The sequence below is a fragment of the Chrysoperla carnea genome (assembly GCF_905475395.1).
Source record: "Chrysoperla carnea chromosome X unlocalized genomic scaffold, inChrCarn1.1 SUPER_X_unloc_1, whole genome shotgun sequence".
Taxonomy (NCBI): Eukaryota; Metazoa; Arthropoda; class Insecta; order Neuroptera; family Chrysopidae; genus Chrysoperla; species Chrysoperla carnea.
The window spans coordinates 39,980-184,158 of record NW_025408044.1 but is presented as its reverse complement, the minus strand read 5'-3'; the positions used below and the strand labels follow the sequence as shown (position 1 = coordinate 184,158).

At 27.2% G+C, this 144,179-nt stretch overlaps 1 protein-coding gene and 8 non-coding genes across 9 annotated transcripts; all 9 read left to right on the top strand.

Annotated features, from left to right (window-relative positions):
• The first annotated feature begins 32,943 nt into the window (after positions 1-32,943).
• LOC123303483 lies at positions 32,944-98,106 on the top strand. Its single transcript, XM_044886283.1, has 4 exons — positions 32,944-33,801; positions 55,353-55,671; positions 56,347-56,618; positions 96,772-98,106. Exons 1-4 carry the CDS (start codon positions 32,944-32,946, stop codon positions 98,104-98,106), a joined length of 2,784 nt encoding a protein of 927 aa, XP_044742218.1.
• Positions 88,824-88,942, top strand: LOC123303495. Its single transcript, XR_006535612.1, has one exon. It is a non-coding gene; the product is annotated as a 5S ribosomal RNA (ribosomal RNA).
• LOC123303493 lies at positions 95,297-95,415 on the top strand. The gene has a single exon (XR_006535611.1). It is a non-coding gene; the product is annotated as a 5S ribosomal RNA (ribosomal RNA).
• An 8,324-nt stretch (positions 98,107-106,430) lies between the features above and the next one.
• Positions 106,431-106,549, top strand: LOC123303492. The gene has a single exon (XR_006535610.1). It is a non-coding gene; the product is annotated as a 5S ribosomal RNA (ribosomal RNA).
• A 6,354-nt stretch (positions 106,550-112,903) lies between these two features.
• Positions 112,904-113,022, top strand: LOC123303491. Its single transcript, XR_006535609.1, has one exon. It is a non-coding gene; the product is annotated as a 5S ribosomal RNA (ribosomal RNA).
• A 6,360-nt stretch (positions 113,023-119,382) lies between these two features.
• LOC123303490 lies at positions 119,383-119,501 on the top strand. Its single transcript, XR_006535608.1, has one exon. It is a non-coding gene; the product is annotated as a 5S ribosomal RNA (ribosomal RNA).
• A 6,355-nt stretch (positions 119,502-125,856) lies between these two features.
• LOC123303489 lies at positions 125,857-125,975 on the top strand. Its single transcript, XR_006535607.1, has one exon. It is a non-coding gene; the product is annotated as a 5S ribosomal RNA (ribosomal RNA).
• Positions 125,976-132,334: 6,359 nt separating this feature from the next.
• LOC123303488 lies at positions 132,335-132,453 on the top strand. Its single transcript, XR_006535606.1, has one exon. It is a non-coding gene; the product is annotated as a 5S ribosomal RNA (ribosomal RNA).
• A 6,310-nt stretch (positions 132,454-138,763) lies between these two features.
• Positions 138,764-138,882, top strand: LOC123303487. The gene has a single exon (XR_006535605.1). It is a non-coding gene; the product is annotated as a 5S ribosomal RNA (ribosomal RNA).
• The last annotated feature ends 5,297 nt before the right edge of the window (positions 138,883-144,179 follow it).

Here is a 144,179-nt window from a genome sequence, read left to right as displayed (position 1 = left end):
CTCGAATATGTAGGATTTAATTAGTTTAGAAACAGATATTTATTGAAAGACACACAATAACTGTCAAGTTTATGAGTATCAAATTTTCATTACAAGTTCGGATATGAAACCCTGAAATCGTGGTTGAAACATATTTAAAAACACTCCTCATTAAATTGTCTTTAAAATGAAACAAGAGATATCAAAATGGATTCATTCGTTTATTCGCTCCAATGCCACAAACACAGACAGATACACACAAATACATAACGGTCAAATTTATAACATCTTTTTTTTTTTAATTGAGAAGTAAAAACAAGTGAAATTTGCAAAATTTAAATAAACTTCGATAAATTTTTCAAATACGTAACACTAAACTAAAATTTGAAAACTATGTAAGAACATTTTCTACTCAATTACCCTTATAGTCTTGTCCTAACTAAACTTATTTATATGATTATCGCCTATTTTTTAATTATTTTGGGCAAGAAAACCTAACTCTTACATGCAACAAAGATAAAACAAATTATAATAAATATCTTTCAAACATATCAATCAAAACAATCCAAATTGTTTCATCCGCTTAATAATTTTTCGGATACGGAACCCTAACCTCGCCTTGAAACATATACAAAAAATTATGTTTGCCTTAAAGCATCACATATTTTTGTTTTTTTGTTTTCGGATATAGAAATCTAAAATCTTGCTTGAAACATAACCGAAAACACTCTCCGTTTAATTTACATTTCAAACGAAACCAAGAAAATTAAAATCGATTCATTTTGACAACAATTGCATCAGCAGTACAAAAAAAAATTGAATTCATTTTCTTTAGCAATGATTTGAAGTACCTCAAATTTTTAACCGACTTCAAACCAAAAAAAAGGAGGTTCTCAATTTGACTGCATTTTTTTTTTTGTTTGTTACCTCAGAACTTTTGACTGGGTGAACCGATTTCGATGATTCTTTTTTAGTGAAAGATTAGTTTGTGTACTTCAGATTCACTAAAAACCACGAAATAAAAAAAACTTTTAACAAAAAGGAAACCGACTTCAAAAGAAATTTTTTCCCAAAACTAATTAATATTCACTAAAAAGTAAAACAATAACCATATTATAATACATTTAAAATTATTGTTATTTTTGGAGTCGGTATCAGCCAAGGAAACAGCTCTGACAGAACAGTGTGCTACATTAGCTTGGCTGACACCGACTCCAAAAATAACAATAATTTTAACTGCATTTTAATATCGTTATTTTTTCACTTTTTAAAGCATATTAATTAATTTTGGATAATATTTTCTTTTGAAGTCGATTTTCCTTTTGTTGAAAGTTTTCTTTTTATGAGTAGCCATGTATGAGTTACTCAGCAAATATATTTTCAAATTCAAATAATATCTTGTCCTCCTTAAAAATATATTTATTATTTAAATTTAAAATTTAAAACTAACAAGTGAAAAAAAACAACTGACTGAGTTACTTGTTGAAATACCATGCAAAGACAGTGTTAATTACTCTATCACATTATACATACACTCGTGTCACGTCACACATACATAATGCCCCAAATAATACATACTACACAATTTACGAATAATTTGCGCCCTCACGGGTAAATAGTGATGCTTAGGAAAAAATGTTGCAAACAAAAGTGGTTTATTTTTTGATAAGAGAAATTGTTTACATTTAAACATTTGTTCTATCTTTAACGGTTTACAATTGATGGGTCGGTTGGATAAGTCAAGACCTAAATGAGCATCATAGGTCAAGACTTAATTGACCTATATTGCTCATTTACGAACAAAAAGCGATAAAAATTATTTTTTATCAACAATGCCATAAAAATTTACTTAAAGTTACACCAATTAGAATAATAATTATATAACATAATTTTAGTATGTCTATACCTTGATGTAAACTGAACTGAACACGGGTAAACAATGATGCCTACAAAAAAATTTTTCAAACACAATATGTCATAATATTTACGTCAAACAAATTGCCTAGTTTACGATATTTTTACAGGAATTTTTTACATTTACATCATACAAATTGCCTAGTTGACTACAAAAACACCAGACAACAAATTACATTTTTAATGTAATAAAGCGTGTTTTCTGGTTTTTGCTATAATTTACTGTTATTATTCATGATTCTTTCAAACACGCTTTATTACATTAAAAATGTAATTTGTTGTCTGGCGTTTTTGTAGTCAACTAGGCAATTTGTATGATGTAAATGTAAAAAATTCCTGTAAAAATATCGTAAACTAGGCAATTTGTTTGACGTAAATATTGTGATTTTTTCTATAATATGTCATTGTGAAATAACGTACCTAAAAGTTCAAACAATTAACTTGATTATATTTTTTCTTTAAATCAATTTAATACTATCAATATAAATTAATTGTATCAGATACAGAAAACAAGTAGTAACCAAGAGATTTGAAAATTTGGTACGACATAACAAAGTGGTAATAAAAAAAAAAATTAAACGAAAATTATCGACATGCATAAAAAAATTAAATATTTAATTAGTAAATCAAATGATTTAGGCAAATAACAATAAATTTCGAAACTAGTATATACAAGCTATCAAACGACTTTGCGGTTTCAAATTACGTGATTTTTCGTATGTTAACAGTTGTTGTAAAATTTTGTTTCAAAAAAAAGGTTTCTTTCATACTTTATAGGAGTTTGAACCAACTAAAACAAATATTAACTAAATTCATTTCAAGCATGTTATTTAAAAAAAATAATAATTAAAAAACTAATAACTTAACTGTTGAAATTGAATCATCTTTAATTAAAAGCTACGTCATAAACGAATTAAATAAATATAATAATATCTCTACACTCGCACATACATGCTAAATAAAATAGCAGTTGATTACAAAATTTTCTTTTATATTATAAAAAAATTGAGCTGAGCACATTATAATAAATTTTGAAACTAGAATATAAAAGTTAATATCGATAGTAAAAAAATATAATAATATCTTAATAATTACTCACCGGTTATTCAAATTTTCTTCAGTCACAAACACACACAAAATTTAAAATTTTAATTGTTATACAAAATTTTCAATTTAATATTATTTTTTTTCAATAAAAAACTAAAGTCACTGAAAAATATTTATTGAAAAATATATAAATTATTTATTATTTAATAAGATAATTATTATTTTATTAAAAATAAAATAACAATTAAATATTTTTAATAATAGATAAATATTTTATTTTTCAATAAACAAAAGTATAACACAAAAAAATCTTAATAGCAAATAAATGTGTGGTATTTATACTTATATGAAATTTCAAAATTTTTGTTGTCATATCCTATTGGATAGCTATCAGAGTATGGACTAATCAAATTGTATAGGCGTGGCTTAAGAAATCAATGCTTTATATAAAAAGGCACAATTGTACCGGCGCTCACATACATAACAATACTTGTGAGGTTAACACACGTGTTATCCGTTCGTTAAAATATTGTAAATAAAATTTTATTAAAATGACTGGCAGAGGAAAAGGTGAAAAGGGGGTGCAAAACGTCATAGAAAATTTAAATATATTAAATTTAATATATATTTATTAAAGAATATTTAATACATCCGATAAATTTCAACAGGCTTTCCTTTTTGGGAAGCCACTAATTTTATTTATATAAGAGTAAATAAATTTGTTAATAAATATAACATATTATGTAATTTGTTTACAACAAATTATTTTGCTTATAACATACCAAATATTTTTTTTTATTGAATTTTTGATAAATTTTATTATAAATTAATATACTACTATATTTTTATATATACAAGTTAAGAGTAACAAATATCGATAGCCTTAATCAAAGAAAATAAAGATTTTGCTATACCATTTGTTATTGTCACACTGATTTACGATATATATTCCGATATCCTTTATTATATTTAAAATTAATAATATTGATATACTAATAATATATATATTCAAGCTACTAATATATAAAATTTTATATTAAATATGATATTAATTGTTTATTTTATTTTTTTGTCTATATAAAAATAATTAACTCTTATTTAAAAAATTTTATGGCTCACTTAAAAAGAGAGCTGTTTTTATATGTTGATGTATTTTTATGTTAACAATTAAATAATATTTTCGATTTATTTATTTTGAACTTGTATATTTTGATGCACTTGTTTTAATACTTTGTAAATGTAAATTGTATATGATTCCTTGCGCTTCCTCTTCTTCTTCTTATCACTCTTTGATATATTTTTTTGAGCTTTACCAGCTTTTCCACTTGTTTTTGGTGGCATTGTTACAAACAATTAATATACACAGATAGTTACAGAACACCAGTCAGTATATGTATGAGCGTGTCGTGTATACAACTAGCGTATTATATACGCGAATATAGATATAACAATAAAAATGAATACTACTCTCTGATTGGCTGAAAATAATACTATAAGGTAATTGGTTCATTTTTAAAGTGTTATATTTTATAAATATTATAAATTACAATACCCAAATAATTATGAAAAAATTAATTTAATAGTTAATTATTGATATTAATGCATAAATTAAAGTATTTTCTAATGAAATATATTTTGTCAATGTTCAATTAACACATTTCATAATAATACGTTTTCATTATTGACAAAAAAAGTTTTTCTAAAAATGAAATCTTATACTATAATATATATATTTATATATTAAATTTTTTAATTATTTATATACTAATAATTTATAATAAATCGATATTAAATAAAAACTTAAAATATGTACTTTTTAAGTTTACCTTAAAAATATTATTGTTTTGTATGATTGAAATAATTAATATTAAACTATGTTTATTAATAATAAAAATACAACCCTAAAAATTCAATGTCATTCAAAGTCAGCGTGCTTACAAAATTTCAACGCAATCGATTGAGGGTTTCGACTTCAAAATTGGGTTGCAAGATTATTTATTGTTGAACATAACAATACCATTGTTTTAAAGAAAATAAAATTCGTTGTCATAGCAACCGTTAGTAATGAACACTACAAGACATACAAGCAAAATGGCTTAAAACTTCTTGTGAAATTATATTTATACTTTTTTTAAATTTAAGGACAAAAATAGTTGGATTTTGCATTAACGAAAAAAACAGGACTGGTTATTTACTTTCTCGAGGGAAAATGATTGTTTTTTCGAAAAAATGTTTCAAACAAAAGTTGTTTATTTTTATGTAAGGAACATTTTTTACATTTAAACTTTTGTTCTATCTCTTACCGTTTTTCCGAAAATTGCAATTTAATTTTTTACTTTATTTGCTTTTCACGGGAAAACAATTACCTTTACAACAAAATTTTTCATACAGAATTGTTTAATTTTATGCAAGGAACATTTTTTGCATTTAAACTTTTGTTCTATCTCTTACAGTTTTCGCTTTAAAAGCAAATTAAAATTTTCCTAATTAATGTAACATAATAATTTTAATATGTTTTCTACATGGTACTTTGAATTTCATAGGGTCTTATTAATAAAATATATTTTATTTAATTTTTATAATATTTTAAGTTGGAAATATTGAAATACACAATTAAATTTTGAATATTTATTTAATATTTATTCAAATTTAATCAATATTTAATTAAAATTATATAAATATCAAATTTTTAAGCGTATTTAAGTTTTACCATACAAATTGTATAGGAAAAAAAAACAAGCCTTCTGATTGGTTCATATTTTACCATGTATTTTAAGTAGGGAAAAAATGCACTTTTAATTAGCGAAATTTCCCATTTCCCGTTAAAAATTTTGATATTTGGTATTTTTTCTGGGGTATGATTTTTCTCTAATTTATTTTAATGAAAACCGCATCTTTCTACCATTTCTCAGTTTTGCTGTGAATTTATATGAGTCAGTAACAAAATTTCGGGGCGTGGCCGTTTTTTGACGCGTTATTGCTCGGAAACGATGAAAGCCGTGAACGTGAGCTTTGATTTACGGCGTCCCAGGGTAAATATCTACTTAAGTTGAAAGTTTCAACATTATAGCTCAAGTAGTTTCTGAGATATAAGGGTGTGAAAAAGGGCTATTTGACGTCCTGTATATATAGTCACAGCAAAAGCATACACATTTCATTCACATATACAGCATACATTATATATACACTTTCAAACACTTTCAATTTTCGATTTTCCATTTTTTTTAAATTAATCTACGATTCGCACTGCTGTGCTATATGATAAAATTTTATATTAAATATGATATTAATAATTGTTTATTTTATTTTTTTGTATATATAAAAATAATTTACTCTTATTTAAAAAATTTGATGGCTCTCTTAAAAAGAGAGCCGTTTTTATATGTTGATGTATTTTTATGTTATCAATTAAATAATATTTTCGATTTATTTATTTTGAACTTGTATATTTTGTAACAGCTTTAGTACCTTCACTAACAGCGTGCTTTGCCAATTCACCAGGTAATAATAATCGAACGGCGGTTTGAATTTCCCGACTTGTGATTGTTGAACGTTTATTATAATGTGCTAAACGTGATGCTTCAGCAGCAATACGTTCAAAAATATCATTAACAAAACTGTTCATGATACTCATAGCTTTACTAGAGATACCAGTATCAGGATGCACTTGTTTTAATACTTTGTAAATGTAAATTGCATATGATTCCTTGCGCTTCCTCTTCTTTTTCTTATCACTCTTTGATATATTTTTTTGAGCTTTGCCAGCTTTTTTTGCTGCTTTTCCACTTGTTTTTGGTGGCATTGTTACAAACAATTAATATACACAGATAGTTACAGAACACCAGTCAGTATATGTATGAGCGTGTCGTGTATACAACTAGCGTATTATATACGCGAAGATGGATATAACAATAAAAATGAATACTACTCTCTGATTGGCTGAAAATAATACTATAAGGTGATTGGTTTATTTTTAAAGTTTTATATTTTATAAATATTATAAATTAAAATACCCAAATAACATTTTAAACATTTATGTTACAATCCCCGTAACGTACACATCTGTGTGATTATATTTACAAAAAAAAGTATTAATTAAATAAATTTATTCGCTATGTCTGGACGAGGTAAAGGTGGTAAAGTAAAGGGAAAGGCAAAGTCAAGATCAAGCCGAGCAGGATTACAATTTCCTGTTGGAAGAATTCACAGATTATTACGAAAAGGAAATTATGCTGAACGAGTAGGTGCTGGTGCCCCAGTATATTTGGCTGCTGTTATGGAATATTTGGCTGCAGAAGTTCTCGAGTTAGCTGGTAATGCTGCCCGTGATAACAAAAAAACACGTATCATTCCACGTCATTTACAATTGGCAATTCGTAATGATGAAGAATTAAATAAATTATTATCTGGTGTAACAATTGCTCAAGGTGGTGTATTACCAAACATTCAAGCAGTGTTATTACCAAAGAAAACTGAAAAGAAAGCATAAATTAAAAACATTGCATTAATTTTTATAATAATAATACATCGATCATAGGCCTTTTAATAAAAGGCCACAAATTTATTTAAAATAAGAGTAAAAATTATTTTTATAAATAATATATTATAATATTTTTTTAAAGAATCAATTTAAATAATTATAAATTAATGATTCTTTTTTTTTTTTTTCTTTTTTTATATGTTATTATGGAAATAATTCATCATATTATGATGACATTTAGGTAACATATTATAAGAATATTCATAAAATATTATCAAAATAATATTGTATTATGATGATATTTAGACAAAATATTATAAGAATATACACAAAATATTATCAAAATAATATCATTAGATAACAAAACTGTTCATGATACTCATACCTTTACTAGAGATAAAAGTATCAGGATGCACTTGTATTAATACATATTATCACAACATCACAAAATATTTTTTAAAAGGAAAAATTTTTTTAAAATTATTATAAAATTTGATTGAATTAAATTTCAATTTATTTTTTTAATAATTAAAGAAAAAAAAAAAAAAAAAGCATATAAACTTTCTATTGAAAATGTTATTTTAAACTAGATGGCCAAGTGAACTTCGTTACACAAACAATATATGACGTATTCGTTATTTAAATAATCAGTATCCTTTGATATTATATCAATACGTTACTCTCTTCTTTTGATACATATTAATAAAATTTCAATTTATAAGATTTTATGTCAATTATATAAATAATATTATAAATTTTCTAAATACATAAGTTAAGTAACAAAAAATTTGAATAACAAGATAAATTTATATATTATGTTTTAATACTCGATACTATAATATATCGCATCCGTTACCAATTATTCGGTATCCTTTGATTTATACACAGAATGAACTAAAAATATATATCAAATTTATTTTATTTATTTATATATTTAATATTATTATTATTATTTTATATTACAAAGTTTCTTAACGAAGCTTACAATGATTTCTCATATCGTACTTAACAAAATTATTTAGATCATATAAAATTTAAATTGTTAAAAAATTTGTATATTTATTATTATTATTATTTATTTTTATTAAAATTACATAACATAAAATTAATAATATTTTAATAATTATATAAATTAATTCTTATTTAAAATAATCTTATATTAATCTCAACAAATACTCTAATAATATATTTTGTCATAAATTTTTTTATATTTAAAATAAATATTATAATATATAAATACTTATATCAGTATAAAATTTCTTTATATAATTATGAAAAAATTAATTTAATAGTTAATTATTGATATTAATGCATAAATAAAAGTATTTTCTAATGAAATATATTTTGTCAATGTTCGATTAACACATTTCATAATAATACGTTTTCATTATTGACAAAAAAAGTTTTTCTAAAAATGAAATCTTATACTATAATATATATATTTATATATTAAATTTTTTAATTATTTATATACTAATAATTTATAATAAATCGATATTAAATAAAAAATAAAAATATATACTTTTTAAGTTTACCTTAAAAATATTATTGTTTTGTATGATTGAAATAATTAATATTAAACTATGTTTATTAATAATTGTTAATAAAAAAATTAAATATATTTTAATTTATAAAATAAATATTATTATTAAATTTATAATTTATTATTTTATATATTATAGAAATTGAAAAAATAAATCATGTTTACTACGACAGTAAATTAGAAATACTATTTAATTTTTATGTGTTTTCTACATGGTACTTTGACTTACATAGGGACTTATATTATTGTGAATAATGATATAATTGAAAACCTTTATTTTTTATTTGATAGAATTATTATATTTTATCATTTAAATATTTATAATAAATACATTATTTTTATAAAGTAAAAAAATATGGCCGAAGAAAATTCTACAGCTGTTGCAGCAACTGCGGTTACTGCTGCTTCTACAACACCAACAAAAAAAGCAACAGCTTCTGGTGCTAAACGTACAAAACAACATTCAAAACCAACACATCCACGTACATCAGAAATGGTTGTTAACGCAATTAAAAATTTAAAAGAACGTGGTGGTTCATCATTACAAGCAATTAAAAAATATTTAGCTGCAAATTATAAAGTGGATTCTGATAAAATTTCACCATTTATTAAAAAATATTTAAAAGCTGCTGTAACTGAGGGAGCCTTGGTACAAACTAAAGGTAAAGGTGCATCTGGTTCATTCAAATTGGCTGCTTCCGCTTCATCTAATTCTTCAGCTAAATCAAAAGTATCCAAAAAAGAAAGTGGAGCAAAAGGTTCAGCAAAGAGTGCTAAAAGTAAACGGGCACCAAAAGAAAAGAAAGCCACAACTACATCATTGGCAGCCAAAAAGCCTAAAGCAAAAAAAGCGACTCCATCATCATCAACTGCTGCTAAAAAAGTTACTGCAAAATCATCAGCGGCATCAAAAAAAGCACCAGTTAAAGCAAAACCAGCAAAAAGTACAAAATCCGCTGCCAAAAGTAGCCCTGCTCGTAAACCGAAAGCACCAAAAGCTAAGAAAGCTTCTGTTGCCAAATCATCTCCTACAAAAATTAAAAAAGCAGCACCAAAAAAGAAATGATCTGTTACTTTAATAATATATTGAAATATTTCATTATTTTTGCTAAAAAATGAAAATAACATAGGCCTTAATACAGGCCACAAATTAATATTTGATAAGAGTAAATTATTTTTTGTATAAATATTTTATAAAATAATAGTTTAGAAACATTTGCCACAGTCAGTACCACGGATGGGTGGCCACTTGAGAATACTGTGTGCGGTTGCATTTTTATTTAAAATATATGGTATAATAAATAAGTATATATTTAAATTGATTACTTCATTGAAAATTTTAATAATATACTTTAATATTAATGATATTTATGAAAAATATATATTTGTAAAAATTTTCATTTATTACTGGCAACAGCCATACCACGTTGAAAACACCGGTTCTCGTCCATTCTCTGTACAACAGCTGTAGTGAACACATCGTTGTGACTACAACTAACCTACAGATTTACGTAACAAAATTTTATTTTTTTATACAAATTTTGAACAAACAAAAAAACAAACACAAGTCGTTGCATGAAGCCCAAGCCTCGTGGCTTAAAACGCCTTAATAAGGATGGGCAAAGCTCATCCGATACAAAAAATAAAGTACTAATACTAAATATACAGGATACTAGTGAAATAAACCACGATAATATAAAAAATACAGTGAAAAAAGACACAATAAAAAGTGATACGGACACAATAAACAGTGTAGTGAATACATTAAATAGTGAAAAAGACACAACAAACAGTGATTTGAACACAAAAAAGTGTGAAGCTGAAACCAATGGCAGTGAAAAAGACACGCATAATAAAGGTACAGTAAACAATAAAATAAGTCAAGTGAATGTTGCGAACGATAACCCATCAACGTCAACAGAAATGATCGTTGATGAAAATACGCCCAAAAATATGGATTTAAGTTCAATGTTCATCAAGCCATCGACTTCAAGGGGAACCGGCAATACCCCACCAAAACCCCCAACTATACCGCTAAAAAATCGATTTGCGCCACTACAAAATGACGATAATGAAGAAGACGACGACAATGACTCAATCGACCTGGGTCATAATAAATCAAAAAAACCACCACCAATAGTAATACGCGGCAAAACTGCCGACCACAAAACCTATGTTAAATCACTCGAAAATGAGATAGATAAAGGATTTCACATTAAATATACCGCCAACAACACAAACTTATACATATACGATCAAGAAGAATATAAAAAGTACATAGAAATCCTAAACGCAAACAAAGTAGAATACCATACTTACACTCCAAAAGCGGACAGAAAACACGCCTTTATCCTAAGAGGGCTAGACAACAGCACGGACACGGAAGAAATTATTGAAGATCTAGAGGACAAATATAAATTAAACGTCGAAAAGGTTTTCAAGCTAAAAAACACAAAAAAAGGACTCTTTCTGGTTATCTGTGACAGCACGATAAACCTTAAATATCTGAACAAAAACATACAATATGTGAACAGGACAAAAATATCCTGGGAAATGCGGCACAACACGCCTGAAATCATCCAGTGTAGGCGATGCCAGTCCTGGGGCCATAGTACAACTCACTGCCGCGCGGCTCCACACTGCCTCAAATGCGCAGAAGGTCACTGGACCAGAGAATGCGACAAAGTACATAAAGAGGACCCAACAACAGCCAAAAATATCAAATGTGTTAACTGCCAGGGTAAACACCTAGCATTCCACAAAGAATGCCCAGTATACATCAAAAAACTAGAAATGAAAAATAAGACAACAACACACACACCTCCATCTAATAATCGAGTCAAATACGTTCCAGCTACTCTTCCAACAACAAATCCTTGGAACAAAAACATACACTTACAATCAACACAACCGGCACAAACTACACCAACACAACAAAGCACTCAACCACAACAACCGCGTCAAAACATACAAAACCCTATGGGAAGCTTAAATGAATTGACAGCAGAAATACAAAACCTCAACAACTTAATAAACATCGAACAAATGCTGGAACTCGTAAGACAACTAAACTCAGCCCTAAGAAACTGCAAAAGCGAACTGGAAAAGTTCATAACTTTCAATAATTTTCTCCGTGCCAAGTTTGCCCAATGCCCATAAACATTGGATCATGGAATGCGTGCGGTCTAAGGCATAACGTCCAAGAACTCAGACATTACATTGAAAAGCACAACATACACATTATGACAATAAACGAGACGAAACTGACACCGGACACAAAAATAAAAATAAAAAATTTTAATGTTCTTAGAAGGGATCGCACTGCACACGGAGGTGGTGTGGCTATACTTATTAAAAACAACATTCCATACCAAACAGTAGATGTTCAAAACAGAACATCTATTGAACACCTTGCTATTAAATTAATAAATAATATTTTTATTGTTGCAGCGTACAACAACCCACGCAACATATTCACGGACCTTGACCTAAAGACGCTGACCGACATAGGAACAAAAACACTGATAATAGGAGACTTGAACGCACGACATCATACCTGGAAAAACCACATAACAAACACAAACGGACTTACTTTATACAAACACATAACAGACAAAAACATGATCGTACTACACACAGAAGAGCCTACGCACTTCCCTCACAACAACACAACACCAACGTACATTGACATCGTCATAAACAAAAACGTAAACAAAATAACTAAACTTACAACACACACAGAACTGACATCAGACCATAACCCAATCATGTTTACACTAAATGATCAACACACAGACAACACAACAACAAAGTGTACGTCATATAAAACAACAGACTGGGTCAAGTTTAGAAAAACACTAGACAATAACATAAACATAAATAAAAAAATAAAAACAAACAGTGATGTTGACATGGCGCTAGCCAAATTAACAAGTGCAATAATAAACACCAAAAATAAACACACAAAACAAATTAACATAAATTTTTCTAAACTTGACCTTAGTCAAGAAATTAAAAACTTAATCAAAGTGCGTAACGCTCTACGTAGACTGGACCACAGACGAGTAATACAAACAATCAAACCCGACATCAACAAACTAAACAAGGTAATAAGACAAAAAATAAGGCAACAGTTGAATCAGCAATGGGAAAACACCCCTAAATCGCTCAAGCCAGGGGACAAATCATTGTGGAGAATTACAAAATCATTTAGGCACAAAAAGGAAAATATTCCCACATTGATAAAAGACAACAATAACTACATGAGTGACAAACAAAAGGCGGATCTCATTGCTGACTCAATTGAAGCCGTACAACAAAACAACAATATATCACCCCTTGACAACACAGTCCGTCAGTCCGTAATAGAACTACAAAACAAAAACGATCGCCCAAAGAAACGAACCAAACTGACGTCACCACAGGAAATAAAACAAACAATCAGAAAATTACCTAACAACAAAGCCCCCGGACAAGACAATATACAAAACAAAGACGTCAAAAACCTCTCAACAAAAGCGTTAGTGCAACTTACATACATTGTTAACGCAATGTTTGCATTGGGGTACTATCCCGAGGCCTGGAAAACAGCGTTGGTGGTCCCAATACTGAAGCCCAACAAAAACCCAACAGACCCAGCAAGCTACAGGCCAATTAGTCTGCTGAGCTCACTATCTAAAGTGGTCGAAAAGCTCATTCTATCTAGACTGAACAAAGTCATTACACAAAAAAATATACTAATCGACGAGCAATTCGGCTTCCGGGAGGGTCACGGAACCACCATGCAAGTGGCAAGAATCGCGGATTCAATAACCAAAAACTTCAACAAAGGAAACGTCACTTCCATGGTCCTCCTGGATGTCGAAAAAGCATTCGACACGGTCTGGATAGAAGGGGCTATTCACAAAATCTACAAAACTGGTATTCCAACCCAACTCAGCAGACTGATGGCCTGCTATCTCCAAAATCGAAACTTTCGGCTGAAAATAAAAAACAAAAAATCAACAGTAAGGGAAATAAGGGCAGGAGTCCCACAGGGATCAGTTTTGGGACCAATCATCTTCAACATCTACATAAATGACATGCCCAAATTCGCCAAAACAAACCTGGCCGTATATGCGGACGACACCGCCATATACGCGCACTCATTTAACGCCCAGGTGGCGACAAAACAAGTCCAGATACACCTGGATATGATCCTAAAATTCGCCAATGACTGGAAAATTAAAATAAACGACTCAAAAACCGAACACATCCTGTTCACCAAAAAATTCACTAACATCAAAATCACAAGCCCCCTTAAGGTGAACGGGATGAGTATCTCAACCAGTAACAAGGTGAAATATCTGGGTGTATATCTGGACAAGGGCATGTCGTTTGTGCCTCAAATAAATCACCTGGTGGCCAAGGGTCACGGGGTAGTGCGTACACTGTATCCATTGCTTAACAGGTACAGTGCACTAACGCTAAAAACAAAAAAGTTGTTGTACGATGCAATAATAAAACCAGTTATAACAAACGCAGCACCGGTCTGGTGCAGTGCATCCAAAACGCAATTTATTAAACTACAAAGAATTCAAAATAAATGCCTTAGACTAGTCGCAAACGCAGACAGACTCATCACAATCAAGAAATTACACAGCACAACAGACGCAAAAACAATAAAAGAAATAATCAAAACTATGTCAGAAAAATTTTACAAACATCAAATACACAAAAGCAATCTGACAAAAAATATGATAATAGACCTGCCAGCACCAGCAAAACATAAACTAATATATCACACGCTGGAACCCGGACTACAATAAAATATAAAAATAAAATAAAAACAACACGACCTACGGCAACAAAGCAATAAATTACAACAACAGCCTACACTGACAAGTCAGTTTAATATATAAACAGTTTTTTTTTCCAACTTTTTCTGTAGCAAGCAAACAATAAATAAAAATAAAGTAACTCAAAACCTAACCACCCCCAAATCCTCCAAACTAATAAAAGCCATGCAAATCCAAAACAAATTTAGGATGAAAGCGCAAGCTAATAACCTAAAAAACAAAATAAAATAATTTAAATGTACATTATATATAATTCTGCATTGTATATTAATTGTATTATGTTTGTTAATTTTGTGACAATAAAGATTTATTTTAAAGTTAAAGGTTCTCGTCCGATCACCGAAGTTAAGCAACATTGGGCACAGTCAGTACTTGGATGGGTGACCGCTTGGGAACACTGTGTGCGGTTGCCTTTTTATATTAAAAATATATATTATTTTTCTTCTTTTCTTTTTTTTTACACACCATATATAAATATATGTTATTTAGAAATGTAAACCTTTTATATTATTCGTCAACAAATAAATATTATTTTTTGTATAAAATTTTATTGCATTTATAACTCATATCATGGTTACTTTAAAGCGAGAAGTTTTTTTAATATTTCAAATGAATATAAAATAATATAAATTTTATGAAATTTATTTATTTTTAGAAATAGCAATCGCTTATAATTATAACAAAATTTTAATAATGTTTAATTTTATTTCAATAATTTATATATATATATATATATATATATATATTTTTTAATAAAAATAATATACTCTTATTTAATAATATATGTTGGTCCTATATATAGGACCGAAAATATTTCTTATTTGTTTTTTTTTTTTTAAATTGTCATTTAAAACGCTTATGCACGTTCTCCACGAATACGTCTTGCCAATTGTATATCCTTAGGCATAATTGTAACACGCTTTGCATGAATTGCGCATAAATTGGTATCTTCAAATAAACCTACTAAATAGGCTTCACTAGCTTCTTGTAATGCCATAACAGCTGAACTTTGGAAACGTAAATCGGTTTTAAAATCTTGTGCAATTTCACGTACTAAACGTTGGAATGGTAATTTACGAATTAACAATTCAGTACTTTTTTGATAACGACGAATTTCTCGTAAAGCTACTGTACCAGGACGATATCTGTGTGGTTTTTTTACTCCACCAGTTGCTGGTGCACTTTTACGTGCAGCTTTCGTTGCTAATTGTTTTCTTGGTGCTTTACCACCAGTTGATTTACGTGCAGTTTGCTTGGTTCTAGCCATTTTCAAATAATAATGTTTTTACAAAAAAACACACAATTTTAAAAATTATATTCGACAATTTGATACTACAAAGTCAAATGTTTAAATGCGAAATAAATGTGTTGTATTTATATTTATATGAAATTTCAAAATTTTTGTTGTCATATCCTATTGGATAGCTATCAGAGTATGGACTAATCAAATTGTATAGGCGTGGCTTAAAAAATCTTTAATGCTTTATATAAAAAGGCACAATTGTACCGGCGCTCACATACATTACAATACTTGTGAGGTTAACACACGTGTTATCCGTTCGTTAAAATATTGTAAATAATTTTTTATTAAAATGACTGGCAGAGGAAAAGGTGGAAAGGGTCTTGGAAAAGGGGGTGCAAAACGTCATAGAAAAGTTTTGCGTGATAATATCCAAGGTATTACAAAACCTGCAATTCGTCGTTTAGCACGACGAGGTGGAGTAAAACGTATCTCTGGTTTAATTTATGAAGAAACACGTGGTGTACTTAAAGTATTCCTTGAAAATGTTATTCGGGATGCTGTTACATATACTGAACACGCAAAACGTAAAACAGTTACAGCTATGGATGTTGTATATGCATTAAAACGACAAGGTCGTACTTTGTATGGTTTTGGAGGTTAAGAAAATATAATAATTTACTTAAAATATTTAGTAAATTTATTAAAGAATATTTAATACATCCGATAAATTTAAACAGGCTTTCCTTTTTGGGAAGCCACTAATTTTATTTATATAAGAGTAAATAAATTTGTTAATAAATATAACATATTATATAATTTGTTTACAACAAATTATTTTGTTTATAACATACATTACCAAATATTTTTATTTATTTTTTTTTTTTATTGTAATATATCTGCAATAATAAATTATAATTTGTATATTATCTATTTTATTTTACAATAACTTATTGAATTTTTGAAAAAATTTTATTATAAATTAATATACTATTATATTTTTTATATATACAAGTTAAGAGTAACAAGTATCGATAGGAGATTATCGAATTTATAACTAATAAAACATTTCGCCTTAATCAAAGAAAATAAAGATTTTGCTATACCATTTTTTATACTTTCAATAAATAATTTATTATTAAATTTTTATTATTTCATTTATTTTTTAAAATTATTAAAAATATTTTTCTAATAATTATAAGCGTACATAAACAAGTAGTAAATGTAAAATGAAAATAATAAAGGTAATGTAATGCATTTGCATTACACTGATTTACGATATATATTCCGCGATATCCTTTATTATATTTAAAATTAATAATATTGATATACTAATAATAGATATATTCAAGCTATTAATATATAAAATTTTATATTAAATATGATATTAATAATTGTTTATTTTATTTTTTTGTATATATAAAAATAATTTACTCTTATTTAAAAAATTTGATGGCTCTCTTAAAAAGAGAGCCGTTTTTATATGTTGATGTATTTTTATGTTATCAATTAAATAATATTTTCGATTTATTTATTTTGAACTTGTATATTTTGTAACAGCTTTAGTACCTTCACTAACAGCGTGCTTTGCCAATTCACCAGGTAATAATAATCGAACTGCGGTTTGAATTTCCCGACTTGTGATTGTTGAACGTTTATTATAATGTGCTAAACGTGATGCTTCAGCAGCAATACGTTCAAAAATATCATTAACAAAACTGTTCATGATACTCATAGCTTTACTAGAGATACCAGTATCAGGATGCACTTGTTTTAATACTTTGTAAATGTAAATTGCATATGATTCCTTGCGCTTCCTCTTCTTTTTCTTATCACTCTTTGATATATTTTTTTGAGCTTTGCCAGCTTTTTTTGCTGCTTTTCCACTTGTTTTTGGTGGCATTGTTACAAACAATTAATATACACAGATAGTTACAGAACACCAGTCAGTATATGTATGAGCGTGTCGTGTATACAACTAGCGTATTATATACGCGAAGATGGATATAACAATAAAAATGAATACTACTCTCTGATTGGCTGAAAATAATACTATAAGGTGATTGGTTTATTTTTAAAGTTTTATATTTTATAAATATTATAAATTAAAATACCCAAATAACATTTTAAACATTTATGTTACAATCCCCGTAACGTACACATCTGTGTGATTATATTTACAAAAAAAAGTATTAATTAAATAAATTTATTCGCTATGTCTGGACGAGGTAAAGGTGGTAAAGTAAAGGGAAAGGCAAAGTCAAGATCAAGCCGAGCAGGATTACAATTTCCTGTTGGAAGAATTCACAGATTATTACGAAAAGGAAATTATGCTGAACGAGTAGGTGCTGGTGCCCCAGTATATTTGGCTGCTGTTATGGAATATTTGGCTGCAGAAGTTCTCGAGTTAGCTGGTAATGCTGCCCGTGATAACAAAAAAACACGTATCATTCCACGTCATTTACAATTGGCAATTCGTAATGATGAAGAATTAAATAAATTATTATCTGGTGTAACAATTGCTCAAGGTGGTGTATTACCAAACATTCAAGCAGTGTTATTACCAAAGAAAACTGAAAAGAAAGCATAAATTAAAAACATTGCATTAATTTTTATAATAATAATACATCGATCATAGGCCTTTTAATAAAAGGCCACAAATTTATTTAAAATAAGAGTAAAAATTATTTTTATAAATAATATATTATAATATTTTTTTAAAGAATCAATTTAAATAATTATAAATTAATGATTCTTTTTTTTTTTTCTTTTTTTATATGTTATTATGGAAATAATTCATCATATTATGATGACATTTAGGTAACATATTATAAGAATATTCATAAAATATTATCAAAATAATATTGTATTATGATGATATTTAGACAAAATATTATAAGAATATACACAAAATATTATCAAAATAATATCATTAGATAACAAAACTGTTCATGATACTCATACCTTTACTAGAGATAAAAGTATCAGGATGCACTTGTATTAATACATATTATCACAACATCACAAAATATTTTTTAAAAGGAAAAATTTTTTTAAAATTATTATAAAATTTGATTGAATTAAATTTCAATTTATTTTTTTAATAATTAAAGAAAAAAAAAAAAAAAGCATATAAACTTTCTATTGAAAATGTTATTTTAAACTAGATGGCCAAGTGAACTTCGTTACACAAACAATATATGACGTATTCGTTATTTAAATAATCAGTATCCTTTGATATTATATCAATACGTTACTCTCTTCTTTTGATACATATTAATAAAATTTCAATTTATAAGATTTTATGTCAATTATATAAATAATATTATAAATTTTCTAAATACATAAGTTAAGTAACAAAAAATTTGAATAACAAGATAAATTTATATATTATGTTTTAATACTCGATACTATAATATATCGCATCCGTTACCAATTATTCGGTATCCTTTGATTTATACACAGAATGAACTAAAAATATATATCAAATTTATTTTATTTATTTATATATTTAATATTATTATTATTATTTTATATTACAAAGTTTCTTAACGAAGCTTACAATGATTTCTCATATCGTACTTAACAAAATTATTTAGATCATATAAAATTTAAATTGTTAAAAAATTTGTATATTTATTATTATTATTATTTATTTTTATTAAAATTACATAACATAAAATTAATAATATTTTAATAATTATATAAATTAATTCTTATTTAAAATAATCTTATATTAATCTCAACAAATACTCTAATAATATATTTTGTCATAAATTTTTTTATATTTAAAATAAATATTATAATATATAAATACTTATATCAGTATAAAATTTCTTTATATAATTATGAAAAAATTAATTTAATAGTTAATTATTGATATTAATGCATAAATAAAAGTATTTTCTAATGAAATATATTTTGTCAATGTTCGATTAACACATTTCATAATAATACGTTTTCATTATTGACAAAAAAAGTTTTTCTAAAAATGAAATCTTATACTATAATATATATATTTATATATTAAATTTTTTAATTATTTATATACTAATAATTTATAATAAATCGATATTAAATAAAAAATAAAAATATATACTTTTTAAGTTTACCTTAAAAATATTATTGTTTTGTATGATTGAAATAATTAATATTAAACTATGTTTATTAATAATTGTTAATAAAAAAATTAAATATATTTTAATTTATAAAATAAATATTATTATTAAATTTATAATTTATTATTTTATATATTATAGAAATTGAAAAAATAAATCATGTTTACTACGACAGTAAATTAGAAATACTATTTAATTTTTATGTGTTTTCTACATGGTACTTTGACTTACATAGGGACTTATATTATTGTGAATAATGATATAATTGAAAACCTTTATTTTTTATTTGATAGAATTATTATATTTTATCATTTAAATATTTATAATAAATACATTATTTTTATAAAGTAAAAAAATATGGCCGAAGAAAATTCTACAGCTGTTGCAGCAACTGCGGTTACTGCTGCTTCTACAACACCAACAAAAAAAGCAACAGCTTCTGGTGCTAAACGTACAAAACAACATTCAAAACCAACACATCCACGTACATCAGAAATGGTTGTTAACGCAATTAAAAATTTAAAAGAACGTGGTGGTTCATCATTACAAGCAATTAAAAAATATTTAGCTGCAAATTATAAAGTGGATTCTGATAAAATTTCACCATTTATTAAAAAATATTTAAAAGCTGCTGTAACTGAGGGAGCCTTGGTACAAACTAAAGGTAAAGGTGCATCTGGTTCATTCAAATTGGCTGCTTCCGCTTCATCTAATTCTTCAGCTAAATCAAAAGTATCCAAAAAAGAAAGTGGAGCAAAAGGTTCAGCAAAGAGTGCTAAAAGTAAACGGGCACCAAAAGAAAAGAAAGCCACAACTACATCATTGGCAGCCAAAAAGCCTAAAGCAAAAAAAGCGACTCCATCATCATCAACTGCTGCTAAAAAAGTTACTGCAAAATCATCAGCGGCATCAAAAAAAGCACCAGTTAAAGCAAAACCAGCAAAAAGTACAAAATCCGCTGCCAAAAGTAGCCCTGCTCGTAAACCGAAAGCACCAAAAGCTAAGAAAGCTTCTGTTGCCAAATCATCTCCTACAAAAATTAAAAAAGCAGCACCAAAAAAGAAATGATCTGTTACTTTAATAATATATTGAAATATTTCATTATTTTTGCTAAAAAATGAAAATAACATAGGCCTTAATACAGGCCACAAATTAATATTTGATAAGAGTAAATTATTTTTTGTATAAATATTTTATAAAATAATAGTTTAGAAACATTTGCCACAGTCAGTACCACGGATGGGTGGCCACTTGAGAATACTGTGTGCGGTTGCATTTTTATTTAAAATATATGGTATAATAAATAAGTATATATTTAAATTGATTACTTCATTGAAAATTTTAATAATATACTTTAATATTAATGATATTTATGAAAAATATATATTTGTAAAAATTTTCATTTATTACTGGCAACAGCCATACCACGTTGAAAACACCGGTTCTCGTCCGCATTATCTGTACAGCGTTCATACAGTACAGTACAGTGAATTGTTGAAGCAAATTATTGTATAATTACATTCAAAGCGAAAACAATTTCATACACACACCTACAGAACAAGTTAAATCAAATATAAAAAAGTATAAAAACAAACTATAAAATAAGTGACGGGCGTAGCCAAACAAAAAAAAGGGGGCGACCGAGTCGCTCCCCTGCTATCACTAAAGTTTTAAAAGTGCAACCCGATGACGTCGGAATACAACAAAGCACCGAAGAAGAAGCCAACAAAATAGAAAAAATAGTTAGTGAAAATAGCGAGAACACAAGTGCAGTGCCTCCAAGAATGGAAAACCAAAACAAAAACAATATACAAAACATTTTCAAAAAACAAACAGAAGTGCAAGTGCAAGTGCCCACAAAAAACAGATTTAATCCCCTAACCACTGAAGAAGGTCAAATAGTGGAAGATGTGGAACAAGAAGACACAGACCCAAAAGAAATTAATGAAAATGACAAAAACACAGAAAGGACACAAGGAGGTAAGAATAAACCACCTCCAATTGTTATACACAGCACTCCAAATAACCATAAGGAGTTCATGGAGCAAATAAAGGAACATGTGAAAAAGGGATTCCATGTGAAATACACGTTCAAAAAAACGAATCTATTCATCCATGACTCAAATGAATATAAAAACTACGTCAAAATGCTAGACAACGAAAACATGGAGTTCCATACATACACGGAAAGGACAGAAAAACACCACGCCTTCGTATTGGTCGGGCTACCAAGAGGAATCGACGAAGAGGAAATTAAGCAAGACATAGAGAAATGCCTCAAAACAAACATTATTAAAGTATATCCAATGAGATCCTCCTACAGATCTCTATATCTTGTGATCACCGGACAAAGCACGTCCCTAAAACAACTAACCCAAGAAGTTAAATATGTGTACAACGTAAAAATTACCTGGGAAAGGCACAGGAACGCCAAACTAATTATCCAGTGTCACAGATGTCAGGCCTGGTCACATGCCACTACGAACTGTAGAATGAACCCAAAGTGCCTAAAATGCGCAGGACCTCACTGGAGCCGTGACTGTACAATAAAAGAAAACACGGAAGAAAATAAAAAACTTTTAAAATGTGCAAACTGTGAAAATAACCACCCGGCAAACTCTACAGAATGCCGAATTTATATCAACAAAATCGAGCAGATAGAAAGGAGAAGAAAAACAAACACGGTCCCTGTAAGAAATCAACAAAAATTCGTGCCAGCACCACTACCTCCAACAAATGCCTGGGCAATGGGAAACCCATTCACTCAAAATGATAGACCCACCCAAGTGTACGCTCATGTACACAGCCAAGCACCAACACAAACAACATCCATATCTACTACTACTAACATAAACAATTTGGTAAGTGAGTTTGACACATTAAACAAATTAATAGATGTAGAAAGAATGCTAAAATATGTAAAAGACCTAAACCATGACCTTATGAAATGCAAAAACGAATTAGAGAAATTCATGGTTTTCAACAACTTTTGCACAAAAAATTTTAGCCAATGTCCGCCGTAAAATGTGCGACATGGAATGCTAATGGGCTACGCCAAAACCTTGGTGAACTTAGATCGTTCATCAGAGAACAAAAGGTGGACATTATGATGATAAATGAAACCAAATTATCAGGAGAACATAAAATAAAAATTAGAAATTTTAATATAATTAGGAAAGATAGAACAACACAAGGCGGAGGTGTAGCAATAATAATAAAAAATAGCATTCCGTTTCGCACATTTGAAATCAATGGTTCCGTATCCATAGAATGCGTCGGAATCGAACTATTAAATAATATAAAAATTATTGCAGTGTATAACACTCCCGCTAACAAGTTCCCCATGGAGGATCTAGCAAAATTGTTCAGGATGGGTAACAAAATATTAGTAATAGGTGATCTTAATGCTCCCCATACGGCATGGAAGAATCATGTATCAAACACAAACGGACGAACATTACATAAATTCACTAACGACAATAACATCGTCATCCAACACACAGACAACCCCACACATTTTCCAACTAACGGAATGACACCCACCTTCATTGATCTTGTGATTAATAAAAATGTTAACAACATCACGCACCCAACCTCAATACCAGAGTTATCATCAGACCACAACCCGGTAATATTTAATATTACAAACTTAAATAAAGACAACACCAAACACATTGTCACTTCCTATAAATCAACCGATTGGGCAGAGTTTAGAAAAAAATTAAATTCAACAATAAAAATCAATAATAAAATAAACAATGCCCAAGAAGTTGATCAGGAAATAGATAACTTCACAAAAGGGGTGCAACAAGTCCAAAAAGCTCACAGCCGACGGGTCGTGATAGTTGATAACAGGTATCTCCCTGATGATAACACAAAAAACTTAATCAAATATAAAAATGCGATGAGGAAACTGTACCAAAAAAGATTTATACCAGGCCTCAAAGCAGATATAAACAAAATCACGAAAATGATCAGGAGGAACATTAAAAACAAGATCAATGAACAGTGGGAAAAAACACTAACGGACTTACGACCCGGTGACAGAACAATGTGGCGAATAACGAAGACGTTTAAAAAACCGAGACAACAAATCCCCACAATCACCACGAACGATAATAATTACATGACGGACAAAGACAAAGCTGACATAATAAGTGAAACTTTAGAGGAGATCCAGACTAACGAACAGACTACTCCACTAGAAGAGGACATAAAACGAAGAATACATGAATTCTTTCATACCACACAAACACCACAAAACAACACCAAAATAAAGCTCACAACCCCCCAAGAAATTAAAAACATAATTAAAACCCTCCCAAATAACAAAGCCCCAGGACAAGACGGGATAGACACCAAAATAATCAAAAACTTTACCACCAAAGCTATAGTACAACTTCAGTACATAATAAATGCAATCCTGAGGATAGGATACTTCCCTGAGTCCTGGAGAACGGCAATTGTGATCCCAGTACCGAAACCTAACAAGGATCATAGTAATCCCAAAAATTACAGACCAATAAGCCTCCTGAGCACGCTGTCCAAGATAGCGGAAAAAGTCATTTTGGAAAGAATAAACAAGATAAGTCAGTCCAAAAATATAATAATACACGAACAATTCGGATTCAGAAGTGGTCATGGCACTTGCATGCAAGTTGCCAGAATAGCAAGTGACATAATACAAAATTTTAACAAAAGTAACGTCACGGCCATGGCCCTTCTGGATATTGAGAAAGCCTTTGACACGGTATATATTGATGGACTGATTTACAAACTAATAAATTATGACTTCCCAAGATGGCTAATAGCACTACTGGACAGTTACCTCAGAGGAAGGGGATTCTATGTAAAAATAAACAACAGCACATCGGAACTCCGACACCCAAAAGCAGGTGTGCCACAAGGATCGGTACTTGGGCCCATATTGTTCACCTACTTTATTAATGATATCCCAAAATTTGCCAAAACAAAAACTGCGATATACGCGGATGACACTGCCGTGTACGCCCACTCCTTTAGTGCGCAGGTGGCAACAAAACAACTACAAATACACCTGGATATGATACTAAAGTTTGCCAGGGACTGGAAAATCAAAATAAATAACAGCAAAACTGAACATATAATTTTTAGCAAAAAATTTACAAATGTCAAAATCTACGATCCACTTAAGGTAGACGGCGTAGCCATAGTCCCTGCCAAGCACAAAGTAAAGTACCTAGGTGTGTACCTTGATAGGACATTATCGTTTGTCCCACATATCAACCACCTGATCAGTAGGGGAAATGGGTGTATACGACAACTATACCCACTCCTGAACAAATACAGCAAACTCAGCACCAAAAATAAAAAAATGTTATACACTGCAATAATAAGACCAACTATAACCTACGGAGCCCCTGTGTGGAACAGCGTTTCAGACACGACATATCTAAGACTGCAACGTATACAGAACAAATGCCTCCGACTTACACTAAACAAAGATAGATACGCTAGAATACAAGACATACATAGAGAGACAGACATACCGACAATCAAAGACTATACCAAACATGTAACGCATTCTTTCTACACTAAGTTGATTAAAAACAGCTACTTAACCAAAAATATGGTGAAGTCAAACTCACTAACCAAAAAACACAAACAAATATATACAAAATATTTAAATAATGTATAACAAAATATTTTACAGTAAATAATAAAGATAAAATACCCATTCCTTACAAGAGCCTGTGGCGTCGTGCCAGCGTTCCCGACTGGCACTCCGAAAGCAGGCGTTCAAGTCCCACGCAAGGCATTAAATTTTTTTTTTCTTTTTAAATCTAATTTTACATGCAAAAACACATAGGCAATGGGCAATATAAGTTTGCCACAGCTATTGCCTAAAACATAAAACAGGTTTTTAAAAATTTTCCTGTAAAGAGCATATCAACAAAAATTAACTTAACATATACCTGCTCAAACAAATAAATTAAATATCATAAGCATAATTGCGACACAGCAATCTGCATGAAAGAAAAATAAGTTAGGATGAAAGCCTTTTAAGGCTAATAACCTATAATAGTAAATAAAAGTTTTGTAATATATGTTATGTATGTAATGTATTGTATTTTTAAATGTTGATTAATAAACTGTTTTTGAATTTGAATTTGGTTCTCGTCCGATCACCGAAGTTAAGCAACATTGGGCACAGTCAGTACTTGGATGGGTGACCGCTTGGGAACACTGTGTGCGGTTGCCTTTTTATATTAAAAATATATATTATTTTTCTTCTTTTCTTTTTTTTTACACACCATATATAAATATATGTTATTTAGAAATGTAAACCTTTTATATTATTCGTCAACAAATAAATATTATTTTTTGTATAAAATTTTATTGCATTTATAACTCATATCATGGTTACTTTAAAGCGAGAAGTTTTTTTAATATTTCAAATGAATATAAAATAATATAAATTTTATGAAATTTATTTATTTTTAGAAATAGCAATCGCTTATAATTATAACAAAATTTTAATAATGTTTAATTTTATTTCAATAATTTATATATATATATATATATATATATATATATATATATATATATTTTTTTATAAAAATAATATACTCTTATTTAATAATATATGTTGGTCCTATATATAGGACCGAAAATATTTCTTATTTGTTTTTTTTTTTTTAAATTGTCATTTAAAACGCTTATGCACGTTCTCCACGAATACGTCTTGCCAATTGTATATCCTTAGGCATAATTGTAACACGCTTTGCATGAATTGCGCATAAATTGGTATCTTCAAATAAACCTACTAAATAGGCTTCACTAGCTTCTTGTAATGCCATAACAGCTGAACTTTGGAAACGTAAATCGGTTTTAAAATCTTGTGCAATTTCACGTACTAAACGTTGGAATGGTAATTTACGAATTAACAATTCAGTACTTTTTTGATAACGACGAATTTCTCGTAAAGCTACTGTACCAGGACGATATCTGTGTGGTTTTTTTACTCCACCAGTTGCTGGTGCACTTTTACGTGCAGCTTTCGTTGCTAATTGTTTTCTTGGTGCTTTACCACCAGTTGATTTACGTGCAGTTTGCTTGGTTCTAGCCATTTTCAAATAATAATGTTTTTACAAAAAAACACACAATTTTAAAAATTATATTCGACAATTTGATACTACAAAGTCAAATGTTTAAATGCGAAATAAATGTGTTGTATTTATATTTATATGAAATTTCAAAATTTTTGTTGTCATATCCTATTGGATAGCTATCAGAGTATGGACTAATCAAATTGTATAGGCGTGGCTTAAAAAATCTTTAATGCTTTATATAAAAAGGCACAATTGTACCGGCGCTCACATACATTACAATACTTGTGAGGTTAACACACGTGTTATCCGTTCGTTAAAATATTGTAAATAATTTTTTATTAAAATGACTGGCAGAGGAAAAGGTGGAAAGGGTCTTGGAAAAGGGGGTGCAAAACGTCATAGAAAAGTTTTGCGTGATAATATCCAAGGTATTACAAAACCTGCAATTCGTCGTTTAGCACGACGAGGTGGAGTAAAACGTATCTCTGGTTTAATTTATGAAGAAACACGTGGTGTACTTAAAGTATTCCTTGAAAATGTTATTCGGGATGCTGTTACATATACTGAACACGCAAAACGTAAAACAGTTACAGCTATGGATGTTGTATATGCATTAAAACGACAAGGTCGTACTTTGTATGGTTTTGGAGGTTAAGAAAATATAATAATTTACTTAAAATATTTAGTAAATTTATTAAAGAATATTTAATACATCCGATAAATTTAAACAGGCTTTCCTTTTTGGGAAGCCACTAATTTTATTTATATAAGAGTAAATAAATTTGTTAATAAATATAACATATTATATAATTTGTTTACAACAAATTATTTTGTTTATAACATACATTACCAAATATTTTTATTTATTTTTTTTTTTTATTGTAATATATCTGCAATAATAAATTATAATTTGTATATTATCTATTTTATTTTACAATAACTTATTGAATTTTTGAAAAAATTTTATTATAAATTAATATACTATTATATTTTTTATATATACAAGTTAAGAGTAACAAGTATCGATAGGAGATTATCGAATTTATAACTAATAAAACATTTCGCCTTAATCAAAGAAAATAAAGATTTTGCTATACCATTTTTTATACTTTCAATAAATAATTTATTATTAAATTTTTATTATTTCATTTATTTTTTAAAATTATTAAAAATATTTTTCTAATAATTATAAGCGTACATAAACAAGTAGTAAATGTAAAATGAAAATAATAAAGGTAATGTAATGCATTTGCATTACACTGATTTACGATATATATTCCGCGATATCCTTTATTATATTTAAAATTAATAATATTGATATACTAATAATAGATATATTCAAGCTATTAATATATAAAATTTTATATTAAATATGATATTAATAATTGTTTATTTTATTTTTTTGTATATATAAAAATAATTTACTCTTATTTAAAAAATTTGATGGCTCTCTTAAAAAGAGAGCCGTTTTTATATGTTGATGTATTTTTATGTTATCAATTAAATAATATTTTCGATTTATTTATTTTGAACTTGTATATTTTGTAACAGCTTTAGTACCTTCACTAACAGCGTGCTTTGCCAATTCACCAGGTAATAATAATCGAACTGCGGTTTGAATTTCCCGACTTGTGATTGTTGAACGTTTATTATAATGTGCTAAACGTGATGCTTCAGCAGCAATACGTTCAAAAATATCATTAACAAAACTGTTCATGATACTCATAGCTTTACTAGAGATACCAGTATCAGGATGCACTTGTTTTAATACTTTGTAAATGTAAATTGCATATGATTCCTTGCGCTTCCTCTTCTTTTTCTTATCACTCTTTGATATATTTTTTTGAGCTTTGCCAGCTTTTTTTGCTGCTTTTCCACTTGTTTTTGGTGGCATTGTTACAAACAATTAATATACACAGATAGTTACAGAACACCAGTCAGTATATGTATGAGCGTGTCGTGTATACAACTAGCGTATTATATACGCGAAGATGGATATAACAATAAAAATGAATACTACTCTCTGATTGGCTGAAAATAATACTATAAGGTGATTGGTTTATTTTTAAAGTTTTATATTTTATAAATATTATAAATTAAAATACCCAAATAACATTTTAAACATTTATGTTACAATCCCCGTAACGTACACATCTGTGTGATTATATTTACAAAAAAAAGTATTAATTAAATAAATTTATTCGCTATGTCTGGACGAGGTAAAGGTGGTAAAGTAAAGGGAAAGGCAAAGTCAAGATCAAGCCGAGCAGGATTACAATTTCCTGTTGGAAGAATTCACAGATTATTACGAAAAGGAAATTATGCTGAACGAGTAGGTGCTGGTGCCCCAGTATATTTGGCTGCTGTTATGGAATATTTGGCTGCAGAAGTTCTCGAGTTAGCTGGTAATGCTGCCCGTGATAACAAAAAAACACGTATCATTCCACGTCATTTACAATTGGCAATTCGTAATGATGAAGAATTAAATAAATTATTATCTGGTGTAACAATTGCTCAAGGTGGTGTATTACCAAACATTCAAGCAGTGTTATTACCAAAGAAAACTGAAAAGAAAGCATAAATTAAAAACATTGCATTAATTTTTATAATAATAATACATCGATCATAGGCCTTTTAATAAAAGGCCACAAATTTATTTAAAATAAGAGTAAAAATTATTTTTATAAATAATATATTATAATATTTTTTTAAAGAATCAATTTAAATAATTATAAATTAATGATTCTTTTTTTTTTTTTCTTTTTTTATATGTTATTATGGAAATAATTCATCATATTATGATGACATTTAGGTAACATATTATAAGAATATTCATAAAATATTATCAAAATAATATTGTATTATGATGATATTTAGACAAAATATTATAAGAATATACACAAAATATTATCAAAATAATATCATTAGATAACAAAACTGTTCATGATACTCATACCTTTACTAGAGATAAAAGTATCAGGATGCACTTGTATTAATACATATTATCACAACATCACAAAATATTTTTTAAAAGGAAAAATTTTTTTAAAATTATTATAAAATTTGATTGAATTAAATTTCAATTTATTTTTTTAATAATTAAAGAAAAAAAAAAAAAAAAGCATATAAACTTTCTATTGAAAATGTTATTTTAAACTAGATGGCCAAGTGAACTTCGTTACACAAACAATATATGACGTATTCGTTATTTAAATAATCAGTATCCTTTGATATTATATCAATACGTTACTCTCTTCTTTTGATACATATTAATAAAATTTCAATTTATAAGATTTTATGTCAATTATATAAATAATATTATAAATTTTCTAAATACATAAGTTAAGTTACAAAAAATTTGAATAACAAGATAAATTTATATATTATGTTTTAATACTCGATACTATAATATATCGCATCCGTTACCAATTATTCGGTATCCTTTGATTTATACACAGAATGAACTAAAAATATATATCAAATTTATTTTATTTATTTATATATTTAATATTATTATTATTATTTTATATTACAAAGTTTCTTAACGAAGCTTACAATGATTTCTCATATCGTACTTAACAAAATTATTTAGATCATATAAAATTTAAATTGTTAAAAAATTTGTATATTTATTATTATTATTATTTATTTTTATTAAAATTACATAACATAAAATTAATAATATTTTAATAATTATATAAATTAATTCTTATTTAAAATAATCTTATATTAATCTCAACAAATACTCTAATAATATATTTTGTCATAAATTTTTTTATATTTAAAATAAATATTATAATATATAAATACTTATATCAGTATAAAATTTCTTTATATAATTATGAAAAAATTAATTTAATAGTTAATTATTGATATTAATGCATAAATAAAAGTATTTTCTAATGAAATATATTTTGTCAATGTTCGATTAACACATTTCATAATAATACGTTTTCATTATTGACAAAAAAAGTTTTTCTAAAAATGAAATCTTATACTATAATATATATATTTATATATTAAATTTTTTAATTATTTATATACTAATAATTTATAATAAATCGATATTAAATAAAAAATAAAAATATATACTTTTTAAGTTTACCTTAAAAATATTATTGTTTTGTATGATTGAAATAATTAATATTAAACTATGTTTATTAATAATTGTTAATAAAAAAATTAAATATATTTTAATTTATAAAATAAATATTATTATTAAATTTATAATTTATTATTTTATATATTATAGAAATTGAAAAAATAAATCATGTTTACTACGACAGTAAATTAGAAATACTATTTAATTTTTATGTGTTTTCTACATGGTACTTTGACTTACATAGGGACTTATATTATTGTGAATAATGATATAATTGAAAACCTTTATTTTTTATTTGATAGAATTATTATATTTTATCATTTAAATATTTATAATAAATACATTATTTTTATAAAGTAAAAAAATATGGCCGAAGAAAATTCTACAGCTGTTGCAGCAACTGCGGTTACTGCTGCTTCTACAACACCAACAAAAAAAGCAACAGCTTCTGGTGCTAAACGTACAAAACAACATTCAAAACCAACACATCCACGTACATCAGAAATGGTTGTTAACGCAATTAAAAATTTAAAAGAAGGTGGTGGTTCATCATTACAAGCAATTAAAAAATATTTAGCTGCAAATTATAAAGTGGATTCTGATAAAATTTCACCATTTATTAAAAAATATTTAAAAGCTGCTGTAACTGAGGGAGCCTTGGTACAAACTAAAGGTAAAGGTGCATCTGGTTCATTCAAATTGGCTGCTTCCGCTTCATCTAATTCTTCAGCTAAATCAAAAGTATCCAAAAAAGAAAGTGGAGCAAAAGGTTCAGCAAAGAGTGCTAAAAGTAAACGGGCACCAAAAGAAAAGAAAGCCACAACTACATCATTGGCAGCCAAAAAGCCTAAAGCAAAAAAAGCGACTCCATCATCATCAACTGCTGCTAAAAAAGTTACTGCAAAATCATCAGCGGCATCAAAAAAAGCACCAGTTAAAGCAAAACCAGCAAAAAGTACAAAATCCGCTGCCAAAAGTAGCCCTGCTCGTAAACCGAAAGCACCAAAAGCTAAGAAAGCTTCTGTTGCCAAATCATCTCCTACAAAAATTAAAAAAGCAGCACCAAAAAAGAAATGATCTGTTACTTTAATAATATATTGAAATATTTCATTATTTTTGCTAAAAAATGAAAATAACATAGGCCTTAATACAGGCCACAAATTAATATTTGATAAGAGTAAATTATTTTTTGTATAAATATTTTATAAAATAATAGTTTAGAAACATTTGCCACAGTCAGTACCACGGATGGGTGGCCACTTGAGAATACTGTGTGCGGTTGCATTTTTATTTAAAATATATGGTATAATAAATAAGTATATATTTAAATTGATTACTTCATTGAAAATTTTAATAATATACTTTAATATTAATGATATTTATGAAAAATATATATTTGTAAAAATTTTCATTTATTACTGGCAACAGCCATACCACGTTGAAAACACCGGTTCTCGTCCCATTCTCTGTACAACAGCTGTAGTGAACACATCGTTGTGACTACAACTTAATTACAGACTTACATAACACAATTTTATTTTTTTGTTATATGCAAATTTTTAACAAACAAAAAAACAATATCAAGTCAGTGCATGAAGCCTAAGCCTCGTGGCTTAAAACGCCTCAATAATGATGGGCAAAGCCCATCCAAAACAAAAAATAAAGTGCTTGTACTCAATATACAAGATGCCAGTGAAATAAATCAGGAAAATGTAGAAAATATAGTGGGAAAAGACACATTAAACAGTGAAACGGACACAAAAAATAGTGAAGTGAACATATTAAATAGTGAAAAAGACACAACAAATAGTGAACTGAACACAAAAAAGTGTGAAACGAAAATTAACGACAGTGAAAAAGACACAAATAATAAAGGTACAGTAAACATTAAACTAAATCAAGTGAATGTTGAAAACAATAATACAACAACGACAACCGAAATGATCGTTGATGACAACACAACCAAAAATATGGATTTAAGCTCAATGTTCGTCAAGCCATCGACCTCAAGGGGAACCGGCAAGCCCACACCAAAACCCCCAACAATACCGCTAAAAAACCGATTTGCGCCTTTAGAAAACGATGAAAATGAAGAAGACGACGACAATGACTCAATTGAACTGGGTCAAAACAAACCAAAAAAGCCACCACCACTTGTTATACACGCCAAAACTACCGACCACAAAACATACGTAAAATCACTCGAAAACGAAATAAACAAAGGATTCCACATCAAATACACCGCAAACAACACAAACTTGTACATTTATGATCATGAAGAATACAAAAAGTACAAAGAAATTCTAAATGAAGGCAAAGTGGAATACCACACATACACCCCAAAAGCGGACAGAAAACACGCCTTTATCTTAAGAGGGCTAGACAACAGCACTGACACCGAAGAAATCATCGAAGATCTAGAAGAAAAATATAAATTAAACGTCGAAAAGGTATTCAAACTGAAAAACACAAAAAAAGGACTCTTTCTGGTAATCTGTGATAGCACAATAAACCTTAAATATCTCAACAAAAACATACAATACGTGAACAGGACAAAAATATCCTGGGAAATGCGGCACAACACGCCCGAAATCATCCAATGTAGGCGGTGCCAGTCCTGGGGCCATAGTACTACCCACTGCCGCGCGGCTCCACACTGCCTCAAATGCGCAGAAGGACATTGGACCAGAGAATGCGACAAAGTGCGCAAAGAGGACCCGACAACCGCCAAAAACATCAAATGTGTTAACTGCCAGGGTAAACACCTAGCATTCCACAAAGAATGCCCAGTATACATCAAAAAACTGGAATTGAAAAAAGTAAAATACGTCCCAGCTCCTCCCCCAACAACAAATCCCTGGAACAGAAACATGCACCTACAACCAACACAACCGGCACAAACTCCACCGGTTCAACAAAACACTCAACCACAACAACCGCGTCAAAACTTACAAAATCCTATGGGCAATCTAAATGAATTGACAGCAGAAATACGAAACCTCAACAACCTAATAAACATCGAGCAAATGCTGGAACTCGTAAAACAACTAAACACAGCCCTAAGAAACTGCAAGAGCGAACTGGAAAAGTTCATCACATTTAATAATTTCCTTCGTGCTAAGTTTGCCCAATGTCCATAAACATAGGATCATGGAACGCGTGCGGTCTAAGGCATAACGTCCAAGAACTTAGACATTACGTTGAAAAACACAATATACATATTATGACAATAAACGAGACAAAACTGACACCGGACATAAAAATAAAAATAAAAAATTTTAATATTTTGAGAAGGGATCGCACTGCACACGGAGGTGGTGTGGCTATTCTAATAAAAAACAATATCCCGTACATAACAGTTGACGTTCAGAATAGAACATCTATTGAACATCTTGCCATCAAGCTAATTAATAACATTTTTATTGTTGCAGCGTACAACAACCCACGCAACATATTCACGGACCTTGACCTAAAGACACTGACCGACATAGGAACAAAAACATTGATAATAGGAGACTTGAACGCTCGACATCACACCTGGAAAAACCACATAACAAACACAAACGGACGTACTTTATACAAACACATAACAGACAAAAACATGATCGTACTACACACAGAAGAGCCTACACACTTCCCACACAACAACGCAACACCAACGTACATTGACATCGTCATAAACAAAAACGTAAACAAAATAACTAAACTCACAACACACACAGAACTGACATCAGACCATAACCCAATCATGTTTACATTAAACGATCAACACACAGACAACACAACAACAAAGTGTACATCATATAAAACAACTGACTGGGTCAAGTTTAGAAAAACACTAAATAATAACATAAACATAAATAAAAAAATAAAAACAAACAGAGATGTTGACATGGCGCTAGCCGAATTAACAAGTGCAATAATAAACACCAAAAACAAACACACAAAGCAAATTAAAATAAATTTTTCTAAACTTGACCTTAGTCAAGAAATTATAAACCTTATCAAAGCGCGTAACGCTCTACGTAGACTGGACCACAGACGAGTAATACAAACAATCAAACCCGACATCAACAAACTAAACAAGGTGATAAGACAAAAAATAAGGCAACAGTTGAATCAGCAATGGGAAGACACCCTTAAATCCCTCAAGCCAGGGGACAAATCATTGTGGAGAATAACGAAATCATTTAGGCACAAAAAGGAAAATATTCCCACATTGATAAAAGACAACACTAACTACATGAGCGACAAACAAAAGGCGGATCTCATTGCTGACTCAATTGAAGCCGTACAACAAAACAACAACATATCACCCCTTGACAACACAGTCCGTCAGTCCGTAATAGAACTACAAAACAAAAACGATCGCCCAAAGAAACGAATCAAACTGACGTCGCCACAGGAAATAAAACAAACAATCAGAAAATTACCTAACAACAAAGCCCCCGGACAAGACAATATACAAAACAAAGACGTCAAAAACCTCTCAACAAAAGCGTTAGTGCAACTTACATACATTGTTAACGCAATGTTTGCATTGGGGTACTATCCCGAGGCCTGGAAAACAGCGTTGGTGGTCCCAATACTGAAGCCCAACAAAAACCCAACAGACCCAGCAAGCTACAGGCCAATTAGTCTGCTGAGCTCGCTATCTAAAGTGGTCGAAAAGCTCATTCTATCTAGACTGAACAAAGTCATTACACAAAAAAATATACTAATCGACGAGCAATTCGGCTTCCGGGAGGGTCACGGAACCACCATGCAAGTGGCAAGAATCGCGGATTCAATAACTAAAAACTTCAACAAAGGAAACGTCACTTCCATGGTCCTCCTGGATGTCGAAAAAGCATTCGACACGGTCTGGATAGAAGGGGCTATTCACAAAATCTACAAAACTGGTATTCCAACCCAACTCAGCAGGCTGATGGCCTGCTATCTCCAAAATCGAAACTTTCGGCTGAAAATAAAAACCAAAAAATCAACTGTAAGGGAAATAAGGGCAGGAGTCCCACAGGGATCAGTTTTGGGACCAATCATCTTCAATATCTACATAAACGACATGCCCAAATTCGCCAAAACAAACCTGGCCGTATATGCGGACGACACCGCCATATACGCGCACTCATTTAACGCCCAGGTGGCGACAAAACAAGTCCAGATACACCTGGATATGATCCTAAAATTCGCCAATGACTGGAAAATTAAAATAAACGACTCAAAAACCGAACACATCCTGTTCACCAAAAAATTCACTAACATCAAAATCACAAGCCCCCTTAAGGTGAACGGGATGAGTATCTCAACCAGCAACAAGGTGAAATATCTGGGTGTATATCTGGATAAGGGCATGTCGTTTGTGCCTCAAATAAACCACCTGGTGGCCAAGGGTCACGGGGTAGTGCGTACACTGTATCCATTGCTTAACAGGTACAGTGCACTAACGCTAAAAACAAAAAAGTTGCTGTACGATGCAATAATAAAACCAGTTATAACAAACGCAGCACCGGTCTGGTGCAGTGCATCCAAAACGCAATTTATTAAACTACAACGAATTCAAAATAAATGCCTTAGACTAGTAGCAAACGCAGACAGACTCATCACAATCAAAAAATTACACAGCACAACCGACGCAAAAACAATAAAAGAAGTAATCAAAACTATGTCAGAAAAATTTTACAAACATCAAATACACAAAAGCAATCTGACAAAAAATATGATAATAGACCTGCCAGCACCAGCAAAACATAAATTAATATATCACACGCTGGAACCCGGACTGCAATAAAATATAAAAATAAAATAAAAACAACACGACCTACCACAACATAGCAATAAAATACAACAACAGCCTATACTGACAAGTCAGTTTAATATATAAACAGTTTTTTTACCAACTTTTTCTGTAGCAAACAAACAATAAATAAAAATAAAGTAACTCAAAACCTAACCACCCCCAAATCCTCCAAACTAATAAAAGCCATGCAAATCCAAAACAAATTTAGGATGAAAGCGCAAGCTAATAACCTAGAAAACAAAATAAAATATTTAAAATGTACATTATATATAATTTTGCATTGTATATTAATTGTATAACGTTTGTTAATTTTGTGACAATAAAGATTTATTTTAAAGTTAAAGGTTCTCGTCCGATCACCGAAGTTAAGCAACATTGGGCACAGTCAGTACTTGGATGGGTGACCGCTTGGGAACACTGTGTGCGGTTGCCTTTTTATATTAAAAATATATATTATTTTTCTTCTTTTCTTTTTTTTTACACACCATATATAAATATATGTTATTTAGAAATGTAAACCTTTTATATTATTCGTCAACAAATAAATATTATTTTTTGTATAAAATTTTATTGCATTTATAACTCATATCATGGTTACTTTAAAGCGAGAAGTTTTTTTAATATTTCAAATGAATATAAAATAATATAAATTTTATGAAATTTATTTATTTTTAGAAATAGCAATCGCTTATAATTATAACAAAATTTTAATAATGTTTAATTTTATTTCAATAATTTATATATATATATATATATATATATATATATATATTTTTTAATAAAAATAATATACTCTTATTTAATAATATATGTTGGTCCTATATATAGGACCGAAAATATTTCTTATTTGTTTTTTTTTTTTTAAATTGTCATTTAAAACGCTTATGCACGTTCTCCACGAATACGTCTTGCCAATTGTATATCCTTAGGCATAATTGTAACACGCTTTGCATGAATTGCGCATAAATTGGTATCTTCAAATAAACCTACTAAATAGGCTTCACTAGCTTCTTGTAATGCCATAACAGCTGAACTTTGGAAACGTAAATCGGTTTTAAAATCTTGTGCAATTTCACGTACTAAACGTTGGAATGGTAATTTACGAATTAACAATTCAGTACTTTTTTGATAACGACGAATTTCTCGTAAAGCTACTGTACCAAGACGATATCTGTGTGGTTTTTTTACTCCACCAGTTGCTGGTGCACTTTTACGTGCAGCTTTCGTTGCTAATTGTTTTCTTGGTGCTTTACCACCAGTTGATTTACGTGCAGTTTGCTTGGTTCTAGCCATTTTCAAATAATAATGTTTTTACAAAAAAACACACAATTTTAAAAATTATATTCGACAATTTGATACTACAAAGTCAAATGTTTAAATGCGAAATAAATGTGTTGTATTTATATTTATATGAAATTTCAAAATTTTTGTTGTCATATCCTATTGGATAGCTATCAGAGTATGGACTAATCAAATTGTATAGGCGTGGCTTAAAAAATCTTTAATGCTTTATATAAAAAGGCACAATTGTACCGGCGCTCACATACATTACAATACTTGTGAGGTTAACACACGTGTTATCCGTTCGTTAAAATATTGTAAATAATTTTTTATTAAAATGACTGGCAGAGGAAAAGGTGGAAAGGGTCTTGGAAAAGGGGGTGCTAAACGTCATAGAAAAGTTTTGCGTGATAATATCCAAGGTATTACAAAACCTGCAATTCGTCGTTTAGCACGACGAGGTGGAGTAAAACGTATCTCTGGTTTAATTTATGAAGAAACACGTGGTGTACTTAAAGTATTCCTTGAAAATGTTATTCGGGATGCTGTTACATATACTGAACACGCAAAACGTAAAACAGTTACAGCTATGGATGTTGTATATGCATTAAAACGACAAGGTCGTACTTTGTATGGTTTTGGAGGTTAAGAAAATATAATAATTTACTTAAAATATTTAGTAAATTTATTAAAGAATATTTAATACATCCGATAAATTTAAACAGGCTTTCCTTTTTGGGAAGCCACTAATTTTATTTATATAAGAGTAAATAAATTTGTTAATAAATATAACATATTATATAATTTGTTTACAACAAATTATTTTGTTTATAACATACATTACCAAATATTTTTATTTATTTTTTTTTTTTATTGTAATATATCTGCAATAATAAATTATAATTTGTATATTATCTATTTTATTTTACAATAACTTATTGAATTTTTGAAAAAATTTTATTATAAATTAATATACTATTATATTTTTTATATATACAAGTTAAGAGTAACAAGTATCGATAGGAGATTATCGAATTTATAACTAATAAAACATTTCGCCTTAATCAAAGAAAATAAATATTTTGCTATACCATTTTTTATACTTTCAATAAATAATTTATTATTAAATTTTTATTATTTCATTTATTTTTTAAAATTATTAAAAATATTTTTCTAATAATTATAAGCGTACATAAACAAGTAGTAAATGTAAAATGAAAATAATAAAGGTAATGTAATGCATTTGCATTACACTGATTTACGATATATATTCCGCGATATCCTTTATTATATTTAAAATTAATAATATTGATATACTAATAATAGATATATTCAAGCTATTAATATATAAAATTTTATATTAAATATGATATTAATAATTGTTTATTTTATTTTTTTGTATATATAAAAATAATTTACTCTTATTTAAAAAATTTGATGGCTCTCTTAAAAAGAGAGCCGTTTTTATATGTTGATGTATTTTTATGTTATCAATTAAATAATATTTTCGATTTATTTATTTTGAACTTGTATATTTTGTAACAGCTTTAGTACCTTCACTAACAGCGTGCTTTGCCAATTCACCAGGTAATAATAATCGAACTGCGGTTTGAATTTCCCGACTTGTGATTGTTGAACGTTTATTATAATGTGCTAAACGTGATGCTTCAGCAGCAATACGTTCAAAAATATCATTAACAAAACTGTTCATGATACTCATAGCTTTACTAGAGATACCAGTATCAGGATGCACTTGTTTTAATACTTTGTAAATGTAAATTGCATATGATTCCTTGCGCTTCCTCTTCTTTTTCTTATCACTCTTTGATATATTTTTTTGAGCTTTGCCAGCTTTTTTTGCTGCTTTTCCACTTGTTTTTGGTGGCATTGTTACAAACAATTAATATACACAGATAGTTACAGAACACCAGTCAGTATATGTATGAGCGTGTCGTGTATACAACTAGCGTATTATATACGCGAAGATGGATATAACAATAAAAATGAATACTACTCTCTGATTGGCTGAAAATAATACTATAAGGTGATTGGTTTATTTTTAAAGTTTTATATTTTATAAATATTATAAATTAAAATACCCAAATAACATTTTAAACATTTATGTTACAATCCCCGTAACGTACACATCTGTGTGATTATATTTACAAAAAAAAGTATTAATTAAATAAATTTATTCGCTATGTCTGGACGAGGTAAAGGTGGTAAAGTAAAGGGAAAGGCAAAGTCAAGATCAAGCCGAGCAGGATTACAATTTCCTGTTGGAAGAATTCACAGATTATTACGAAAAGGAAATTATGCTGAACGAGTAGGTGCTGGTGCCCCAGTATATTTGGCTGCTGTTATGGAATATTTGGCTGCAGAAGTTCTCGAGTTAGCTGGTAATGCTGCCCGTGATAACAAAAAAACACGTATCATTCCACGTCATTTACAATTGGCAATTCGTAATGATGAAGAATTAAATAAATTATTATCTGGTGTAACAATTGCTCAAGGTGGTGTATTACCAAACATTCAAGCAGTGTTATTACCAAAGAAAACTGAAAAGAAAGCATAAATTAAAAACATTGCATTAATTTTTATAATAATAATACATCGATCATAGGCCTTTTAATAAAAGGCCACAAATTTATTTAAAATAAGAGTAAAAATTATTTTTATAAATAATATATTATAATATTTTTTTAAAGAATCAATTTAAATAATTATAAATTAATGATTCTTTTTTTTTTTTCTTTTTTTATATGTTATTATGGAAATAATTCATCATATTATGATGACATTTAGGTAACATATTATAAGAATATTCATAAAATATTATCAAAATAATATTGTATTATGATGATATTTAGACAAAATATTATAAGAATATACACAAAATATTATCAAAATAATATCATTAGATAACAAAACTGTTCATGATACTCATACCTTTACTAGAGATAAAAGTATCAGGATGCACTTGTATTAATACATATTATCACAACATCACAAAATATTTTTTAAAAGGAAAAATTTTTTTAAAATTATTATAAAATTTGATTGAATTAAATTTCAATTTATTTTTTTAATAATTAAAGAAAAAAAAAAAAAAAAAGCATATAAACTTTCTATTGAAAATGTTATTTTAAACTAGATGGCCAAGTGAACTTCGTTACACAAACAATATATGACGTATTCGTTATTTAAATAATCAGTATCCTTTGATATTATATCAATACGTTACTCTCTTCTTTTGATACATATTAATAAAATTTCAATTTATAAGATTTTATGTCAATTATATAAATAATATTATAAATTTTCTAAATACATAAGTTAAGTAACAAAAAATTTGAATAACAAGATAAATTTATATATGATGTTTTAATACTCGATACTATAATATATCGCATCCGTTACCAATTATTCGGTATCCTTTGATTTATACACAGAATGAACTAAAAATATATATCAAATTTATTTTATTTATTTATATATTTAATATTATTATTATTATTTTATATTACAAAGTTTCTTAACGAAGCTTACAATGATTTCTCATATCGTACTTAACAAAATTATTTAGATCATATAAAATTTAAATTGTTAAAAAATTTGTATATTTATTATTATTATTATTTATTTTTATTAAAATTACATAACATAAAATTAATAATATTTTAATAATTATATAAATTAATTCTTATTTAAAATAATCTTATATTAATCTCAACAAATACTCTAATAATATATTTTGTCATAAATTTTTTTATATTTAAAATAAATATTATAATATATAAATACTTATATCAGTATAAAATTTCTTTATATAATTATGAAAAAATTAATTTAATAGTTAATTATTGATATTAATGCATAAATAAAAGTATTTTCTAATGAAATATATTTTGTCAATGTTCGATTAACACATTTCATAATAATACGTTTTCATTATTGACAAAAAAAGTTTTTCTAAAAATGAAATCTTATACTATAATATATATATTTATATATTAAATTTTTTAATTATTTATATACTAATAATTTATAATAAATCGATATTAAATAAAAAATAAAAATATATACTTTTTAAGTTTACCTTAAAAATATTATTGTTTTGTATGATTGAAATAATTAATATTAAACTATGTTTATTAATAATTGTTAATAAAAAAATTAAATATATTTTAATTTATAAAATAAATATTATTATTAAATTTATAATTTATTATTTTATATATTATAGAAATTGAAAAAATAAATCATGTTTACTACGACAGTAAATTAGAAATACTATTTAATTTTTATGTGTTTTCTACATGGTACTTTGACTTACATAGGGACTTATATTATTGTGAATAATGATATAATTGAAAACCTTTATTTTTTATTTGATAGAATTATTATATTTTATCATTTAAATATTTATAATAAATACATTATTTTTATAAAGTAAAAAAATATGGCCGAAGAAAATTCTACAGCTGTTGCAGCAACTGCGGTTACTGCTGCTTCTACAACACCAACAAAAAAAGCAACAGCTTCTGGTGCTAAACGTACAAAACAACATTCAAAACCAACACATCCACGTACATCAGAAATGGTTGTTAACGCAATTAAAAATTTAAAAGAACGTGGTGGTTCATCATTACAAGCAATTAAAAAATATTTAGCTGCAAATTATAAAGTGGATTCTGATAAAATTTCACCATTTATTAAAAAATATTTAAAAGCTGCTGTAACTGAGGGAGCCTTGGTACAAACTAAAGGTAAAGGTGCATCTGGTTCATTCAAATTGGCTGCTTCCGCTTCATCTAATTTTTCAGCTAAATCAAAAGTATCCAAAAAAGAAAGTGGAGCAAAAGGTTCAGCAAAGAGTGCTAAAAGTAAACGGGCACCAAAAGAAAAGAAAGCCACAACTACATCATTGGCAGCCAAAAAGCCTAAAGCAAAAAAAGCGACTCCATCATCATCAACTGCTGCTAAAAAAGTTACTGCAAAATCATCAGCGGCATCAAAAAAAGCACCAGTTAAAGCAAAACCAGCAAAAAGTACAAAATCCGCTGCCAAAAGTAGCCCTGCTCGTAAACCGAAAGCACCAAAAGCTAAGAAAGCTTCTGTTGCCAAATCATCTCCTACAAAAATTAAAAAAGCAGCACCAAAAAAGAAATGATCTGTTACTTTAATAATATATTGAAATATTTCATTATTTTTGCTAAAAAATGAAAATAACATAGGCCTTAATACAGGCCACAAATTAATATTTGATAAGAGTAAATTATTTTTTGTATAAATATTTTATAAAATAATAGTTTAGAAACATTTGCCACAGTCAGTACCACGGATGGGTGGCCACTTGAGAATACTGTGTGCGGTTGCATTTTTATTTAAAATATATGGTATAATAAATAAGTATATATTTAAATTGATTACTTCATTGAAAATTTTAATAATATACTTTAATATTAATGATATTTATGAAAAATATATATTTGTAAAAATTTTCATTTATTACTGGCAACAGCCATACCACGTTGAAAACACCGGTTCTCGTCCCATTATCTGTACAGCGTTCATACAGTACAGTACAGTGAATTGTTGAAGCAAATTATTGTATAATTACATTCAAAGCGAAAACAATTTCATACACACACCTACAGAACAAGTTAAATCAAATATAAAAAAGTATAAAAACAAACTATAAAATAAGTGACGGGCGTAGCCAAACAAAAAAAAGGGGGCGACCGAGTCGCTCCCCTGCTATCACTAAAGTTTTAAAAGTGCAACCCGATGACGTCGGAATACAACAAAGCACCGAAGAAGAAGCCAACAAAATAGAAAAAATAGTTAGTGAAAATAGCGAGAACACAAGTGCAGTGCCTCCAAGAATGGAAAACCAAAACAAAAACAATATACAAAACATTTTCAAAAAACAAACAGAAGTGCAAGTGCAAGTGCCCACAAAAAACAGATTTAATCCCCTAACCACTGAAGAAGGTCAAATAGTGGAAGATGTGGAACAAGAAGACACAGACCCAAAAGAAATTAATGAAAATGACAAAAACACAGAAAGGACACAAGGAGGTAAGAATAAACCACCTCCAATTGTTATACACAGCACTCCAAATAACCATAAGGAGTTCATGGAGCAAATAAAGGAACATGTGAAAAAGGGATTCCATGTGAAATACACGTTCAAAAAAACGAATCTATTCATCCATGACTCAAATGAATATAAAAACTACGTCAAAATGCTAGACAACGAAAACATGGAGTTCCATACATACACGGAAAGGACAGAAAAACACCACGCCTTCGTATTGGTCGGGCTACCAAGAGGAATCGACGAAGAGGAAATTAAGCAAGACATAGAGAAATGCCTCAAAACAAACATTATTAAAGTATATCCAATGAGATCCTCCTACAGATCTCTATATCTTGTGATCACCGGACAAAGCACGTCCCTAAAACAACTAACCCAAGAAGTTAAATACGTGTACAACGTAAAAATTACCTGGGAAAGGCACAGGAACGCCAAACTAATTATCCAGTGTCACAGATGTCAGGCCTGGTCACATGCCACTACGAACTGTAGAATGAACCCAAAGTGCCTAAAATGCGCAGGACCTCACTGGAGCCGTGACTGTACAATAAAAGAAAACACGGAAGAAAATAAAAAACTTTTAAAATGTGCAAACTGTGAAAAAAACCACCCGGCAAACTCTACAGAATGCCGAATTTATATCAACAAAATCGAGCAGATAGAAAGGAGAAGAAAAACAAACACGGTCCCTGTAAGAAATCAACAAAAATTCGTGCCAGCACCACTACCTCCAACAAATCCCTGGGCAATGGGATACACATTCACTCAAAATGATAGACCCACCCAAGTGTACGCTCATGTACACAGCCAAGCACCAACACAAACAACATCCATATCTACTACTACTAACATAAACAATTTGGTAAGTGAGTTTGACACATTAAACAAATTAATAGATGTAGAAAGAATGCTAAAATATGTAAAAGACCTAAACCATGACCTTATGAAATGCAAAAACGAATTAGAGAAATTCATGGTTTTCAACAACTTTTGCACAAAAAATTTTAGCCAATGTCCGCCGTAAAATGTGCGACATGGAATGCTAATGGGCTACGCCAAAACCTTGGTGAACTTAGATCGTTCATCAGAGAACAAAAGGTGGACATTATGATGATAAATGAAACCAAATTATCAGGAGAACATAAAATAAAAATTAGAAATTTTAATATAATTAGGAAAGATAGAACAACACAAGGCGGAGGTGTAGCAATAATAATAAAAAATAGCATTCCGTTTCGCACATTTGAAATCAATGGTTCCGTATCCATAGAATGCGTCGGAATCGAACTATTAAATAATATAAAAATTATTGCAGTGTATAACACTCCCGCTAACAAGTTCCCCATGGAGGACCTAGCAAAATTGTTCAGGATGGGTAACAAAATATTAGTAATAGGTGATCTTAATGCTCGCCATACGGCATGGAAGAATCATGTATCAAACACAAACGGACGAACATTACATAAATTCACTAACGACAATAACATCGTCATCCAACACACAGACAACCCCACACATTTTCCAACTAACGGAATGACACCCACCTTCATTGATCTTGTGATTAATAAAAATGTTAACAACATCACGCACCCAACCTCAATACCAGAGTTATCATCAGACCACAACCCGGTAATATTTAATATTACAAACTTAAATAAAGACAACACCAAACACATTGTCACTTCCTATAAATCAACCGATTGGGCAGAGTTTAGAAAAAAATTAAATTCAACAATAAAAATCAATAATAAAATAAACAATGCCCAAGAAGTTGATCAGGAAATAGATAACTTCACAAAAGGGGTGCAACAAGTCCAAAAAGCTCACAGCCGACGGGTCGTGATAGTTGATAACAGGTATCTCCCTGATGATAACACAAAAAACTTAATCAAATATAAAAATGCGATGAGGAAACTGTACCAAAAAAGATTTATACCAGGCCTCAAAGCAGATATAAACAAAATCACGAAAATGATCAGGAGGAACATTAAAAACAAGATCAATGAACAGTGGGAAAAAACACTAACGGACTTACGACCCGGTGACAGAAAAATGTGGCGAATAACGAAGACGTTTAAAAAACCGAGACAACAAATCCCCACAATCACCACGAACGATAATAATTACATGACGGACAAAGACAAAGCTGACATAATAAGTGAAACTTTAGAGGAGATCCAGACTAACGAACAGACTACTCCACTAGAAGAGGACATAAAACGAAGAATACATGAATTCTTTCATACCACACAAACACCACAAAACAACACCAAAATAAAGCTCACAACCCCCCAAGAAATTAAAAACATAATTAAAACCCTCCCAAATAACAAAGCCCCAGGACAAGACGGGATAGACACCAAAATAATCAAAAACTTTACCACCAAAGCTATAGTACAACTTCAGTACATAATAAATGCAATCCTGAGGATAGGATACTTCCCTGAGTCCTGGAGAACGGCAATAGTGATCCCAGTACCGAAACCTAACAAGGATCATAGTAATCCCAAAAATTACAGACCAATAAGCCTCCTGAGCACGCTGTCCAAGATAGCGGAAAAAGTCATTTTGGAAAGAATAAACAAGATAAGTCAGTCCAAAAATATAATAATACACGAACAATTCGGATTCAGAAGTGGTCATGGCACTTGCATGCAAGTTGCCAGAATAGCAAGTGACATAATACAAAATTTTAACAAAAGTAACGTCACGGCCATGGCCCTTCTGGATATTGAGAAAGCCTTTGACACGGTATATATTGATGGACTGATTTACAAACTAATAAATTATGACTTCCCAAGATGGCTAATAGCACTACTGGACAGTTACCTCAGAGGAAGGGGATTCTATGTAAAAATAAACAACAGCACATCGGAACTCCGACACCCAAAAGCAGGTGTGCCACAAGGATCGGTACTTGGGCCCATATTGTTCACCTACTTTATTAATGATATCCCAAAATTTGCCAAAACAAAAACTGCGATATACGCGGATGACACTGCCGTGTACGCCCACTCCTTTAGTGCTCAGGTGGCAACAAAACAACTACAAATACACCTGGATATGATACTAAAGTTTGCCAGGGACTGGAAAATCAAAATAAATAACAGCAAAACTGAACATATAATTTTTAGCAAAAAATTTACAAATGTCAAAATCTACGATCCACTTAAGGTAGACGGCGTAGCCATAGTCCCTGCCAAGCACAAAGTAAAGTACCTAGGTGTGTACCTTGATAGGACATTATCGTTTGTCCCACATATCAACCACCTGATCAGTAGGGGAAATGGGTGTATACGACAACTATACCCACTCCTGAACAAATACAGCAAACTCAGCACCAAAAATAAAAAAATGTTATACACTGCAATAATAAGACCAACTATAACCTACGGAGCCCCTGTGTGGAACAGCGTTTCAGACACGACATATCTAAGACTGCAACGTATACAGAACAAATGCCTCCGACTTACACTAAACAAAGATAGATACGCTAGAATACAAGACATACATAGAGAGACAGACATACCGACAATCAAAGACTATACCAAACATGTAACGCATTCTTTCTACACTAAGTTGATTAAAAACAGCTACTTAACCAAAAATATGGTGAAGTCAAACTCACTAACCAAAAAACACAAACAAATATATACAAAATATTTAAATAATGTATAACAAAATATTTTACAGTAAATAATAAAGATAAAATACCCATTCCTTACAAGAGCCTGTGGCGTCGTGCCAGCGTTCCCGACTGGCACTCCGAAAGCAGGCGTTCAAGTCCCACGCAAGGCATTAAATTTTTTTTTTCTTTTTAAATCTAATTTTACATGCAAAAACACATAGGCAATGGGCAATATAAGTTTGCCACAGCTATTGCCTAAAACATAAAACAGGTTTTTAAAAATTTTCCTGTAAAGAGCATATCAACAAAAATTAACTTAACATATACCTGCTCAAACAAATAAATTAAATATCATAAGCATAATTGCGACACAGCAATCTGCATGAAAGAAAAATAAGTTAGGATGAAAGCCTTTTAAGGCTAATAACCTATAATAGTAAATAAAAGTTTTGTAATATATGTTATGTATGTAATGTATTGTATTTTTAAATGTTGATTAATAAACTGTTTTTGAATTTGAATTGGTTCTCGTCCGATCACCGAAGTTAAGCAACATTGGGCACAGTCAGTACTTGGATGGGTGACCGCTTGGGAACACTGTGTGCGGTTGCCTTTTTATATTAAAAATATATATTATTTTTCTTCTTTTCTTTTTTTTTACACACCATATATAAATATATGTTATTTAGAAATGTAAACCTTTTATATTATTCGTCAACAAATAAATATTATTTTTTGTATAAAATTTTATTGCATTTATAACTCATATCATGGTTACTTTAAAGCGAGAAGTTTTTTTAATATTTCAAATGAATATAAAATAATATAAATTTTATGAAATTTATTTATTTTTAGAAATAGCAATCGCTTATAATTATAACAAAATTTTAATAATGTTTAATTTTATTTCAATAATTTATATATATATATATATATATATATATATATATATATATATATTTTTTAATAAAAATAATATACTCTTATTTAATAATATATGTTGGTCCTATATATAGGACCGAAAATATTTCTTATTTGTTTTTTTTTTTTTAAATTGTCATTTAAAACGCTTATGCACGTTCTCCACGAATACGTCTTGCCAATTGTATATCCTTAGGCATAATTGTAACACGCTTTGCATGAATTGCGCATAAATTGGTATCTTCAAATAAACCTACTAAATAGGCTTCACTAGCTTCTTGTAATGCCATAACAGCTGAACTTTGGAAACGTAAATCGGTTTTAAAATCTTGTGCAATTTCACGTACTAAACGTTGGAATGGTAATTTACGAATTAACAATTCAGTACTTTTTTGATAACGACGAATTTCTCGGAAAGCTACTGTACCAGGACGATATCTGTGTGGTTTTTTTACTCCACCAGTTGCTGGTGCACTTTTACGTGCAGCTTTCGTTGCTAATTGTTTTCTTGGTGCTTTACCACCAGTTGATTTACGTGCAGTTTGCTTGGTTCTAGCCATTTTCAAATAATAATGTTTCTACAAAAAAACACACAATTTTAAAAATTATATTCGACAATTTGATACTACAAAGTCAAATGTTTAAATGCGAAATAAATGTGTTGTATTTATATTTATATGAAATTTCAAAATTTTTGTTGTCATATCCTATTGGATAGCTATCAGAGTATGGACTAATCAAATTGTATAGGCGTGGCTTAAAAAATCTTTAATGCTTTATATAAAAAGGCACAATTGTACCGGCGCTCACATACATTACAATACTTGTGAGGTTAACACACGTGTTATCCGTTCGTTAAAATATTGTAAATAATTTTTTATTAAAATGACTGGCAGAGGAAAAGGTGGAAAGGGTCTTGGAAAAGGGGGTGCAAAACGTCATAGAAAAGTTTTGCGTGATAATATCCAAGGTATTACAAAACCTGCAATTCGTCGTTTAGCACGACGAGGTGGAGTAAAACGTATCTCTGGTTTAATTTATGAAGAAACACGTGGTGTACTTAAAGTATTCCTTGAAAATGTTATTCGGGATGCTGTTACATATACTGAACACGCAAAACGTAAAACAGTTACAGCTATGGATGTTGTATATGCATTAAAACGACAAGGTCGTACTTTGTATGGTTTTGGAGGTTAAGAAAATATAATAATTTACTTAAAATATTTAGTAAATTTATTAAAGAATATTTAATACATCCGATAAATTTAAACAGGCTTTCCTTTTTGGGAAGCCACTAATTTTATTTATATAAGAGTAAATAAATTTGTTAATAAATATAACATATTATATAATTTGTTTACAACAAATTATTTTGTTTATAACATACATTACCAAATATTTTTATTTATTTTTTTTTTTTATTGTAATATATCTGCAATAATAAATTATAATTTGTATATTATCTATTTTATTTTACAATAACTTATTGAATTTTTGAAAAAATTTTATTATAAATTAATATACTATTATATTTTTTATATATACAAGTTAAGAGTAACAAGTATCGATAGGAGATTATCGAATTTATAACTAATAAAACATTTCGCCTTAATCAAAGAAAATAAAGATTTTGCTATACCATTTTTTATACTTTCAATAAATAATTTATTATTAAATTTTTATTATTTCATTTATTTTTTAAAATTATTAAAAATATTTTTCTAATAATTATAAGCGTACATAAACAAGTAGTAAATGTAAAATGAAAATAATAAAGGTAATGTAATGCATTTGCATTACACTGATTTACGATATATATTCCGCGATATCCTTTATTATATTTAAAATTAATAATATTGATATACTAATAATAGATATATTCAAGCTATTAATATATAAAATTTTATATTAAATATGATATTAATAATTGTTTATTTTATTTTTTTGTATATATAAAAATAATTTACTCTTATTTAAAAAATTTGATGGCTCTCTTAAAAAGAGAGCCGTTTTTATATGTTGATGTATTTTTATGTTATCAATTAAATAATATTTTCGATTTATTTATTTTGAACTTGTATATTTTGTAACAGCTTTAGTACCTTCACTAACAGCGTGCTTTGCCAATTCACCAGGTAATAATAATCGAACTGCGGTTTGAATTTCCCGACTTGTGATTGTTGAACGTTTATTATAATGTGCTAAACGTGATGCTTCAGCAGCAATACGTTCAAAAATATCATTAACAAAACTGTTCATGATACTCATAGCTTTACTAGAGATACCAGTATCAGGATGCACTTGTTTTAATACTTTGTAAATGTAAATTGCATATGATTCCTTGCGCTTCCTCTTCTTTTTCTTATCACTCTTTGATATATTTTTTTGAGCTTTGCCAGCTTTTTTTGCTGCTTTTCCACTTGTTTTTGGTGGCATTGTTACAAACAATTAATATACACAGATAGTTACAGAACACCAGTCAGTATATGTATGAGCGTGTCGTGTATACAACTAGCGTATTATATACGCGAAGATGGATATAACAATAAAAATGAATACTACTCTCTGATTGGCTGAAAATAATACTATAAGGTGATTGGTTTATTTTTAAAGTTTTATATTTTATAAATATTATAAATTAAAATACCCAAATAACATTTTAAACATTTATGTTACAATCCCCGTAACGTACACATCTGTGTGATTATATTTACAAAAAAAAGTATTAATTAAATAAATTTATTCGCTATGTCTGGACGAGGTAAAGGTGGTAAAGTAAAGGGAAAGGCAAAGTCAAGATCAAGCCGAGCAGGATTACAATTTCCTGTTGGAAGAATTCACAGATTATTACGAAAAGGAAATTATGCTGAACGAGTAGGTGCTGGTGCCCCAGTATATTTGGCTGCTGTTATGGAATATTTGGCTGCAGAAGTTCTCGAGTTAGCTGGTAATGCTGCCCGTGATAACAAAAAAACACGTATCATTCCACGTCATTTACAATTGGCAATTCGTAATGATGAAGAATTAAATAAATTATTATCTGGTGTAACAATTGCTCAAGGTGGTGTATTACCAAACATTCAAGCAGTGTTATTACCAAAGAAAACTGAAAAGAAAGCATAAATTAAAAACATTGCATTAATTTTTATAATAATAATACATCGATCATAGGCCTTTTAATAAAAGGCCACAAATTTATTTAAAATAAGAGTAAAAATTATTTTTATAAATAATATATTATAATATTTTTTTAAAGAATCAATTTAAATAATTATAAATTAATGATTCTTTTTTTTTTTTCTTTTTTTATATGTTATTATGGAAATAATTCATCATATTATGATGACATTTAGGTAACATATTATAAGAATATTCATAAAATATTATCAAAATAATATTGTATTATGATGATATTTAGACAAAATATTATAAGAATATACACAAAATATTATCAAAATAATATCATTAGATAACAAAACTGTTCATGATACTCATACCTTTACTAGAGATAAAAGTATCAGGATGCACTTGTATTAATACATATTATCACAACATCACAAAATATTTTTTAAAAGGAAAAATTTTTTTAAAATTATTATAAAATTTGATTGAGTTAAATTTCAATTTATTTTTTTAATAATTAAAGAAAAAAAAAAAAAAAAGCATATAAACTTTCTATTGAAAATGTTATTTTAAACTAGATGGCCAAGTGAACTTCGTTACACAAACAATATATGACGTATTCGTTATTTAAATAATCAGTATCCTTTGATATTATATCAATACGTTACTCTCTTCTTTTGATACATATTAATAAAATTTCAATTTATAAGATTTTATGTCAATTATATAAATAATATTATAAATTTTCTAAATACATAAGTTAAGTAACAAAAAATTTGAATAACAAGATAAATTTATATATTATGTTTTAATACTCGATACTATAATATATCGCATCCGTTACCAATTATTCGGTATCCTTTGATTTATACACAGAATGAACTAAAAATATATATCAAATTTATTTTATTTATTTATATATTTAATATTATTATTATTATTTTATATTACAAAGTTTCTTAACGAAGCTTACAATGATTTCTCATATCGTACTTAACAAAATTATTTAGATCATATAAAATTTAAATTGTTAAAAAATTTGTATATTTATTATTATTATTATTTATTTTTATTAAAATTACATAACATAAAATTAATAATATTTTAATAATTATATAAATTAATTCTTATTTAAAATAATCTTATATTAATCTCAACAAATACTCTAATAATATATTTTGTCATAAATTTTTTTATATTTAAAATAAATATTATAATATATAAATACTTATATCAGTATAAAATTTCTTTATATAATTATGAAAAAATTAATTTAATAGTTAATTATTGATATTAATGCATAAATAAAAGTATTTTCTAATGAAATATATTTTGTCAATGTTCGATTAACACATTTCATAATAATACGTTTTCATTATTGACAAAAAAAGTTTTTCTAAAAATGAAATCTTATACTATAATATATATATTTATATATTAAATTTTTTAATTATTTATATACTAATAATTTATAATAAATCGATATTAAATAAAAAATAAAAATATATACTTTTTAAGTTTACCTTAAAAATATTATTGTTTTGTATGATTGAAATAATTAATATTAAACTATGTTTATTAATAATTGTTAATAAAAAAATTAAATATATTTTAATTTATAAAATAAATATTATTATTAAATTTATAATTTATTATTTTATATATTATAGAAATTGAAAAAATAAATCATGTTTACTACGACAGTAAATTAGAAATACTATTTAATTTTTATGTGTTTTCTACATGGTACTTTGACTTACATAGGGACTTATATTATTGTGAATAATGATATAATTGAAAACCTTTATTTTTTATTTGATAGAATTATTATATTTTATCATTTAAATATTTATAATAAATACATTATTTTTATAAAGTAAAAAAATATGGCCGAAGAAAATTCTACAGCTGTTGCAGCAACTGCGGTTACTGCTGCTTCTACAACACCAACAAAAAAAGCAACAGCTTCTGGTGCTAAACGTACAAAACAACATTCAAAACCAACACATCCACGTACATCAGAAATGGTTGTTAACGCAATTAAAAATTTAAAAGAACGTGGTGGTTCATCATTACAAGCAATTAAAAAATATTTAGCTGCAAATTATAAAGTGGATTCTGATAAAATTTCACCATTTATTAAAAAATATTTAAAAGCTGCTGTAACTGAGGGAGCCTTGGTATAAACTAAAGGTAAAGGTGCATCTGGTTCATTCAAATTGGCTGCTTCCGCTTCATCTAATTCTTCAGCTAAATCAAAAGTATCCAAAAAAGAAAGTGGAGCAAAAGGTTCAGCAAAGAGTGCTAAAAGTAAACGGGCACCAAAAGAAAAGAAAGCCACAACTACATCATTGGCAGCCAAAAAGCCTAAAGCAAAAAAAGCGACTCCATCATCATCAACTGCTGCTAAAAAAGTTACTGCAAAATCATCAGCGGCATCAAAAAAAGCACCAGTTAAAGCAAAACCAGCAAAAAGTACAAAATCCGCTGCCAAAAGTAGCCCTGCTCGTAAACCGAAAGCACCAAAAGCTAAGAAAGCTTCTGTTGCCAAATCATCTCCTACAAAAATTAAAAAAGCAGCACCAAAAAAGAAATGATCTGTTACTTTAATAATATATTGAAATATTTCATTATTTTTGCTAAAAAATGAAAATAACATAGGCCTTAATACAGGCCACAAATTAATATTTGATAAGAGTAAATTATTTTTTGTATAAATATTTTATAAAATAATAGTTTAGAAACATTTGCCACAGTCAGTACCACGGATGGGTGGCCACTTGAGAATACTGTGTGCGGTTGCATTTTTATTTAAAATATATGGTATAATAAATAAGTATATATTTAAATTGATTACTTCATTGAAAATTTTAATAATATACTTTAATATTAATGATATTTATGAAAAATATATATTTGTAAAAATTTTCATTTATTACTGGCAACAGCCATACCACGTTGAAAACACCGGTTCTCGTCCATTGTCTAAACAGTAGCCGTACTGAATAGACGTGTATTATTTAAATTATCACAAATTAAATATATACATACTGTTGCATAAAGTAATATACCGACACAAACATAAACAACACCTTCAAACTTGTTTCTTAATAGAAATAATTAAATAAAAGTGAACAATATTAGTGAGCGTACCACAACGGGCAAAAAGAGGGGGCGACCTGGTCGCTCACCTGCAACCAGCAAAGTACTGAAGGTCCAATTGGAGGACCAAAATAACACACCACAACAACAACAAAATCCTGAAAAGGAAAATGAAGCTATCGACACATGCGAGGACACAACAAAAACAATGAGTGACCGTGACAGTGCAGTTGCCGGACCAAGTAACATTAATAGTGAAGTGATAATTAAAACCAACTTCACTAAAGACATAGTGCAGGTGCCAACAAAAAATAGATTTGCCCCTCTGGACAAAAATCCAAGCGGTAACAACGACGACAACCAAAGTGAGGATGACGAAGAGACACCCCAAAACAATAATACCTCTAAGAAATCAAAGCCTCCTCCGATCGTTATCCACGGAGTCCCCACAAGCCACAAGGACTTTATCGAGGAGCTAAACCAGACAATTAAAAAAGGATACCACATTAAATATACGCTGAAGAAAACCAACCTCTTCATACATGACACAGCGGAATATAAAAAATATGTAACTGCATTAGACGAAAGTGGGAAGGAGTTTCATACCTTCACAGTAAAGGAAGAAAAGCACCATGCTTTTGTGCTAATGGGGCTCCCCCGCGATGTGAGCGAAACTGACATAAAAACAGACATAGAAATAAAACACAACTTAAAAGTCATTAACGTGTACAAAATGAGGAATACACGTAGATCCATGTACCTTGTTATCATGGATCAAAAAATAACAGAAAAGCATTTATCACAAAATGTGCGCTATGTTTAAAGCACAAAGATCACGTGGGAGAGGCACCGTAATTCAAGGGGCATTATCCAATGCCACAGATGCCAGCAGTTTTCTCACGCCACAAGCAATTGTAGAGCCAAACCCATATGTTTAAAGTGTGCTGGCCCACATTGGACCAGGGACTGCAAAATAACAGAAAAGAACGAAGTTAATCAAAAATTAATACAATGTGCAAATTGTAAAAATAATCATACAGCCAATTCCACGGAATGCCCTGTTTATAAAGCAAAAATGGAGCAAATCGAACGCAGAAAGCAAGAAAAAATTGTCAATCACAATAAATACCAGCCAAGATACTTCGCAGCACCACTGCCGAAATCAAATCCCTGGAGCATAGATAGTCCCTTCAGGAAAAATAACATCACACAACAGACTACACAAAATACAACAGCCCCCCAAGGCTACGCTCATGGTACAACAGAAAACAACATTGCAAGCACACAACACCAAACAAATGTGTTAAACCTGGTAAGTGAGTTTGACGAATTAAATAAACTAATAAATGTAGAAAGAATGTTTCTCTACGTCAAGGAATTAAACAATCAATTAAAACAATGCAAAAACGAACTAGAAAAATTCATAACATTTAATAACTTCTGCAATAAAAACTTCAATAGTCAAAGTACACAATGCCTGCCATAAAGTGTGCTACTTGGAATGCTAATGGCCTACACCAAAACCTAAATGAATTAAAATCTTTCATGATCGACAAAAAAATTGACATAATGTTAATAAATGAATCAAAATTAACTGATAAAAATAAAATTAAAATCAAAAATTATACGATACTTCGTAAAGATCGTACAGCGAATGGCGGAGGTGTAGCCATTATCATTCGAAATAGCATTCCGTACCAAAAAATTGACATCAACGGTAATGTGTCAATGGAACACATTAGCATCCAGTTACAAAATAAAATAAATATTATTGCTGTGTACAACCCTCCAAGCAATAAATTTCCAATCCAGGACCTGGAAACTCTGTTTGGAGTAGGGAATCGGGTGTTGGTAATTGGAGATTTAAACGCGCGACACACAACTTGGAAAAATCACTTGACAAACACAAACGGACGAACACTATACAAATACTCAAACGACAATAACATAATAATACTCAACACAGAGAATCCTACACATTACCCTACAAACGGAATGACACCCACTTTCATTGACCTGGTCATAAACAAAAATGTAACCAATATAACTGACCCTGAATCCATCCCTGAACTGCCTTCTGATCACAACCCGGTGCTGTTCAATATCTTAATGAATTTAAAAGAATGTTCCCAACGGGTGGTCACTTCATACAAATCTACCGATTGGACAGAGTTTAAAAGAACATTAAACGCAAAAATAACAATTAACAATAAAATAAACTCTGTTCAAGACGTAGATAGAACGCTTGAAGAGTTCACCCAAGCCCTAGCAGAAACGAAAAGTTTGCACAGTAAACGGGTTGTGATAAATAATAACAGATACACACCTGACGACGAAATAAAAAGACTCATCAGAGATCGAAACGCGATGAGGAAATTATATCAAAAAAGATATCTACCAACCCTCAAAAAAGACATAAATAAACTAAATGCAACCATCAGGAAAAAGTTTAAATCAAAGGTCAATGAACAGTGGGAAAAAACCCTTGAGGATTTACGACCCGGGGATAAAGCAATGTGGAGAATATCAAAATCCTTCAAAAAACCTACATGCTCTATCCCCACACTGACAAAAGACGACAAAAAATATATGACAGACAGAGACAAAGCCGACATTATAAGCCAAACACTAGAGGAAGTCCAGACAAACGAACGAACTACTCCTCTAGAAGACGAAATACAAAAAACAATAAAAAACTATTTTCAAACACCAATAAATCTCCAAGTTGACAGAGTCAAGCTAACCTCCCCCGCAGAAATAAAAGGTATAATTAAACATTTACCCAACAATAAAGCACCAGGGCATGACGGGATAGATAATAAAATAATTAAAAACTTGACAACGAAGGCCGTAGTACAACTAAACTACATAATCAATGGCATTCTAAAACTTAGTTACTTCCCAAAATCATGGAAAACTGCCATAGTTGTACCCCTACCTAAGCCCAACAAGGACACCAGTGACCCAAATAACTATCGCCCGATCAGTCTCCTAAGCATGTTGTCCAAGATTACTGAGAAGGTTATCTTGGGAAGAATTAACAAACTCAACAAAAACAACAATATTATCATCAATGAACAGTTCGGGTTCAGAAGTGGCCACAGCACAAGCATGCAAGTGGCAAGAATCGCTAATGATATTATAACAAATTTTAACAAAAACAATGTCACAGCTGTGGCCCTTCTGGATATTGAAAAGGCGTTTGACACCGTGTACATTGATGGTATAATCTATAAATTAATAAAATACAACTTCCCAAGATACCTGGTCACACTATTGGCCAACTACCTAAGGGACAGATCATTTAAAGTTAAAATAAACAATACCCTGTCTAAGAATAGGTACCCAAAAGCAGGTGTGCCCCAGGGTTCGGTGCTCGGGCCAGCACTTTTTAATTATTTTATTAACGACATCCCTCAATTCTCAAAAACAAAAACAGCCATCTACGCGGATGACACGGCCATATACACCCATTCCTTTAACGCACAGGTCGCAACAAAGCAAATTCAGATACACCTGAACATGATACTGAAGTTTGCCAGGGATTGGAAAATTAAAATAAATAACTTAAAAACTGAATATATTATATTCAGTAAAAAGTTTACAAACATCAAAATCCACGATCCTCTGAAAGTCGATGGAATAATAATCAACCCTGCCAAACATTCGGTAAAATATTTAGGTGTATATATGGACAAGACATTGTCATTTGCTCCACATATTAGCCATATGATAAAAAAAGGGCATGGGTGCATAAGGCTCTTGTATCCACTATTAAATAAATATAGCACTCTAAGTTACAAGAATAAAAAACTCCTGTACACAGCAGTAATAAGACCAATCTTCACCTACGGAGCCCCTGTCTGGAGTGCAGCCTCAGACACTTCATACAAAAAATTACAGCGTATACAGAATAAATGTCTCAGACTGGTAATAAAAGGAGACAGATACACTAAAATCAAAGACATGCATAAACAAACAAACGTTCCGACTATTCAAAATTTTGTTATACAACAAGCACATTCTTTCTACACAAAAACGATAAATAAAAGTGAACTAACTAAAAACATCATTACGTCAAACTCACTTACTGGAAAACATAAACCAATATATTACAACTGGCTATGTGCTACACCAAGTTATAAAATAAAAACATGAACAAATTTACAATCTGGCTGTGGCCGAGTGGTATCAGTGATAGACTCCCACTCAAAAAACCAATGTTCAAATCCCAGCCAAGTGCAAATCTTTTTTACTCTTCTCTCTAAAATTATCATTTTATTTTAAATTTCTCAACATAAATTAACACACAGGCAATGGGCACATATGCCACAGCTATTGCCTATAAAATGAAGCAGGTTTTCAAATAGTTTCCTGTAATATACACAAAAACATTATTAATTAGCAATTACTCATAAAATAAAACAAAATGTACATTTTCTTAAGTAATGTTGCGCTATAGCATATTTATTAATATTATAATAATTAAGGATGAAAGCTTAATGTTAATAGCTAATAACCTTTAAGTAAATGAAATGTTATCAATATGTTATATTGTTGGATTCCAACTATGTACATAAATGTATTTTGTTATGTTTTCAATAAATTTTATTTCAAGTTCAAGTTTCAAGGTTCTCGTCCGATCACCGAAGTTAAGCAACATTGGGCACAGTCAGTACTTGGATGGGTGACCGCTTGGGAACACTGTGTGCGGTTGCCTTTTTATATTAAAAATATATATTATTTTTCTTCTTTTCTTTTTTTTTACACACCATATATAAATATATGTTATTTAGAAATGTAAACCTTTTATATTATTCGTCAACAAATAAATATTATTTTTTGTATAAAATTTTATTGCATTTATAACTCATATCATGGTTACTTTAAAGCGAGAAGTTTTTTTAATATTTCAAATGAATATAAAATAATATAAATTTTATGAAATTTATTTATTTTTAGAAATAGCAATCGCTTATAATTATAACAAAATTTTAATAATGTTTAATTTTATTTCAATAATTTATATATATATATATATATATATATATATATATATATATATATATATATTTTTTAATAAAAATAATATACTCTTATTTAATAATATATGTTGGTCCTATATATAGGACCGAAAATATTTCTTATTTGTTTTTTTTTTTTTAAATTGTCATTTAAAACGCTTATGCACGTTCTCCACGAATACGTCTTGCCAATTGTATATCCTTAGGCATAATTGTAACACGCTTTGCATGAATTGCGCATAAATTGGTATCTTCAAATAAACCTACTAAATAGGCTTCACTAGCTTCTTGTAATGCCATAACAGCTGAACTTTGGAAACGTAAATCGGTTTTAAAATCTTGTGCAATTTCACGTACTAAACGTTGGAATGGTAATTTACGAATTAACAATTCAGTACTTTTTTGATAACGACGAATTTCTCGTAAAGCTACTGTACCAGGACGATATCTGTGTGGTTTTTTTACTCCACCAGTTGCTGGTGCACTTTTACGTGCAGCTTTCGTTGCTAATTGTTTTCTTGGTGCTTTACCACCAGTTGATTTACGTGCAGTTTGCTTGGTTCTAGCCATTTTCAAATAATAATGTTTTTACAAAAAAACACACAATTTTAAAAATTATATTCGACAATTTGATACTACAAAGTCAAATGTTTAAATGCGAAATAAATGTGTTGTATTTATATTTATATGAAATTTCAAAATTTTTGTTGTCATATCCTATTGGATAGCTATCAGAGTATGGACTAATCAAATTGTATAGGCGTGGCTTAAAAAATCTTTAATGCTTTATATAAAAAGGCACAATTGTACCGGCGCTCACATACATTACAATACTTGTGAGGTTAACACACATGTTATCCGTTCGTTAAAATATTGTAAATAATTTTTTATTAAAATGACTGGCAGAGGAAAAGGTGGAAAGGGTCTTGGAAAAGGGGGTGCAAAACGTCATAGAAAAGTTTTGCGTGATAATATCCAAGGTATTACAAAACCTGCAATTCGTCGTTTAGCACGACGAGGTGGAGTAAAACGTATCTCTGGTTTAATTTATGAAGAAACACGTGGTGTACTTAAAGTATTCCTTGAAAATGTTATTCGGGATGCTGTTACATATACTGAACACGCAAAACGTAAAACAGTTACAGCTATGGATGTTGTATATGCATTAAAACGACAAGGTCGTACTTTGTATGGTTTTGGAGGTTAAGAAAATATAATAATTTACTTAAAATATTTAGTAAATTTATTAAAGAATATTTAATACATCCGATAAATTTAAACAGGCTTTCCTTTTTGGGAAGCCACTAATTTTATTTATATAAGAGTAAATAAATTTGTTAATAAATATAACATATTATATAATTTGTTTACAACAAATTATTTTGTTTATAACATACATTACCAAATATTTTTATTTATTTGTTTTTTTTATTGTAATATATCTGCAATAATAAATTATAATTTGTATATTATCTATTTTATTTTACAATAACTTATTGAATTTTTGAAAAAATTTTATTATAAATTAATATACTATTATATTTTTTATATATACAAGTTAAGAGTAACAAGTATCGATAGGAGATTATCGAATTTATAACTAATAAAACATTTCGCCTTAATCAAAGAAAATAAAGATTTTGCTATACCATTTTTTATACTTTCAATAAATAATTTATTATTAAATTTTTATTATTTCATTTATTTTTTAAAATTATTAAAAATATTTTTCTAATAATTATAAGCGTACATAAACAAGTAGTAAATGTAAAATGAAAATAATAAAGGTAATGTAATGCATTTGCATTACACTGATTTACGATATATATTCCGCGATATCCTTTATTATATTTAAAATTAATAATATTGATATACTAATAATAGATATATTCAAGCTATTAATATATAAAATTTTATATTAAATATGATATTAATAATTGTTTATTTTATTTTTTTGTATATATAAAAATAATTTACTCTTATTTAAAAAATTTGATGGCTCTCTTAAAAAGAGAGCCGTTTTTATATGTTGATGTATTTTTATGTTATCAATTAAATAATATTTTCGATTTATTTATTTTGAACTTGTATATTTTGTAACAGCTTTAGTACCTTCACTAACAGCGTGCTTTGCCAATTCACCAGGTAATAATAATCGAACTGCGGTTTGAATTTCCCGACTTGTGATTGTTGAACGTTTATTATAATGTGCTAAACGTGATGCTTCAGCAGCAATACGTTCAAAAATATCATTAACAAAACTGTTCATGATACTCATAGCTTTACTAGAGATACCAGTATCAGGATGCACTTGTTTTAATACTTTGTAAATGTAAATTGCATATGATTCCTTGCGCTTCCTCTTCTTTTTCTTATCACTCTTTGATATATTTTTTTGAGCTTTGCCAGCTTTTTTTGCTGCTTTTCCACTTGTTTTTGGTGGCATTGTTACAAACAATTAATATACACAGATAGTTACAGAACACCAGTCAGTATATGTATGAGCGTGTCGTGTATACAACTAGCGTATTATATACGCGAAGATGGATATAACAATAAAAATGAATACTACTCTCTGATTGGCTGAAAATAATACTATAAGGTGATTGGTTTATTTTTAAAGTTTTATATTTTATAAATATTATAAATTAAAATACCCAAATAACATTTTAAACATTTATGTTACAATCCCCGTAACGTACACATCTGTGTGATTATATTTACAAAAAAAAGTATTAATTAAATAAATTTATTCGCTATGTCTGGACGAGGTAAAGGTGGTAAAGTAAAGGGAAAGGCAAAGTCAAGATCAAGCCGAGCAGGATTACAATTTCCTGTTGGAAGAATTCACAGATTATTACGAAAAGGAAATTATGCTGAACGAGTAGGTGCTGGTGCCCCAGTATATTTGGCTGCTGTTATGGAATATTTGGCTGCAGAAGTTCTCGAGTTAGCTGGTAATGCTGCCCGTGATAACAAAAAAACACGTATCATTCCACGTCATTTACAATTGGCAATTCGTAATGATGAAGAATTAAATAAATTATTATCTGGTGTAACAATTGCTCAAGGTGGTGTATTACCAAACATTCAAGCAGTGTTATTACCAAAGAAAACTGAAAAGAAAGCATAAATTAAAAACATTGCATTAATTTTTATAATAATAATACATCGATCATAGGCCTTTTAATAAAAGGCCACAAATTTATTTAAAATAAGAGTAAAAATTATTTTTATAAATAATATATTATAATATTTTTTTAAAGAATCAATTTAAATAATTATAAATTAATGATTCTTTTTTTTTTTTCTTTTTTTATATGTTATTATGGAAATAATTCATCATATTATGATGACATTTAGGTAACATATTATAAGAATATTCATAAAATATTATCAAAATAATATTGTATTATGATGATATTTAGACAAAATATTATAAGAATATACACAAAATATTATCAAAATAATATCATTAGATAACAAAACTGTTCATGATACTCATACCTTTACTAGAGATAAAAGTATCAGGATGCACTTGTATTAATACATATTATCACAACATCACAAAATATTTTTTAAAAGGAAAAATTTTTTTAAAATTATTATAAAATTTGATTGAATTAAATTTCAATTTATTTTTTTAATAATTAAAGAAAAAAAAAAAAAAAAGCATATAAACTTTCTATTGAAAATGTTATTTTAAACTAGATGGCCAAGTGAACTTCGTTACACAAACAATATATGACGTATTCGTTATTTAAATAATCAGTATCCTTTGATATTATATCAATACGTTACTCTCTTCTTTTGATACATATTAATAAAATTTCAATTTATAAGATTTTATGTCAATTATATAAATAATATTATAAATTTTCTAAATACATAAGTTAAGTAACAAAAAATTTGAATAACAAGATAAATTTATATATTATGTTTTAATACTCGATACTATAATATATCGCATCCGTTACCAATTATTCGGTATCCTTTGATTTATACACAGAATGAACTAAAAATATATATCAAATTTATTTTATTTATTTATATATTTAATATTATTATTATTATTTTATATTACAAAGTTTCTTAACGAAGCTTACAATGATTTCTCATATCGTACTTAACAAAATTATTTAGATCATATAAAATTTAAATTGTTAAAAAATTTGTATATTTATTATTATTATTATTTATTTTTATTAAAATTACATAACATAAAATTAATAATATTTTAATAATTATATAAATTAATTCTTATTTAAAATAATCTTATATTAATCTCAACAAATACTCTAATAATATATTTTGTCATAAATTTTTTTATATTTAAAATAAATATTATAATATATAAATACTTATATCAGTATAAAATTTCTTTATATAATTATGAAAAAATTAATTTAATAGTTAATTATTGATATTAATGCATAAATAAAAGTATTTTCTAATGAAATATATTTTGTCAATGTTCGATTAACACATTTCATAATAATACGTTTTCATTATTGACAAAAAAAGTTTTTCTAAAAATGAAATCTTATACTATAATATATATAATATATATATTTATATATTAAATTTTTTAATTATTTATATACTAATAATTTATAATAAATCGATATTAAATAAAAAATAAAAATATATACTTTTTAAGTTTACCTTAAAAATATTATTGTTTTGTATGATTGAAATAATTAATATTAAACTATGTTTATTAATAATTGTTAATAAAAAAATTAAATATATTTTAATTTATAAAATAAATATTATTATTAAATTTATAATTTATTATTTTATATATTATAGAAATTGAAAAAATAAATCATGTTTACTACGACAGTAAATTAGAAATACTATTTAATTTTTATGTGTTTTCTACATGGTACTTTGACTTACATAGGGACTTATATTATTGTGAATAATGATATAATTGAAAACCTTTATTTTTTATTTGATAGAATTATTATATTTTATCATTTAAATATTTATAATAAATACATTATTTTTATAAAGTAAAAAAATATGGCCGAAGAAAATTCTACAGCTGTTGCAGCAACTGCGGTTACTGCTGCTTCTACAACACCAACAAAAAAAGCAACAGCTTCTGGTGCTAAACGTACAAAACAACATTCAAAACCAACACATCCACGTACATCAGAAATGGTTGTTAACGCAATTAAAAATTTAAAAGAACGTGGTGGTTCATCATTACAAGCAATTAAAAAATATTTAGCTGCAAATTATAAAGTGGATTCTGATAAAATTTCACCATTTATTAAAAAATATTTAAAAGCTGCTGTAACTGAGGGAGCCTTGGTACAAACTAAAGGTAAAGGTGCATCTGGTTCATTCAAATTGGCTGCTTCCGCTTCATCTAATTCTTCAGCTAAATCAAAAGTATCCAAAAAAGAAAGTGGAGCAAAAGGTTCAGCAAAGAGTGCTAAAAGTAAACGGGCACCAAAAGAAAAGAAAGCCACAACTACATCATTGGCAGCCAAAAAGCCTAAAGCAAAAAAAGCGACTCCATCATCATCAACTGCTGCTAAAAAAGTTACTGCAAAATCATCAGCGGCATCAAAAAAAGCACCAGTTAAAGCAAAACCAGCAAAAAGTACAAAATCCGCTGCCAAAAGTAGCCCTGCTCGTAAACCGAACGCACCAAAAGCTAAGAAAGCTTCTGTTGCCAAATCATCTCCTACAAAAATTAAAAAAGCAGCACCAAAAAAGAAATGATCTGTTACTTTAATAATATATTGAAATATTTCATTATTTTTGCTAAAAAATGAAAATAACATAGGCCTTAATACAGGCCACAAATTAATATTTGATAAGAGTAAATTATTTTTTGTATAAATATTTTATAAAATAATAGTTTAGAAACATTTGCCACAGTCAGTACCACGGATGGGTGGCCACTTGAGAATACTGTGTGCGGTTGCATTTTTATTTAAAATATATGGTATAATAAATAAGTATATATTTAAATTGATTACTTCATTGAAAATTTTAATAATATACTTTAATATTAATGATATTTATGAAAAATATATATTTGTAAAAATTTTCATTTATTACTGGCAACAGCCATACCACGTTGAAAACACCGGTTCTCGTCCCATTCTCTGTACAACAGCTGTAGTGAACACATCGTTGTGACTACAACTTAATTACAGACTTACATAACACAATTTTATTTTTTTGTTATATGCAAATTTTTAACAAACAAAAAAACAATATCAAGTCAGTGCATGAAGCCTAAGCCTCGTGGCTTAAAACGCCTCAATAAAGATGGGCAAAGCCCATCCGAAATAAAAAATAAAGTGCTTGTACTCAATATACAAGATGCCAGTGAAATAAACCAGGAAAATGTAGAAAAAATAGTGAGAAAAGACACATTAAACAGTGATACGGACACAAAAAATAGTGAAGTGAACATATTAAATAGTGAAAAAGACACAACAAATAGTGAACTGAACGCAAAAAAGTGTGAAACGAAAATTAACGACAGTGAAATAGACACAAATAATAAAGGTACAGTAAACATTAAACTAAATCAAGTGAATGTTGAAAACAATAACACAACAACGACAACCGAAATGATCGTTGATGACAACACAACCAAAAAAATGGATTTAAGCTCAATGTTCGTCAAGCCATCGACCTCAAGGGGAACCGGCAAGACCACACCAAAACCCCCAACAATACCGCTAAAAAACCGATTTGCGCCTTTAGAAAACGATAAAATGAAGAAGACGACGACAACGACTCAATTGAACTGGGTCATAACAAACCAAAAAAGCCACCACCACTTGTTATACACGCCAAAACTACCGACCACAAAACATATGTAAAATCACTCGAGAACGAAATAAACAAAGGATTCCACATTAAATACACCGCAAACAACACAAACTTGTACATATATGATCACGAAGAATACAAAAAGTACAAAGAAATTCTAAATGAAGGCAAAGTGGAATACCACACATACACCCCAAAAGCGGACAGAAAACACGCCTTTATCTTAAGAGGGCTAGACAACAGCACTGACACCGAAGAAATCATCGAAGACCTAGAAGAAAAATATAAATTAAACGTCGAAAAGGTATTCAAACTGAAAAACACAAAAAAAGGACTCTTTCTGGTAATCTGTGATAGCACAATAAACCTTAAATATCTCAACAAAAACATACAATACGTGAACAGGACTAAAATTTCCTGGGAAATGCGGCACAACACGCCCGAAATCATCCAATGTAGGCGGTGCCAGTCCTGGGGCCATAGTACTACCCACTGCCGCGCGGCTCCACACTGCCTCAAATGCGCAGAAGGACATTGGACCAGAGAATGCGACAAAGTGCGCAAAGAGGACCCGACAACCGCCAAAAACATCAAATGTGTTAACTGCCAGGGTAAACACCTAGCATTCCACAAAGAATGCCCAGTATACATCAAAAAACTGGAATTGAAAAAAGTAAAATACGTCCCAGCTCCTCCCCCAACAACAAATCCCTGGAACAGAAACATGCACCTGCAACCAACACAACCGGCACAAACTCCACCGGTTCAACAAAACACTCAACCACAACAACCGCGTCAAAACTTACAAAATCCTATGGGCAACCTAAATGAATTGACAGCAGAAATACAAAACCTCAACAACCTAATAAACATCGAGCAAATGCTGGAACTCGTAAAACAACTAAACACAGCCCTAAGAAACTGCAAGAGCGAACTGGAAAAGTTCATCACATTTAATAATTTTCTTCGTGCTAAGTTTGCCCAATGTCCATAAACATTGGATCATGGAACGCGTGCGGTCTAAGGCATAACGTCCAAGAACTTAGACATTACGTTGAAAAACACAATATACATATTATGACAATAAACGAGACAAAACTGACACCGGACATAAAAATAAAAATAAAAAATTTTAATATTTTGAGAAGGGATCGCACTGCACACGGAGGTGGTGTGGCTATTCTAATAAAAAACAATATCCCGTACATAACAGTTGACGTTCAAAATAGAACATCTATTGAACATCTTGCCATCAAGCTAATTAATAACATTTTTATTGTTGCAGCGTACAACAACCCACGCAACATATTCACGGACCTTGACCTAAAGACACTGACCGACATAGGAACAAAAACATTGATAATAGGAGACTTGAACGCTCGACATCACACCTGGAAAAACCACATAACAAACACAAACGGACGTACTTTATACAAACACATAACAGACAAAAACATGATCGTACTACACACAGAAGAGCCTACACACTTCCCACACAACAACGCAACACCAACGTACATTGACATCGTCATAAACAAAAACGTAAACAAAATAACTAAACTCACAACACACACAGAACTGACATCAGACCATAACCCAATCATGTTTACATTAAACGATCAACACACAGACAACACAACAACAAAGTGTACATCATATAAAACAACTGACTGGGTCAAGTTTAGAAAAACATTAAACAATAACATAAACATAAATAAAAAAATAAAAACAAACAGCGATGTTGACATGGCGCTAGCCGAATTAACAAGTGCAATAATAAACACCAAAAACAAACACACAAAGCAAATTAAAATAAATTTTTCTAAACTTGACCTTAGTCAAGAAATTAAAAACCTTATCAAAGCGCGTAACGCTCTACGTAGACTGGACCACAGACGAGTAATACAAACAATCAAACCCGACATCAACAAACTAAACAAGGTGATAAGACAAAAAATAAGGCAACAGTTGAATCAGCAATGGGAAGACACCCTTAAATCCCTTAAGCCAGGGGACAAATCATTGTGGAGAATAACGAAATCATTTAGGCACAAAAAGGAAAATATTCCCACATTGATAAAAGACAACACTAACTACATGAGTGACAAACAAAAGGCGGATCTCATTGCTGACTCAATTGAAGCCGTACAACAAAACAACAACATATCACCCCTTGACAACACAGTCCGTCAGTCCGTAATAGAACTACAAAACAAAAACGATCGCCCAAAGAAACGAATCAAACTGACGTCGCCACAGGAAATAAAACAAACAATCAGAAAATTACCTAACAACAAAGCCCCCGGACAAGACAATATACAAAACAAAGACGTCAAAAACCTCTCAACAAAAGCGTTAGTGCAACTTACATACATTGTTAACGCAATGTTTGCATTGGGGTACTATCCCGAGGCCTGGAAAACAGCGTTGGTGGTCCCAATACTGAAGCCCAACAAAAACCCAACAGACCCAGCAAGCTACAGGCCAATTAGTCTGCTGAGCTCACTATCTAAAGTGGTCGAAAAGCTCATTCTATCTAGACTGAACAAAGTCATTACACAAAAAAATATACTAATCGACGAGCAATTCGGCTTCCGGGAGGGTCACGGAACCACCATGCAAGTGGCAAGAATCGCGGATTCAATAACTAAAAACTTCAACAAAGGAAACGTCACTTCCATGGTCCTCCTGGATGTCGAAAAAGCATTCGACACGGTCTGGATAGAAGGGGCTATTCACAAAATCTACAAAACTGGTATTCCAACCCAACTCAGCAGGCTGATGGCCTGCTATCTCCAAAATCGAAACTTTCGGCTGAAAATAAAAACCAAAAAATCAACTGTAAGGGAAATAAGGGCAGGAGTCCCACAGGGATCAGTCTTGGGACCAATCATCTTCAATATCTACATAAACGACATGCCCAAATTCGCCAAAACAAACCTGGCCGTATATGCGGACGACACCGCCATATACGCGCACTCATTTAACGCCCAGGTGGCGACAAAACAAGTCCAGATACACCTGGATATGATCCTAAAATGCGCCAATGACTGGAAAATTAAAATAAACGACTCAAAAACCGAACACATCCTGTTCACCAAAAAATTCACTAACATCAAAATCACAAGCCCCCTTAAGGTGAACGGGATGAGTATCTCAACCAGCAACAAGGTGAAATATCTGGGTGTATATCTGGATAAGGGCATGTCGTTTGTGCCTCAAATAAACCACCTGGTGGCCAAGGGTCACGGGGTAGTGCGTACACTGTATCCATTGCTTAACAGGTACAGTGCACTAACGCTAAAAACAAAAAAGTTGCTGTACGATGCAATAATAAAACCAGTTATAACAAACGCAGCACCGGTCTGGTGCAGTGCATCCAAAACGCAATTTATTAAACTACAACGAATTCAAAATAAATGCCTTAGACTAGTAGCAAACGCAGACAGACTCATCACAATCAAAAAATTACACAGCACAACCGACGCAAAAACAATAAAAGAAGTAATCAAAACTATGTCAGAAAAATTTTATAAACATCAAATACACAAAAGCAATCTGACAAAAAATATGATAATAGACCTGCCAGCACCAGCAAAACATAAATTAATATATCACACGCTGGAACCCGGACTGCAATAAAATATAAAAATAAAATAAAAACAACACGACCTACCACAACATAGCAATAAATTACAACAACAGCCTATACTGACAAGTCAGTTTAATATATAAACAGTTTTTTACCAACTTTTTCTGTAGCAAACAAACAATAAATAAAAATAAAGTAACTCAAAACCTAACCACCCCCAAATCCTCCAAACTAATAAAAGCCATGCAAATCCAAAACAAATTTAGGATGAAAGCGCAAGCTAATAACCTAGAAAACAAAATAAAATATCTAAAATGTACATTATATATAATTTTGCATTGTATATTAATTGTATAACGTTTGTTAATTTTGTGACAATAAAGATTTATTTTAAAGTTAAAGGTTCTCGTCCGATCACCGAAGTTAAGCAACATTGGGCACAGTCAGTACTTGGATGGGTGACCGCTTGGGAACACTGTGTGCGGTTGCCTTTTTATATTAAAAATATAAATTATTTTTCTTCTTTTCTTTTTTTTTACACACCATATATAAATATATGTTATTTAGAAATGTAAACCTTTTATATTATTCGTCAACAAATAAATATTATTTTTTGTATAAAATTTTATTGCATTTATAACTCATATCATGGTTACTTTAAAGCGAGAAGTTTTTTTAATATTTCAAATGAATATAAAATAATATAAATTTTATGAAATTTATTTATTTTTAGAAATAGCAATCGCTTATAATTATAACAAAATTTTAATAATGTTTAATTTTATTTCAATAATTTATATATATATATATATATATATATATATATATATATATATATATATATATATTTTTTAATAAAAATAATATACTCTTATTTAATAATATATGTTGGTCCTATATATAGGACCGAAAATATTTCTTATTTGTTTTTTTTTTTTTAAATTGTCATTTAAAACGCTTATGCACGTTCTCCACGAATACGTCTTGCCAATTGTATATCCTTAGGCATAATTGTAACACGCTTTGCATGAATTGCGCATAAATTGGTATCTTCAAATAAACCTACTAAATAGGCTTCACTAGCTTCTTGTAATGCCATAACAGCTGAACTTTGGAAACGTAAATCGGTTTTAAAATCTTGTGCAATTTCACGTACTAAACGTTGGAATGGTAATTTACGAATTAACAATTCAGTGCTTTTTTGATAACGACGAATTTCTCGTAAAGCTACTGTACCAGGACGATATCTGTGTGGTTTTTTTACTCCACCAGTTGCTGGTGCACTTTTACGTGCAGCTTTCGTTGCTAATTGTTTTCTTGGTGCTTTACCACCAGTTGATTTACGTGCAGTTTGCTTGGTTCTAGCCATTTTCAAATAATAATGTTTTTACAAAAAAACACACAATTTTAAAAATTATATTCGACAATTTGATACTACAAAGTCAAATGTTTAAATGCGAAATAAATGTGTTGTATTTATATTTATATGAAATTTCAAAATTTTTGTTGTCATATCCTATTGGATAGCTATCAGAGTATGGACTAATCAAATTGTATAGGCGTGGCTTAAAAAATCTTTAATGCTTTATATAAAAAGGCACAATTGTACCGGCGCTCACATACATTACAATACTTGTGAGGTTAACACACGTGTTATCCGTTCGTTAAAATATTGTAAATAATTTTTTATTAAAATGACTGGCAGAGGAAAAGGTGGAAAGGGTCTTGGAAAAGGGGGTGCAAAACGTCATAGAAAAGTTTTGCGTGATAATATCCAAGGTATTACAAAACCTGCAATTCGTCGTTTAGCACGACGAGGTGGAGTAAAACGTATCTCTGGTTTAATTTATGAAGAAACACGTGGTGTACTTAAAGTATTCCTTGAAAATGTTATTCGGGATGCTGTTACATATACTGAACACGCAAAACGTAAAACAGTTACAGCTATGGATGTTGTATATGCATTAAAACGACAAGGTCGTACTTTGTATGGTTTTGGAGGTTAAGAAAATATAATAATTTACTTAAAATATTTAGTAAATTTATTAAAGAATATTTAATACATCCGATAAATTTAAACAGGCTTTCCTTTTTGGGAAGCCACTAATTTTATTTATATAAGAGTAAATAAATTTGTTAATAAATATAACATATTATATAATTTGTTTACAACAAATTATTTTGTTTATAACATACATTACCAAATATTTTTATTTATTTTTTTTTTTTATTGTAATATATCTGCAATAATAACTTATAATTTGTATATTATCTATTTTATTTTACAATAACTTATTGAATTTTTGAAAAAATTTTATTATAAATTAATATACTATTATATTTTTTATATATACAAGTTAAGAGTAACAAGTATCGATAGGAGATTATCGAATTTATAACTAATAAAACATTTCGCCTTAATCAAAGAAAATAAAGATTTTGCTATACCATTTTTTATACTTTCAATAAATAATTTATTATTAAATTTTTATTATTTCATTTATTTTTTAAAATTATTAAAAATATTTTTCTAATAATTATAAGCGTACATAAACAAGTAGTAAATGTAAAATGAAAATAATAAAGGTAATGTAATGCATTTGCATTACACTGATTTACGATATATATTCCGCGATATCCTTTATTATATTTAAAATTAATAATATTGATATACTAATAATAGATATATTCAAGCTATTAATATATAAAATTTTATATTAAATATGATATTAATAATTGTTTATTTTATTTTTTTGTATATATAAAAATAATTTACTCTTATTTAAAAAATTTGATGGCTCTCTTAAAAAGAGAGCCGTTTTTATATGTTGATGTATTTTTATGTTATCAATTAAATAATATTTTCGATTTATTTATTTTGAACTTGTATATTTTGTAACAGCTTTAGTACCTTCACTAACAGCGTGCTTTGCCAATTCACCAGGTAATAATAATCGAACTGCGGTTTGAATTTCCCGACTTGTGATTGTTGAACGTTTATTATAATGTGCTAAACGTGATGCTTCAGCAGCAATACGTTCAAAAATATCATTAACAAAACTGTTCATGATACTCATAGCTTTACTAGAGATACCAGTATCAGGATGCACTTGTTTTAATACTTTGTAAATGTAAATTGCATATGATTCCTTGCGCTTCCTCTTCTTTTTCTTATCACTCTTTGATATATTTTTTTGAGCTTTGCCAGCTTTTTTTGCTTCTTTTCCACTTGTTTTTGGTGGCATTGTTACAAACAATTAATATACACAGATAGTTACAGAACACCAGTCAGTATATGTATGAGCGTGTCGTGTATACAACTAGCGTATTATATACGCGAAGATGGATATAACAATAAAAATGAATACTACTCTCTGATTGGCTGAAAATAATACTATAAGGTGATTGGTTTATTTTTAAAGTTTTATATTTTATAAATATTATAAATTAAAATACCCAAATAACATTTTAAACATTTATGTTACAATCCCCGTAACGTACACATCTGTGTGATTATATTTACAAAAAAAAGTATTAATTAAATAAATTTATTCGCTATGTCTGGACGAGGTAAAGGTGGTAAAGTAAAGGGAAAGGCAAAGTCAAGATCAAGCCGAGCAGGATTACAATTTCCTGTTGGAAGAATTCACAGATTATTACGAAAAGGAAATTATGCTGAACGAGTAGGTGCTGGTGCCCCAGTATATTTGGCTGCTGTTATGGAATATTTGGCTGCAGAAGTTCTCGAGTTAGCTGGTAATGCTGCCCGTGATAACAAAAAAACACGTATCATTCCACGTCATTTACAATTGGCAATTCGTAATGATGAAGAATTAAATAAATTATTATCTGGTGTAACAATTGCTCAAGGTGGTGTATTACCAAACATTCAAGCAGTGTTATTACCAAAGAAAACTGAAAAGAAAGCATAAATTAAAAACATTGCATTAATTTTTATAATAATAATACATCGATCATAGGCCTTTTAATAAAAGGCCACAAATTTATTTAAAATAAGAGTAAAAATTATTTTTATAAATAATATATTATAATATTTTTTTAAAGAATCAATTTAAATAATTATAAATTAATGATTCTTTTTTTTTTTTCTTTTTTTATATGTTATTATGGAAATAATTCATCATATTATGATGACATTTAGGTAACATATTATAAGAATATTCATAAAATATTATCAAAATAATATTGTATTATGATGATATTTAGACAAAATATTATAAGAATATACACAAAATATTATCAAAATAATATCATTAGATAACAAAACTGTTCATGATACTCATACCTTTACTAGAGATAAAAGTATCAGGATGCACTTGTATTAATACATATTATCACAACATCACAAAATATTTTTTAAAAGGAAAAATTTTTTTAAAATTATTATAAAATTTGATTGAATTAAATTTCAATTTATTTTTTTAATAATTAAAGAAAAAAAAAAAAAAGCATATAAACTTTCTATTGAAAATGTTATTTTAAACTAGATGGCCAAGTGAACTTCGTTACACAAACAATATATGACGTATTCGTTATTTAAATAATCAGTATCCTTTGATATTATATCAATACGTTACTCTCTTCTTTTGATACATATTAATAAAATTTCAATTTATAAGATTTTATGTCAATTATATAAATAATATTATAAATTTTCTAAATACATAAGTTAAGTAACAAAAAATTTGAATAACAAGATAAATTTATATATTATGTTTTAATACTCGATACTATAATATATCGCATCCGTTACCAATTATTCGGTATCCTTTGATTTATACACAGAATGAACTAAAAATATATATCAAATTTATTTTATTTATTTATATATTTAATATTATTATTATTATTTTATATTACAAAGTTTCTTAACGAAGCTTACAATGATTTCTCATATCGTACTTAACAAAATTATTTAGATCATATAAAATTTAAATTGTTAAAAAATTTGTATATTTATTATTATTATTATTTATTTTTATTAAAATTACATAACATAAAATTAATAATATTTTAATAATTATATAAATTAATTCTTATTTAAAATAATCTTATATTAATCTCAACAAATACTCTAATAATATATTTTGTCATAAATTTTTTTATATTTAAAATAAATATTATAATATATAAATACTTATATCAGTATAAAATTTCTTTATATAATTATGAAAAAATTAATTTAATAGTTAATTATTGATATTAATGCATAAATAAAAGTATTTTCTAATGAAATATATTTTGTCAATGTTCGATTAACACATTTCATAATAATACGTTTTCATTATTGACAAAAAAAGTTTTTCTAAAAATGAAATCTTATACTATAATATATATATTTATATATTAAATTTTTTAATTATTTATATACTAATAATTTATAATAAATCGATATTAAATAAAAAATAAAAATATATACTTTTTAAGTTTACCTTAAAAATATTATTGTTTTGTATGATTGAAATAATTAATATTAAACTATGTTTATTAATAATTGTTAATAAAAAAATTAAATATATTTTAATTTATAAAATAAATATTATTATTAAATTTATAATTTATTATTTTATATATTATAGAAATTGAAAAAATAAATCATGTTTACTACGACAGTAAATTAGAAATACTATTTAATTTTTATGTGTTTTCTACATGGTACTTTGACTTACATAGGGACTTATATTATTGTGAATAATGATATAATTGAAAACCTTTATTTTTTATTTGATAGAATTATTATATTTTATCATTTAAATATTTATAATAAATACATTATTTTTATAAAGTAAAAAAATATGGCCGAAGAAAATTCTACAGCTGTTGCAGCAACTGCGGTTACTGCTGCTTCTACAACACCAACAAAAAAAGCAACAGCTTCTGGTGCTAAACGTACAAAACAACATTCAAAACCAACACATCCACGTACATCAGAAATGGTTGTTAACGCAATTAAAAATTTAAAAGAACGTGGTGGTTCATCATTACAAGCAATTAAAAAATATTTAGCTGCAAATTATAAAGTGGATTCTGATAAAATTTCACCATTTATTAAAAAATATTTAAAAGCTGCTGTAACTGAGGGAGCCTTGGTACAAACTAAAGGTAAAGGTGCATCTGGTTCATTCAAATTGGCTGCTTCCGCTTCATCTAATTCTTCAGCTAAATCAAAAGTATCCAAAAAAGAAAGTGGAGCAAAAGGTTCAGCAAAGAGTGCTAAAAGTAAACGGGCACCAAAAGAAAAGAAAGCCACAACTACATCATTGGCAGCCAAAAAGCCTAAAGCAAAAAAAGCGACTCCATCATCATCAACTGCTGCTAAAAAAGTTACTGCAAAATCATCAGCGGCATCAAAAAAAGCACCAGTTAAAGCAAAACCAGCAAAAAGTACAAAATCCGCTGCCAAAAGTAGCCCTGCTCGTAAACCGAAAGCACCAAAAGCTAAGAAAGCTTCTGTTGCCAAATCATCTCCTACAAAAATTAAAAAAGCAGCACCAAAAAAGAAATGATCTGTTACTTTAATAATATATTGAAATATTTCATTATTTTTGCTAAAAAATGAAAATAACATAGGCCTTAATACAGGCCACAAATTAATATTTGATAAGAGTAAATTATTTTTTGTATAAATATTTTATAAAATAATAGTTTAGAAACATTTGCCACAGTCAGTACCACGGATGGGTGGCCACTTGAGAATACTGTGTGCGGTTGCATTTTTATTTAAAATATATGGTATAATAAATAAGTATATATTTAAATTGATTACTTCATTGAAAATTTTAATAATATACTTTAATATTAATGATATTTATGAAAAATATATATTTGTAAAAATTTTCATTTATTACTGGCAACAGCCATACCACGTTGAAAACACCGGTTCTCGTCCCATTATCTGTACAGCGTTCATACCGTACAGTACAGTGAATTGTTGAAGCAAATTATTGTATAACTACATTCAAAGCGAAAACAATTTCATACACACACCTACAGAACAAGTTAAATCAAATATAAAAAAGTATAAAAACAAACTACAAAATAAGTGACGGGCGTAGCCAAACAAAAAAAAGGGGGCGACCTAGTCGCTCCCCTGCTATCACTAAAATTTTAAAAGTGCAACCCGATGACGTCGGAATACAACAAAGCACCGAAGAAGAAGCCAACAAAATAGAAAAAATAGTTAGTGAAAATAGCGAGAACACAAGTGCAGTGCCTCCAAGAATGGAAAACCAAAACAAAAACAATATACAAAACATTTTCAAAAAACAAACAGAAGTGCAAGTGCAAGTGCCCACAAAAAACAGATTTAATCCCCTAACCACTGAAGAAGGTCAAACAGAGGAAGATGTGGAACAAGAAGGCACAGACCCAAAAGAAATTAATGAAAATGACAAAAACACAGAAAGGACACAAGGAGGTAAGAATAAACCACCTCCAATTGTTATACACAGCACTCCAAATAACCATAAGGAGTTCATGGAGCAAATAAAGGAACATGTGAAAAAGGGATTCCATGTGAAATACACGTTCAAAAAAACGAATCTATTCATCCATGACTCAAATGAATATAAAAACTACGTCAAAATTCTAGACAACGAAAACATGGAGTTCCATACATACACGGAAAGGACAGAAAAACACCACGCCTTCGTATTGGTCGGGCTACCAAGAGGAATCGACGAAGAGGAAATTAAGCAAGACATAGAGAAATGCCTCAAAACAAACATTATTAAAGTATATCCAATGAGATCCTCCTACAGATCTCTATATCTTGTGATCACCGGACAAAGCACGTCCCTAAAACAACTAACCCAAGAAGTTAAATATGTGTACAACGTAAAAATTACCTGGGAAAGGCACAGGAACGCCAAACTAATTATCCAGTGTCACAGATGTCAGGCCTGGTCACATGCCACTACGAACTGTAGAATGAACCCAAAGTGCCTAAAATGCGCAGGACCTCACTGGAGCCGTGACTGTACAATAAAAGAAAACACGGAAGAAAATAAAAAACTTTTAAAATGTGCAAACTGTGAAAAAAACCACCCGGCAAACTCTACAGAATGCCGAATTTATATCAACAAAATCGAGCAGATAGAAAGGAGAAGAAAAACAAACACGGTCCCTGTAAGAAATCAACAAAAATTCGTGCCAGCACCACTACCTCCAACAAATCCCTGGGCAATGGGATACACATTCACTCAAAATGATAGACCCACCCAAGTGTACGCTCATGTACACAGCCAAGCACCAACACAAACAACATCCATATCTACTACTACTAACATAAACAATTTGGTAAGTGAGTTTGACACATTAAACAAATTAATAGATGTAGAAAGAATGCTAAAATATGTAAAAGACCTAAACCATGACCTTATGAAATGCAAAAACGAATTAGAGAAATTCATGGTTTTCAACAACTTTTGCACAAAAAATTTTAGCCAATGTCCGCCGTAAAATGTGCGACATGGAATGCTAATGGGCTACGCCAAAACCTTGGTGAACTTAGATCGTTCATCAGAGAACAAAAGGTGGACATTATGATGATAAATGAAACCAAATTATCAGGAGAACATAAAATAAAAATTAGAAATTTTAATATAATTAGGAAAGATAGAACAACACAAGGCGGAGGTGTAGCAATAATAATAAAAAATAGCATTCCGTTTCGCACATTTGAAATCAATGGTTCCGTATCCATAGAATGCGTCGGAATCGAACTATTAAATAATATAAAAATTATTGCAGTGTATAACACTCCCGCTAACAAGTTCCCCATGGAGGACCTAGCAAAATTGTTCAGGATGGGTAACAAAATATTAGTAATAGGTGATCTTAATGCTCGCCATACGGCATGGAAGAATCATGTATCAAACACAAACGGACGAACATTACATAAATTCACTAACGACAATAACATCGTCATCCAACACACAGACAACCCCACACATTTTCCAACTAACGGAATGACACCCACCTTCATTGATCTTGTGATTAATAAAAATGTTAACAACATCACGCACCCAACCTCAATACCAGAGTTATCATCAGACCACAACCCGGTAATATTTAAAATTACAAACTTAAATAAAGACAACACCAAACACATTGTCACTTCCTATAAATCAACCGATTGGGCAGAGTTTAGAAAAAAATTAAATTCAACAATAAAAATCAATAATAAAATAAACAATGCCCAAGAAGTTGATCAGGAAATAGATAACTTCACAAAAGGGGTGCAACAAGTCCAAAAAGCTCACAGCCGACGGGTCGTGATAGTTGATAACAGGTATCTCCCTGATGATAACACAAAAAACTTAATCAAATATAAAAATGCGATGAGGAAACTGTACCAAAAAAGATTTATACCAGGCCTCAAAGCAGATATAAACAAAATCACGAAAATGATCAGGAGGAACATTAAAAACAAGATCAATGAACAGTGGGAAAAAACACTAACGGACTTACGACCCGGTGACAGAACAATGTGGCGAATAACGAAGACGTTTAAAAAACCGAGACAACAAATCCCCACAATCACCACGAACGATAATAATTACATGACGGACAAAGACAAAGCTGACATAATAAGTGAAACTTTAGAGGAGATCCAGACTAACGAACAGACTACTCCACTAGAAGAGGACATAAAACGAAGAATACATGAATTCTTTCATACCACACAAACACCACAAAACAACACCAAAATAAAGCTCACAACCCCCCAAGAAATTAAAAACATAATTAAAACCCTCCCAAATAACAAAGCCCCAGGACAAGACGGGATAGACACCAAAATAATCAAAAACTTTACCACCAAAGCTATAGTACAACTTCAGTACATAATAAATGCAATCCTGAGGATAGGATACTTCCCTGAGTCCTGGAGAACGGCAATAGTGATCCCAGTACCGAAACCTAACAAGGATCATAGTAATCCCAAAAATTACAGACCAATAAGCCTCCTGAGCACGCTGTCCAAGATAGCGGAAAAAGTCATTTTGGAAAGAATAAACAAGATAAGTCAGTCCAAAAATATAATAATACACGAACAATTCGGATTCAGAAGTGGTCATGGCACTTGCATGCAAGTTGCCAGAATAGCAAGTGACATAATACAAAATTTTAACAAAAGTAACGTCACGGCCATGGCCCTTCTGGATATTGAGAAAGCCTTTGACACGGTATATATTGATGGACTGATTTACAAACTAATAAATTATGACTTCCCAAGATGGCTAATAGCACTACTGGACAGTTACCTCAGAGGAAGGGGATTCTATGTAAAAATAAACAACAGCACATCGGAACTCCGACACCCAAAAGCAGGTGTGCCACAAGGATCGGTACTTGGGCCCATATTGTTCACCTACTTTATTAATGATATCCCAAAATTTGCCAAAACAAAAACTGCGATATACGCGGATGACACTGCCGTGTACGCCCACTCCTTTAGTGCTCAGGTGGCAACAAAACAACTACAAATACACCTGGATATGATACTAAAGTTTGCCAGGGACTGGAAAATCAAAATAAATAACAGCAAAACTGAACATATAATTTTTAGCAAAAAATTTACAAATGTCAAAATCTACGATCCACTTAAGGTAGACGGCGTAGCCATAGTCCCTGCCAAGCACAAAGTAAAGTACCTAGGTGTGTACCTTGACAAAACATTATCGTTTGTCCCACATATCAACCACCTGATCAGTAAAGGAAATGGGTGTATACGACAACTTTACCCACTCCTGAACAAATACAGCAAACTCAGCACCAAAAATAAAAAAATGTTATACACTGCAATAATAAGACCAACTATAACCTACGGAGCCCCTGTGTGGAACAGCGTTTCAGACACGACATATCTAAGACTGCAACGTATACAGAACAAATGCCTCCGACTTACACTAAACAAAGATAGATACGCTAGAATACAAGACATACATAGAGAGACAGACATACCGACAATCAAAGACTATACCAAACATGTAACGCATTCTTTCTACACTAAGTTGATTAAAAACAGCTACTTAACCAAAAATATGGTGAAGTCAAACTCACTAACCAAAAAACACAAACAAATATATACAAAATATTTAAATAATGTATAACAAAATATTTTACAGTAAATAATAAAGATAAAATACCCATTCCTTACAAGAGCCTGTGGCGTCGTGCCAGCGTTCCCGACTGGCACTCCGAAAGCAGGCGTTCAAGTCCCACGCAAGGCATTAAATTTTTTAATTTTTTCATTTTTTCATTTTTTCATTTTTCTTTTTTTCTTTTCTTTTTAAATCTAATTTTACATGCAAAAACACATAGGCAATGGGCAATATAAGTTTGCCACAGCTATTGCCTAAAACATAAAACAGGTTTTTAAAAATTTTCCTGTAAAGAGCATATCAACAAAAATTAACTTAACATATACCTGCTCAAACAAATAAATTAAATATCATAAGCATAATTGCGACACAGCAATCTGCATGAAAGAAAAATAAGTTAGGATGAAAGCCTTTTAAGGCTAATAACCTATAATAGTAAATAAAAGTTTTGTAATATATGTTATGTATGTAATGTATTGTATTTTTAAATGTTGATTAATAAACTGTTTTTGAATTTGAATTTGGTTCTCGTCCGATCACCGAAGTTAAGCAACATTGGGCACAGTCAGTACTTGGATGGGTGACCGCTTGGGAACACTGTGTGCGGTTGCCTTTTTATATTAAAAATATAAATTATTTTTCTTCTTTTCTTTTTTTTTACACACCATATATAAATATATGTTATTTAGAAATGTAAACCTTTTATATTATTCGTCAACAAATAAATATTATTTTTTGTATAAAATTTTATTGCATTTATAACTCATATCATGGTTACTTTAAAGCGAGAAGTTTTTTTAATATTTCAAATGAATATAAAATAATATAAATTTTATGAAATTTATTTATTTTTAGAAATAGCAATCGCTTATAATTATAACAAAATTTTAATAATGTTTAATTTTATTTCAATAATTTATATATATATATATATATATATTTTTTAATAAAAATAATATACTCTTATTTAATAATATATGTTGGTCCTATATATAGGACCGAAAATATTTCTTATTTGTTTTTTTTTTTTTTAAATTGTCATTTAAAACGCTTATGCACGTTCTCCACGAATACGTCTTGCCAATTGTATATCCTTAGGCATAATTGTAACACGCTTTGCATGAATTGCGCATAAATTGGTATCTTCAAATAAACCTACTAAATAGGCTTCACTAGCTTCTTGTAATGCCATAACAGCTGAACTTTGGAAACGTAAATCGGTTTTAAAATCTTGTGCAATTTCACGTACTAAACGTTGGAATGGTAATTTACGAATTAACAATTCAGTACTTTTTTGATAACGACGAATTTCTCGTAAAGCTACTGTACCAGGACGATATCTGTGTGGTTTTTTTACTCCACCAGTTGCTGGTGCACTTTTACGTGCAGCTTTCGTTGCTAATTGTTTTCTTGGTGCTTTACCACCAGTTGATTTACGTGCAGTTTGCTTGGTTCTAGCCATTTTCAAATAATAATGTTTTTACAAAAAAACACACAATTTTAAAAATTATATTCGACAATTTGATACTACAAAGTCAAATGTTTAAATGCGAAATAAATGTGTTGTATTTATATTTATATGAAATTTCAAAATTTTTGTTGTCATATCCTATTGGATAGCTATCAGAGTATGGACTAATCAAATTGTATAGGCGTGGCTTAAAAAATCTTTAATGCTTTATATAAAAAGGCACAATTGTACCGGCGCTCACATACATTACAATACTTGTGAGGTTAACACACGTGTTATCCGTTCGTTAAAATATTGTAAATAATTTTTTATTAAAATGACTGGCAGAGGAAAAGGTGGAAAGGGTCTTGGAAAAGGGGGTGCAAAACGTCATAGAAAAGTTTTGCGTGATAATATCCAAGGTATTACAAAACCTGCAATTCGTCGTTTAGCACGACGAGGTGGAGTAAAACGTATCTCTGGTTTAATTTATGAAGAAACACGTGGTGTACTTAAAGTATTCCTTGAAAATGTTATTCGGGATGCTGTTACATATACTGAACACGCAAAACGTAAAACAGTTACAGCTATGGATGTTGTATATGCATTAAAACGACAAGGTCGTACTTTGTATGGTTTTGGAGGTTAAGAAAATATAATAATTTACTTAAAATATTTAGTAAATTTATTAAAGAATATTTAATACATCCGATAAATTTAAACAGGCTTTCCTTTTTGGGAAGCCACTAATTTTATTTATATAAGAGTAAATAAATTTGTTAATAAATATAACATATTATATAATTTGTTTACAACAAATTATTTTGTTTATAACATACATTACCAAATATTTTTATTTATTTTTTTTTTTTTTATTGTAATATATCTGCAATAATAAATTATAATTTGTATATTATCTATTTTATTTTACAATAACTTATTGAATTTTTGAAAAAATTTTATTATAAATTAATATACTATTATATTTTTTATATATACAAGTTAAGAGTAACAAGTATCGATAGGAGATTATCGAATTTATAACTAATAAAACATTTCGCCTTAATCAAAGAAAATAAAGATTTTGCTATACCATTTTTTATACTTTCAATAAATAATTTATTATTAAATTTTTATTATTTCATTTATTTTTTAAAATTATTAAAAATATTTTTCTAATAATTATAAGCGTACATAAACAAGTAGTAAATGTAAAATGAAAATAATAAAGGTAATGTAATGCATTTGCATTACACTGATTTACGATATATATTCCGCGATATCCTTTATTATATTTAAAATTAATAATATTGATATACTAATAATAGATATATTCAAGCTATTAATATATAAAATTTTATATTAAATATGATATTAATAATTGTTTATTTTATTTTTTTGTATATATAAAAATAATTTACTCTTATTTAAAAAATTTGATGGCTCTCTTAAAAAGAGAGCCGTTTTTATATGTTGATGTATTTTTATGTTATCAATTAAATAATATTTTCGATTTATTTATTTTGAACTTGTATATTTTGTAACAGCTTTAGTACCTTCACTAACAGCGTGCTTTGCCAATTCACCAGGTAATAATAATCGAACTGCGGTTTGAATTTCCCGACTTGTGATTGTTGAACGTTTATTATAATGTGCTAAACGTGATGCTTCAGCAGCAATACGTTCAAAAATATCATTAACAAAACTGTTCATGATACTCATAGCTTTACTAGAGATACCAGTATCAGGATGCACTTGTTTTAATACTTTGTAAATGTAAATTGCATATGATTCCTTGCGCTTCCTCTTCTTTTTCTTATCACTCTTTGATATATTTTTTTGAGCTTTGCCAGCTTTTTTTGCTGCTTTTCCACTTGTTTTTGGTGGCATTGTTACAAACAATTAATATACACAGATAGTTACAGAACACCAGTCAGTATATGTATGAGCGTGTCGTGTATACAACTAGCGTATTATATACGCGAAGATGGATATAACAATAAAAATGAATACTACTCTCTGATTGGCTAAAAATAATACTATAAGGTGATTGGTTTATTTTTAAAGTTTTATATTTTATAAATATTATAAATTAAAATACCCAAATAACATTTTAAACATTTATGTTACAATCCCCGTAACGTACACATCTGTGTGATTATATTTACAAAAAAAAATATTAATTAAATAAATTTATTCGCTATGTCTGGACGAGGTAAAGGTGGTAAAGTAAAGGGAAAGGCAAAGTCAAGATCAAGCCGAGCAGGATTACAATTTCCTGTTGGAAGAATTCACAGATTATTACGAAAAGGAAATTATGCTGAACGAGTAGGTGCTGGTGCCCCAGTATATTTGGCTGCTGTTATGGAATATTTGGCTGCAGAAGTTCTCGAGTTAGCTGGTAATGCTGCCCGTGATAACAAAAAAACACGTATCATTCCACGTCATTTACAATTGGCAATTCGTAATGATGAAGAATTAAATAAATTATTATCTGGTGTAACAATTGCTCAAGGTGGTGTATTACCAAACATTCAAGCAGTGTTATTACCAAAGAAAACTGAAAAGAAAGCATAAATTAAAAACATTGCATTAATTTTTATAATAATAATACATCGATCATAGGCCTTTTAATAAAAGGCCACAAATTTATTTAAAATAAGAGTAAAAATTATTTTTATAAATAATATATTATAATATTTTTTTAAAGAATCAATTTAAATAATTATAAATTAATGATTCTTTTTTTTTTTTTCTTTTTTTATATGTTATTATGGAAATAATTCATCATATTTTGATGACATTTAGGTAACATATTATAAGAATATTCATAAAATATTATCAAAATAATATTGTATTATGATGATATTTAGACAAAATATTATAAGAATATACACAAAATATTATCAAAATAATATCATTAGATAACAAAACTGTTCATGATACTCATACCTTTACTAGAGATAAAAGTATCAGGATGCACTTGTATTAATACATATTATCACAACATCACAAAATATTTTTTAAAAGGAAAAATTTTTTTAAAATTATTATAAAATTTGATTGAATTAAATTTCAATTTATTTTTTTAATAATTAAAGAAAAAAAAAAAACAAAGCATATAAACTTTCTATTGAAAATGTTATTTTAAACTAGATGGCCAAGTGAACTTCGTTACACAAACAATATATGACGTATTCGTTATTTAAATAATCAGTATCCTTTGATATTATATCAATACGTTACTCTCTTCTTTTGATACATATTAATAAAATTTCAATTTATAAGATTTTATGTCAATTATATAAATAATATTATAAATTTTCTAAATACATAAGTTAAGTAACAAAAAATTTGAATAACAAGATAAATTTATATATTATGTTTTAATACTCGATACTATAATATATCGCATCCGTTACCAATTATTCGGTATCCTTTGATTTATACACAGAATGAACTAAAAATATATATCAAATTTATTTTATTTATTTATATATTTAATATTATTATTATTATTTTATATTACAAAGTTTCTTAACGAAGCTTACAATGATTTCTCATATCGTACTTAACAAAATTATTTAGATCATATAAAATTTAAATTGTTAAAAAATTTGTATATTTATTATTATTATTATTTATTTTTATTAAAATTACATAACATAAAATTAATAATATTTTAATAATTATATAAATTAATTCTTATTTAAAATAATCTTATATTAATCTCAACAAATACTCTAATAATATATTTTGTCATAAATTTTTTTATATTTAAAATAAATATTATAATATATAAATACTTATATCAGTATAAAATTTCTTTATATAATTATGAAAAAATTAATTTAATAGTTAATTATTGATATTAATGCATAAATAAAAGTATTTTCTAATGAAATATATTTTGTCAATGTTCGATTAACACATTTCATAATAATACGTTTTCATTATTGACAAAAAAAGTTTTTCTAAAAATGAAATCTTATACTATAATATATATATTTATATATTAAATTTTTTAATTATTTATATACTAATAATTTATAATAAATCGATATTAAATAAAAAATAAAAATATATACTTTTTAAGTTTACCTTAAAAATATTATTGTTTTGTATGATTGAAATAATTAATATTAAACTATGTTTATTAATAATTGTTAATAAAAAAATTAAATATATTTTAATTTATAAAATAAATATTATTATTAAATTTATAATTTATTATTTTATATATTATAGAAATTGAAAAAATAAATCATGTTTACTACGACAGTAAATTAGAAATACTATTTAATTTTTATGTGTTTTCTACATGGTACTTTGACTTACATAGGGACTTATATTATTGTGAATAATGATATAATTGAAAACCTTTATTTTTTATTTGATAGAATTATTATATTTTATCATTTAAATATTTATAATAAATACATTATTTTTATAAAGTAAAAAAATATGGCCGAAGAAAATTCTACAGCTGTTGCAGCAACTGCGGTTACTGCTGCTTCTACAACACCAACAAAAAAAGCAACAGCTTCTGGTGCTAAACGTACAAAACAACATTCAAAACCAACACATCCACGTACATCAGAAATGGTTGTTAACGCAATTAAAAATTTAAAAGAACGTGGTGGTTCATCATTACAAGCAATTAAAAAATATTTAGCTGCAAATTATAAAGTGGATTCTGATAAAATTTCACCATTTATTAAAAAATATTTAAAAGCTGCTGTAACTGAGGGAGCCTTGGTACAAACTAAAGGTAAAGGTGCATCTGGTTCATTCAAATTGGCTGCTTCCGCTTCATCTAATTCTTCAGCTAAATCAAAAGTATCCAAAAAAGAAAGTGGAGCAAAAGGTTCAGCAAAGAGTGCTAAAAGTAAACGGGCACCAAAAGAAAAGAAAGCCACAACTACATCATTGGCAGCCAAAAAGCCTAAAGCAAAAAAAGCGACTCCATCATCATCAACTGCTGCTAAAAAAGTTACTGCAAAATCATCAGCGGCATCAAAAAAAGCACCAGTTAAAGCAAAACCAGCAAAAAGTACAAAATCCGCTGCCAAAAGTAGCCCTGCTCGTAAACCGAAAGCACCAAAAGCTAAGAAAGCTTCTGTTGCCAAATCATCTCCTACAAAAATTAAAAAAGCAGCACCAAAAAAGAAATGATCTGTTACTTTAATAATATATTGAAATATTTCATTATTTTTGCTAAAAAATGAAAATAACATAGGCCTTAATACAGGCCACAAATTAATATTTGATAAGAGTAAATTATTTTTTGTATAAATATTTTATAAAATAATAGTTAAGAAACATTTGCCACAGTCAGTACCACGGATGGGTGGCCACTTGAGAATACTGTGTGCGGTTGCATTTTTATTTAAAATATATGGTATAATAAATAAGTATATATTTAAATTGATTACTTCATTGAAAATTTTAATAATATACTTTAATATTAATGATATTTATGAAAAATATATATTTGTAAAAATTTTCATTTATTACTGGCAACAGCCATACCACGTTGAAAACACCGGTTCTCGTCCGATCACCGAAGTTAAGCAACATTGGGCACAGTCAGTACTTGGATGGGTGACCGCTTGGGAACACTGTGTGCGGTTGCCTTTTTATATTAAAAATATAAATTATTTTTCTTCTTTTCTTTTTTTTTACACACCATATATAAATATATGTTATTTAGAAATGTAAACCTTTTATATTATTCGTCAACAAATAAATATTATTTTTTGTATAAAATTTTATTGCATTTATAACTCATATCATGGTTACTTTAAAGCGAGAAGTTTTTTTAATATTTCAAATGAATATAAAATAATATAAATTTTATGAAATTTATTTATTTTTAGAAATAGCAATCGCTTATAATTATAACAAAATTTTAATAATGTTTAATTTTATTTCAATAATTTATATATATATATATATATATATTTTTTAATAAAAATAATATACTCTTATTTAATAATATATGTTGGTCCTATATATAGGACCGAAAATATTTCTTATTTGTTTTTTTTTTTTTTAAATTGTCATTTAAAACGCTTATGCACGTTCTCCACGAATACGTCTTGCCAATTGTATATCCTTAGGCATAATTGTAACACGCTTTGCATGAATTGCGCATAAATTGGTATCTTCAAATAAACCTACTAAATAGGCTTCACTAGCTTCTTGTAATGCCATAACAGCTGAACTTTGGAAACGTAAATCGGTTTTAAAATCTTGTGCAATTTCACGTACTAAACGTTGGAATGGTAATTTACGAATTAACAATTCAGTACTTTTTTGATAACGACGAATTTCTCGTAAAGCTACTGTACCAGGACGATATCTGTGTGGTTTTTTTACTCCACCAGTTGCTGGTGCATTTTTACGTGCAGCTTTCGTTGCTAATTGTTTTCTTGGTGCTTTACCACCAGTTGATTTACGTGCAGTTTGCTTGGTTCTAGCCATTTTCAAATAATAATGTTTTTACAAAAAAACACACAATTTTAAAAATTATATTCGACAATTTGATACTACAAAGTCAAATGTTTAAATGCGAAATAAATGTGTTGTATTTATATTTATATGAAATTTCAAAATTTTTGTTGTCATATCCTATTGGATAGCTATCAGAGTATGGACTAATCAAATTGTATAGGCGTGGCTTAAAAAATCTTTAATGCTTTATATAAAAAGGCACAATTGTACCGGCGCTCACATACATTACAATACTTGTGAGGTTAACACACGTGTTATCCGTTCGTTAAAATATTGTAAATAATTTTTTATTAAAATGACTGGCAGAGGAAAAGGTGGAAAGGGTCTTGGAAAAGGGGGTGCAAAACGTCATAGAAAAGTTTTGCGTGATAATATCCAAGGTATTACAAAACCTGCAATTCGTCGTTTAGCACGACGAGGTGGAGTAAAACGTATCTCTGGTTTAATTTATGAAGAAACACGTGGTGTACTTAAAGTATTCCTTGAAAATGTTATTCGGGATGCTGTTACATATACTGAACACGCAAAACGTAAAACAGTTACAGCTATGGATGTTGTATATGCATTAAAACGACAAGGTCGTACTTTGTATGGTTTTGGAGGTTAAGAAAATATAATAATTTACTTAAAATATTTAGTAAATTTATTAAAGAATATTTAATACATCCGATAAATTTAAACAGGCTTTCCTTTTTGGGAAGCCACTAATTTTATTTATATAAGAGTAAATAAATTTGTTAATAAATATAACATATTATATAATTTGTTTACAACAAATTATTTTGTTTATAACATACATTACCAAATATTTTTATTTATTTTTTTTTTTTTTATTGTAATATATCTGCAATAATAAATTATAATTTGTATATTATCTATTTTATTTTACAATAACTTATTGAATTTTTGAAAAAATTTTATTATAAATTAATATACTATTATATTTTTTATATATACAAGTTAAGAGTAACAAGTATCGATAGGAGATTATCGAATTTATAACTAATAAAACATTTCGCCTTAATCAAAGAAAATAAAGATTTTGCTATACCATTTTTTATACTTTCAATAAATAATTTATTATTAAATTTTTATTATTTCATTTATTTTTTAAAATTATTAAAAATATTTTTCTAATAATTATAAGCGTACATAAACAAGTAGTAAATGTAAAATGAAAATAATAAAGGTAATGTAATGCATTTGCATTACACTGATTTACGATATATATTCCGCGATATCCTTTATTATATTTAAAATTAATAATATTGATATACTAATAATAGATATATTCAAGCTATTAATATATAAAATTTTATATTAAATATGATATTAATAATTGTTTATTTTATTTTTTTGTATATATAAAAATAATTTACTCTTATTTAAAAAATTTGATGGCTCTCTTAAAAAGAGAGCCGTTTTTATATGTTGATGTATTTTTATGTTATCAATTAAATAATATTTTCGATTTATTTATTTTGAACTTGTATATTTTGTAACAGCTTTAGTACCTTCACTAACAGCGTGCTTTGCCAATTCACCAGGTAATAATAATCGAACTGCGGTTTGAATTTCCCGACTTGTGATTGTTGAACGTTTATTATAATGTGCTAAACGTGATGCTTCAGCAGCAATACGTTCAAAAATATCATTAACAAAACTGTTCATGATACTCATAGCTTTACTAGAGATACCAGTATCAGGATGCACTTGTTTTAATACTTTGTAAATGTAAATTGCATATGATTCCTTGCGCTTCCTCTTCTTTTTCTTATCACTCTTTGATATATTTTTTTGAGCTTTGCCAGCTTTTTTTGCTGCTTTTCCACTTGTTTTTGGTGGCATTGTTACAAACAATTAATATACACAGATAGTTACAGAACACCAGTCAGTATATGTATGAGCGTGTCGTGTATACAACTAGCGTATTATATACGCGAAGATGGATATAACAATAAAAATGAATACTACTCTCTGATTGGCTAAAAATAATACTATAAGGTGATTGGTTTATTTTTAAAGTTTTATATTTTATAAATATTATAAATTAAAATACCCAAATAACATTTTAAACATTTATGTTACAATCCCCGTAACGTACACATCTGTGTGATTATATTTACAAAAAAAAATATTAATTAAATAAATTTATTCGCTATGTCTGGACGAGGTAAAGGTGGTAAAGTAAAGGGAAAGGCAAAGTCAAGATCAAGCCGAGCAGGATTACAATTTCCTGTTGGAAGAATTCACAGATTATTACGAAAAGGAAATTATGCTGAACGAGTAGGTGCTGGTGCCCCAGTATATTTGGCTGCTGTTATGGAATATTTGGCTGCAGAAGTTCTCGAGTTAGCTGGTAATGCTGCCCGTGATAACAAAAAAACACGTATCATTCCACGTCATTTACAATTGGCAATTCGTAATGATGAAGAATTAAATAAATTATTATCTGGTGTAACAATTGCTCAAGGTGGTGTATTACCAAACATTCAAGCAGTGTTATTACCAAAGAAAACTGAAAAGAAAGCATAAATTAAAAACATTGCATTAATTTTTATAATAATAATACATCGATCATAGGCCTTTTAATAAAAGGCCACAAATTTATTTAAAATAAGAGTAAAAATTATTTTTATAAATAATATATTATAATATTTTTTTAAAGAATCAATTTAAATAATTATAAATTAATGATTCTTTTTTTTTTTTTTTTTTTTTATATGTTATTATGGAAATAATTCATCATATTATGATGACATTTAGGTAACATATTATAAGAATATTCATAAAATATTATCAAAATAATATTGTATTATGATGATATTTAGACAAAATATTATAAGAATATACACAAAATATTATCAAAATAATATCATTAGATAACAAAACTGTTCATGATACTCATACCTTTACTAGAGATAAAAGTATCAGGATGCACTTGTATTAATACATATTATCACAACATCACAAAATATTTTTTAAAAGGAAAAATTTTTTTAAAATTATTATAAAATTTGATTGAATTAAATTTCAATTTATTTTTTTAATAATTAAAGAAAAAAAAAAACAAAGCATATAAACTTTCTATTGAAAATGTTATTTTAAACTAGATGGCCAAGTGAACTTCGTTACACAAACAATATATGACGTATTCGTTATTTAAATAATCAGTATCCTTTGATATTATATCAATACGTTACTCTCTTCTTTTGATACATATTAATAAAATTTCAATTTATAAGATTTTATGTCAATTATATAAATAATATTATAAATTTTCTAAATACATAAGTTAAGTAACAAAAAATTTGAATAACAAGATAAATTTATATATTATGTTTTAATACTCGATACTATAATATATCGCATCCGTTACCAATTATTCGGTATCCTTTGATTTATACACAGAATGAACTAAAAATATATATCAAATTTATTTTATTTATTTATATATTTAATATTATTATTATTATTTTATATTACAAAGTTTCTTAACGAAGCTTACAATGATTTCTCATATCGTACTTAACAAAATTATTTAGATCATATAAAATTTAAATTGTTAAAAAATTTGTATATTTATTATTATTATTATTTATTTTTATTAAAATTACATAACATAAAATTAATAATATTTTAATAATTATATAAATTAATTCTTATTTAAAATAATCTTATATTAATCTCAACAAATACTCTAATAATATATTTTGTCATAAATTTTTTTATATTTAAAATAAATATTATAATATATAAATACTTATATCAGTATAAAATTTCTTTATATAATTATGAAAAAATTAATTTAATAGTTAATTATTGATATTAATGCATAAATAAAAGTATTTTCTAATGAAATATATTTTGTCAATGTTCGATTAACACATTTCATAATAATACGTTTTCATTATTGACAAAAAAAGTTTTTCTAAAAATGAAATCTTATACTATAATATATATATTTATATATTAAATTTTTTAATTATTTATATACTAATAATTTATAATAAATCGATATTAAATAAAAAATAAAAATATATACTTTTTAAGTTTACCTTAAAAATATTATTGTTTTGTATGATTGAAATAATTAATATTAAACTATGTTTATTAATAATTGTTAATAAAAAAATTAAATATATTTTAATTTATAAAATAAATATTATTATTAAATTTATAATTTATTATTTTATATATTATAGAAATTGAAAAAATAAATCATGTTTACTACGACAGTAAATTAGAAATACTATTTAATTTTTATGTGTTTTCTACATGGTACTTTGACTTACATAGGGACTTATATTATTGTGAATAATGATATAATTGAAAACCTTTATTTTTTATTTGATAGAATTATTATATTTTATCATTTAAATATTTATAATAAATACATTATTTTTATAAAGTAAAAAAATATGGCCGAAGAAAATTCTACAGCTGTTGCAGCAACTGCGGTTACTGCTGCTTCTACAACACCAACAAAAAAAGCAACAGCTTCTGGTGCTAAACGTACAAAACAACATTCAAAACCAACACATCCACGTACATCAGAAATGGTTGTTAACGCAATTAAAAATTTAAAAGAACGTGGTGGTTCATCATTACAAGCAATTAAAAAATATTTAGCTGCAAATTATAAAGTGGATTCTGATAAAATTTCACCATTTATTAAAAAATATTTAAAAGCTGCTGTAACTGAGGGAGCCTTGGTACAAACTAAAGGTAAAGGTGCATCTGGTTCATTCAAATTGGCTGCTTCCGCTTCATCTAATTCTTCAGCTAAATCAAAAGTATCCAAAAAAGAAAGTGGAGCAAAAGGTTCAGCAAAGAGTGCTAAAAGTAAACGGGCACCAAAAGAAAAGAAAGCCACAACTACATCATTGGCAGCCAAAAAGCCTAAAGCAAAAAAAGCGACTCCATCATCATCAACTGCTGCTAAAAAAGTTACTGCAAAATCATCAGCGGCATCAAAAAAAGCACCAGTTAAAGCAAAACCAGCAAAAAGTACAAAATCCGCTGCCAAAAGTAGCCCTGCTCGTAAACCGAAAGCACCAAAAGCTAAGAAAGCTTCTGTTGCCAAATCATCTCCTACAAAAATTAAAAAAGCAGCACCAAAAAAGAAATGATCTGTTACTTTAATAATATATTGAAATATTTCATTATTTTTGCTAAAAAATGAAAATAACATAGGCCTTAATACAGGCCACAAATTAATATTTGATAAGAGTAAATTATTTTTTGTATAAATATTTTATAAAATAATAGTTAAGAAACATTTGCCACAGTCAGTACCACGGATGGGTGGCCACTTGAGAATACTGTGTGCGGTTGCATTTTTATTTAAAATATATGGTATAATAAATAAGTATATATTTAAATTGATTACTTCATTGAAAATTTTAATAATATACTTTAATATTAATGATATTTATGAAAAATATATATTTGTAAAAATTTTCATTTATTACTGGCAACAGCCATACCACGTTGAAAACACCGGTTCTCGTCCGATCACCGAAGTTAAGCAACATTGGGCACAGTCAGTACTTGGATGGGTGACCGCTTGGGAACACTGTGTGCGGTTGCCTTTTTATATTAAAAATATAAATTATTTTTCTTCTTTTCTTTTTTTTTACACACCATATATAAATATATGTTATTTAGAAATGTAAACCTTTTATATTATTCGTCAACAAATAAATATTATTTTTTGTATAAAATTTTATTGCATTTATAACTCATATCATGGTTACTTTAAAGCGAGAAGTTTTTTTAATATTTCAAATGAATATAAAATAATATAAATTTTATGAAATTTATTTATTTTTAGAAATAGCAATCGCTTATAATTATAACAAAATTTTAATAATGTTTAATTTTATTTCAATAATTTATATATATATATATATATATATTTTTTAATAAAAATAATATACTCTTATTTAATAATATATGTTGGTCCTATATATAGGACCGAAAATATTTCTTATTTGTTTTTTTTTTTTTTAAATTGTCATTTAAAACGCTTATGCACGTTCTCCACGAATACGTCTTGCCAATTGTATATCCTTAGGCATAATTGTAACACGCTTTGCATGAATTGCGCATAAATTGGTATCTTCAAATAAACCTACTAAATAGGCTTCACTAGCTTCTTGTAATGCCATAACAGCTGAACTTTGGAAACGTAAATCGGTTTTAAAATCTTGTGCAATTTCACGTACTAAACGTTGGAATGGTAATTTACGAATTAACAATTCAGTACTTTTTTGATAACGACGAATTTCTCGTAAAGCTACTGTACCAGGACGATATCTGTGTGGTTTTTTTACTCCACCAGTTGCTGGTGCACTTTTACGTGCAGCTTTCGTTGCTAATTGTTTTCTTGGTGCTTTACCACCAGTTGATTTACGTGCAGTTTGCTTGGTTCTAGCCATTTTCAAATAATAATGTTTTTACAAAAAAACACACAATTTTAAAAATTATATTCGACAATTTGATACTACAAAGTCAAATGTTTAAATGCGAAATAAATGTGTTGTATTTATATTTATATGAAATTTCAAAAATTTTTGTTGTCATATCCTATTGGATAGCTATCAGAGTATGGACTAATCAAATTGTATAGGCGTGGCTTAAAAAATCTTTAATGCTTTATATAAAAAGGCACAATTGTACCGGCGCTCCGTTCAGTGAACACCGTTCAGTGCACATATAATGTTATCAAGTGAAGTGATCAGTTTTAATTTTTCAAGTGTAAAATTCAAAGTCAGTGGAAATAAATACTATTCTAGTATTTGATAAAATACAAAAGAGTAACTTATTTTTTAAAAAATTATTTACTTTTTGTGAGTAATTTTTATTTTTTATTTAAATAAGAGTAAAGGTACACCACTAGAACAATTGTGAAAGTGCACCAAGTACCAATTCATAACATCGTCCAGATGGACGGAGACGGTAGCCTCCCTGGTGGGAGTGCTTCCACATCGCCAGACTGGCAAGTCGTTGAAAAACGCAACAAAAACACATCTAAAAACAACAGTGAACCAAGAATACGTACAAATTCGAACGCAAGTTCAGGGTCAAAAAGACCACGTCCTTCAACACCTGAAGAACTAACACTACATAACAAATTCGCGGCTTTACTATCCGACGATGATGACATTAATGATGGCCTTCCAAAATTACCGCAAGGTAAGGTTGGCCATCCAGTAATTAATAATCAAACACCAAACAACGCAACACCATCAGCATCTAAAACAAATCCAGAAAAAAAGGAGAAAAAGGCTCCAAAACCTCCACCAATAATTTTACACAGAACGGTTCCTAAACCAAAAAAATTCGCCGAGCTTATTAAACAATTTTGCCCAAACGGCTTCCACCTCAAGAACGTCGGTACAACAACACAAATCCACACATATTCTAACGATGATTTTTTAAACATCAAAAATCAGTTGATAAACGAAAAATTACCGTTTCACACTTATACAATGAAGAGTGATAAACCATTTTCTTGCGTATTACATGGTTTATATAACGCATCAATCGAAGAAATCCAAGAGGAGCTCGAGGACCTAAACGTTCCAACCACTAATGTGTTCAAGATGAACATAAAAAATCAAAACAAGCATCTATACAAAGTGGATTTTCCATCTACAACATCATTCCAACAAATACGTCGTATCAGCACGTTACTATCAACTAAAATTTATTGGGCAAAATATCAAAGAGGAAGCGGCCCAACTCAATGTTTTCATTGCCAGGCATTCGGACACAGTGCCTCAAATTGTTTTCTCAAACCAAAATGTGTCAAATGTTTAGGTGAACACGAAACAAAGGATTGCACAAAAGATACCCAAACAACACCTAAATGTATAAATTGTCAGGGTGATCATCCGGCCAATTTTAAAAAATGTCCTACATACGTAGGTTACTTGAAAAAATTAGAAGAACGTCGCTTAAAAAATTCACAAAGATTTATACCTGCTCCAGCACCCAAATTCAACGTGTGGGCTCAACGTACTGCCCAAAGAGAGGAAATGCAAAACCATCAAACAACTTCAAATATTGGAATTAACCCACAGCAACCAACATTAAATTCAAACAGTGCTCACAGTGACTTTACAACTCTAATGAGTGAACTTAATATTTTAAATAGTGTATGTGACATAAAACAACTAATTATTCAAGTGCGTGAATTAACATCAATCATGCGTGCTAATACAGACCCTATGGCTAGAATTCAAGCCCTAGCTAGTTTCGCTGCCAACCTAAAATGAGGATAGTGAACCTCAATATTCGCAGTGTTAAAAACAAGATCAACTCAGTTAAAGCAATGCTAGTGAGTGAAAAAGTGGACATTTTAGTTCTTACAGAAACGTGGCTAAAACCCAAACACAAATTCTCCATTAGAGGTTTTACCACGTACAGAAATGACAGAATCACTGGCAACGCGGGAGGTGTCGCTATCATTATCAAAAATAACATTCAGCACCATCTACTACCAGTGCCACAAACCACAACAATCGAAAGTGTCGCCATCTACATTGACAGCCTGGAAGCCAACCTATACGCAGTATACACACCATCACAGGTACTTGACAAAAACGATCTTTACATAATAACACATAATATTCCAAAACTATATATGATGGGTGATTTAAATGCACATAACAAAAATTTAACCAATTCCAAAAAAAATAACAAAAATGGCATTGTGCTAGGGGAATGGTTTGATGAAAATTTAAATTTTTCATTCAACATTCCCGGTAGCTACACCAGACTTAATCCCGATGCCATGTTAGACGTCACCATCACAAATACTCTAACCCCAACTTGCTCAATAATAGATGGTCCTGAATCTGATCATCTCCCGGTGCTAAATATTATCAAACATACGCTCCCCAAACCGCAACATCGTATGATTGCAAACTTGGAGGGTGCAAACTGGAAGGAATTCAGAAAATATATTCAAAATGACATTCCCAAGCAAATTAACATACTGACTAACTCCGACATTGACAAATACATCTCCATACTCACAAACTCCATATTACAAGCAGACAGTCTATACATTCCTAAAAAACCATTAAACAACAAACTCAAACTAATTATCAATAACGAAGTTAGACATCTCCAAAAACTAATAAAATACTGTAGGCATCGATATCAAAAAACTGCCCAAAGTGCTTATCTCAACACGCGTAAAACATTACAAAAAACTCTAGAAGCAAAAATAGCCGACATTAATATACAAGACAAAAACGACAAATTAAAAAAACTCGATCACCTTACGATTTGGAATGAATTAAAAAAATTCAAAAAATCGAGCCAAAACATCCCCACATTAGCGGACGAAAACGGACGACCAGTAAACAACAACACTGACAAAGCAAACCTCTTAGCTGAAGCCTTCCAGAGTGCATTCCTCCTTAGTTCTAATCTAGCCCCAAAAGTCGTACAAAACAAAATTCAAAACATTGCACAAGACATCTTGTTAATCGAAACCTCTCCTGAGGACATAGATCTTGTGTCTAATACCGAAATAAAAAATATAATCAAACGTTTAAAAAACAAAAAATCATCGGGTGATGATCAGATTCAAAATTACCATCTAAAAAATTTACCAATTCAAGCTATTAGACTCTTAAAAATAATATTCAATTTCTGTTTTATAAACAATTATTTTCCAACGAAATGGAAAGAGGCCACTGTCATTGCTTTACCTAAACCAGGTAAACCATCGCATATACCTCAAAACTATCGTCCCATAAGTTTACTATCAACGATAGGTAAAATATTTGAAAAAATTATTTTAGAACGTCTTCAACGCCATCTTGACATCAACAATACAATTATAAACGAACAATTTGGTTTCAAAAGAAGCCATGCCACTGTTCATCAATTACATCGTATTACACATCACATCCTCTCAAATTTTAAAAAGAAAAGGTCTACTGCGATGGTTTGCCTGGACATAGAGAAGGCTTTTGACTCTGTCTGGCACGACAAACTCATTGTCAAACTACATAACCTCAATCTACCATCATATCTAACAAATATCATCAATAATTATATCAGGAATAGGTGTTATTATGTAAAGATCAATGATACCAAGTCCAATCTAAAACAAATACCTGCTGGTGTCCCTCAGGGCTCGGTTTTGGGTCCGACGCTATTCAATATTTTCATAAACGATATACCAAAATCTACTAAAACCAATATTAGTATGTTTGCAGATGACACTGCCATCTATACAAGCTTTTACAGATCAAAAGATAGTAGTGCTAAAACTCATATCGAAAACTCCCTAAATATGCTCTCAAAATACTTTAAAAACAATAATATTCAAGTTAATTCAGCTAAAACGGAAGCCATAGTTTTCTCCAAAGAAAAATTTACTCCTCAACTCCAAATTAAATTCATGGACAAAAACATAAAATCTAAGAAATGTATTAAATACCTTGGAATTGAACTAGATGCAAAATTAAACTTTCATACTGCTGCCCAAAACAGATTTAACAAGACTAAAGCAATTGCAAATAAATTACGACCACTTCTGACAAGCGCTCACCTTCCTCTTCCCAGGAAAATTCAACTGTACAAAGCTTGTATAGTTGGCACACTGTCATATGCCATCGATTTGTGGGGACCCATAACCAAGCAAACAACAATAAAAAGATTACAAACTTACCAAAATAGGTGGCTCAGGTTGATGGTGGGTGGCGACACTCAACATGACAGCGACACCTACCACTCACTCACTAGCATTGACAAGATTGAAGATCTAATCAAACAAAGAGTTTTTAACACTAAGAATAAATTATCTAAACACTCAAATCCTCTATTAAATACATTAAAAAATAAAACAAACAGGTCTAAGAACGAATTAAAAAATTTACTACCTTTCGAAATAATTAAGTAATTTATGTAAAATCTATATGTGGGAAGCAATAAAGATTCATCACCAAAAATCCCACAATTGATTTAGTTCAAATTTCTAAGTTTTGCTTAAATTGTTAATTTTATTATTAAAAATTTTATTTTTGTTATTCTTTAAGATTTTTATTTTGTTAACTAGTTTTAAGTTTTAGTCTATAAGTTAGTTGTAAGTTATATAATGTTCATGAGGTTTTTGAAAATTTTTCCTCAACTAAAACTCATTTAAACTAAAAAAAAATTATGTATCATCTTAAATATATTTTTCTTTTATATTAGGGTAGTAAGGAACCTATATAATCTTATATCAAAAATATCACTGTAATGTGTTAAAAATATTGTATTCATAAACTGACAAATAAATTGATTTTGATTTTGATTTTGATTTTGATTTTGTACCGGCGCTCACATACATTACAATACTTGTGAGGTTAACACACGTGTTATCCGTTCGTTAAAATATTGTAAATAATTTTTTATTAAAATGACTGGCAGAGGAAAAGGTGGAAAGGGTCTTGGAAAAGGGGGTGCAAAACGTCATAGAAAAGTTTTGCGTGATAATATCCAAGGTATTACAAAACCTGCAATTCGTCGTTTAGCACGACGAGGTGGAGTAAAACGTATCTCTGGTTTAATTTATGAAGAAACACGTGGTGTACTTAAAGTATTCCTTGAAAATGTTATTCGGGATGCTGTTACATATACTGAACACGCAAAACGTAAAACAGTTACAGCTATGGATGTTGTATATGCATTAAAACGACAAGGTCGTACTTTGTATGGTTTTGGAGGTTAAGAAAATATAATAATTTACTTAAAATATTTAGTAAATTTATTAAAGAATATTTAATACATCCGATAAATTTAAACAGGCTTTCCTTTTTGGGAAGCCACTAATTTTATTTATATAAGAGTAAATAAATTTGTTAATAAATATAACATATTATATAATTTGTTTACAACAAATTATTTTGTTTATAACATACATTACCAAATATTTTTATTTATTTTTTTTTTTTTTATTGTAATATATCTGCAATAATAAATTATAATTTGTATATTATCTATTTTATTTTACAATAACTTATTGAATTTTTGAAAAAATTTTATTATAAATTAATATACTATTATATTTTTTATATATACAAGTTAAGAGTAACAAGTATCGATAGGAGATTATCGAATTTATAACTAATAAAACATTTCGCCTTAATCAAAGAAAATAAAGATTTTGCTATACCATTTTTTATACTTTCAATAAATAATTTATTATTAAATTTTTATTATTTCATTTATTTTTTAAAATTATTAAAAATATTTTTCTAATAATTATAAGCGTACATAAACAAGTAGTAAATGTAAAATGAAAATAATAAAGGTAATGTAATGCATTTGCATTACACTGATTTACGATATATATTCCGCGATATCCTTTATTATATTTAAAATTAATAATATTGATATACTAATAATAGATATATTCAAGCTATTAATATATAAAATTTTATATTAAATATGATATTAATAATTGTTTATTTTATTTTTTTGTATATATAAAAATAATTTACTCTTATTTAAAAAATTTGATGGCTCTCTTTTTAAGAGAGCCATTTTTATATGTTGATGTATTTTTATGTTATCAATTAAATAATATTTTCGATTTATTTATTTTGAACTTGTATATTTTGTAACAGCTTTAGTACCTTCACTAACAGCGTGCTTTGCCAATTCACCAGGTAATAATAATCGAACTGCGGTTTGAATTTCCCGACTTGTGATTGTTGAACGTTTATTATAATGTGCTAAACGTGATGCTTCAGCAGCAATACGTTCAAAAATATCATTAACAAAACTGTTCATGATACTCATAGCTTTACTAGAGATACCAGTATCAGGATGCACTTGTTTTAATACTTTGTAAATGTAAATTGCATATGATTCCTTGCGCTTCCTCTTCTTTTTCTTATCACTCTTTGATATATTTTTTTGAGCTTTGCCAGCTTTTTTTGCTGCTTTTCCACTTGTTTTTGGTGGCATTGTTACAAACAATTAATATACACAGATAGTTACAGAACACCAGTCAGTATATGTATGAGCGTGTCGTGTATACAACTAGCGTATTATATACGCGAAGATGGATATAACAATAAAAATGAATACTACTCTCTGATTGGCTAAAAATAATACTATAAGGTGATTGGTTTATTTTTAAAGTTTTATATTTTATAAATATTATAAATTAAAATACCCAAATAACATTTTAAACATTTATGTTACAATCCCCGTAACGTACACATCTGTGTGATTATATTTACAAAAAAAAATATTAATTAAATAAATTTATTCGCTATGTCTGGACGAGGTAAAGGTGGTAAAGTAAAGGGAAAGGCAAAGTCAAGATCAAGCCGAGCAGGATTACAATTTCCTGTTGGAAGAATTCACAGATTATTACGAAAAGGAAATTATGCTGAACGAGTAGGTGCTGGTGCCCCAGTATATTTGGCTGCTGTTATGGAATATTTGGCTGCAGAAGTTCTCGAGTTAGCTGGTAATGCTGCCCGTGATAACAAAAAAACACGTATCATTCCACGTCATTTACAATTGGCAATTCGTAATGATGAAGAATTAAATAAATTATTATCTGGTGTAACAATTGCTCAAGGTGGTGTATTACCAAACATTCAAGCAGTGTTATTACCAAAGAAAACTGAAAAGAAAGCATAAATTAAAAACATTGCATTAATTTTTATAATAATAATACATCGATCATAGGCCTTTTAATAAAAGGCCACAAATTTATTTAAAATAAGAGTAAAAATTATTTTTATAAATAATATATTATAATATTTTTTTAAAGAATCAATTTAAATAATTATAAATTAATGATTCTTTTTTTTTTTTTCTTTTTTTATATGTTATTATGGAAATAATTCATCATATTATGATGACATTTAGGTAACATATTATAAGAATATTCATAAAATATTATCAAAATAATATTGTATTATGATGATATTTAGACAAAATATTATAAGAATATACACAAAATATTATCAAAATAATATCATTAGATAACAAAACTGTTCATGATACTCATACCTTTACTAGAGATAAAAGTATCAGGATGCACTTGTATTAATACATATTATCACAACATCACAAAATATTTTTTAAAAGGAAAAATTTTTTTAAAATTATTATAAAATTTGATTGAATTAAATTTCAATTTATTTTTTTAATAATTAAAGAAAAAAAAAAAACAAAGCATATAAACTTTCTATTGAAAATGTTATTTTAAACTAGATGGCCAAGTGAACTTCGTTACACAAACAATATATGACGTATTCGTTATTTAAATAATCAGTATCCTTTGATATTATATCAATACGTTACTCTCTTCTTTTGATACATATTAATAAAATTTCAATTTATAAGATTTTATGTCAATTATATAAATAATATTATAAATTTTCTAAATACATAAGTTAAGTAACAAAAAATTTGAATAACAAGATAAATTTATATATTATGTTTTAATACTCGATACTATAATATATCGCATCCGTTACCAATTATTCGGTATCCTTTGATTTATACACAGAATGAACTAAAAATATATATCAAATTTATTTTATTTATTTATATATTTAATATTATTATTATTATTTTATATTACAAAGTTTCTTAACGAAGCTTACAATGATTTCTCATATCGTACTTAACAAAATTATTTAGATCATATAAAATTTAAATTGTTAAAAAATTTGTATATTTATTATTATTATTATTTATTTTTATTAAAATTACATAACATAAAATTAATAATATTTTAATAATTATATAAATTAATTCTTATTTAAAATAATCTTATATTAATCTCAACAAATACTCTAATAATATATTTTGTCATAAATTTTTTTATATTTAAAATAAATATTATAATATATAAATACTTATATCAGTATAAAATTTCTTTATATAATTATGAAAAAATTAATTTAATAGTTAATTATTGATATTAATGCATAAATAAAAGTATTTTCTAATGAAATATATTTTGTCAATGTTCGATTAACACATTTCATAATAATACGTTTTCATTATTGACAAAAAAAGTTTTTCTAAAAATGAAATCTTATACTATAATATATATATTTATATATTAAATTTTTTAATTATTTATATACTAATAATTTATAATAAATCGATATTAAATAAAAAATAAAAATATATACTTTTTAAGTTTACCTTAAAAATATTATTGTTTTGTATGATTGAAATAATTAATATTAAACTATGTTTATTAATAATTGTTAATAAAAAAATTAAATATATTTTAATTTATAAAATAAATATTATTATTAAATTTATAATTTATTATTTTATATATTATAGAAATTGAAAAAATAAATCATGTTTACTACGACAGTAAATTAGAAATACTATTTAATTTTTATGTGTTTTCTACATGGTACTTTGACTTACATAGGGACTTATATTATTGTGAATAATGATATAATTGAAAACCTTTATTTTTTATTTGATAGAATTATTATATTTTATCATTTAAATATTTATAATAAATACATTATTTTTATAAAGTAAAAAAATATGGCCGAAGAAAATTCTACAGCTGTTGCAGCAACTGCGGTTACTGCTGCTTCTACAACACCAACAAAAAAAGCAACAGCTTCTGGTGCTAAACGTACAAAACAACATTCAAAACCAACACATCCACGTACATCAGAAATGGTTGTTAACGCAATTAAAAATTTAAAAGAACGTGGTGGTTCATCATTACAAGCAATTAAAAAATATTTAGCTGCAAATTATAAAGTGGATTCTGATAAAATTTCACCATTTATTAAAAAATATTTAAAAGCTGCTGTAACTGAGGGAGCCTTGGTACAAACTAAAGGTAAAGGTGCATCTGGTTCATTCAAATTGGCTGCTTCCGCTTCATCTAATTCTTCAGCTAAATCAAAAGTATCCAAAAAAGAAAGTGGAGCAAAAGGTTCAGCAAAGAGTGCTAAAAGTAAACGGGCACCAAAAGAAAAGAAAGCCACAACTACATCATTGGCAGCCAAAAAGCCTAAAGCAAAAAAAGCGACTCCATCATCATCAACTGCTGCTAAAAAAGTTACTGCAAAATCATCAGCGGCATCAAAAAAAGCACCAGTTAAAGCAAAACCAGCAAAAAGTACAAAATCCGCTGCCAAAAGTAGCCCTGCTCGTAAACCGAAAGCACCAAAAGCTAAGAAAGCTTCTGTTGCCAAATCATCTCCTACAAAAATTAAAAAAGCAGCACCAAAAAAGAAATGATCTGTTACTTTAATAATATATTGAAATATTTCATTATTTTTGCTAAAAAATGAAAATAACATAGGCCTTAATACAGGCCACAAATTAATATTTGATAAGAGTAAATTATTTTTTGTATAAATATTTTATAAAATAATAGTTAAGAAACATTTGCCACAGTCAGTACCACGGATGGGTGGCCACTTGAGAATACTGTGTGCGGTTGCATTTTTATTTAAAATATATGGTATAATAAATAAGTATATATTTAAATTGATTACTTCATTGAAAATTTTAATAATATACTTTAATATTAATGATATTTATGAAAAATATATATTTGTAAAAATTTTCATTTATTACTGGCAACAGCCATACCACGTTGAAAACACCGGTTCTCGTCCGATCACCGAAGTTAAGCAACATTGGGCACAGTCAGTACTTGGATGGGTGACCGCTTGGGAACACTGTGTGCGGTTGCCTTTTTATATTAAAAATATAAATTATTTTTCTTCTTTTCTTTTTTTTTACACACCATATATAAATATATGTTATTTAGAAATGTAAACCTTTTATATTATTCGTCAACAAAGAAATATTATTTTTTGTATAAAATTTTATTGCATTTATAACTCATATCATGGTTACTTTAAAGCGAGAAGTTTTTTTAATATTTCAAATGAATATAAAATAATATAAATTTTATGAAATTTATTTATTTTTAGAAATAGCAATCGCTTATAATTATAACAAAATTTTAATAATGTTTAATTTTATTTCAATAATTTATATATATATATATATATATATTTTTTAATAAAAATAATATACTCTTATTTAATAATATATGTTGGTCCTATATATAGGACCGAAAATATTTCTTATTTGTTTTTTTTTTTTTTAAATTGTCATTTAAAACGCTTATGCACGTTCTCCACGAATACGTCTTGCCAATTGTATATCCTTAGGCATAATTGTAACACGCTTTGCATGAATTGCGCATAAATTGGTATCTTCAAATAAACCTACTAAATAGGCTTCACTAGCTTCTTGTAATGCCATAACAGCTGAACTTTGGAAACGTAAATCGGTTTTAAAATCTTGTGCAATTTCACGTACTAAACGTTGGAATGGTAATTTACGAATTAACAATTCAGTACTTTTTTGATAACGACGAATTTCTCGTAAAGCTACTGTACCAGGACGATATCTGTGTGGTTTTTTTACTCCACCAGTTGCTGGTGCACTTTTACGTGCAGCTTTCGTTGCTAATTGTTTTCTTGGTGCTTTACCACCAGTTGATTTACGTGCAGTTTGCTTGGTTCTAGCCATTTTCAAATAATAATGTTTTTACAAAAAAACACACAATTTTAAAAATTATATTCGACAATTTGATACTACAAAGTCAAATGTTTAAATGCGAAATAAATGTGTTGTATTTATATTTATATGAAATTTCAAAATTTTTGTTGTCATATCCTATTGGATAGCTATCAGAGTATGGACTAATCAAATTGTATAGGCGTGGCTTAAAAAATCTTTAATGCTTTATATAAAAAGGCACAATTGTACCGGCGCTCACATACATTACAATACTTGTGAGGTTAACACACGTGTTATCCGTTCGTTAAAATATTGTAAATAATTTTTTATTAAAATGACTGGCAGAGGAAAAGGTGGAAAGGGTCTTGGAAAAGGGGGTGCAAAACGTCATAGAAAAGTTTTGCGTGATAATATCCAAGGTATTACAAAACCTGCAATTCGTCGTTTAGCACGACGAGGTGGAGTAAAACGTATCTCTGGTTTAATTTATGAAGAAACACGTGGTGTACTTAAAGTATTCCTTGAAAATGTTATTCGGGATGCTGTTACATATACTGAACACGCAAAACGTAAAACAGTTACAGCTATGGATGTTGTATATGCATTAAAACGACAAGGTCGTACTTTGTATGGTTTTGGAGGTTAAGAAAATATAATAATTTACTTAAAATATTTAGTAAATTTATTAAAGAATATTTAATACATCCGATAAATTTAAACAGGCTTTCCTTTTTGGGAAGCCACTAATTTTATTTATATAAGAGTAAATAAATTTGTTAATAAATATAACATATTATATAATTTGTTTACAACAAATTATTTTGTTTATAACATACATTACCAAATATTTTTATTTATTTTTTTTTTTTTTATTGTAATATATCTGCAATAATAAATTATAATTTGTATATTATCTATTTTATTTTACAATAACTTATTGAATTTTTGAAAAAATTTTATTATAAATTAATATACTATTATATTTTTTATATATACAAGTTAAGAGTAACAAGTATCGATAGGAGATTATCGAATTTATAACTAATAAAACATTTCGCCTTAATCAAAGAAAATAAAGATTTTGCTATACCATTTTTTATACTTTCAATAAATAATTTATTATTAAATTTTTATTATTTCATTTATTTTTTAAAATTATTAAAAATATTTTTCTAATAATTATAAGCGTACATAAACAAGTAGTAAATGTAAAATGAAAATAATAAAGGTAATGTAATGCATTTGCATTACACTGATTTACGATATATATTCCGCGATATCCTTTATTATATTTAAAATTAATAATATTGATATACTAATAATAGATATATTCAAGCTATTAATATATAAAATTTTATATTAAATATGATATTAATAATTGTTTATTTTATTTTTTTGTATATATAAAAATAATTTACTCTTATTTAAAAAATTTGATGGCTCTCTTAAAAAGAGAGCCATTTTTATATGTTGATGTATTTTTATGTTATCAATTAAATAATATTTTCGATTTATTTATTTTGAACTTGTATATTTTGTAACAGCTTTAGTACCTTCACTAACAGCGTGCTTTGCCAATTCACCAGGTAATAATAATCGAACTGCGGTTTGAATTTCCCGACTTGTGATTGTTGAACGTTTATTATAATGTGCTAAACGTGATGCTTCAGCAGCAATACGTTCAAAAATATCATTAACAAAACTGTTCATGATACTCATAGCTTTACTAGAGATACCAGTATCAGGATGCACTTGTTTTAATACTTTGTAAATGTAAATTGCATATGATTCCTTGCGCTTCCTCTTCTTTTTCTTATCACTCTTTGATATATTTTTTTGAGCTTTGCCAGCTTTTTTTGCTGCTTTTCCACTTGTTTTTGGTGGCATTGTTACAAACAATTAATATACACAGATAGTTACAGAACACCAGTCAGTATATGTATGAGCGTGTCGTGTATACAACTAGCGTATTATATACGCGAAGATGGATATAACAATAAAAATGAATACTACTCTCTGATTGGCTAAAAATAATACTATAAGGTGATTGGTTTATTTTTAAAGTTTTATATTTTATAAATATTATAAATTAAAATACCCAAATAACATTTTAAACATTTATGTTACAATCCCCGTAACGTACACATCTGTGTGATTATATTTACAAAAAAAAATATTAATTAAATAAATTTATTCGCTATGTCTGGACGAGGTAAAGGTGGTAAAGTAAAGGGAAAGGCAAAGTCAAGATCAAGCCGAGCAGGATTACAATTTCCTGTTGGAAGAATTCACAGATTATTACGAAAAGGAAATTATGCTGAACGAGTAGGTGCTGGTGCCCCAGTATATTTGGCTGCTGTTATGGAATATTTGGCTGCAGAAGTTCTCGAGTTAGCTGGTAATGCTGCCCGTGATAACAAAAAAACACGTATCATTCCACGTCATTTACAATTGGCAATTCGTAATGATGAAGAATTAAATAAATTATTATCTGGTGTAACAATTGCTCAAGGTGGTGTATTACCAAACATTCAAGCAGTGTTATTACCAAAGAAAACTGAAAAGAAAGCATAAATTAAAAACATTGCATTAATTTTTATAATAATAATACATCGATCATAGGCCTTTTAATAAAAGGCCACAAATTTATTTAAAATAAGAGTAAAAATTATTTTTATAAATAATATATTATAATATTTTTTTAAAGAATCAATTTAAATAATTATAAATTAATGATTCTTTTTTTTTTTTTTTTTTTTTATATGTTATTATGGAAATAATTCATCATATTATGATGACATTTAGGTAACATATTATAAGAATATTCATAAAATATTATCAAAATAATATTGTATTATGATGATATTTAGACAAAATATTATAAGAATATACACAAAATATTATCAAAATAATATCATTAGATAACAAAACTGTTCATGATACTCATACCTTTACTAGAGATAAAAGTATCAGGATGCACTTGTATTAATACATATTATCACAACATCACAAAATATTTTTTAAAAGGAAAAATTTTTTTAAAATTATTATAAAATTTGATTGAATTAAATTTCAATTTATTTTTTTAATAATTAAAGAAAAAAAAAAACAAAGCATATAAACTTTCTATTGAAAATGTTATTTTAAACTAGATGGCCAAGTGAACTTCGTTACACAAACAATATATGACGTATTCGTTATTTAAATAATCAGTATCCTTTGATATTATATCAATACGTTACTCTCTTCTTTTGATACATATTAATAAAATTTCAATTTATAAGATTTTATGTCAATTATATAAATAATATTATAAATTTTCTAAATACATAAGTTAAGTAACAAAAAATTTGAATAACAAGATAAATTTATATATTATGTTTTAATACTCGATACTATAATATATCGCATCCGTTACCAATTATTCGGTATCCTTTGATTTATACACAGAATGAACTAAAAATATATATCAAATTTATTTTATTTATTTATATATTTAATATTATTATTATTATTTTATATTACAAAGTTTCTTAACGAAGCTTACAATGATTTCTCATATCGTACTTAACAAAATTATTTAGATCATATAAAATTTAAATTGTTAAAAAATTTGTATATTTATTATTATTATTATTTATTTTTATTAAAATTACATAACATAAAATTAATAATATTTTAATAATTATATAAATTAATTCTTATTTAAAATAATCTTATATTAATCTCAACAAATACTCTAATAATATATTTTGTCATAAATTTTTTTATATTTAAAATAAATATTATAATATATAAATACTTATATCAGTATAAAATTTCTTTATATAATTATGAAAAAATTAATTTAATAGTTAATTATTGATATTAATGCATAAATAAAAGTATTTTCTAATGAAATATATTTTGTCAATGTTCGATTAACACATTTCATAATAATACGTTTTCATTATTGACAAAAAAAGTTTTTCTAAAAATGAAATCTTATACTATAATATATATATTTATATATTAAATTTTTTAATTATTTATATACTAATAATTTATAATAAATCGATATTAAATAAAAAATAAAAATATATACTTTTTAAGTTTACCTTAAAAATATTATTGTTTTGTATGATTGAAATAATTAATATTAAACTATGTTTATTAATAATTGTTAATAAAAAAATTAAATATATTTTAATTTATAAAATAAATATTATTATTAAATTTATAATTTATTATTTTATATATTATAGAAATTGAAAAAATAAATCATGTTTACTACGACAGTAAATTAGAAATACTATTTAATTTTTATGTGTTTTCTACATGGTACTTTGACTTACATAGGGACTTATATTATTGTGAATAATGATATAATTGAAAACCTTTATTTTTTATTTGATAGAATTATTATATTTTATCATTTAAATATTTATAATAAATACATTATTTTTATAAAGTAAAAAAATATGGCCGAAGAAAATTCTACAACTGTTGCAGCAACTGCGGTTACTGCTGCTTCTACAACACCAACAAAAAAAGCAACAGCTTCTGGTGCTAAACGTACAAAACAACATTCAAAACCAACACATCCACGTACATCAGAAATGGTTGTTAACGCAATTAAAAATTTAAAAGAACGTGGTGGTTCATCATTACAAGCAATTAAAAAATATTTAGCTGCAAATTATAAAGTGGATTCTGATAAAATTTCACCATTTATTAAAAAATATTTAAAAGCTGCTGTAACTGAGGGAGCCTTGGTACAAACTAAAGGTAAAGGTGCATCTGGTTCATTCAAATTGGCTGCTTCCGCTTCATCTAATTCTTCAGCTAAATCAAAAGTATCCAAAAAAGAAAGTGGAGCAAAAGGTTCAGCAAAGAGTGCTAAAAGTAAACGGGCACCAAAAGAAAAGAAAGCCACAACTACATCATTGGCAGCCAAAAAGCCTAAAGCAAAAAAAGCGACTCCATCATCATCAACTGCTGCTAAAAAAGTTACTGCAAAATCATCAGCGGCATCAAAAAAAGCACCAGTTAAAGCAAAACCAGCAAAAAGTACAAAATCCGCTGCCAAAAGTAGCCCTGCTCGTAAACCGAAAGCACCAAAAGCTAAGAAAGCTTCTGTTGCCAAATCATCTCCTACAAAAATTAAAAAAGCAGCACCAAAAAAGAAATGATCTGTTACTTTAATAATATATTGAAATATTTCATTATTTTTGCTAAAAAATGAAAATAACATAGGCCTTAATACAGGCCACAAATTAATATTTGATAAGAGTAAATTATTTTTTGTATAAATATTTTATAAAATAATAGTTAAGAAACATTTGCCACAGTCAGTACCACGGATGGGTGGCCACTTGAGAATACTGTGTGCGGTTGCATTTTTATTTAAAATATATGGTATAATAAATAAGTATATATTTAAATTGATTACTTCATTGAAAATTTTAATAATATACTTTAATATTAATGATATTTATGAAAAATATATATTTGTAAAAATTTTCATTTATTACTGGCAACAGCCATACCACGTTGAAAACACCGGTTCTCGTCCGATCACCGAAGTTAAGCAACATTGGGCACAGTCAGTACTTGGATGGGTGACCGCTTGGGAACACTGTGTGCGGTTGCCTTTTTATATTAAAAATATAAATTATTTTTCTTCTTTTCTTTTTTTTTACACACCATATATAAATATATGTTATTTAGAAATGTAAACCTTTTATATTATTCGTCAACAAATAAATATTATTTTTTGTATAAAATTTTATTGCATTTATAACTCATATCATGGTTACTTTAAAGCGAGAAGTTTTTTTTAATATTTCAAATGAATATAAAATAATATAAATTTTATGAAATTTATTTATTTTTAGAAATAGCAATCGCTTATAATTATAACAAAATTTTAATAATGTTTAATTTTATTTCAATAATTTATATATATATATATATATATATTTTTTAATAAAAATAATATACTCTTATTTAATAATATATGTTGGTCCTATATATAGGACCGAAAATATTTCTTATTTGTTTTTTTTTTTTTTAAATTGTCATTTAAAACGCTTATGCACGTTCTCCACGAATACGTCTTGCCAATTGTATATCCTTAGGCATAATTGTAACACGCTTTGCATGAATTGCGCATAAATTGGTATCTTCAAATAAACCTACTAAATAGGCTTCACTAGCTTCTTGTAATGCCATAACAGCTGAACTTTGGAAACGTAAATCGGTTTTAAAATCTTGTGCAATTTCACGTACTAAACGTTGGAATGGTAATTTACGAATTAACAATTCAGTACTTTTTTGATAACGACGAATTTCTCGTAAAGCTACTGTACCAGGACGATATCTGTGTGGTTTTTTTACTCCACCAGTTGCTGGTGCACTTTTACGTGCAGCTTTCGTTGCTAATTGTTTTCTTGGTGCTTTACCACCAGTTGATTTACGTGCAGTTTGCTTGGTTCTAGCCATTTTCAAATAATAATGTTTTTACAAAAAAACACACAATTTTAAAAATTATATTCGACAATTTGATACTACAAAGTCAAATGTTTAAATGCGAAATAAATGTGTTGTATTTATATTTATATGAAATTTCAAAATTTTTGTTGTCATATCCTATTGGATAGCTATCAGAGTATGGACTAATCAAATTGTATAGGCGTGGCTTAAAAAATCTTTAATGCTTTATATAAAAAGGCACAATTGTACCGGCGCTCACATACATTACAATACTTGTGAGGTTAACACACGTGTTATCCGTTCGTTAAAATATTGTAAATAATTTTTTATTAAAATGACTGGCAGAGGAAAAGGTGGAAAGGGTCTTGGAAAAGGGGGTGCAAAACGTCATAGAAAAGTTTTGCGTGATAATATCCAAGGTATTACAAAACCTGCAATTCGTCGTTTAGCACGACGAGGTGGAGTAAAACGTATCTCTGGTTTAATTTATGAAGAAACACGTGGTGTACTTAAAGTATTCCTTGAAAATGTTATTCGGGATGCTGTTACATATACTGAACACGCAAAACGTAAAACAGTTACAGCTATGGATGTTGTATATGCATTAAAACGACAAGGTCGTACTTTGTATGGTTTTGGAGGTTAAGAAAATATAATAATTTACTTAAAATATTTAGTAAATTTATTAAAGAATATTTAATACATCCGATAAATTTAAACAGGCTTTCCTTTTTGGGAAGCCACTAATTTTATTTATATAAGAGTAAATAAATTTGTTAATAAATATAACATATTATATAATTTGTTTACAACAAATTATTTTGTTTATAACATACATTACCAAATATTTTTATTTATTTTTTTTTTTTTTATTGTAATATATCTGCAATAATAAATTATAATTTGTATATTATCTATTTTATTTTACAATAACTTATTGAATTTTTGAAAAAATTTTATTATAAATTAATATACTATTATATTTTTTATATATACAAGTTAAGAGTAACAAGTATCGATAGGAGATTATCGAATTTATAACTAATAAAACATTTCGCCTTAATCAAAGAAAATAAAGATTTTGCTATACCATTTTTTATACTTTCAATAAATAATTTATTATTAAATTTTTATTATTTCATTTATTTTTTAAAATTATTAAAAATATTTTTCTAATAATTATAAGCGTACATAAACAAGTAGTAAATGTAAAATGAAAATAATAAAGGTAATGTAATGCAAATGCATTACACTGATTTACGATATATATTCCGCGATATCCTTTATTATATTTAAAATTAATAATATTGATATACTAATAATAGATATATTCAAGCTATTAATATATAAAATTTTATATTAAATATGATATTAATAATTGTTTATTTTATTTTTTTGTATATATAAAAATAATTTACTCTTATTTAAAAAATTTGATGGCTCTCTTAAAAAGAGAGCCATTTTTATATGTTGATGTATTTTTATGTTATCAATTAAATAATATTTTCGATTTATTTATTTTGAACTTGTATATTTTGTAACAGCTTTAGTACCTTCACTAACAGCGTGCTTTGCCAATTCACCAGGTAATAATAATCGAACTGCGGTTTGAATTTCCCGACTTGTGATTGTTGAACGTTTATTATAATGTGCTAAACGTGATGCTTCAGCAGCAATACGTTCAAAAATATCATTAACAAAACTGTTCATGATACTCATAGCTTTACTAGAGATACCAGTATCAGGATGCACTTGTTTTAATACTTTGTAAATGTAAATTGCATATGATTCCTTGCGCTTCCTCTTCTTTTTCTTATCACTCTTTGATATATTTTTTTGAGCTTTGCCAGCTTTTTTTGCTGCTTTTCCACTTGTTTTTGGTGGCATTGTTACAAACAATTAATATACACAGATAGTTACAGAACACCAGTCAGTATATGTATGAGCGTGTCGTGTATACAACTAGCGTATTATATACGCGAAGATGGATATAACAATAAAAATGAATACTACTCTCTGATTGGCTAAAAATAATACTATAAGGTGATTGGTTTATTTTTAAAGTTTTATATTTTATAAATATTATAAATTAAAATACCCAAATAACATTTTAAACATTTATGTTACAATCCCCGTAACGTACACATCTGTGTGATTATATTTACAAAAAAAAATATTAATTAAATAAATTTATTCGCTATGTCTGGACGAGGTAAAGGTGGTAAAGTAAAGGGAAAGGCAAAGTCAAGATCAAGCCGAGCAGGATTACAATTTCCTGTTGGAAGAATTCACAGATTATTACGAAAAGGAAATTATGCTGAACGAGTAGGTGCTGGTGCCCCAGTATATTTGGCTGCTGTTATGGAATATTTGGCTGCAGAAGTTCTCGAGTTAGCTGGTAATGCTGCCCGTGATAACAAAAAAACACGTATCATTCCACGTCATTTACAATTGGCAATTCGTAATGATGAAGAATTAAATAAATTATTATCTGGTGTAACAATTGCTCAAGGTGGTGTATTACCAAACATTCAAGCAGTGTTATTACCAAAGAAAACTGAAAAGAAAGCATAAATTAAAAACATTGCATTAATTTTTATAATAATAATACATCGATCATAGGCCTTTTAATAAAAGGCCACAAATTTATTTAAAATAAGAGTAAAAATTATTTTTATAAATAATATATTATAATATTTTTTTAAAGAATCAATTTAAATAATTATAAATTAATGATTCTTTTTTTTTTTTTCTTTTTTTATATGTTATTATGGAAATAATTCATCATATTATGATGACATTTAGGTAACATATTATAAGAATATTCATAAAATATTATCAAAATAATATTGTATTATGATGATATTTAGACAAAATATTATAAGAATATACACAAAATATTATCAAAATAATATCATTAGATAACAAAACTGTTCATGATACTCATACCTTTACTAGAGATAAAAGTATCAGGATGCACTTGTATTAATACATATTATCACAACATCACAAAATATTTTTTAAAAGGAAAAATTTTTTTAAAATTATTATAAAATTTGATTGAATTAAATTTCAATTTATTTTTTTAATAATTAAAGAAAAAAAAAAAACAAAGCATATAAACTTTCTATTGAAAATGTTATTTTAAACTAGATGGCCAAGTGAACTTCGTTACACAAACAATATATGACGTATTCGTTATTTAAATAATCAGTATCCTTTGATATTATATCAATACGTTACTCTCTTCTTTTGATACATATTAATAAAATTTCAATTTATAAGATTTTATGTCAATTATATAAATAATATTATAAATTTTCTAAATACATAAGTTAAGTAACAAAAAATTTGAATAACAAGATAAATTTATATATTATGTTTTAATACTCGATACTATAATATATCGCATCCGTTACCAATTATTCGGTATCCTTTGATTTATACACAGAATGAACTAAAAATATATATCAAATTTATTTTATTTATTTATATATTTAATATTATTATTATTATTTTATATTACAAAGTTTCTTAACGAAGCTTACAATGATTTCTCATATCGTACTTAACAAAATTATTTAGATCATATAAAATTTAAATTGTTAAAAAATTTGTATATTTATTATTATTATTATTTATTTTTATTAAAATTACATAACATAAAATTAATAATATTTTAATAATTATATAAATTAATTCTTATTTAAAATAATCTTATATTAATCTCAACAAATACTCTAATAATATATTTTGTCATAAATTTTTTTATATTTAAAATAAATATTATAATATATAAATACTTATATCAGTATAAAATTTCTTTATATAATTATGAAAAAATTAATTTAATAGTTAATTATTGATATTAATGCATAAATAAAAGTATTTTCTAATGAAATATATTTTGTCAATGTTCGATTAACACATTTCATAATAATACGTTTTCATTATTGACAAAAAAAGTTTTTCTAAAAATGAAATCTTATACTATAATATATATATTTATATATTAAATTTTTTAATTATTTATATATATACTAATAATTTATAATAAATCGATATTAAATAAAAAATAAAAATATATACTTTTTAAGTTTACCTTAAAAATATTATTGTTTTGTATGATTGAAATAATTAATATTAAACTATGTTTATTAATAATTGTTAATAAAAAAATTAAATATATTTTAATTTATAAAATAAATATTATTATTAAATTTATAATTTATTATTTTATATATTATAGAAATTGAAAAAATAAATCATGTTTACTACGACAGTAAATTAGAAATACTATTTAATTTTTATGTGTTTTCTACATGGTACTTTGACTTACATAGGGACTTATATTATTGTGAATAATGATATAATTGAAAACCTTTATTTTTTATTTGATAGAATTATTATATTTTATCATTTAAATATTTATAATAAATACATTATTTTTATAAAGTAAAAAAATATGGCCGAAGAAAATTCTACAGCTGTTGCAGCAACTGCGGTTACTGCTGCTTCTACAACACCAACAAAAAAAGCAACAGCTTCTGGTGCTAAACGTACAAAACAACATTCAAAACCAACACATCCACGTACATCAGAAATGGTTGTTAACGCAATTAAAAATTTAAAAGAACGTGGTGGTTCATCATTACAAGCAATTAAAAAATATTTAGCTGCAAATTATAAAGTGGATTCTGATAAAATTTCACCATTTATTAAAAAATATTTAAAAGCTGCTGTAACTGAGGGAGCCTTGGTACAAACTAAAGGTAAAGGTGCATCTGGTTCATTCAAATTGGCTGCTTCCGCTTCATCTAATTCTTCAGCTAAATCAAAAGTATCCAAAAAAGAAAGTGGAGCAAAAGGTTCAGCAAAGAGTGCTAAAAGTAAACGGGCACCAAAAGAAAAGAAAGCCACAACTACATCATTGGCAGCCAAAAAGCCTAAAGCAAAAAAAGCGACTCCATCATCATCAACTGCTGCTAAAAAAGTTACTGCAAAATCATCAGCGGCATCAAAAAAAGCACCAGTTAAAGCAAAACCAGCAAAAAGTACAAAATCCGCTGCCAAAAGTAGCCCTGCTCGTAAACCGAAAGCACCAAAAGCTAAGAAAGCTTCTGTTGCCAAATCATCTCCTACAAAAATTAAAAAAGCAGCACCAAAAAAGAAATGATCTGTTACTTTAATAATATATTGAAATATTTCATTATTTTTGCTAAAAAATGAAAATAACATAGGCCTTAATACAGGCCACAAATTAATATTTGATAAGAGTAAATTATTTTTTGTATAAATATTTTATAAAATAATAGTTAAGAAACATTTGCCACAGTCAGTACCACGGATGGGTGGCCACTTGAGAATACTGTGTGCGGTTGCATTTTTATTTAAAATATATGGTATAATAAATAAGTATATATTTAAATTGATTACTTCATTGAAAATTTTAATAATATACTTTAATATTAATGATATTTATGAAAAATATATATTTGTAAAAATTTTCATTTATTACTGGCAACAGCCATACCACGTTGAAAACACCGGTTCTCGTCCGATCACCGAAGTTAAGCAACATTGGGCACAGTCAGTACTTGGATGGGTGACCGCTTGGGAACACTGTGTGCGGTTGCCTTTTTATATTAAAAATATAAATTATTTTTCTTCTTTTCTTTTTTTTTACACACCATATATAAATATATGTTATTTAGAAATGTAAACCTTTTATATTATTCGTCAACAAATAAATATTATTTTTTGTATAAAATTTTATTGCATTTATAACTCATATCATGGTTACTTTAAAGCGAGAAGTTTTTTTAATATTTCAAATGAATATAAAATAATATAAATTTTATGAAATTTATTTATTTTTAGAAATAGCAATCGCTTATAATTATAACAAAATTTTAATAATGTTTAATTTTATTTCAATAATTTATATATATATATAATATATATATATTTTTTAATAAAAATAATATACTCTTATTTAATAATATATGTTGGTCCTATATATAGGACCGAAAATATTTCTTATTTGTTTTTTTTTTTTTTAAATTGTCATTTAAAACGCTTATGCACGTTCTCCACGAATACGTCTTGCCAATTGTATATCCTTAGGCATAATTGTAACACGCTTTGCATGAATTGCGCATAAATTGGTATCTTCAAATAAACCTACTAAATAGGCTTCACTAGCTTCTTGTAATGCCATAACAGCTGAACTTTGGAAACGTAAATCGGTTTTAAAATCTTGTGCAATTTCACGTACTAAACGTTGGAATGGTAATTTACGAATTAACAATTCAGTACTTTTTTGATAACGACGAATTTCTCGTAAAGCTACTGTACCAGGACGATATCTGTGTGGTTTTTTTACTCCACCAGTTGCTGGTGCACTTTTACGTGCAGCTTTCGTTGCTAATTGTTTTCTTGGTGCTTTACCACCAGTTGATTTACGTGCAGTTTGCTTGGTTCTAGCCATTTTCAAATAATAATGTTTTTACAAAAAAACCAATTTTAAAAATTATATTCGACAATTTGATACTACAAAGTCAAATGTTTAAATGCGAAATAAATGTGTTGTATTTATATTTATATGAAATTTCAAAATTTTTGTTGTCATATCCTATTGGATAGCTATCAGAGTATGGACTAATCAAATTGTATAGGCGTGGCTTAAAAAATCTTTAATGCTTTATATAAAAAGGCACAATTGTACCGGCGCTCACATACATTACAATACTTGTGAGGTTAACACACGTGTTATCCGTTCGTTAAAATATTGTAAATAATTTTTTATTAAAATGACTGGCAGAGGAAAAGGTGGAAAGGGTCTTGGAAAAGGGGGTGCAAAACGTCATAGAAAAGTTTTGCGTGATAATATCCAAGGTATTACAAAACCTGCAATTCGTCGTTTAGCACGACGAGGTGGAGTAAAACGTATCTCTGGTTTAATTTATGAAGAAACACGTGGTGTACTTAAAGTATTCCTTGAAAATGTTATTCGGGATGCTGTTACATATACTGAACACGCAAAACGTAAAACAGTTACAGCTATGGATGTTGTATATGCATTAAAACGACAAGGTCGTACTTTGTATGGTTTTGGAGGTTAAGAAAATATAATAATTTACTTAAAATATTTAGTAAATTTATTAAAGAATATTTAATACATCCGATAAATTTAAACAGGCTTTCCTTTTTGGGAAGCCACTAATTTTATTTATATAAGAGTAAATAAATTTGTTAATAAATATAACATATTATATAATTTGTTTACAACAAATTATTTTGTTTATAACATACATTACCAAATATTTTTATTTATTTTTTTTTTTTTTATTGTAATATATCTGCAATAATAAATTATAATTTGTATATTATCTATTTTATTTTACAATAACTTATTGAATTTTTGAAAAAATTTTATTATAAATTAATATACTATTATATTTTTTATATATACAAGTTAAGAGTAACAAGTATCGATAGGAGATTATCGAATTTATAACTAATAAAACATTTCGCCTTAATCAAAGAAAATAAAGATTTTGCTATACCATTTTTTATACTTTCAATAAATAATTTATTATTAAATTTTTATTATTTCATTTATTTTTTAAAATTATTAAAAATATTTTTCTAATAATTATAAGCGTACATAAACAAGTAGTAAATGTAAAATGAAAATAATAAAGGTAATGTAATGCATTTGCATTACACTGATTTACGATATATATTCCGCGATATCCTTTATTATATTTAAAATTAATAATATTGATATACTAATAATAGATATATTCAAGCTATTAATATATAAAATTTTATATTAAATATGATATTAATAATTGTTTATTTTATTTTTTTGTATATATAAAAATAATTTACTCTTATTTAAAAAATTTGATGGCTCTCTTAAAAAGAGAGCCGTTTTTATATGTTGATGTATTTTTATGTTATCAATTAAATAATATTTTCGATTTATTTATTTTGAACTTGTATATTTTGTAACAGCTTTAGTACCTTCACTAACAGCGTGCTTTGCCAATTCACCAGGTAATAATAATCGAACTGCGGTTTGAATTTCCCGACTTGTGATTGTTGAACGTTTATTATAATGTGCTAAACGTGATGCTTCAGCAGCAATACGTTCAAAAATATCATTAACAAAACTGTTCATGATACTCATAGCTTTACTAGAGATACCAGTATCAGGATGCACTTGTTTTAATACTTTGTAAATGTAAATTGCATATGATTCCTTGCGCTTCCTCTTCTTTTTCTTATCACTCTTTGATATATTTTTTTGAGCTTTGCCAGCTTTTTTTGCTGCTTTTCCACTTGTTTTTGGTGGCATTGTTACAAACAATTAATATACACAGATAGTTACAGAACACCAGTCAGTATATGTATGAGCGTGTCGTGTATACAACTAGCGTATTATATACGCGAAGATGGATATAACAATAAAAATGAATACTACTCTCTGAATGGCTAAAAATAATACTATAAGGTGATTGGTTTATTTTTAAAGTTTTATATTTTATAAATATTATAAATTAAAATACCCAAATAACATTTTAAACATTTATGTTACAATCCCCGTAACGTACACATCTGTGTGATTATATTTACAAAAAAAAATATTAATTAAATAAATTTATTCGCTATGTCTGGACGAGGTAAAGGTGGTAAAGTAAAGGGAAAGGCAAAGTCAAGATCAAGCCGAGCAGGATTACAATTTCCTGTTGGAAGAATTCACAGATTATTACGAAAAGGAAATTATGCTGAACGAGTAGGTGCTGGTGCCCCAGTATATTTGGCTGCTGTTATGGAATATTTGGCTGCAGAAGTTCTCGAGTTAGCTGGTAATGCTGCCCGTGATAACAAAAAAACACGTATCATTCCACGTCATTTACAATTGGCAATTCGTAATGATGAAGAATTAAATAAATTATTATCTGGTGTAACAATTGCTCAAGGTGGTGTATTACCAAACATTCAAGCAGTGTTATTACCAAAGAAAACTGAAAAGAAAGCATAAATTAAAAACATTGCATTAATTTTTATAATAATAATACATCGATCATAGGCCTTTTAATAAAAGGCCACAAATTTATTTAAAATAAGAGTAAAAATTATTTTTATAAATAATATATTATAATATTTTTTTAAAGAATCAATTTAAATAATTATAAATTAATGATTCTTTTTTTTTTTTTCTTTTTTTATATGTTATTATGGAAATAATTCATCATATTATGATGACATTTAGGTAACATATTATAAGAATATTCATAAAATATTATCAAAATAATATTGTATTATGATGATATTTAGACAAAATATTATAAGAATATACACAAAATATTATCAAAATAATATCATTAGATAACAAAACTGTTCATGATACTCATACCTTTACTAGAGATAAAAGTATCAGGATGCACTTGTATTAATACATATTATCACAACATCACAAAATATTTTTTAAAAGGAAAAATTTTTTTAAAATTATTATAAAATTTGATTGAATTAAATTTCAATTTATTTTTTTAATAATTAAAGAAAAAAAAAAAACAAAGCATATAAACTTTCTATTGAAAATGTTATTTTAAACTAGATGGCCAAGTGAACTTCGTTACACAAACAATATATGACGTATTCGTTATTTAAATAATCAGTATCCTTTGATATTATATCAATACGTTACTCTCTTCTTTTGATACATATTAATAAAATTTCAATTTATAAGATTTTATGTCAATTATATAAATAATATTATAAATTTTCTAAATACATAAGTTAAGTAACAAAAAATTTGAATAACAAGATAAATTTATATATTATGTTTTAATACTCGATACTATAATATATCGCATCCGTTACCAATTATTCGGTATCCTTTGATTTATACACAGAATGAACTAAAAATATATATCAAATTTATTTTATTTATTTATATATTTAATATTATTATTATTATTTTATATTACAAAGTTTCTTAACGAAGCTTACAATGATTTCTCATATCGTACTTAACAAAATTATTTAGATCATATAAAATTTAAATTGTTAAAAAATTTGTATATTTATTATTATTATTATTTATTTTTATTAAAATTACATAACATAAAATTAATAATATTTTAATAATTATATAAATTAATTCTTATTTAAAATAATCTTATATTAATCTCAACAAATACTCTAATAATATATTTTGTCATAAATTTTTTTATATTTAAAATAAATATTATAATATATAAATACTTATATCAGTATAAAATTTCTTTATATAATTATGAAAAAATTAATTTAATAGTTAATTATTGATATTAATGCATAAATAAAAGTATTTTCTAATGAAATATATTTTGTCAATGTTCGATTAACACATTTCATAATAATACGTTTTCATTATTGACAAAAAAAGTTTTTCTAAAAATGAAATCTTATACTATAATATATATATTTATATATTAAATTTTTTAATTATTTATATACTAATAATTTATAATAAATCGATATTAAATAAAAAATAAAAATATATACTTTTTAAGTTTACCTTAAAAATATTATTGTTTTGTATGATTGAAATAATTAATATTAAACTATGTTTATTAATAATTGTTAATAAAAAAATTAAATATATTTTAATTTATAAAATAAATATTATTATTAAATTTATAATTTATTATTTTATATATTATAGAAATTGAAAAAATAAATCATGTTTACTACGACAGTAAATTAGAAATACTATTTAATTTTTATGTGTTTTCTACATGGTACTTTGACTTACATAGGGACTTATATTATTGTGAATAATGATATAATTGAAAACCTTTATTTTTTATTTGATAGAATTATTATATTTTATCATTTAAATATTTATAATAAATACATTATTTTTATAAAGTAAAAAAATATGGCCGAAGAAAATTCTACAGCTGTTGCAGCAACTGCGGTTACTGCTGCTTCTACAACACCAACAAAAAAAGCAACAGCTTCTGGTGCTAAACGTACAAAACAACATTCAAAACCAACACATCCACGTACATCAGAAATGGTTGTTAACGCAATTAAAAATTTAAAAGAACGTGGTGGTTCATCATTACAAGCAATTAAAAAATATTTAGCTGCAAATTATAAAGTGGATTCTGATAAAATTTCACCATTTATTAAAAAATATTTAAAAGCCGCTGTAACTGAGGGAGCCTTGGTACAAACTAAAGGTAAAGGTGCATCTGGTTCATTCAAATTGGCTGCTTCCGCTTCATCTAATTCTTCAGCTAAATCAAAAGTATCCAAAAAAGAAAGTGGAGCAAAAGGTTCAGCAAAGAGTGCTAAAAGTAAACGGGCACCAAAAGAAAAGAAAGCCACAACTACATCATTGGCAGCCAAAAAGCCTAAAGCAAAAAAAGCGACTCCATCATCATCAACTGCTGCTAAAAAAGTTACTGCAAAATCATCAGCGGCATCAAAAAAAGCACCAGTTAAAGCAAAACCAGCAAAAAGTACAAAATCCGCTGCCAAAAGTAGCCCTGCTCGTAAACCGAAAGCACCAAAAGCTAAGAAAGCTTCTGTTGCCAAATCATCTCCTACAAAAATTAAAAAAGCAGCACCAAAAAAGAAATGATCTGTTACTTTAATAATATATTGAAATATTTCATTATTTTTGCTAAAAAATGAAAATAACATAGGCCTTAATACAGGCCACAAATTAATATTTGATAAGAGTAAATTATTTTTTGTATAAATATTTTATAAAATAATAGTTAAGAAACATTTGCCACAGTCAGTACCACGGATGGGTGGCCACTTGAGAATACTGTGTGCGGTTGCATTTTTATTTAAAATATATGGTATAATAAATAAGTATATATTTAAATTGATTACTTCATTGAAAATTTTAATAATATACTTTAATATTAATGATATTTATGAAAAATATATATTTGTAAAAATTTTCATTTATTACTGGCAACAGCCATACCACGTTGAAAACACCGGTTCTCGTCCGATCACCGAAGTTAAGCAACATTGGGCACAGTCAGTACTTGGATGGGTGACCGCTTGGGAACACTGTGTGCGGTTGCCTTTTTATATTAAAAATATAAATTATTTTTCTTCTTTTCTTTTTTTTTACACACCATATATAAATATATGTTATTTAGAAATGTAAACCTTTTATATTATTCGTCAACAAATAAATATTATTTTTTGTATAAAATTTTATTGCATTTATAACTCATATCATGGTTACTTTAAAGCGAGAAGTTTTTTTAATATTTCAAATGAATATAAAATAATATAAATTTTATGAAATTTATTTATTTTTAGAAATAGCAATCGCTTATAATTATAACAAAATTTTAATAATGTTTAATTTTATTTCAATAATTTATATATATATATATATATATATATTTTTTAATAAAAATAATATACTCTTATTTAATAATATATGTTGGTCCTATATATAGGACCGAAAATATTTCTTATTTGTTTTTTTTTTTTTTAAATTGTCATTTAAAACGCTTATGCACGTTCTCCACGAATACGTCTTGCCAATTGTATATCCTTAGGCATAATTGTAACACGCTTTGCATGAATTGCGCATAAATTGGTATCTTCAAATAAACCTACTAAATAGGCTTCACTAGCTTCTTGTAATGCCATAACAGCTGAACTTTGGAAACGTAAATCGGTTTTAAAATCTTGTGCAATTTCACGTACTAAACGTTGGAATGGTAATTTACGAATTAAAAGTTCAGTACTTTTTTGATAACGACGAATTTCTCGTAAAGCTACTGTACCAGGACGATATCTGTGTGGTTTTTTTACTCCACCAGTTGCTGGTGCACTTTTACGTGCAGCTTTCGTTGCTAATTGTTTTCTTGGTGCTTTACCACCAGTTGATTTACGTGCAGTTTGCTTGGTTCTAGCCATTTTCAAATAATAATGTTTTTACAAAAAAACACACAATTTTAAAAATTATATTCGACAATTTGATACTACAAAGTCAAATGTTTAAATGCGAAATAAATGTGTTGTATTTATATTTATATGAAATTTCAAAATTTTTGTTGTCATATCCTATTGGATAGCTATCAGAGTATGGACTAATCAAATTGTATAGGCGTGGCTTAAAAAATCTTTAATGCTTTATATAAAAAGGCACAATTGTACCGGCGCTCACATACATTACAATACTTGTGAGGTTAACACACGTGTTATCCGTTCGTTAAAATATTGTAAATAATTTTTTATTAAAATGACTGGCAGAGGAAAAGGTGGAAAGGGTCTTGGAAAAGGGGGTGCAAAACGTCATAGAAAAGTTTTGCGTGATAATATCCAAGGTATTACAAAACCTGCAATTCGTCGTTTAGCACGACGAGGTGGAGTAAAACGTATCTCTGGTTTAATTTATGAAGAAACACGTGGTGTACTTAAAGTATTCCTTGAAAATGTTATTCGGGATGCTGTTACATATACTGAACACGCAAAACGTAAAACAGTTACAGCTATGGATGTTGTATATGCATTAAAACGACAAGGTCGTACTTTGTATGGTTTTGGAGGTTAAGAAAATATAATAATTTACTTAAAATATTTAGTAAATTTATTAAAGAATATTTAATACATCCGATAAATTTAAACAGGCTTTCCTTTTTGGGAAGCCACTAATTTTTTTTGTTTATAAGAGTAAATAAATTTGTTAATAAATATAACATATTATATAATTTGTTTACAACAAATTATTTTGTTTATAACATACATTACCAAATATTTTTATTTATTTTTTTTTTTTTTATTGTAATATATCTGCAATAATAAATTATAATTTGTATATTATCTATTTTATTTTACAATAACTTATTGAATTTTTGAAAAAATTTTATTATAAATTAATATACTATTATATTTTTTATATATACAAGTTAAGAGTAACAAGTATCGATAGGAGATTATCGAATTTATAACTAATAAAACATTTCGCCTTAATCAAAGAAAATAAAGATTTTGCTATACCATTTTTTATACTTTCAATAAATAATTTATTATTAAATTTTTATTATTTCATTTATTTTTTAAAATTATTAAAAATATTTTTCTAATAATTATAAGCGTACATAAACAAGTAGTAAATGTAAAATGAAAATAATAAAGGTAATGTAATGCATTTGCATTACACTGATTTACGATATATATTCCGCGATATCCTTTATTATATTTAAAATTAATAATATTGATATACTAATAATAGATATATTCAAGCTATTAATATATAAAATTTTATATTAAATATGATATTAATAATTGTTTATTTTATTTTTTTGTATATATAAAAATAATTTACTCTTATTTAAAAAATTTGATGGCTCTCTTAAAAAGAGAGCCGTTTTTATATGTTGATGTATTTTTATGTTATCAATTAAATAATATTTTCGATTTATTTATTTTGAACTTGTATATTTTGTAACAGCTTTAGTACCTTCACTAACAGCGTGCTTTGCCAATTCACCAGGTAATAATAATCGAACTGCGGTTTGAATTTCCCGACTTGTGATTGTTGAACGTTTATTATAATGTGCTAAACGTGATGCTTCAGCAGCAATACGTTCAAAAATATCATTAACAAAACTGTTCATGATACTCATAGCTTTACTAGAGATACCAGTATCAGGATGCACTTGTTTTAATACTTTGTAAATGTAAATTGCATATGATTCCTTGCGCTTCCTCTTCTTTTTCTTATCACTCTTTGATATATTTTTTTGAGCTTTGCCAGCTTTTTTTGCTGCTTTTCCACTTGTTTTTGGTGGCATTGTTACAAACAATTAATATACACAGATAGTTACAGAACACCAGTCAGTATATGTATGAGCGTGTCGTGTATACAACTAGCGTATTATATACGCGAAGATGGATATAACAATAAAAATGAATACTACTCTCTGATTGGCTAAAAATAATACTATAAGGTGATTGGTTTATTTTTAAAGTTTTATATTTTATAAATATTATAAATTAAAATACCCAAATAACATTTTAAACATTTATGTTACAATCCCCGTAACGTACACATCTGTGTGATTATATTTACAAAAAAAAATATTAATTAAATAAATTTATTCGCTATGTCTGGACGAGGTAAAGGTGGTAAAGTAAAGGGAAAGGCAAAGTCAAGATCAAGCCGAGCAGGATTACAATTTCCTGTTGGAAGAATTCACAGATTATTACGAAAAGGAAATTATGCTGAACGAGTAGGTGCTGGTGCCCCAGTATATTTGGCTGCTGTTATGGAATATTTGGCTGCAGAAGTTCTCGAGTTAGCTGGTAATGCTGCCCGTGATAACAAAAAAACACGTATCATTCCACGTCATTTACAATTGGCAATTCGTAATGATGAAGAATTAAATAAATTATTATCTGGTGTAACAATTGCTCAAGGTGGTGTATTACCAAACATTCAAGCAGTGTTATTACCAAAGAAAACTGAAAAGAAAGCATAAATTAAAAACATTGCATTAATTTTTATAATAATAATACATCGATCATAGGCCTTTTAATAAAAGGCCACAAATTTATTTAAAATAAGAGTAAAAATTATTTTTATAAATAATATATTATAATATTTTTTTAAAGAATCAATTTAAATAATTATAAATTAATGATTCTTTTTTTTTTTTTCTTTTTTTATATGTTATTATGGAAATAATTCATCATATTATGATGACATTTAGGTAACATATTATAAGAATATTCATAAAATATTATCAAAATAATATTGTATTATGATGATATTTAGACAAAATATTATAAGAATATACACAAAATATTATCAAAATAATATCATTAGATAACAAAACTGTTCATGATACTCATACCTTTACTAGAGATAAAAGTATCAGGATGCACTTGTATTAATACATATTATCACAACATCACAAAATATTTTTTAAAAGGAAAAATTTTTTTAAAATTATTATAAAATTTGATTGAATTAAATTTCAATTTATTTTTTTAATAATTAAAGAAAAAAAAAAAACAAAGCATATAAACTTTCTATTGAAAATGTTATTTTAAACTAGATGGCCAAGTGAACTTCGTTACACAAACAATATATGACGTATTCGTTATTTAAATAATCAGTATCCTTTGATATTATATCAATACGTTACTCTCTTCTTTTGATACATATTAATAAAATTTCAATTTATAAGATTTTATGTCAATTATATAAATAATATTATAAATTTTCTAAATACATAAGTTAAGTAACAAAAAATTTGAATAACAAGATAAATTTATATATTATGTTTTAATACTCGATACTAAAATATATCGCATCCGTTACCAATTATTCGGTATCCTTTGATTTATACACAGAATGAACTAAAAATATATATCAAATTTATTTTATTTATTTATATATTTAATATTATTATTATTATTTTATATTACAAAGTTTCTTAACGAAGCTTACAATGATTTCTCATATCGTACTTAACAAAATTATTTAGATCATATAAAATTTAAATTGTTAAAAAATTTGTATATTTATTATTATTATTATTTATTTTTATTAAAATTACATAACATAAAATTAATAATATTTTAATAATTATATAAATTAATTCTTATTTAAAATAATCTTATATTAATCTCAACAAATACTCTAATAATATATTTTGTCATAAATTTTTTTATATTTAAAATAAATATTATAATATATAAATACTTATATCAGTATAAAATTTCTTTATATAATTATGAAAAAATTAATTTAATAGTTAATTATTGATATTAATGCATAAATAAAAGTATTTTCTAATGAAATATATTTTGTCAATGTTCGATTAACACATTTCATAATAATACGTTTTCATTATTGACAAAAAAAGTTTTTCTAAAAATGAAATCTTATACTATAATATATATATTTATATATTAAATTTTTTAATTATTTATATACTAATAATTTATAATAAATCGATATTAAATAAAAAATAAAAATATATACTTTTTAAGTTTACCTTAAAAATATTATTGTTTTGTATGATTAAAATAATTAATATTAAACTATGTTTATTAATAATTGTTAATAAAAAAATTAAATATATTTTAATTTATAAAATAAATATTATTATTAAATTTATAATTTATTATTTTATATATTATAGAAATTGAAAAAATAAATCATGTTTACTACGACAGTAAATTAGAAATACTATTTAATTTTTATGTGTTTTCTACATGGTACTTTGACTTACATAGGGACTTATATTATTGTGAATAATGATATAATTGAAAACCTTTATTTTTTATTTGATAGAATTATTATATTTTATCATTTAAATATTTATAATAAATACATTATTTTTATAAAGTAAAAAAATATGGCCGAAGAAAATTCTACAGCTGTTGCAGCAACTGCGGTTACTGCTGCTTCTACAACACCAACAAAAAAAGCAACAGCTTCTGGTGCTAAACGTACAAAACAACATTCAAAACCAACACATCCACGTACATCAGAAATGGTTGTTAACGCAATTAAAAATTTAAAAGAACGTGGTGGTTCATCATTACAAGCAATTAAAAAATATTTAGCTGCAAATTATAAAGTGGATTCTGATAAAATTTCACCATTTATTAAAAAATATTTAAAAGCTGCTGTAACTGAGGGAGCCTTGGTACAAACTAAAGGTAAAGGAGCATCTGGTTCATTCAAATTGGCTGCTTCCGCTTCATCTAATTCTTCAGCTAAATCAAAAGTATCCAAAAAAGAAAGTGGAGCAAAAGGTTCAGCAAAGAGTGCTAAAAGTAAACGGGCACCAAAAGAAAAGAAAGCCACAACTACATCATTGGCAGCCAAAAAGCCTAAAGCAAAAAAAGCGACTCCATCATCATCAACTGCTGCTAAAAAAGTTACTGCAAAATCATCAGCGGCATCAAAAAAAGCACCAGTTAAAGCAAAACCAGCAAAAAGTACAAAATCCGCTGCCAAAAGTAGCCCTGCTCGTAAACCGAAAGCACCAAAAGCTAAGAAAGCTTCTGTTGCCAAATCATCTCCTACAAAAATTAAAAAAGCAGCACCAAAAAAGAAATGATCTGTTACTTTAATAATATATTGAAATATTTCATTATTTTTGCTAAAAAATGAAAATAACATAGGCCTTAATACAGGCCACAAATTAATATTTGATAAGAGTAAATTATTTTTTGTATAAATATTTTATAAAATAATAGTTAAGAAACATTTGCCACAGTCAGTACCACGGATGGGTGGCCACTTGAGAATACTGTGTGCGGTTGCATTTTTATTTAAAATATATGGTATAATAAATAAGTATATATTTAAATTGATTACTTCATTGAAAATTTTAATAATATACTTTAATATTAATGATATTTATGAAAAATATATATTTGTAAAAATTTTCATTTATTACTGGCAACAGCCATACCACGTTGAAAACACCGGTTCTCGTCCGATCACCGAAGTTAAGCAACATTGGGCACAGTCAGTACTTGGATGGGTGACCGCTTGGGAACACTGTGTGCGGTTGCCTTTTTATATTAAAAATATAAATTATTTTTCTTCTTTTCTTTTTTTTTACACACCATATATAAATATATGTTATTTAGAAATGTAAACCTTTTATATTATTCGTCAACAAATAAATATTATTTTTTGTATAAAATTTTATTGCATTTATAACTCATATCATGGTTACTTTAAAGCGAGAAGTTTTTTTAATATTTCAAATGAATATAAAATAATATAAATTTTATGAAATTTATTTATTTTTAGAAATAGCAATCGCTTATAATTATAACAAAATTTTAATAATGTTTAATTTTATTTCAATAATTTATATATATATATATATATATATATTTTTTAATAAAAATAATATACTCTTATTTAATAATATATGTTGGTCCTATATATAGGACCGAAAATATTTCTTATTTGTTTTTTTTTTTTTTAAATTGTCATTTAAAACGCTTATGCACGTTCTCCACGAATACGTCTTGCCAATTGTATATCCTTAGGCATAATTGTAACACGCTTTGCATGAATTGCGCATAAATTGGTATCTTCAAATAAACCTACTAAATAGGCTTCACTAGCTTCTTGTAATGCCATAACAGCTGAACTTTGGAAACGTAAATCGGTTTTAAAATCTTGTGCAATTTCACGTACTAAACGTTGGAATGGTAATTTACGAATTAACAATTCAGTACTTTTTTGATAACGACGAATTTCTCGTAAAGCTACTGTACCAGGACGATATCTGTGTGGTTTTTTTACTCCACCAGTTGCTGGTGCACTTTTACGTGCAGCTTTCGTTGCTAATTGTTTTCTTGGTGCTTTACCACCAGTTGATTTACGTGCAGTTTGCTTGGTTCTAGCCATTTTCAAATAATAATGTTTTTACAAAAAAACACACAATTTTAAAAATTATATTCGACAATTTGATACTACTAAGTCAAATGTTTAAATGCGAAATAAATGTGTTGTATTTATATTTATATGAAATTTCAAAATTTTTGTTGTCATATCCTATTGGATAGCTATCAGAGTATGGACTAATCAAATTGTATAGGCGTGGCTTAAAAAATCTTTAATGCTTTATATAAAAAGGCACAATTGTACCGGCGCTCACATACATTACAATACTTGTGAGGTTAACACACGTGTTATCCGTTCGTTAAAATATTGTAAATAATTTTTTATTAAAATGACTGGCAGAGGAAAAGGTGGAAAGGGTCTTGGAAAAGGGGGTGCAAAACGTCATAGAAAAGTTTTGCATGATAATATCCAAGGTATTACAAAACCTGCAATTCGTCGTTTAGCACGACGAGGTGGAGTAAAACGTATCTCTGGTTTAATTTATGAAGAAACACGTGGTGTACTTAAAGTATTCCTTGAAAATGTTATTCGGGATGCTGTTACATATACTGAACACGCAAAACGTAAAACAGTTACAGCTATGGATGTTGTATATGCATTAAAACGACAAGGTCGTACTTTGTATGGTTTTGGAGGTTAAGAAAATATAATAATTTACTTAAAATATTTAGTAAATTTATTAAAGAATATTTAATACATCCGGTAAATTTAAACAGGCTTTCCTTTTTGGGAAGCCACTAATTTTATTTATATAAGAGTAAATAAATTTGTTAATAAATATAACATATTATATAATTTGTTTACAACAAATTATTTTGTTTATAACATACATTACCAAATATTTTTATTTATTTTTTTTTTTTTTATTGTAATATATCTGCAATAATAAATTATAATTTGTATATTATCTATTTTATTTTACAATAACTTATTGAATTTTTGAAAAAATTTTATTATAAATTAATATACTATTATATTTTTTATATATACAAGTTAAGAGTAACAAGTATCGATAGGAGATTATCGAATTTATAACTAATAAAACATTTCGCCTTAATCAAAGAAAATAAAGATTTTGCTATACCATTTTTTATACTTTCAATAAATAATTTATTATTAAATTTTTATTATTTCATTTATTTTTTAAAATTATTAAAAATATTTTTCTAATAATTATAAGCGTACATAAACAAGTAGTAAATGTAAAATGAAAATAATAAAGGTAATGTAATGCATTTGCATTAACACTGATTTACGATATATATTCCGCGATATCCTTTATTATATTTAAAATTAATAATATTGATATACTAATAATAGATATATTCAAGCTATTAATATATAAAATTTTATATTAAATATGATATTAATAATTGTTTATTTTATTTTTTTTGTATATATAAAAAAAATTTTACTCTTATTTAAAAATTTGATGGCTCTCTTAAAAAGAGAGCCGTTTTTATATGTTGATGTATTTTTATGTTATCAATTAAATAATATTTTCGATTTATTTATTTTTGAACTTGTATATTTTGTAACAGCTTTAGTACCTTCACTAACAGCGTGCTTTGCCAATTCACCAGGTAATATAATCGAACTGCGGTTTGAATTTCCCGACTTGTGATTGTTGAACGTTTATTATAATGTGCTAAACGTGATGCTTCAGCAGCAATACGTTCAAAAATATCATTAACAAAACTGTTCATGATACTCATAGCTTTACTAGAGATACCAGTATCAGGATGCACTTGTTTTAATACTTTGTAAATGTAAATTGCATATGATTCCTTGCGCTTCCCTCTTCTTTTTCTTATCACTCTTTGATATATTTTTTTGAGCTTTGCCAGCTTTTTTTGCTGCTTTTCCACTTGTTTTTGGTGGCATTGTTACAAACAATTAATATACACAGATAGTTACAGAACACCAGTCAGTATATGTATGAGCGTGTCGTGTATACAACTAGCGTATTATATACGCGAAGATGGATATAACAATAAAAATGAATACTACTCTCTGATTGGCTAAAAATAATACTATAAAGGTGATTGGTTTATTTTTAAAGTTTTATATTTTAATAAATATTATAAATTAAAATACCCAAATAACATTTTAAACCATTTATGTTACAATCCCCGTAACGTACACATCTGTGTGATTATATTTACAAAAAAAAATATTAATTAAATAAATTTATTCGCTATGTCTGGACGAGGTAAAGGTGGTAAAGTAAAGGGAAAGGCAAAGTCAAGATCAAGCCGAGCAGGATTACAATTTCCTGTTGGAAGAATTCACAGATTATTACGAAAAGGAAATTATGCTGAACGAGTAGGTGCTGGTGCCCCAGTATATTTGGCTGCTGTTATGGGAATATTTGGCTGCAGAAGTTCTCGAGTTAGCTGGTAATGCTGCCCGTGATAACAAAAAAACACGTATCATTCCACGTCATTTACAATTGGCAATTCGTAATGATGAAGAATTAAATAAATTATTATCTGGTGTAACAATTGCTCAAGGTGGTGTATTACCAAACATTCAAGCTGTGTTATAACCAAAGAAAACTGAAAAGAAAGCATAAATTAAAAACATTGCATTAATTTTTATAATAATAATACATCGATCATAGGCCTTTTAATAAAAGGCCACAAATTTATTTAAAATAAGAGTAAAAATTATTTTTATAAATAATATATTATAATATTTTTTTAAAGAATCAATTTAAATAATTATAAATTAATGATTCTTTTTTTTTTTTTCTTTTTTTATATGTTATTATGGAAATAATTCATCATATTATGATGACATTTAGGTAACATATTATAAGAATATTCATAAAATATTATCAAAATAATATTGTATTATGATGATATTTAGACAAAATATTATAAGAATATACACAAAATATTATCAAAATAATATCATTAGATAACAAAACTGTTCATGATACTCATACCCTTTACTAGAGATAAAAGTATCAGGATGCACTTGTATTAATACATATTATCACAACATCACAAAATATTTTTTAAAAGGGAAAATTTTTTTAAAATTATTATAAAATTTGATTGAATTAAATTTCAATTTATTTTTTTAATAATTAAAGAAAAAAAAAAAACAAAGCATATAAACTTTCTATTGAAAATGTTATTTTAAACTAGATGGCCAAGTGAACTTCGTTACACAAACAATATATGACGTATTCGTTATTTAAATAATCAGTATCCTTTGATATTATATCAATACGTTACTCTCTTCTTTTGATACATATTAATAAAATTTCAATTTATAAGATTTTATGTCAATTATATAAATAATATTATAAATTTTCTAAATACATAAGTTAAGTAACAAAAAATTTGAATAACAAGATAAATTTATATATTATGTTTTAATACTCGATACTATAATATATCGCATCCGTTACCAATTATTCGGTATCCTTTGATTTATACACAGAATGAACTAAAAATATATATCAAAATTTATTTTATTTATTTATATATTTAATATTATTATTATTATTTTAATATTACAAAGTTTCTTAACGAAGCTTACAATGATTTCTCATATCGTACTTAACAAAATTATTTAGATCATATAAATTTAAATTGTTAAAAAAATTTGTATATTTTATTATTATTATTATTTATTTTTATTAAAATTACATAACATAAAATTAATAATATTTTAATAATTATATAAATTAATTCTTATTTAAAATAATCTTATATTAATCTCAACAAATACTCTAATAATATATTTTGTCATAAATTTTTTTATATTTAAAATAAATATTATAATATATAAATACTTATATCAGTATAAAATTTCTTTATATAATTATGAAAATATAATTTAATAGTTAATTATTGATATTAATGCATAAATAAAAGTATTTTCTAATGAAATATATTTTGTCAATGTTCGATTAACACATTTCATAATAATACGTTTTCATTATTGACAAAAAAAGTTTTTCTAAAAATGAAATCTTATACTATAATATATATATTTATATATTAAATTTTTTAATTATTTATATAACTAATAATTTATAATAAAATCGATATTAAATAAAAAATAAAAATATATACTTTTTAAGTTTACCTTAAAAATATTATTGTTTTGTATGATTGAAATAATTATATTAAACTATGTTTATTAATAATTGTTAATAAAAAAATTTAAATATATTTTAATTTATAAATTAATATTATTATTAAATTTATAATTTATTATTTTATATATTATAGAAATTGAAAAAATAAATCATGTTTACTACGACAGTAAATTAGAAATACTATTTAATTTTTATGTGTTTCTACATGGTACTTTGACTTACATAGGGGACTTATATTATTGTGAATAATGATATAATTGAAAACCTTTATTTTTTATTTGATAGAATTATTATATTTTATCATTTAAATATTTATAATAAATACATTATTTTTATAAAGTAAAAAAATATGGCCGAAGAAAATTCTACAGCTGTTGCAGCAACTGCGGTTACTGCTGCTTCTACAACACCAACAAAAAAAGCAACAGCTTCTGGTGCTAAACGTACAAAACAACATTCAAAACCAACACATCCACGTACATCAGAAATGGTTGTTAACGCAATTAAAAATTTAAAAGAACGTGGTGGTTCATCATTACAAGCAATTAAAAATTATTTAGCTGCAAATTATAAAGTGGATTCTGATAAAATTTCACCATTTATTAAAAAATATTTAAAAGCTGCTGTAACTGAGGGAGCCTTGGTACAAACTAAAGGTAAAGGTGCATCTGGTTCATTCAAATTGGCTGCTTCCGCTTCATCTAATTCTTCAGCTAATCAAAAGTATCCAAAAAAGAAAGTGGAGCAAAAGGTTCAGCAAAGAGTGCTAAAAGTAAACGGGCACCAAAAGAAAAGAAAGCCACAACTACATCATTGGCAGCCAAAAAGCCTAAAGCAAAAAAAGCGACTCCATCATCATCAACTGCTGCTAAAAAAGTTACTGCAAAATCATCTGCGGCATCAAAAAAAAGCACCAGTTAAAGCAAAACCAGCAAAAGTACAAAATCCGCTGCCAAAAGTAGCCCTGCTCGTAAACCGAAAGCACCAAAAGCTAAGAAATGATCTGTTACTTTAATAATATATTGAAATATTTCATTATTTTTGCTAAAAAATGAAAATAACATAGGCCTTAATACAGGCCACAAATTAATATTTGATAAGAGTAAATTATTTTTTGTATAAATATTTTATAAAATAATAGTTAAGAAACATTTGCCACAGTCAGTACCACGGATGGGTGGCCACTTGAGAATACTGTGTGCGGTTGCATTTTTATTTAAAATATATGGTATAATAAATAAGTATATATTTAAATTGATTACTTCATTGAAAATTTTAATAATATACTTTAATATTAATGATATTTATGAAAAATATATATTTGTAAAAATTTTCATTTATTACTGGCAACAGCCATACCACGTTGAAAACACCGGTTCTCGTCCGATCACCGAAGTTAAGCAACATTGGGCACAGTCAGTACTTGGATGGGTGACCGCTTGGGAACACTGTGTGCGGTTGCCTTTTTATATTAAAAATATATATTATTTTTCTTCTTTTCTTTTTTTTTACACACCATATATAAATATATGTTATTTAGAAATGTAAACCTTTTATATTATTCGTCAACAAATAAATATTATTTTTTGTATAAAATTTTATTGCATTTATAACTCATATCATGGTTACTTTAAAGCGAGAAGTTTTTTTAATATTTCAAATGAATATAAAATAATATAAATTTTATGAAATTTATTTATTTTTAGAAATAGCAATCGCTTATAATTATAACAAAATTTTAATAATGTTTAATTTTATTTCAATAATTTATATATATATATATATATATATATATTTTTTAATAAAAATAATATACTCTTATTTAATAATATATGTTGGTCCTATATATAGGACCGAAAATATTTCTCATTTGTTTTTTTTTTTTTTAAATTGTCATTTAAAACGCTTATGCACGTTCTCCACGAATACGTCTTGCCAATTGTATATCCTTAGGCATAATTGTAACACGCTTTGCATGAATTGCGCATAAATTGGTATCTTCAAATAAACCTACTAAATAGGCTTCACTAGCTTCTTGTAATGCCATAACAGCTGAACTTTGGAAACGTAAATCGGTTTTAAAATCTTGTGCAATTTCACGTACTAAACGTTGGAATGGTAATTTACGAATTAACAATTCAGTACTTTTTTGATAACGACGAATTTCTCGTAAAGCTACTGTACCAGGACGATATCTGTGTGGTTTTTTTACTCCACCAGTTGCTGGTGCACTTTTACGTGCAGCTTTCGTTGCTAATTGTTTTCTTGGTGCTTTACCACCAGTTGATTTACGTGCAGTTTGCTTGGTTCTAGCCATTTTCAAATAATAATGTTTTTACAAAAAAACACACAATTTTAAAAATTATATTCGACAATTTGATACTACAAAGTCAAATGTTTAAATGCGAAATAAATGTGTTGTATTTATATTTATATGAAATTTCAAAATTTTTGTTGTCATATCCTATTGGATAGCTATCAGAGTATGGACTAATCAAATTGTATAGGCGTGGCTTAAAAAATCTTTAATGCTTTATATAAAAAGGCACAATTGTACCGGCGCTCACATACATTACAATACTTGTGAGGTTAACACACGTGTTATCCGTTCGTTAAAATATTGTAAATAATTTTTTATTAAAATGACTGGCAGAGGAAAAGGTGGAAAGGGTCTTGGAAAAGGGGGTGCAAAACGTCATAGAAAAGTTTTGCGTGATAATATCCAAGGTATTACAAAACCTGCAATTCGTCGTTTAGCACGACGAGGTGGAGTAAAACGTATCTCTGGTTTAATTTATGAAGAAACACGTGGTGTACTTAAAGTATTCCTTGAAAATGTTATTCGGGATGCTGTTACATATACTGAACACGCAAAACGTAAAACAGTTACAGCTATGGATGTTGTATATGCATTAAAACGACAAGGTCGTACTTTGTATGGTTTTGGAGGTTAAGAAAATATAATAATTTACTTAAAATATTTAGTAAATTTATTAAAGAATATTTAATACATCCGATAAATTTAAACAGGCTTTCCTTTTTGGGAAGCCACTAATTTTATTTATATAAGAGTAAATAAATTTGTTAATAAATATAACATATTATATAATTTGTTTACAACAAATTATTTTGTTTATAACATACATTACCAAATATTTTTATTTATTTTTTTTTTTTTTATTGTAATATATCTGCAATAATAAATTATAATTTGTATATTATCTATTTTATTTTACAATAACTTATTGAATTTTTGAAAAAATTTTATTATAAATTAATATACTATTATATTTTTTATATATACAAGTTAAGAGTAACAAGTATCGATAGGAGATTATCGAATTTATAACTAATAAAACATTTCGCCTTAATCAAAGAAAATAAAGATTTTGCTATACCATTTTTTATACTTTCAATAAATAATTTATTATTAAATTTTTATTATTTCATTTATTTTTTAAAATTATTAAAAATATTTTTCTAATAATTATAAGCGTACATAAACAAGTAGTAAATGTAAAATGAAAATAATAAAGGTAATGTAATGCATTTGCATTACACTGATTTACGATATATATTCCGCGATATCCTTTATTATATTTAAAATTAATAATATTGATATACTAATAATAGATATATTCAAGCTATTAATATATAAAATTTTATATTAAATATGATATTAATAATTGTTTATTTTATTTTTTTGTATATATAAAAATAATTTACTCTTATTTAAAAAATTTGATGGCTCTCTTAAAAAGAGAGCCGTTTTTATATGTTGATGTATTTTTATGTTATCAATTAAATAATATTTTCGATTTATTTATTTTGAACTTGTATATTTTGTAACAGCTTTAGTACCTTCACTAACAGCGTGCTTTGCCAATTCACCAGGTAATAATAATCGAACTGCGGTTTGAATTTCCCGACTTGTGATTGTTGAACGTTTATTATAATGTGCTAAACGTGATGCTTCAGCATCAATACGTTCAAAAATATCATTAACAAAACTGTTCATGATACTCATAGCTTTACTAGAGATACCAGTATCAGGATGCACTTGTTTTAATACTTTGTAAATGTAAATTGCATATGATTCCTTGCGCTTCCTCTTCTTTTTCTTATCACTCTTTGATATATTTTTTTGAGCTTTGCCAGCTTTTTTTGCTGCTTTTCCACTTGTTTTTGGTGGCATTGTTACAAACAATTAATATACACAGATAGTTACAGAACACCAGTCAGTATATGTATGAGCGTGTCGTGTATACAACTAGCGTATTATATACGCGAAGATGGATATAACAATAAAAATGAATACTACTCTCTGATTGGCTAAAAATAATACTATAAGGTGATTGGTTTATTTTTAAAGTTTTATATTTTATAAATATTATAAATTAAAATACCCAAATAACATTTTAAACATTTATGTTACAATCCCCGTAACGTACACATCTGTGTGATTATATTTACAAAAAAAAATATTAATTAAATAAATTTATTCGCTATGTCTGGACGAGGTAAAGGTGGTAAAGTAAAGGGAAAGGCAAAGTCAAGATCAAGCCGAGCAGGATTACAATTTCCTGTTGGAAGAATTCACAGATTATTACGAAAAGGAAATTATGCTGAACGAGTAGGTGCTGGTGCCCCAGTATATTTGGCTGCTGTTATGGAATATTTGGCTGCAGAAGTTCTCGAGTTAGCTGGTAATGCTGCCCGTGATAACAAAAAAACACGTATCATTCCACGTCATTTACAATTGGCAATTCGTAATGATGAAGAATTAAATAAATTATTATCTGGTGTAACAATTGCTCAAGGTGGTGTATTACCAAACATTCAAGCAGTGTTATTACCAAAGAAAACTGAAAAGAAAGCATAAATTAAAAACATTGCATTAATTTTTATAATAATAATACATCGATCATAGGCCTTTTAATAAAAGGCCACAAATTTATTTAAAATAAGAGTAAAAATTATTTTTATAAATAATATATTATAATATTTTTTTAAAGAATCAATTTAAATAATTATAAATTAATGATTCTTTTTTTTTTTTTCTTTTTTTATATGTTATTATGGAAATAATTCATCATATTATGATGACATTTAGGTAACATATTATAAGAATATTCATAAAATATTATCAAAATAATATTGTATTATGATGATATTTAGACAAAATATTATAAGAATATACACAAAATATTATCAAAATAATATCATTAGATAACAAAACTGTTCATGATACTCATACCTTTACTAGAGATAAAAGTATCAGGATGCACTTGTATTAATACATATTATCACAACATCACAAAATATTTTTTAAAAGGAAAAATTTTTTTAAAATTATTATAAAATTTGATTGAATTAAATTTCAATTTATTTTTTTAATAATTAAAGAAAAAAAAAAAACAAAGCATATAAACTTTCTATTGAAAATGTTATTTTAAACTAGATGGCCAAGTGAACTTCGTTACACAAACAATATATGACGTATTCGTTATTTAAATAATCAGTATCCTTTGATATTATATCAATACGTTACTCTCTTCTTTTGATACATATTAATAAAATTTCAATTTATAAGATTTTATGTCAATTATATAAATAATATTATAAATTTTCTAAATACATAAGTTAAGTAACAAAAAATTTGAATAACAAGATAAATTTATATATTATGTTTTAATACTCGATACTATAATATATCGCATCCGTTACCAATTATTCGGTATCCTTTGATTTATACACAGAATGAACTAAAAATATATATCAAATTTATTTTATTTATTTATATATTTAATATTATTATTATTATTTTATATTACAAAGTTTCTTAACGAAGCTTACAATGATTTCTCATATCGTACTTAACAAAATTATTTAGATCATATAAAATTTAAATTGTTAAAAAATTTGTATATTTATTATTATTATTATTTATTTTTATTAAAATTACATAACATAAAATTAATAATATTTTAATAATTATATAAATTAATTCTTATTTAAAATAATCTTATATTAATCTCAACAAATACTCTAATAATATATTTTGTCATAAATTTTTTTATATTTAAAATAAATATTATAATATATAAATACTTATATCAGTATAAAATTTCTTTATATAATTATGAAAAAATTAATTTAATAGTTAATTATTGATATTAATGCATAAATAAAAGTATTTTCTAATGAAATATATTTTGTCAATGTTCGATTAACACATTTCATAATAATACGTTTTCATTATTGACAAAAAAAGTTTTTCTAAAAATGAAATCTTATACTATAATATATATATTTATATATTAAATTTTTTAATTATTTATATACTAATAATTTATAATAAATCGATATTAAATAAAAAATAAAAATATATACTTTTTAAGTTTACCTTAAAAATATTATTGTTTTGTATGATTGAAATAATTAATATTAAACTATGTTTATTAATAATTGTTAATAAAAAAATTAAATATATTTTAATTTATAAAATAAATATTATTATTAAATTTATAATTTATTATTTTATATATTATAGAAATTGAAAAAATAAATCATGTTTACTACGACAGTAAATTAGAAATACTATTTAATTTTTATGTGTTTTCTACATGGTACTTTGACTTACATAGGGACTTATATTATTGTGAATAATGATATAATTGAAAACCTTTATTTTTTATTTGATAGAATTATTATATTTTATCATTTAAATATTTATAATAAATACATTATTTTTATAAAGT

Excerpts from the sequence above, each read along its gene's own strand:
- LOC123303483 (XM_044886283.1), top strand. The coding sequence starts at position 32,944 with ATGAAGCCTAAGCCTCGTGGCTTAAAACGCCTCAATAATGATGGGCAA. Across the intron at positions 33,802-55,352 it reads ATAAATTAAACGTCGAAAAG|CGTACCACAACGGGCAAAAA; the intron begins GTATTCAAACTG and ends AATATTAGTGAG. Across the intron at positions 56,619-96,771 it reads AAACAAATGTGTTAAACCTG|ATGGACGGAGACGGTAGCCT; the intron begins GTAAGTGAGTTT and ends AACATCGTCCAG.